Source organism: Nicotiana tabacum, chromosome 23 (assembly GCF_000715075.1).
Source record: "Nicotiana tabacum cultivar K326 chromosome 23, ASM71507v2, whole genome shotgun sequence".
NCBI classification, from domain to species: domain Eukaryota; kingdom Viridiplantae; phylum Streptophyta; class Magnoliopsida; order Solanales; family Solanaceae; genus Nicotiana; species Nicotiana tabacum.
Window position 1 is genome coordinate 52,955,617 of NC_134102.1, and position 144,179 is coordinate 53,099,795.

Sequence of the window (144,179 nt, forward strand, 5' to 3'; positions counted from 1 at the left end):
AGCATGGATTCCTAAGGGGAAACAAGATATGTTCCCGAGTGAAAGATTACCTAGTAATTCACTGGTGGGACCTTCGAAGACATAAGACTTCCAGTGTTTCAATTCGCATTCTTCGCATTCAAACACTGGGGGGGATGATATGAGGATACGGCAATAATGAATGTCACATCAACCGAGAACGAACATCCGGGAACAAAATACATCATCGGGACCGGGGACTGCGCAGCCAGCCCCGTAGAAACAGGTTGTACAAGATAGCCACAAGTAATGGCAATTTCTTTTCTGCATAGCAAAATGCTTATGTAATTTATAAAAATAGAAGAAATAAAATGAAATCCTTTTGCTTTTATCTTGTTTCTTGTCTGAGCGATGAGCTGATATTGTCATTTGAAAGTTAATCAAGTACTTCAAATGTTAGTATCGTAATGAACAGGAGACGTCCTCTTCAAGAGCACCGTAAACATAAGAGGGCCCTCTCTTATAAAACCCTCACGTTAAAGGGTTGGTTACGGAAGAATCAATACCCGAAATCCAAAATTCCATCGGGGAAAAATACATCCGAAGTCGCATATGAAAAGGATGCAAAAAGCAAACTTGTGCAAATATTCATAGAAACCCTCACGTAAAAGGGAAACTTGCGCAGATATTCATAGGAACCCTCACGTAAAAGGGAAACTTGCGCAAAAATTCATAAAAACCCTCATGTAAAAGGGATAATACTCGGAACCAAAATGCTTCGAAGAAAAGGCATCCAAGACTACACATAGTAAAGCGTGAATTGAACAACATGCGCGGAATACTTGAGCAAATGCAAAAGTTAAAAGATTGCATGGATATTCAAACAAAAGTAAGACTCAAACGATATTTGAACAAAAAGTATGTATTTATTCCCAAGAACGGGCCAAAACGTTACAAGTACAAAATGAGAAAAGAAAGTAAAAGCTAAACTGCAACGCCTCAGGGACCAGGAGGAAGAGAAGTATCCGCATTGCCGGAAAGAGTAGTTGGTTCCGCCGATGGCTCAGCGCTTTCCCCAGTTTGGCCTTCGGCCTCATCGCCTTCCGATCCTTCTTCACTTTTCAAAAACTCTGAATCGGAATCGGAAGAATCTGGAGCATCAGACTGCGCCAGGAGTCCATTCTTTGCAGCCAATTCAAGCTCTTAGGCCTTAGCAATTTCGGTATCAACATCGATGATACGAGCTTTGGCCTCTTCCAAGGTTTTTCTCCTCATGCTATACATGGAATAAGTTTCTTCAACAATGAGGGAAGTCGCTCGGCGCTTAAGTTCTTCTTTGAGTTGAGTGACCTCGGCGAAAAGGTTTTTCCGGGCGGATCTAGCAGATTGGAGGCTGACGACGAGCTCGCGAAAAGAGCCTATTATGCTCAATAGTTTTCCTATACTTCTCTTCTAGCTGGGCATGTTTCACCTCCACATCAGCAAGCTCTTGACTCTTGGAGTTCAAGGCTGCCTCCAAGTTGATCACTCTTTCAGCAGGGGCAGCCTCACGGTCGGCTGCAGCAAGAATGATGTTCTGGACTTCTGCCCATTTGGCCTTGGCCTCATCAAATCTAACCCTCAGTGACCCAATTTCTTGGCTAAAGGTTACCACTTCTTTCTTGCTTTGCTGCAGATGAGCCTCCAAGACAGCGGCCTAAGCAGCTCTAGTTTCCAGTTCTGAGAAGCGGAGAGTTGTCTGGTCTCGTTTCGCTAAAAGCTTATCCCGTTTAGAAGTAAGTTCTTCCTTCTCATGAATCAACCTTTGAAGGCCCTCAGAAGCAAGAAAATTGGCCTACAAAACAAGAAGAAGTAAAACTTAGAATACATTCATATTAAAGTAGAAGAAGTGACGAAGGAAGAAAAGAACGTACCGCTGTGGAATTGTTCAACAAGCACTCTCCCGAGAGTGCCTGAATCTTTTCCCTGTCCTTTTCTGAAGGCAAAGGCTTCAGATAATTAGCAAGCTCCTTCAGCCGGGACAACAAGTTACACCCGGTAGAGACTGAAAGAGTGACGTTCCTCCTCCTTTGTGGATCTTCAGAAGGAGCGGCATAATTTTTCCCCAAATTCCCATAAACTGGGACTGTGGAAGAGGAACACCTTCTTCATGGTCAGGTGCGGCTGATGGAGATGGTGTAGCAACCGCTGGTGGAAGAATAGACGAAGATGGAAATGATGTAGCAGTTGCTGGTATTGGTGAAGATGGAGATAAAGCTGACGGAGTTGAAGAGTGAGAAGCAGCTGCATTAAATGCAGTGTTGGTTGTTTGATGCTCGCCAACCAAAGATGGCAGTGACCCGGTGCTAAGCCTCGCAGCACCGGTTATAGCAATTGGGGCCCGAAAGCAGGAGTTGGCATATTCTACTAAATCAGATTCTCCCCAAAGTGCTAAGACGTCGTCTTCAGTTGGTGCAACTATCTCAGCAGGTTGAGCATCCTGTTGAGATGATGAGGATCGTCACCTTCTATGTAAATAAGCTCCCTCATCAATAGCTTCTTCATCATCATCAATCATCACAGTGTCTATGACCGGCCCGGAAGGAGGACCAGTCATCATCGCCACTGGAGATGACTCGGGGGCAGCAATCTCTGCCCTTTTATTCTTTTCCGCGGCCGCGGAGGAACGTCTTCTCTTTATTTGTTTATCCTCCGGCCTGGGACTCCGTAAAGAAATATTTGCACCCGAAACAGGCCTAGAGATACCTGTTCGAGTAAGTGCTTCCTGAAGCACCCTCGCTGCATCAGCAGGATCAGCCAGAACATCCTCCTCGGGGACAGCAATAGAGCCCGCAGGTAGACCTAATTCCATGAACAAAGTTAGAAGGGTTCAACCAAGTTCTCCATATACAAAAATGGAAGCAAGGTAAATTAGAGTTACCATGATTTTTGGCCTTCCTCCCGTACTTAAGGTCCAGTTCTTTCCACGAACGCGTTTCGGCATTATGACATCCAAAATCTTTGAACCCACTAGTTAAAACCTTCCACCACTGGTGGGAGCCATCGAGTTGCTAAAACATGCGGAGGGTGAAGAGATGATACAGTCATAGAAGAATATCTAGTAAGAGGAATATCATACAAAGAACTTACGAGTGCGGTTCCAAGCAACCGAAAAGGATGAAGCCGTTGTCGGAATAATGTCGTTGGGGGCAACTGCAACGAACCATTCCATTTACCCACGATCGTTGTCATTATCCATGCTAGACAAGAAAGCACGGTGGCCACGCTTGCAAAGGTTTATCATTCCCCCGCGGGAGATTTTGGGGGAATAGAGATTCATCACATGAGCTAAGGTTAGCTCCTCTCCAGTTTCTTGGTACAAGCGTTGGAGGCAGGCACTCTTCCTCCACACTGAAGGACTTACCTGTGCCAAACTTACCTAGTAGCGAAGGCAAAACTCCGCAATCACGGAATCAAGCTCTCCGCTCAAAGAAAACGCACCCAAAGTAAAGGGATACGTTAAAAAGTATGTAAAACCTTCCTTGGGAAGGGTCACTCGCTCCGATAGATCAGGAGCAATGATTTCCAACTCATTGTAGCGGCAGTCCTCCTTCACAGCCGGAATACTGGAAGGACGAATGGAAGAAGGGTACCTACTAATAGCCCATGTACGAGGGTTAGCAGTAGGAAATTCCTCTTCAAAATTCTTCGAAGTACTAGGCCTCCTTGGGATGATGGAATCTACTGTTGGAAGAATGGAGTCCTCAGTTTTGTTCCTATTCTTTGAAGAACCACCACGTTTGGAAGAAGAAGCCATTGGAAAAGAAAAAGGTAAAGAGTTTGTGTTTGAAGAAAATCAAGAAAAGGATGGAAAACAAGGATACAAATCAGAAACTCAAGCAATTGTGAAGCGTAAAGGAAAAGAAAATTATGTATAAGTAAAATTCGGGCGTTTAAATTCATGGCCATGATTAGCTCGATAATCGGCAAAAGTTGTGCTGAATCATGGGATGACGCGTGTTCGGGGCATTGAATGCGGAGAGACGTGTGTCTAATCAACTGTAAGAGACCTTCAGAGGGAGTTATAGTTATTCCCGCCAAAAAGGTATTTCTACCAACTTTCCGGTAACACAAAGTTATGTCACCGGAAAGCAGGGGGACTATCTATATAGGGTAAAATATGATATGACACGTGGCAGACTAAAATGAGGACACGTGGAATTCGAGATGGGATGGTTGAGGACCGAACGCAGCCACTACGCTTGTCACCGGAACGGATAACGTTCATAAAAGTGTATTAAATGCTCTGCGCCCGGTAGAATTTACTAAGGAATATTCTACAACATTCAGAGCGACGGTCCGTTACAGAGAATTTGGTATTTATACTCAACGTTACATCTTCATCAATGACCCTCATAATTGCCATTAAAAGAGGGCATGACCCTAGGACCTCTTTCCCTAGGCATAGCTATAAATAGTGAGCTCAGTTACCATTGTAAAGGACACAAAATTTCTGGCAAGAACATATACTATATTCTATACAAAGCTTTATACAATTTCACTTTCGTTTGTTTTTTGATCTCATCATTGCTGTATTTGGAAACCGTGCTCACGGAATCACTATCTTTGCTATTTCACCTACATTCCAAGGCTAAGTAATATGTATTTCTCTGATTATTATATTATTTCAGGATCAAATTAATTCACTTGTCTAAAAATCATATATAAATTCAACTGTACCGTTTTACTAGTACACACTAACGAAGATATTCTTCATGTGTTCCCTCTGCTGGCCACCTGCCATCCATATATGGCACACTTATAACATCAATATCCCACCCAATGACCATCTCCACCATTTACAAAATCTTTCCACTTCTGATAATTTGATCTCTACTACACCCAACAACTTAATCCCACTATCTGTTTTAACCCCTCCCCCCACCCCCCACCCCCTCCCCCCACCCCGTGGCACCTCTGGCTTAATCGTAATCACAACCTCTTCAACCACTATAACCACCCGGTTCCTTCTAACCTTATTTCCCTTCAAGCCAGCTGAATTTGATTACATTGCCACTACTCCACCAAACTGCCGTCCCTACCAAACCATCCCAATATCTTGGCAGCCTCCTCCACCTGGATCCTACAAATTCTAAATTGATGGAGCGTTTGACCACACTACAGGAAATGGTGGCGCAGGAGGTGTTATTCGAGATTCTAATGGTCAACAGATTTCTGGCTACTCAAAACCACTCTACCTCACCAATGTCCTCCAAGCGGAATTACTTGCTATCCTTTATGGATTACAAATTGCTACTACTCGCCATTTGCTTCCTCTCACCATGGAAACCGACTCTCAGGTACTCCTCGCATTGCTACCCAATGGTAACCAAAAATACTCACACATATTTTCTGCATGCAGGTTGATGCTCCGTGAGCACGAATCGCCGACTGTCCAACACACATTTAGGGAGGGGGATGGAGTGGCGGACGCTCTGGCACGTTTTGGAAAAGAAATGGCAACCATACTAGACCACGATGTTATGAATTTTGATGCCCCCCCCCCCCCCAACCTTTATTTCCCAGCAGCTACTTTTAGACTCCAGGGGGACTGCAACTTTTCGTTCAGTTACCCTTATGTAGTTTATGTAACTTTATGTATCTTTACTTCTCTCTTTCTATTAATATAATGCATGTTCTTAGCCCAAAAAAATAGCATAGTTGATAGGCAATAATCAACAGCGTAATAAAAAGATGTGCATTTTCCTACAAGAACAACAAGCGGTATAATACGTGAATCACAATTCACACTAATCATTTTTCTACTTGATTAGTGTGTTCACATACAGAGATAAAGAAGGTTCTAACTTTTCTATAAGTAGTGTGTTAGTCATTGAACGAATAAAGAGAAACTTGAATTACTTATTTCGAGCCTATAAAATTCCTTAAAAATTTACTCTCTCAGAGTATCCGAAGTATAAGATTATTTTCTCTCATGATAGAATAAATTTGTCTTGTTGGAGTAGCGATACTTCAAACTCCAGCAAACTTCGAACTCAAAGACATGAATAAAATCGCACAATGCAAATCCTATTTAATTTTAGTAATAGGCAGAATAGCCTAGTAAATACTTGTACTTGTTCGCGTTTGTCATCCCGGTCCCTGTATTCAACTAAGTTTAATCGAGATACTTATAGTTGTTCAAAGTCAGTATTTTAAACCCTCTCTGACAATTGACCATGCATATGTGACAACTTAATACTGAGTTGTACAAAATGCGTATATATCACGCGTACAAGGAGCGTGATCATAAAAATTTAGAATAAAAATGATTAAAAGAAAAAGGAAAAATAAATAAAATTAAAAAAACATAAGTTTCTTTCTCTGTTTTATTAGGGGTGGGCGTTAGGGCAATTCAGGATTGAATATGAAAATTCTGTTTTGGATATTCGATTTTCAGATTAAATAAATGACAATCCAAATTCAATCCAAATAAGCCTGGATTTGATCGGATTTTTTAAGTTCGATTTTGGACTAATCGGTTTGGATATTTCAGATTTTCGGTTTTGAGCTTAGAAGTTTAAATGTTTCTTCTTCCTACAAAAATGAACATCCAAATAAAGTATTCATATTAAATTACCTTAAAAGTTCATCATTTTCACCGCAATCATCCAAATAAAGTATTCAAGTAATGAAATCATTATAAAAAAAAATACAACAAAGTTATTAATAAGTCCGATAGGAAGTAGCAATAGTAAAACTATATCCAAATAGAAAGTATTCTGAAAGTAACTTAATAATTAGTATTGAATATATAAGATAATGTCTAATATATAGGGTATTGAACTTATTACTATTGACATATGGATAATAGATTAAATACAGAGTACAAAAATTTTGAATTTTCGGATATCCATAAATTTGAAGTACTAAATCCAATATCCAATCCGAAATCCAAAAAATTTAAAAATTAAATCTGAAATCAAATCCATAATCCGAGAATACAAACCAAAAATTCAAAATATTTGGATTTCGGTTTGGAGTTCGGGTTTGCCCAAATTATGCCCACCCCTAGATTTTACCCCACTCCCTCCCATGTTTATTTTTTTCTTTATCCCCCTCCCCCTTTGTCACAACCCAAAAATTCACAAGTCGTGACGGTACTTAATCCAACCCGCTAGGTAAGCCGATAGTCACATGATTATCAATGAAAATGAAATAACATGATCGAATAACTCAACAACGAAAGAATACCATAAAATATCTGAGAATAAAGTCAGGATGTTACTACAACCAATCCCAAAATCTGGTATCAACAAGTACACGAGTACTACTGAATAACAAGGTACGAAATAAATCCTCTAATACAACTGTCTGAACATAAGAAACAATAAAGATAAAGATAATAGGAAGAGAACTTCAAGGACCATGGACGGTATGGCAGCTACCTCGTAGTCTTTCAAATAGCTGGCACAACTCAAGCCTGAAAATCACCCCGATCGGATGTACTTTGATCTGCACACGAAGTATAGAGTATAGTATGAGTACAACTGACTCAATGTACTCAAAAGTAACAACATTAACCTTAGGGTGAAAGCAGTGATGAGCTCAAAATAATAGTCAAATGCCTGTACCAATAACTGATAACAGTTCATAAAATAAAGGATAAACCATTGAAACAGTAGATCAATGATATCCAGTACAACTCGTTGAAATTTAGGCATGCTTTCAAGTATAACAATTTAAAACCCAACAAAGATAAAGCAGGTAAATTACCAGTTAGCATGAGAAAAGTACATCTTTCTGCCTACATGTCATGTATACACGTAAATTAACAGTATCACAGTGGATCTATCAATAGTATTTACACTTAGCACTGTACGGGTGCCTGGTATAACTGCCCATCATCAAGCACATATAAGAAACACTGTATCTGCGCTCACTGCTGGCATGTTAAACTCCGGAGGGTTGGATCCTGCCCAAGCGCTAATTATAATCACTTAGCCCAATAATGAAGCCTAGTGCACGCGTCGCCTCAAAACAATAACACTCAGCCTAATATAGGCCTGGCGTACGCGTCACCTCAAAATCAGTACGAAACTGTCTAAGGCCCAAACTCAGTCATTTACCGTTCAAGTCTCATATGAACACATCTCAAGTATTCAATTAAATAGTTTTACCCTTAAGCGATATTAACAACATGTGAGGAATCAAATAAGAAATACTAAGATGGAGATATCATATACGGATATAGCATCATTACTAAGAACATGTGTGCAAATAAGGTATATAACTCAGAAATAACAAGAATAGCCCTATCATGATATGATAGCAAAACAAGTCCGGTATTAGCCTAAAGGCCTCCCCAAACCATGAACAAACCAGTGCATGCGCACACGACCGTCACCAAGTGTGTACATCACCCTAATATCTTCCATATAACATAGTCCTTAGGGTTAAATACCATCAAATCAAAGTTTGGATGTGTTACTTACCTCAAAAGGCGCATATCACAACCCCAATAAGCCATTCCCACGCGTATCGGCTCCAAACGATGCGAATATAGTCACAAACAACTCAATATCAACAAATAATGCCGTAGGAAACAACTTTAAATAATAAAGTTTCAATCTTTATAAAAATCCAAAAGTCAACCCAAAAATGTCAACTCTGGGCCCGCACCTTAGAACCTGATAAAATTCACAAATTTCAGACACACATTCGATTATGAGTCCAACAATACAATAATCATCCAATTCCGACCTCAAATCGACCTTCAAACCTTCATTTTGCATTTTTGAAAAGTTTCCACCAAATCCCATATTTCTTCACTTTAATTTACTAATTAAATTCTAAAACAAAGATGAAATTATGATATAACAATAAATCCGAGTCAAAAATATTTATCCCGATCCAAGATGTGAAAATTCCCTCTAAAATCGCCCAAAACTGAGCTCTACAACTCAAAATATGAAAATAATACTCTAACCCTCGATTTGGGATTTTAATAACTGCTGCCCAGTTGTTCCTCTTCGCGATCACGGAAAATCCCTCTTGATCACGAAAAACAAAAGTTCACTGCCCTCTAAAATGATCTACGTGAACGCGGAAACACAGTCGCGAATGCGATGCTGAATCGACTTGACCCTTCGCGAACTCGTGGCAAACCTACATGATCGCATAGGCTTAAAGCCTAACTTTCCAATTGACCACTCCACTATGCGAACGCCTAAACCACTCCACGATCACGATGACCTGAGACCTCAAGGCTTCGCGAACGCATGCCTAATATCACGAATGCCATAAATAAATTCCACCAGCCACCAATCAACCTTTCGCGATAGTGATCCTCCCTTCACGTTCGCTTAAAAGAAAACCAGATGCACAATTTTCAGCTATCCACCAAAGTCCAAAATGAAGCCGAACTTGATCCGAATCACACCCGAGGTCCCCGACACCCCATCCAAACATACCAACAGGTCCTAAAACACGATACGAACGTAGTCAAAACCTCAAATCACATCAAACAACATAAAAATTATGAATTGCACCACAATCCAAGCCTAATGAACTATTGAACTTTCAAATTCTAAAACTAATGCCGAAACATACCAAACCAACTCTGATTTACCTCAAATATAGCACACAATTCATAAATGATAAAACAAGCCTATTCCAACTTCTAGAATTGAAATTCGAGCCCGGTATCAACAAAGTCAACTCTCGGTTAAACTTCTCAACCTTCCAAACCTTCAAATTTCCAACTTTTGCCAATTCAAGCCAAAATGACCTACGGACCTCCAAATCAACATCCGGACATAAGCCTAAGTCTAAAATCACCATACATAGCTATCAGAATCATCAAAACTTTATTCCGGAGTCATCTACATAAAAGTCAAACTCCGGTCAACTCTTTCAACTTAAGCCTTCAACCATGAGACTAAGTGTCCCAATTCACTCCGAAACCTTCCTGAAACCAATCCAACCACCCTGGTAAATCGCACAACTATAATTAAACATAGAATAAGTGATAAATTGGGGAACGGAGCTACGATATACAAAACGACCGGATGGGTCGTTACACCCTTCTCATCTTCCCTTCTTTTTCTTCCCCTAGCCCTTGCTCCATTTCTTTTTTTTCCCCTTCTCATTCCTTCCTCATCCTCTTCCCCTTTTTGTTTTCTTTTTCTTTTCAAAATACCTTTTGATGGATCTGATTTTCTTTTGCATGATCTAGTTAATTCTTTGTTTGCCATTGTTTCTTGCTTTGTGAATGTTTGTTGTCAGTAAAAATCGTGCAAATTATAGAAATCTTTATTTTTCAATATGCTTGTATGGTTGTTATTATGTATGGATGAAGTTAAATTCAACCAAATCTGATGGAGCGTAATATTAGGAACTCTTTTCTGGGAAATGAGATTTTAATGGAGGAGGGACGGGATTTGAAGCTAGTGAATTCGTGAAATTGGATGGGAAGTGATGAATGAAGGAATGGAGATTGTCGAAAATAGAGAAATGAGTAACGAAATTGGGTTGCTACTATGACTGGCCTGATGTATTTTGGAGAAGAAGAAAAATCGTGTAGATAAGATATTTGGGTAGATGTGGAAGGTCTCATATAGAGGAATTGGAAATGGGAGAGTGTTCGTGGTGTTCTTTGGTGGCCAAGATGACAGTGATGTAGAAGGTGATGGTGGAGAAGAAAGAAAAATAAAGATAAAGTTAGAAAAAAAAGATAGAAGTATTATTGCTTTTTTCATGTAGAATTAAAAAGAAAATATGATGTGGTATATTTTATATGATGTGGATTCTAGCATCATATGATTAAGAGACACGCGACGTCAAAGGGTTTTATAATACTGGCTTTGAATAATTATATGTGTCTAAATAAAATTTTGTTGAGTATAGGGACCGGAATGACAAACGCAAATAAGTAGAAATGTCTGTCAGGCTATTCTGACTTAGTAATATGAAAAAGTTCTCGAATTCGGTTTATGAAATTTGAGGCAAGACTTATGTATCTATAGGCAACCAGTGGGTGAGATGAATGGTGCAAAGCCTTTCAGGTGTCTGTTCGGGAATAACCATGTGCCTCTTACCAAAAAAGGCTGCAAATTTAATTTAAAATAGAATTTTGCGAAATAAAAAGAATTTATAGGTGCAAGGAATTATCAATCAATTAGATTATTTGACCAAATCTAAATGTGAATCTAAAGTCAAGGCCGAGGCAAGCTATGGCAACACGAGGGTTTGCTTCCTTTGCAAGTCTTTTTTTTTGTCAAGAGGATACTATATTATAATCTAAGTTATGATTGTTCTTACATTGGGTTGTTGAGAAGTTAAGCCCATCACACCAAACAGTGAGTAGTCCAATGCTACATTTACATTATTACAACTTTTCTTGTTTCTTTCAAAAATAGTTTCTAGGGTGTCTGCCCATAGTGCTTCATTGACAAACACTGGAGGAACAACCAAAAAGTTGATTCCTTCTCCCAACTGCTTCCTTGCTTCTGTTGCCAACTTGTCCGCCACTCTATTTGCCTCTCTGAATGTGTGATTTACTGGTGGATGGTCCAGTGCTGCTAGAAGAGACCTGCATTCACAAATCAGGGAATCATATATTAGATGACCTTTGTTTATGTATTACATTACCTCTGTCGAGTCAAAAGTGGCCTCCAAGAGCACTAGATTATTTGATATTGCCATTTTTTAGGCCCCGTAAGGAAGTTGTTATCTCATAATGAAGGGTATTTGTGCACTTGATTTCCCCATGTACCCTGTTACCCAGTCCCCATTGTTGTTTCTAATTACCCCTCCTATTCCCCCCGTTTTATCTTTTTGATTGTAAGCATCGTTAGTGTTTAGCTTGTAACAACCCCTACCTGGGGGCTGCCATTTAATAGAGATAATGGTACTGTGTCTAGGCTATTTTCCTCCTATTTCTATGTACAAGAATTCTGCAACCTTGTTAATGGCCACTCTAAAGGGGACAAGATCCTTCATATGGTTGAAGCTATTGATGTTCCTAGTTATCCAAATTTGCCAAAGGCAGAAAGAGATTAAGTAACCCCATTTAAAAAAGTCATTGAAGGGTTGATGCTTAACCTTGTTAAGAGCGTGCACCCAGTTTGCTTGGCTAATAACAAGGTTTGGGATAATAAGGTTGGAATGGCTTTGCTCAGGTAACTTCTGCCAGCATTGGTTAGCATTGTCATATTTGAAGAGCATGTATTCTATGGTTTATTCCTCCTTGTTACAGAAGAAGCACATATGGTTTAGGTTCATACCCCTTGAGTGGATGTATTGAGTTATAGGGAGCCTCGCATGGGTTACTAACCAAAGGAAATATTTTATCTTGCTGGGCAATTTTTGGCCCCATGCCCAGTTAAAGTCTTACCCAGAGTTGCGGACCTAATGGTTCAGACTTCCAATGAGGGTATAGGCAATTTTGGTTGAGAAGAGGCCACTATCAGTCTGGTTCCAAACCATCTTATCCAGATTACCAGAGTTAGGATTAATAAATATAGACTTGACAGTATACACTACCTCCTCAGGGAGGTCAAAAGAGATATTACTTATGTCCCAGTGACTCTCATTGTAGCATATGCCTACATTCAAACTCTCATCCCCCTTGTTGAGTGGGCCACTAATAATGCTCCTAATAGGCTCCATACTAGGGATCCATCTGTCACCATAAAATTTAATTCTATCCCCCTTATGTACTACCTACCTAGTAGCCTTACTACAGACCTGCCAACTATTTTTGACATTTTTCCAAGTCCTATCTACTAGTATAGTTCTTGTGGAATAGCACCCTGGCCCACATGGCATTTCTATTGTTGTACATCCTCCAAGCCAGGCCAGTATATGTGGAAATATTTTTGTTCTCAGCTCTCTCTTCCTTAGGCTTTCTCACAGTTTTTCACCCAACTAGGTGCATTTTTCTTTTAGCTGCAGTGGTACCCCAGATGAAATTTCTCTGAATTCTGTCAATTTGGTTGCACACTTGGGCTGGGAGCTTTATGTATTGCATGACATGGCCAGGGATGCACCCAAGATAGAATTAAGCTAGTATAGTTCTCCCAGCCATATTTAGGAAATGGTTTTTCCGTCTGCTAGCTTAGTCCGCATGCTATCAATTATACACTGGTAGTCTCTATTAGCGGGTCTTTTGTGGAATATGGGAAAATCCAGGTACTTACCAAAAGAGAGGTTGGGCTTAATTGTCAATATCCTGGCTAGTCTATCTACTTCCTCTTGGTGGCAGTTTGTGGAGAAGATAACCTTAGATTTGATGTTATTTACCTTTTGGACAGACATACAGCTAAACTCCTGAAGAGTTTCTATAATAGTATTACAGTTATTGGTGTTTTCTCTAGCAAATAGGTAAGGTCATCTGCAAAGAAGAGTTGGGAGATTTTTGGCCCTGTTTGACTGAGTTTTATAGGAAACCATTTCCCATTCTGCACTTTTGCATCAATGTTTCTGGAGATTCTCTCCATACACATTATGAAGATGTAGGGAGATATAGGACCTCCCTGTCTAATGCCCATACTAGGCTTAAAATACTCAGTCCTACTGCCATTGACAAGCACAAAGATAGAATTGGTGGAAATGCAGAACATAATCAACTTGGTGGTGCTGCTAGGGAAACAAAAGGAAAGCAATGTGTCTCTGATAAAGGACCATTCTAACCTATCAAAGGCCTTTTTCAGGTTAATTTTTAGGATCATGTTGACATTTCTGCCTTTTATTTTCTTAAAGTGACTAATATATTCTTGCATAATAATGGAATTATCACATGCCCTTTTATTAGACAGGAAGCTGGCTTGGCTAGGGCCTATGATGTAGGGCAACATAGGCTTAATTCTATTAATAATAATTTTAGTGATCAATTTGTACATAGTACTGCATAGGCCAATGGGCCTGAATTATTTCAGGACAGATGCATTAGCATATTTAGGTATTAGGCACAGATGGGTGGTGTTGACCACAAAGTTCATTTCTAAGGTGTGGAAAACCTGCTTACAAAAGCTGGTTACCTTACCCTCAAGAACATTCCAGTACTTTTGGTAAAATATGGGGTGTGGGCCATCTGGCCCAAGAGCTTTAAAAGGCTTGAAAGAAAACAAAGTATTCCTTATTTCACTAATTCTCAGGTGAGCTCTTAGAGTGTTATGTTCCCCAGGAGTGGTATCTCTACCTTTGGTGGAGGATTGGTGATAGATGTTCGGCCAAAATGTTATACTTTTAGTTCATTACTCGCCCTATATTTTGTTGGTTTAGTGATTAATTGTGCGACATTTAAGCTAAATGGTATTGTGTTATGTGTAGGAGCATCGAAAGATAAAGATGAGTGAAGGTTACACAAAAAGAGGACGAAAATACAAGAAAAAAGCACAAAAATGCCAAGTACGCAAACCGTGCTACAGACCAAGTAAAGCCAGCTCTATAGCCAACTTGACCCCGCTACAGACCAGGCTTCATGAGGTCAATAGCCAGCTTGACCGCGCTACAGACCAGGCTTCACGAGGTCTATAGCCAGCTTGACCGAGCTACAGACCAGGCTTCGTGAGGTCTATAGCCAGGTTGACCGTACTATAAGCCTCGCTTCGCGAGGTCTATAGCCCGATAATTAAAAGTCGCGGGTTAAAAGTCTCCAATCCGGATTTGGACTCAAGGACTTCAACCATAGCCTATAAATACTCCCTAAACTTGTATAAGCGGTATAGACGTTTATAGAGAAGATCCGACCAAAACGGAAGATGTTTTTGGAGAGGGGATTTGACCTAAGGAGGCAAGAACAAGCTAGGAGCAAGGCGGAGAATTCTTCGACTAGTTTTTCATTTCCTTTTTCCTATTTTGATTATTGGTTATGAATTCTAGTATTGTAATTTTGCATACTATTATGAATAGCTAATTTGTTATCTAGGGTTTTGATGAAACATTTTGTAGGATAAATTCTTGTGACATTTTTATATAATTGAGCCGTTGGATTTCTCTACTTGTTCAACTACGTGTTTATTGTTATTGATTGAATGGCCATCAATTGACTGTGCCTATTTAGTATGTATATTGCTCGAGAGAGAGTACGCATTTAGGTAGTTGTTGAACAATATCACTCCTAACGTATATGAGAGATCAATACAGAGGGTTTAAAGGCGGGATTATAGATAACGAAACATTGGTGCGATCGTAGTGAGCGGTGAATTAGTGTCAGCTAGCGTAGTTCAAGAGAATACGTCTAGTAAATTATGGTAGTTGCGAGAGAGAGAGCTACGATACCCAAAGTACTCACGATCGGTAGAGAATACTTAGGCAAAATTATAGATGAGGTAGCGGGAAGGATTCCAACAATTGAGAAAATCATAACTCTAGACCTGCTTAATATTTTCTCCAGCCCCTCATATCTTTAGTTGTTAATTTAATACTTTAATTTGTTAGTTAATTAGTTTAACATAAAAATCTTTATATTTATAACTTAGGAATTATTCGAACTTGTCTTCTTAGTGAAACTTAACAATTATAACGAATCCTTAGTTCTCTATGGGATTCGACTCCGGACTTTTAGACCGGATTATATTTGCAGCGACCGCTTATCATTTTTAGGACTAGAGTTGGGCGTGATCAAATTTTGACGTCGTTGACGGGGAACTAACAGTGTAGCTGTAGGTGTACATGTTGCTCGGTTGAAAGTTTGAACTTTTATTTTTGTTTTCTTGTATTTGATTTTTTTTATTTTTGTTTTACTTGTTGATTTTAAAAACATGGCATCTTGAAATTATGAGAGTTTTGCCATTGATAATTCTACTTTTAATCATCCTTATGCATATTGTGGAGGAAATCACCTATGGAAAAATTATCAAAATATTTTCGAGAGCGAGTTATGTGCACCAACTCAATCTTATGTGTGGAATGTGTGTGATATGTGTGGTGGTCAAGATGATCACTTTCATGGTTGTGCTTATATTTCTTATCTTCCCCCAACCCTTTACTTTGATGGTTCTTTTTTTTTCTTGTGAAGTTAATAGGAACAAAGAACCTAGGGAAGCTGACCTGAATGAGGTCAAAGATATGTTAAAGTGTTTCATGGAGCAAAGCAATGAGAAACAATTGCAAATACAAAGGTTATGGTATACTATCCAAAGTCAAGGGAAAAATATTCATAACCTGGTGGTACAAGTGAGTCAATTAGTTGAAGTAGTTAATGCTTAACAAGCTGATATTGTGGATAGTAGCCAAAAGGAGCATGCATTAGATACAGAAATTGAGGTGCTAATGGAGGAGGTCAGAGTAGAACACCAACAATCTATCAAACTAAAATTTGAGGATGCTGATGTTATAGAAGAGATACTAGAGTCAACCAAGGACATTGAGGATACATATTTGGTTGACTCTAGTGTCATTGGTGTTGAGGATGTTGACAATCCCAATGTTCATGTAGTTGAGCGCATTGGTCCACACTCCAAATATTTTTCCACATTTTGTTTGGATGATGATATAGAAATAGAGTTATCTGAGCCAATTGAGGAGTCAAGGAATGAGGAACAAGGTGCCTATATTCTGGAATTCTTCTTGCCAGAAAGTCGGGATGACACACCTCATCTAAAGGCCAAGAAGTGCAGAATACAATATTATTTTCTTGATCCAGTTAGATTCGTTCCACCACTCCAGGAGCATAATCATAAGCTTGAAGCAAAACTTGGGGCTCAATTCATAAGCTCGAGGTGGAGGCAAAAAGTTATTCGTGTCGTGTCGCGACGTTAAATCAAGCGCTTGTTGGGTGGCAACCCAACTTTACTTCTTTTTTTATTTTTATTTTTTATTCTTTATTTTTTATTATTGTATTATTCTTGTAGTTTTGTTTTTGATTTCTCTAGGAGCATGGGAAGCAAAGCTATTGGAAGGATGCAACAACAAGCCGGATGGTTAGAACTAAGTGTTGGGTGCCCACACAAAGAAACATATCCGGGAGAAGTCTGAGTACTGCATGAGCTACTAGTGCTTCAGTCTTTGGCCTACCAGGGAGTTTCTTTTACTCTCTTATTAGTATGGTGTGCATTGGGGACAATACATAATTTTAAGTGTGGGGTGAGGAGATTGTCTGGATGACTTCCTATGCTATTTTAGCTGTGTTAGTTTAATTGAATAATGCTTTTTTAGTAAAATAAAAAAAGATTGGACTTTTTCCGATGATGGATCTCCTAGACAGTTTTCTTGAGAGATTTAAAGTCTAACCAAAAATACAAATTTAAAAAATTGAAAAATTAAAAAATATTTCCTTTATTTTTATAGGTAGTAATAATCCCCCGTGGTTTTTCTTTGTGCCTCGGTTCTTTTCCATGGGATGTAGTTTGAACCGGGTCATAATCTTTTATTTTTAGAGTAGAATAGGATTTAGGGAATAAAAGAAGGGAGATGGAATTTCTAGGCGCCCTTTTGACTTATTTGATAGTAGCATATTTAGGCTCTAGCATGTGTAGTACCTTCCTTGTGGTTTGAAAATGCTTATGATGCCTTGTTGAGTAGATAACATGTTATTGATGCCTATATCTCATTTTCTTGGCTTGTGTCACTTTGTGCTTAATGCTTAATATTTTGTGGCTCCGTGAATACTTGTAATTGTTTGAGAATCGGAATGGAACCGTCCTTAGTGAATCATGTGCCATGTGGGGTGAGGAATTGTATAGTCCGTGTCATTGCATTAGAGTCTAGAACTTGCCCCGCATGTAAGTTAAAGAAAAATTTTAGGTTTTGCTCCGTTTGAAAAATGATTTTAGGCTTTCTTTGATTTGTTTGATCTTAATGCTTACCACAAATAAAAATTATCCCTAGTCAACCCTTTTGAGCCTATAAACTTTTACTTGGCAACCACATTACAAGCCTATATCCTTTTATTTTTTTTATTATTATTGTTTTGATCCTTTTACCTCTTAAAGTACTTTAATTGTAAAATGAGTGCTAAAAGAAGTAAGGAGGGAACTTGGGTGGCTTTTGAGTAGAATCAATGAAAAAAAGAAATGTGCACTTGTATTGTAAGGAATACACCACTAGCAGAAATGGTTGAAAAGAAAAAAAAGTATTGTTGAAAAGAAAAAAATATATAGCAAAAGAAAATAAGAATATCTTGTCCTTGCTAGTGGGTATGAATTAAAGTAGTGCTTAAAGAAAGAGAAAATATTTCTGGGGGTGATATTGTTTGTGAAAGAGAAGTTGTGTTGAAGAAAAATGCGCTTAAAGTTAAGTTTGTGATATGTTAAAGTGCTTAGGAGGGTTAGTCACTATTCCTAAATTTATCCTACCCGTCCCTTAGCCCACATTACAACCATGAAAAAGTCCTAATTTATTTTAGATTGAGCAAGCCTACATTAGTGGAGGTTTACATAATGGGAAAGCCTGTGGTACTTTGTTCATGCATGTGAGTTCTTTGTGAGAGTGAGAAATTTCTTTGATTTATCTGAGTCCTTAAAATATATTTGAGCATTTGATTCGAATGTGTTGATTCAACTTACTCTCTTGTTCTTTGTGAGGGCACATGATTTCACAAGGGATAGGTGACGTTATTAGATGTCTCTATAATGTTAAGTGTTCAAGCCATGAATGCATTGTGATACTGAGTCGGTTTATGAGGTTAGGATTGTTATAAGCATGTTGTCTTGTTGTTGAATAAATTTTTGAAGTATGGCATAAAGTAAAGGGAAGTGTGAGTTGAAGGTACATGCTAAAGTTTAATTGTTGCTATCAACCATAGTCATAGGTATGGTGTGCTTCAAATGTGTTAAAAAAAAATAAAGTGCTCTAGGTTAATATGAATTAGTGATTGGCTCAAGGACGAGCAACGTTTAAGTGTGGGGTGGTGATGTTCGGCCAAAATGTTATACTTTTACTACATTACTCGCCCTATATTTTGTTGGTTTAGTGATTAATTGTGCGACATTTGAGCTAAATGGTGTTGTGTTATGTGTAGGAGCATCGGAAGACAAAGAAAAGTGAAGGTTGCACAAAAAGAGGACGAAAATGCAAGAAAAAAGCACAAATATACCATGTACCCAAACCGTGATACAGACCAAGTAAAGCCAGCTTGACCACGCTACAGACTAGGCTTCGTAAGGTCTATAGCCAGCTTGACCGTGCTATAGACCAAGCTTCGCGAGGTCTATATCTAGCTTGACCGCACTACAGACCAGGCATCGCAAGGTCTATAGCCAGGTTGACCGCGGTATAAGCCTGTCTTCGCGAGGTCTATAGTCCGATAATTAAAAGTCGCGGGTTAAAGTCTCCAACCCGGATTTGGACTTAAGTACTTCAACCATAGCCTATAAATACTCCCTAAAGATGTCTAAGAGGCACAGACATTTTTAGAGTAGATCCGACCAAAAAGGAAGACGTTTTTAGAGAGGGGATTCGACCCAAGGAGGCAAGAACATGCTAGGAGCAAGGCGGAGAATTCTTCTACGAGTTTTTCACTTTCTTTTTTCCTATTTTGATTACTGGTTATGAATTCTAGTATTGTAGTTTTGTATACTATTATGAATAGCTAATTTGTTATCTAGGGTTTTGATGGAATGTTTTGTAGGATAAATTCTTGTGACGTTATTATATAATTGAGCCGTTGGATTTCTCTACTTGTTCAACTACGTATTTATTATTGTTCATTGAATGACCATCAATTGACTGTGCTTATTTAGTATGTGTATATTGCTCGAGAGAGAGTATGCATTTAGGTAGTTGTTGAACAACATCACTCCTAACGTATGTGAGAGATCAATACGGAGGGTTTAAAGGCGGGATTAGAGATAACGAAACCTTGGTGCGATCGTAGTGAGAGGTGAATTAGTGCCACCTAGCATGGTTCGAGAGAATTCATCTAGTAAATTATGGTAGTTGCTCAAGAGAGAGCTACGACACCCAAAGTACTCATGATCGGTAGAGAATACTTAGACAAATTATAGATTACGTAGCGGGAAGGATTCCGACAATTGGGAAAATCATAACTCTAGACCTCCTTAATATTTTTTCCAAACCCTCATATCTTTAGTTGTTAATTTAATACTTTAATTTGTTAGTTAATTAGTTTAACATAAGAATCTTTATATTTATAACTTAGGAATTATTTGAACTTGTCTTCTTAGTTATACTTAACAATTATAGCAAAGCCTTAGTTCTCTGTGGGATTTGACTCTGGACTTTTAGACCAGATTATATTTGCAGCGACCACTTATCCTTTTTAGGACTAGAGTTGGGTGTGATCAGTGATCAGTAGTGAATAGGGATGAGTAGAACTGAAAATGGTATCTTCAATTCCCTTATGGTCATCTACCCACTTCCCTGCCTCATTTTGGAGGGCCAGGATCCTATTCCTTCTTCTCCTGTTGAAGTGGAGGTGTGAAAGAATTTTGTGTTGGCATCCCCCTCCATAAGACAATTTATCCTAGATTTAATTTTCCAGAATTCCTCTTCACTTCTCAGGATGGCTGAATAGTCTTCTTAGAGTTGACCCTCTAGATGCTGGAGGTATGGGCTGAAAGGGTAGGCATTGGATTTTTGGATACCTTTTAGCCTAGCTAGTAAATGTTTCTTCTTATGGAAGATGTTACCAAAGACTGTCTTGTTCCAAGTAGTAAGTTGGCCTTAGAATTTGGTAGTTCCCTCAAGAAGGTTACAGTTACCCTCATAGGCCTGATGCACTACATTGGTGAGGGAGGGGTGGTTGCACCACATGGGCTCAAATCTAAAAGGTTTAGTGAGGTTTCTAGGCCTAAACCAAAGATTAATAAGTATAGCGCAGTGATCAAAGTGGGTTCTAGAAAGGTGGCTAATTGTAGTTGAAGGGAACTCTTGGATCCAATCCTCATTAGCAAAATACCTATCTAGTCTTTCCAAGATTAGCTAACTCCTATTCTTATATCTCATGTTAGTCCAGGTAAATTTGCTACCTTTGAAACCAAGGTAAATCAGCTTACACTGATTTATGCATTACTAGAAAAGATTAGCCCTAGGAGCAGAGATGCAATTCCCCCATACTTGTCTTTAGCTCTTAGGATTTCATTGAAGTCCCCCCTACTAGCCAACTTCCCTGATAGTTATCAGAGATAGTTCTAAGTTGCTGCCCGAGGTTCCTCCTAAGTGCATAATTATTACTAGCATAAACAATAGTGAAAAGCCAAGAATTGGAATAGGGGATTACCTTGACCATGACATTAATGCCCTAGGAAGTGGTGGTGACTTCATCAATTTTGAGTAGATCATCCTTCCACATGGCCAATAGTTGGGCTTTGGATTTGCCCAGAGAATCCCAGTTCCTAAATCAGGTGCCTATGCTCAGTCATCCTTGTTTATAGGAGGACTAGTATAACAAGCTTGTGCATTTTGACCATCTCAGCAAAATGCCTCCTAAACTCACTACTGTTGGCACCCCTAGCATTCCAGATGATGAAATTCATTAACAACTTGGGGTGTGGTGGGGACTTCCTTTACAGCTATTTGGCCTTCCTTTTCACAGGATTGGCTTTCCAGGTTCACTTGTACAGAGCTGGCATGTTTGTCTTCCTGAATCAGAACTAGGCTTAGCCTTACAGCTGAGTCTCCTGAGTTTTGATTTGAGTCTAACCTTAGGCTTACCCCGCATAGTTTCATGCTCCTTAGGCATAGTGCGATAAGCATTTCTCCCCCAGGCCCTCTGAACTCTATTAACTCCTCTTGTTGTAGGAGCATTGCCTTTATTTTTGGCCCTCTCAGCTTTGCAATCAGGGCCTCTAGCTCTGTGTTGGAGGCTTGCAGGTGCTCGTGGACCTTTTCTGATCCTGCCATCTGGGTTTCCATAGATGGTGGGGTCTTGGTCCATGCCGGTGTCCATTGGGTGAATGGGGGCTTGCAATCTCCTCCCCTGGTGTCACTAGGGGGAAGAAGGGTAGGGAAGGCTGATCTGGTCCACCAGTGCACTCAGTTGGTTTGGTGTCATTATTTGTTGGCTGAGTGCTACCTGTGCTTGTACCAAGGTTTTCAGCCATATTTGATTCCTATAGTTCAACATTGCATGGTTGAGGCATGCAATGGCTACCTTGGCTAAGTAATGAGGGTTCTGGATTACTATATTATTGGCAGAGACCCTATTGATAGGGTAAGTGGAAGGGCTGCTCCCTACAATGCCATTTCCATCCAAGAGGTGCAATGCCATTTTCATCCAAGAGGTAGGAAGGTGGTCTAGTGGCAGTGGTGTTGTTGTCACAATTAGAGGCACTGGTTCCTCCTCTAGATTCTGGGTCTGAGGGGGAGTTTGCATGTTGTTCTGATTCTGATTGTTTTTTTCCGTCAGAGTATAGGGGGTAGAAGAGTATTGGATCGTAGAAAGCATCCCTTTATTAGTTCTTAAGGCTTCATTTGCCTTAGTTGTGTTTTGTGTGCAAAATTTCCCCATCATTACAAATCTTTTGGAGGCACTGGGGACTGTCAAGTCAATAGGAGGGTCAATGTAGTGGGAGGGGAGAGGTGAATGAGAGCTCTGAGTGGGTAGCTCTCTCAGAGAGAGGAGCTCTCTTTTACCTTCATCAAATCTGAGGCTATCGCCTATGGATTTGACTCCAGCTATAGACCCCATGATATGACCCTTGGAAAAGCTAGTTGGTATCATTTTTGGGTTAGTGGTGGGTATATCAAACTTACCTCTATTAGTTGTTACCTCTTCCCCTTGGAACATGTGGTCTTTCAGAGAGGAGCGTGTTTGGTTTTGGCATGTGGGCTTTATGTGCCCACTCTAAGAGTTGATTGGATCTTGGACTTTTCCGAAACAAAATTGGGTTCCCAATTTTGGATTGAGAGAAAATGGCCTATAACGAACCATGGGCCTCCGTAAAGGGCCTTTTCCATATTGACTTTTTCTTGAAACTTCACAATAAAGAAGTCCCAGCGCAAGTCGATGATCGTTAGGTGCTCACTAGGGAACCATAGCTGTTGCAGCTTAGGTTTGAGTAGTTGATATGGAATCTTCTTCCCAAATACCTAGATGATCACTAAGAATCTCCACAGGTAGTAGATTCTCATTTTTTGGTCATGGGTTAGGAGGATTTCCTACGTATTTTTTTCTTCTAATGGATCTTTCAAAGCCGCCTCCACTTGGTGGAAACTTGTGAGTTAGACGCTTGACTTTGTCAAGTGATTGTCTTCAAGAATTTCTTTGAAGGAGTTCTTCATTGAAGAAGCTTCGATATCCATTGGTTCTACCGTAGGATCTGGTGGGTCGGGCAGTTTTCATAGAGGTGAGGGGAGTGGGTCCTGAATAGGGGGTGGGGTGGGGCCATGTTAGAGGGGTATAATAATTGAAGAAGAGGCCATAGTCTCTCTCTCTTGCTTTAGTAGTGTAGCAATGGGATTTTCTGAACTTACATCAAAGTCCTTTGAAACTCTTTAAGTTAGTGTAAAAGTGCTTTTCTATATAAACCAACTACATTCTCCTCTTCATTCCATATGAGACAATATTCTTTCATTTTTTATTCATACCTTAAATCAACAGTGTCGTAATATATTAAAGGGTCGTTTGGTTAGTAGGATTGGATAGACAAGGATATCTCATAGAATTAGCTATCTTGCCTTCTATATGGGGTAGCTAATCCCACCATTTTAGTACAGAATGGTTCTCAAGAATAATCAATACCTATAACCAAACGTGAGATACAATAATCTTGCATTTTATCCCGTGATTGTTATCCCTTATCCCACCAACCAAATGACCCCAAAGAGTAAAAATTGTTGAATGTCTCGTCGACATCACAGCCTCTATCAATCCATAGATAACCAAAAGATGATGATAACAAATGTCAAAAATTATGTTAAAAGCAATTTATTATTTGAGCTGATTTGGAGCCCAAAGAACTAATTCAGAAATATTTCTATAGAACAAGTGTTTGATATGGGGCATTAGTGGAGTTTTGGTACTTGGAGAGAACATATTAATGAGAAGTTAGATAGCCAGATTTGGAATAATAGTTCCCATTTTAGTTTTAAGGCCAGAAAAGGGATGTCATGCGTTAGATTAAGAACCATATATATGAGTCTTGGCCATTGCAATGAGATGGATAGGATAAAGAATGGGTTCCATGTGGGTTTGCTATATTTCTTAAAAGAGGTTTGAGCATTTATAGCTAGTATGCAAGTGAAAGAAAGTAGAGTAAAAAGGTTCAAAATTAAAAGAATATCTTATTATTATGTTCAGTTGAAAATAATGAAAAACCTAGGTAAGGAAAAACGGAATATACGTATAGAATAAATAAAAAAGACAACAAGAAACTTTGTCAACCAAAAGTCAACAACGCTTAACAATCGGATCAACCAATCACGAGCAACAATTATTTTATTTATTTACTAGACAGGACTTTGGAGTTGTACGTACTGTATTTACTGTTTAGTTGTCTGAGAATTAAGAATACGTAAATAGGATTAGAGACAGCAATGCAAGATCATGATTGTTGTCCAAATAATAAGGGCCTCTCTTCTCTGCTTGTAAGAAATAGTACTATTATTAAGAATCTTCATGCCTGCTTCTGTCTGCTTTGCCCATTGCCCCACACTTTTCTACCCCTAGTACATACAAGGGGCACTAACAACTATCCACGTGCCTAATATTTTTCATTCGATAAATGAAAGATATACACATTTATCATGCACTAAATGCGTTGCACGTGTAATGCGTCAACCAATAAAGATTATACAAAACAAATTAAATATTGAAAGATAGCAGTTGACATTAAAATAAATACAAATATTTGTATAAATGATAAATATAAATATTACGATATTGACACAATAACTAAATTCAATATATTTGAACATGATGATAAATTTAGCTAAATTAATTATATGGTAATAACTGACGGATAATTTTTCTTCTAATTATCTTGTAAAGAATTATTATATAAATTATTTTGTCTATGTTTTAAAATAAATATTTTTACGTAAAAAATGAAATTAAGCTACTTTCCCTAAATGACTTAAAATTTTCAAATATTAGAAAAGAGATTGGTAAAAAATAAAAATATGCCCTTATTTTATCATCAATTTCCTTCATTTCTTTATCTAAAGTAAAGGAAGGGCTCAGAAGAGCCAAGTGCAACAACCTGGCCGGTCGTTTTGAGTATTATAGCTTTGTTCTCTCATTTATTGTTGTGTTCATTTGTTGTTATGTGACTTGTCGAGGTGGTTAGTTTGGTTCCGGAGATGTTTCGCAATGAATTGGGACACTTAGTTTCAAGATTGGAAGCCTAAGTTGAAAGAGTTGACCGAATGTTGACTTATATGTAAATGACTCCGGAATTGAGTTTTGAAGGTTCTATAGCTCCGTATGCTGATTTTGGACTTAGGAGTGTCTCCAGATATTGATTTGAAGGTCCGTAGATGATCTAGGCTTGAATTGGCGAAAGTTGGAAGAGTTGAAGTTTGGAGAGTTGAGAAATTTGACCGAGGGATGACTTTATGATTACCGGACTCGAATTTTGGTTCCGGAAGTTGCAATAGGTCCGTTGTGTCATTTATGATTTGTGTGCAAAATTGAGGTCAATCAGAGCTGGTTTGATAGGTTTCGACATTGATTGTAGAAGTTGAAAATTCATTAGTCTCAATAGGCTTGAATTGGGGTGCAATTCGTGTTTTTGATGTTGTTTGATGTGATTTGAGGCCTCGACTAAGTTCGTATCGTGTTTTGGGATATGTTGGTATGTTTGGATGGGGTCCCAAGGGCCTCGGGGGTGATTTGGGTTGAAATCAGAATGAGTTTGGACTTGGGGAATTGCTGAAGTGCACCAGGTCTGGTGCGATCGCACCTGCGAAGGATTTGGTCGCTGGTGCGAGACCGCACAGGCGTGTTTGGCATCGCAGGTGCAGAATTTGCTGGGCAGAGGGGATTCGCAGGTGTGAGGTTTTGGCCGCTCCTGCGAAATCGCAGATGCGGGAAGTGATGCATAGGTGCGAAGTGGTGCGAGGCAGGCATTTCCGCAGAAGCGGAGCCTAGGTCACAAGTGCGACTCCGTAGAAGTGGAGTCTGGTCCGCAAAAGCGAAGGCAGGGGGCTTCAAGGGAAATCGCAGAAGTGGAGATTTGGCCGTACCTGCGGAGCTGCATAAGCGGTTAAGTGAACCGCAGGTGAGAAATGCCTGGGCAGTGTATTAATCCGAAGGGTTCCGAGATTTCTTTGTTTTTGGACTTTGCAAGCTCGGTTGGAGGCAATATTTGAGAGGGGTTTTGCTAGATTTCAAGAGGTAAGAAAATTTTGGTCATTTTTATCTGTTAATATTGAATATGCATTGAATTTCTCACCTAGGTTATGTGCTTTTAAGGTGGAATTTGGGGAATTTTGGACTAGGGATTGGAGAGTAAGATTTGGGGATTTGAGTGGCGATTTGATGTCGAAATTGGGTAATTTTGCTATGGTTGGACTCGTTATTGAATGGAGTTTTTAAATTTTGTTGGATTTCGAGATGTAGGCTGGGGGTTGACTTTTGGGTTGACTTTTTGACTTTTGTTAAAGAACCTAGTTTTATCATATGGAATTGATTCCTATAGCTTGTGTTTATTGTGTTAAGTTGTTTGTGGCTAGATTCGAGTCGCTCAGAGGCCGATTCGTGAGGCAAGGCTTTATTGGAGTATAGATTTGCACGGTTTGAGGCAAGTAACACTTTTAAACTTGGTTCTGAGGGTATGAAAACCCAAAATACATGCTATATGGTTGGTGTTGAGGTGACACACATGCTAGGTGATGGGCGTGTGGGCGTGCACCGTGGTAATTGTGACCCGGTCGATTTTGTAGTACTGTGTAGTCATCAAACCTTGTTGCTATTCATGTGATCCCTATGTGTTAGAGTAATTGAGCTGCAATCCATGTTAGAAATCATAATTAGACTATATGCTTATACTATTGAGGCGCACTGGGGTCATTTCTGATGTTGAATTATGTGCTTAAATGGAAATTTTGAACTCAATCACATCCATCATTTGCATATCATATCTCAGTCTCTATTACTATTTATTGGTGTATCATATATCACTATTTGGGATGTTTGGCATGAGATTTGTGAGCCCGATAGACTGGAGAGATTGATGACTGAGTTGGGGCCTATGAGCCGTGTTGTGAGAGAGGTCGTGGATCGGGCTGCACGCCGCAGTAGGTCTTCTTGGCTTTATATATATTATTATTATATGGATGGAGCTGCATGCCGCCGCAGACCTTATTGGCTTTATTATTAGGGTATCAGACTGCACACCGCAGCAGGCCAGATTGGCTTTATATTAGCGCTTGGGTAGGATCCGCCCCTCCGAAGTCTGACATACCAGCAGTGAGCGCAGGTACCATACAATGCTGAGTGACTAAGTGTGATGAGTGAGAACTAAGACAGTCAGATTGAGTACTCTAAGAGTAGGAGTACATGAGGTTATCATTGTGATGCATCACATGGGACATGCACATTGACATGTAGATATAGAGATGCAACATTCCTTATATCAGTCATACTTGGCATATTTTGTCTGTATTGAGCTTAAACTGTTAAACTTGAAAGCATGTCTACATTCTTGTACTGTATACCAACTGATTATGATTTCACTGAGATATTACTATCATATTTCCTGTCATACCTGTACTGTTATAATCTAGATTTGGACTGTACCTTTCTGAGCTCGTCACTGCTTTCAGCCCAAAGTTAACCCTATTACTTATTGAGTACATTGGGTCGGTTGTACTCATACTATACTATGCACTTTGTGTGCAGATCCAGGTACTTCTGGACACGGCGGGTGCTAGATTCGGGCATTAGTTGCTTGAAGACTATCGAGGTAGCTGCCTTGGCGTCTGCAGAACCTGACTCTCTTTCTTTTCAGTTTATTAGTACTATTCTATCTTTCTAGACAGTGTTTTAGCAGCCATGACTATGTTGTCATTTAGATACGCATGTACTCAGTGACACCCGGATGGCCTCAACTATGGACTGCACTTTGTTATGACTCGAGAGATTGCATCAGGTGCTAGGTTCGATGGGGTGGTTGATATTGCTCGGTGGCTAGTGTAGGTCCGTAGTCAGGAGAGTGTGGAGAGGGAGGCCAAGAGGCCTTGTGGTTCGGGGGGTTTTAGCGGTGTTTTCTCTGGAGTTCAGTCCCACCAAATTAGGGGTCGTCCTTATAGGCCCGCTCAGATGGCTCGTCCAGTTCATCGTGGTGCATCAACTAGCTATGGTTCATATAGTACTCGCCCGGGTCAGTCATCTCTCAGTGCCATCCCAGCTTAGAGCTCATCTCGTGCTCTATCAGTTCAGGGTTCATTTGTACCAGGCTCTTCTAGTAGCTATTCTGGTTCTCAGGGTCCTATTCATTAACGGATCGGAGTTGCTAGGGTCTGGGGAGTTCGAGCATATGAGGAGGTATTGTCCCCGTCTCTTGGAAGGTCTGGTTCAGCAGAGGGGTCAGGTTATGACTTCCGCACCAGTTACTTCACCACTTGCCCAGCCAGCTCGGGGTGGGGCTCAGGCAGCTAGTGGTCACCCTAGAGGGGGAGGCCGATTAGGTGGCAGTTAGGCTTGATACTATGCTTTCCCTTTTAGGCCAGAGGCCGTTACTTCAAACGCAGTGATCACATGTATTGTCTCAATATGCCACAGGGATGCTTCTATATTATTTGACCCTGGTTCCACTTATTCGTATGTATCATCATATTTTGCTCATTATTTGGATATGCCCCGTGAGTCCTTAGTTTCACATGTTCATGTATCTACGCCGGTGGGCGATTCTATTATTGTGGACCGTGTGTATCGGTCATGTGTGGTGACAATTGGGGGATTAGAGACTAGATTTGATCTCTTATTGCTTAGTATGGTTGATTTCGACGTGATTCTGGATATGGATTGGTTGTCCCCATGTCATGCAATTCTAGGTTATCACGCTAAGACCGTGACATTGGCGATGGCGGGATTACCTAGGATCGAGTGGAGAGATTCTCTGGACTATGTTTCCAGTAGGGTGATTTCATATCTTAAGGCCCAACGGATGGTTAGGAAGGGGTGTTTGTCTTATTTGGCTTTTATGAGGGATGTTGGTGCTGATACTCCTACTATTGATTCTGTTCCGGTAGTGCGGGACTTTCCAGGTGTGTTTCCTGCAGACCTACTGGGCATTCCACCTGACAGGGATATTGATTTTGGTATTGACTTGGTACCGGGCACTCAGCCCATTTATATTCCTCCATATCATATGGCACCAACAGAGTTGAAGGAATTGAAAGAGCAGTTTCAGGAGCTTCTTAATAAGGGGTTTATTTTGCCTAGTGTGTCGCCTTGGGGTGCACCGGTTTTGTTTGTGAGGAATAAGGATGGTAGTATGCGGATGTGCATCAACTATAGGCAGTTGAACAAAGTTATAATTAAGAACAAATATCCTTTGTCACGCATTGATGACTTATTTGACCAGCTTTAGGGAGCTAGAGTATTCTCTAAGATTGATTTGAGGTCTAGGTATCACTAGTTGAAGATACGGGACTCGGATATTCTGAAGACGGCATTCAGGACCCGCTATGGTCACTATGAGTTTCTTGTGATGTCTTTTGGGCTGACCAACGCCCCAGCAGCATTCATGCATATGATGAACATTGTATTCCAGTCATATCTTGATTTGTTTGTCATAGTATTTATTGATGATATCCTGGTGTATTCACGTAGCCAGGAAGAGCATGCACAACATTTGAGGATTGTACTATAGAGGTTGAAAAGCTTTATGCCAAGTTCTCCAAGTGTGAGTTTTGGCTCATTTAAGTGGCGTTCTTGGGGCACGTGGTGTCTAGTGAGGGGATCAAGGTGGATCTAAAGAAGATAGAGACGGTTCAGAGTTAGCGCAGACTGTCTTTAGCTACTGAGATTCGGAGTTTTCTCAGCTTGGTTGGATATTATCGTCGCTTCGTGGAGGATTTCTCGTCCATTGCAGCGCCTTTGACTAGTTTGACCCAGAAGGGTGCGCCATTCAGGTGGTCGGATGAGTGTGAGGAGAGCTTTCAAAAGCTCAAGATCGTATTGACCACAACTTCAGTTCTAGTTTTGCCTTCGGCATCGGGTTCTTATAAAGTGTATTATAATGCTTCTTAGATTGGTATTAGGTGTGTCTTGATGCAAGAGGGTAGAGTGATTGCTTATGCTTCACGGCAGTTGAAGCCTCATGAGAAGAACTACCCCTTTCATGATTTGGAGTTGGCAGCCATCTTCCATGCATTGAAGATTTGGAGGCATTATCTCTACGGCGTGTCTTGTGAGGTATTTATGGATCATTGGGACCTTCAACACTTGTTCAAGCAAAAAGGATCTAAATTTGAGGCATCGGAGATGGCTGGGGCTGCTAAAGGACTATGATATTACCATTTTGTATAATCCTGGAAAGGCCAATGTGGTGGCCGATGCCTTGAGTAGAAAGGCAGTGAGTATGGGTAGCCTTGAATTTATTCCTATTGGTGAGAGATCGCTTGCATCAGATGTTCAGGCCTTGGTCAATCAGTTCGTGAGGTTAGATATTTCGGAGCCTAGTCGGGTTCTAGCTTGTGTGGTTTCTCGGTCTTCCTTATATGATCACATCAGAGAGCGTAAGTATTATGACCCCTATTTGTTTATCCTTAAGGACACAGTTCAGCACGGTGATGGAAAGGAGGTTTCTATTGGGGATGATACTGTGTTGCGGATGCAGGGTTGGATTTGTGTGCCTAATGTAGATGGGTTACGTGAGTTGATTCTTGAGGAGGCACATAGTTTGTGGTATTCCATTCATCCGAGTGTCGTGAAGATGTATCAGGACTTGAGGCAGTACTAATAGTGGAAGAGGATGAAGAAAGATATAGTGAGGTTTGTAGCTCGGTACTTAAATTGTCAGCAAGTGAAATACGCGCATCAGAGGCAGGGCGGTTTGCTTCAGAGGCTTGAGATTCCGGAGTGGAAATGTGAGCGTATCACTATGGACTTCGTAGTTGGGCTCCCACGGACTTCGAGGAAGTTTGATTCTATTTGGGTGATTGTGGATCCGTTGACCAAGTCTATGCATTTCATTCCAGTTGGGACTACCTATTCTTCGGAGCGATTGGCTGAGATCTATATCTGCGAAAGTGTCCGCCTTCACGGTGTCAGTGTCCATTATTTCAGATCGGGGCACGCAGTTCACATTATAATTTTGGAGAGCAGTGTAGCTAGATTTAGGCACATGGGTTGAGTTGAGTATACCATTCCACCCTCAGAAAAACGGACAATCCGAGGGCACTATTTAGATATTTGAAGATATGCTACGCGCTTGTGTCATGGATTTCGAGGGTTCTTGGGATCAGTTTCTACCACTTGCAGAGTTTGCCTACAACAACAGCTACCAATTGAGTATTCAAATGGCTCTATATAAGGCCTTGTATGGCAGGCGGTGTCAGTCTCCGATTGAATGGTTTGAGCCAGGTGAGGCTAGGCTATTGGGTACTGACTTGGTTCAGGATGCTTTGGAAAAGGTTAAGTTGATTCAGGATCGGCTTCGCACGGTGCAGTCTAGATAGAAGAGTTACGCCAATCGGAAGGTTCGTGAGGTTGCTTACATGGTGGGAGAGAAGGTATTCCTCAGAGTTTCACCCATGAAGTGTGTTATGAGGTTCGGGAAGAAGGGCAAATTGATCCCTCGCTATATTGGACCGTTTGAGGTGCTGGAGAGGATTGGGGAGGTGGCTTACAAGCTTGCATTGCCGCCTAGTGTATCGAGTGTTCATCTAGTGTTTCATGTTTCCATGCTCCGGAAGTATTTCGGTGATCTGTCTTATTTTTTGGACTTCAGCACAGTTCAGTTAGATGGTAATTTGACTTATGATGTGGAGCCGGTGGCCATTTTGGATTGACAGGTTCAAAAATTAAGGTCAAAGAATATTGCTTCAGTGGAGAGGTCAGCTAGTCAAGGAGGCTACTTGGGAGACCGAGCGGGATATGCGGAGCAGATATCCACGCCTATTTGAGACTCTAGATATGATTCTAGACCCGTTCGAAGATGAATGTTTGTTTAAGTGGGGGAGAATGTAATGACCCGGCCGGTCCTTTTGCGTATTATAGCCCTGTTCCCCTATTTATTGCTTAATATGTGTTAATTTGTTGTTATGTAACTTGTCGGGGTGGTTTGTTTTGTTTCGGAGATGTTTTAGAATGAATTGGGACACTTAGTCCCAAGGTTGGAAGCCTAACTTGAAAGAGTTGATCGGATATTGACTTATGTGTAAATGAATCCGGAATGGAGTTTTGATGGTTCTGCTAGCTCCATATGGTAATTTTGGACTTAGAAGTGTGTCCGGATATTGATTTGGAGGTCCATAGATGATCTTGGCTTGAATTGGCGAAAGTTGGAAAGTTAAAGTTTGGAGAGTTGAGAAGTTTGACCGAGGGTTGACACTGTGGTTACCAGGATTGAATTTTGGTTTCGGAAGTTGGAATAGGTCATTTGTGTCATTTATGACTTGTGTGCAAAATTTGGGGTCAATCGGAGTTGGTTTGATTGGTTTCGGCATTGATTGTAGAAGTTGAAAATTCATTAGTTTCAATAGGCTTGAATTGGGGTGCGATTAGTGTGTTTGATGTTGTTTGATGTGATTTGACGCCTCGATTAAGTTTGTATCATGTTTTGGTATGTGTTGGTATGTTTGATGGGGTCCCGGGGGCCTCGGGGGTGATTCAGGTTGAAATCGGAATGAGTTTGGACTTGAGGAATTGCTTAAGTGCACCAGGTCTGGTGCGATAGCACTTGTGAAGGATTTGGTCGTAGGTGCGAGACCACAGAGGTATTTTTGGCATCGCAGGTGTGGAATTTTGCTGGGGAGAGGGGATGCGCAGGTGCGAGGTTTTGGCCGCACCTGCGAGATCGTAGATGCGGGAAGTGATGCATTGGTGCGAAGCAGCGTGATGCAGGCATTTCTGCAGAAGCGGCCCAGGTCGCAGGTGCGACTCTGCAGAAGCGGAGACCGGTCTGCAGAAGTGAAGGAAGGGGCCTTCAGGGAAAAGCACAGAAGTGGAGATTTGGCCGCACCTGCGGAGCCGCAAAAGCAGTTAAGTGAACCGCATGTGCGAAATGCCTGGGCAGTGTATTAATTCGAAAGGGTTCCAAGATTTCTTCATTTTTGGACTTTGCAATCGGTTTGAGGCTATTTTTGAGATGGGTTTTTGCTATATTTCAAGAGGTAAGCAACTTTTGGTCGTTTTAATCTATTAATATTGAATATCTATTGAATTTCCCACCTAGATTATGTGTTTTTAAGGTGGAATTTGGAAAATTTTGGGCTAGGGATTGGAGAGTAAGATTTGGGGATTTGAGTGGAGATTTGATATCGGAATTTGGTAATTTTTTTGATATCGGAATTTGGTAATTTTTGTATGGTTGGACTCGTTATTGAATGGGTGTTCGGATTTTGTTAATCTTGTTTGATTCTGAGATGTGGGCCTGGGGTTGACTTTTGTTAAAGAACCTAATTTTATCATATGGAATTGATTCCTATAACTTGTGTTGATGGTATCGAGTTGTTTGTGCGATGACCCAAAGGGTCATCTTTAAATTTAATAAATTATTTCTGTGTTCTGAGATCTCAAATAGCACTATTCATCATTCCACGACTTGCGTGCGCAGTCCGTAAATTGTTCCGGAAAGGTTTTATGTGAAAAATTGATAAAAATGTGAAATAGAGCTTTAAAACTCAATTGGGTTGACTTTGGTCAATATTTTGAGCAAACGGACCTGGATCAGTGTTTTGACAGTTCCGGTAGGTCCGTATCGTGATTTGGGATTTGGGTGTATACCCGGAATCAAATTCGGAGGTCCCTAGCTCGAGTTATCGCATGTTGTCGAAATTTTTAAGTTTAAAGGTTTAATGACATAAGAGATTTGACTAATGTTTGACATTGTTGATACCGGATCCATATTTTGGTTCCGGAACCCGATGTAGCTCCATTACTATATTTATGACTTGTCTACCAAATTTGGTGAGAAACGGAGCTGGTTTGACGTAATTCGGATGTCCGGTTGTTAAAATAGAAATTCTAAAGTTTTCTTAAAATTTTCATTTGATTTGATGTCCGATTCGTAGTTCTAGGCATTAGTTTGATGTTTTGATCGTGCGAGAAAGTCTGTATGATATTTTTGGACTTGTGTGCATGAACGGTTTAGAGCCCCGAGGGCTCGAGTGAGTTTCAGATGGCTTACGGATCTTTTGAACTTTGGAAAATCTGGTTTTTGAGCTTCAGCTGTCATCTGGTGCATGGTGCTTCGCGATCAAGAAGCCATTCCTGCGATCGCGAAGAGGAAATTGTGAGCCGTGATTTTGACCCTTTGCGTTCGCGAAGATAGGCACGCGATCACGGAAGGTTAGCTCCCAGTGCACCGCGAAAGTGTAGAGTTGATCGTGTCTGCGAAGAGGAAATGAGGCACAACCTGTGGCACTCAAATTTGTTCTTCGCGTTCGCATGAAGCGGTCCGCGATCGCGAACGTCTGCGGGATTATGCTTTGCGTTCACGTATGGGATGTCACGTTCGCGTAGTGCAAATTGGCAGCCTGTGAAAGTTGTGCTTCGCGATCGCGAAGCCTTTCCTGTGATCGCGAAGAGTAAAATGGACCTGGGCAAAAATTGTTCTACGCTATCGCGAACGGATTACTGTGATCGCGATGAGTTAAAACCTGCACAACAAAACTTAAGTTCTGAAAATGGGATTTCATCCCATTTTTCATTATTCACAATTTTTGAGCTCGGGTAAGGCCATTCTTGGGCGATTTTCACGGAAAATATCGGGGTAAGTATTCCTTATCCTATATTGATTATATTTCATGATTCAATACTCATTTACATCATGAATCCGTGAATTTATGGAAGAAAAATCAGATTTTTATAAAATCTTCCAAAAATGTAAAATGAAGATTTGAAATCCAATTCGATGTTGGAATTTGATAATTTTTATATGGTTGAACTCGTATCGGAACGGGTGTTTAGATTTCGTGAGTTCTTTTGGGATTCGGGACGTGGGTCCCACTATTGATTTTTGAAATAAATTTCGGATTTTAATCCGAAAAATTAGTAAATTCATATGAATCAATTTCTACGATTTGTATGGAGTATATTGAATTGTTTATGACTAGATTTGAGGATTTACGACACGAATACGCGAGGCAAAGTTTTATTGGAATCTTGAGTTGGTTGCAAACCGAGGTAAGTGTTGTGGTTAACCTTGACTTGAGGGAATAGAACCCTTGAATTATTTGCTACATGAATTTCATGTGTAACGATGTATAGGCAAGGTGAGGAGTGCCTATACTTTGTCAAATTAATTATTTGCTTAATTATTTAAACATCTTAAATTATTTTAAGACACGAATTAATTGTTATAATAATTTTTTCTCTCATATTCCTTGTCAAATATTAATTCTTGAATTCCTGCAATAATTGTTGCATGTTTATTTGATTTATGTGTCTTAATTGCTACTTGACATTTAGCATATTAAATATTAAACTGTCTATTTTCTCCCTGATTTCCACAATTAATTGCTACTTGTCATTATTTATTTCATAAATAAATTATAATTATTGTATGACTTGATGCTTAATAGTTTCTCATTGAACGTGGCATTTATTGAAGTATTTTTATTTTTATTTTTAAGAGTTGTTAAAATATATTGGGGGATCGGGTTGCACGCCGCAACGGAAATGAAGATGAATATATTGGGGGATCGGGTTGCACACCGCGACAGATTTATTTAAAGTTTATATTGTTGGAGCAGATTGCACGCCGCAACAGAATTCAATTGAAATGTTATATTGTTGGATCGGGTTGCACGCCGCAACGGATTTTATTCTAAGTTTATATTGTTGGAGCAGGTTGCACGCCGCAATGAAAATAAGTTGAGGGATTATGACTGCTCAATTGACTTCAATTTTTGATATTATTTACCGGTCTTACTACTATTCCTGTTATTATTATTATTATTATTATTATTATTATTATTATTATTATTATTATTATTATTATTATTATTATTATTATTATTATTATTATTATTATTATTATTATTATGTGGACAGGTTAATGTAAGCGACCTGCCTTAGCCTCGTCACTACTTCGTCGAGGTTAGGCTCGGCACTTACAGAGTACATGGGGTTGGTTGTACTCATACTACACTCTGCACTTCTTGTGCAGATTTTGGAGTTGGTCCTAGCGGCGTACTATAGACTTGCTCGGAATTCAGCTACCCAGAGGAGACTTGAGGTATAACTGCACAGCGTCCGCAGTTCTGAAGTACCCATCTACTTTATTTTAGCTGTGTGTTTTCTTTCAGACAGCTTTATTTTATTCAGACCCTTATTTGTATTATTCTAGAAGCTCATGCACATGTGACTCTAGTTCTGGGATGGTATTTAGACATCGCGATTATTATGGATTATTCACTTTATTTTAGATTTTATTTTCGCATTTGTTTCTTTGTTAATAATTAATTTAAAATTTTGTTAAAAAGGCAAATTATATTCTAAGGTTGGCTTGTCTACTAAGTGAAATGTTAGGCGTCATCACGGTCCCGAAGGTGGGAATTTCGGGTCGTGACAAGTTGGTATCAGAGCACTAGGTTACTTAGGTCTCACGAGTCACGAGCAAGCTTAGTAGAGTCTGAAGGATCGGTACGGAGACGTCTGTACTTATCTTTCAGAGGCTATGAAGTTTAGGAATAATTCCACTTCTTTCATTCCTTAACGTGTGACATTGATTTATCTTGAAACATATATCTCATATTCATTTGCATCCACTTGAGTATGACATTGCACACTCGGTATCAGTTGTGCGTCGACGGTACGTGATGCTGCAGATGGACTACGAGGAAGCCAGAGATGCTCAAACATTGCCTCAACGTGTGGTTCTAACTGAAGATGCGGACGTATTGAGAGACCACCCAATGAATCATGTGGGGGGTGCAACGGACCTTGGCATCTGGTTGATTTATACGAGCTGTGAAGGTTAATATTGTAGATCATCGGACGTTGTGACCTATAACTTCGCGCCGAGTGGGGGGAGTCCACTATCAATGGATGGATTGCGGGGTCAGGTTTTATATCAGTTTTGGCCTGAAATGTATATATGTGGTACTGAAAGGTTACCTCAAATTTACACATGTTTAAGGCCTGAGATTTTGTAGAAGATAAGGTTGGGACTTGTGGTATGTCCGCCTCCTTAATAATCCTATACTTCAGTACCAAAGGAGTTAGAGAAACAACTTTAAATTTACAGAAGGTCTACTCAGCGTGGACATCACGGTTGCGGATTTTGGGGTGCTTCGGAGTAAGTACAGTGGTTGATGAGATTCTGGACTATGTGGTTCGTGCCAAGATTTGTCTATATGGGGCTCTACTTTTGTGGTCGTTGTGTATAAATAGGGGTAAAGGTTACCCCAAAGAAGAATCAAAGAGTATGTTAAGAAATGGTCCAGCCCAGCAGTGTTGAGTCAGCATAACAAAAGAAGAAATTTGCCTTGGGAGAGATAATTCTCCACCAGTGTTCGTGGAAAGCATATGAAGAGGGCAGACCAGCCAATGCAACACCGTCCACTTGGCTCAGTTCTCAAAAACGCTTTTGAAAGAGTTTATTTCCTGAACTCTCTGTAATGCGTGGTGCATAGGGTTTGAACGGTTGCGTCAGGTCACCATGACGGTATCAGAATATGCCATCAGGTTCAATAAGTTAGCCCATCATACTCCTACTTTGGTTCTTACAGCCAGGGAGCGAGTCCATAGACTCATTAAAGGACTCAATTATGATCGTAAAATTTGTACGACTCGGTAACTACAGGCCGATACTTCATTTCCGCTAGTGGTAGAAATTTCCAAGATATTAGAACTTGTTCGGGGTGAGGAAAAAGGAAACTAAGGAGACCAAGAAGTCTCGAGGTTCTGGAGGATTCAGTGGATTCTACTCTGCAAGTATGAATCATTATGGTGGGGGCTCGGGCAGTCGGCCAGCCCAGTACACACATCGAATTACTCTTGGTGCTCCAGTAAGTTCTATTAATGCACCACCAACATGAGTTTCCTACAATAGTTATTCCAGTTATCTGGCACAGACTCAGTATGAGCCGCCAAACTCACAAAGGGGTTGTTATGAATGCGGTGATACTAGGCACATCATGAGAAAATTGTCCCAGACTTGGGAGAGACATATTTCATCAAAGAACTCAGGCTGCGTGCCCCATTGCAGTTACTACACCACCCACACAACCAGTTAGGGGTGGAGGACGGGCGGGTAGAGGGCATCCTAGAGGTGGAGGCCTAGCCATTGATATATTTATTTTTATGGTATGGCTGAGGTCGCTGCATCAGATGGTGTCGTTACAGGTACAACCTTGATTTAATATAAAGGAATAATTCCCTCAACTTGATTCAGTTCTGAGTATCGAGACGAGTCCTCCTATTGTGCTCCACTTATGAGTGAGCTTCGTAATTCTATAATCTACTTATGTGTTTACTCCTGTTGGGAGATTCTATGGAGATAACTATGCCTATCATTCCATGTTGGTCACTAATAAGAGCTGCGAGGCTAAAGGTGGCTTTCTGTTACTCATTTCGGTAAGTTTTGATGTAATTTCTGGATAATTAATTACAAATTGTGAATTATATGCCCTACTGGTGTGGGGTTCATTATGTGTTGTGATTTCATTTAAAAGAAATTATTTAAAAGGATAAAATGGAAATTTTTGATTGGCACGATGTGCATATTACTTGTGATTCAGAACTGAGGATGAGATCCTCGCATTTTAATATAAATTGATATGTTTAAACCGAGCAATGAGCTGCGGATGAAGTTATATAAGGATGAGATCCTTGTGATGAAAATTCGTGTGCTTAAGTTCTCCCTTGTGAAATTAAATTTGTACTATAGTACTAATAGGGAGTCATGCCTGTTCGCATTATTTGAAAATTCTTGTATAAAATTCTCTATGCATACTTGCCAAATTCGTGTTGTAATTATTGAGTTTTAACCTACGAGGTAGGTGCCCACCTAGGTGGCGTTAAATGTGACTCGTTAATTCGGGTAAATAATTATGAGGTCTTCATGCCTCGCATCTCGTTATCAGTATTGTGAAGGTTTGAAACGAGATTTTTGTTAACATGAAGTTAATTGACGATTCTGTAATTGATTATGAACAACTATTAAGACCAGATTGACCCAGAAGGGTGCTTAGTTCAGATGGACCGAAGAGTGTGAGGAGAGCTTTCAAAATCTCAAGACAGCTTTGACTACAGCCCCAGTATTGGTATTACTTATAGGTTCGGGGTCTTACATGGTGTATTGTGATGCATCTTGTATTGGACTTGGTGCAGTATTGATGCAAGATGGCAGGGTGATTGAATATGCGTCGCGGCAGTTGAAAGTTCACGAGAAGAATTATCCCGTTCATGACTTAGAATTGGCAGCAATTGTTCATGCGCTGAAGATTTGGAGGCATTACCTATACGGTGTCTCGTGTGAGGTATTTACTGATCATCGTAGCTTACAATATCTGTTCAAACAAAAGGATCTCAATTTGAGGCAGAGAAGATGGTTGGAGTTGTTGAAGGACTATGATATCACTATTTTGTATCACCCCGAAAAGGCCAATGTGGTGGCTGATGCTTTGAGTAGAAAGGCTGTGAGTATGGGCAGTCTTGCATATATTCCAGTGGGTGAGAGACCATTAGCAGCAGATGTTCAGACTTTGGCTAATCAGTTCATAAGGTTAGATGTTTCAGAACCCAGTCGGGTTCTAACTTGCACAGTTGCTCGGTCTTCTTTATATGAGCACATCAGAGGGCGGTAGTATGATGATCCTCATTTACTTGTCCTTAAGGACACGGTGCGGCATGGTGATGCCAAATAGGTTGTTGTGGGGGAAGATGGAGTTCCGTGAATGCAGGGTTGTGTTTGTGTGCCCAATGTGGATGGGCTTCGTGAATTAATTCTTCAAGAGGCACATAGTTCCTGGTATTCTATTCATCCAGGTGCAGCCAAAATTTATCAAGATTTACGGCAACATTATTGGTGGAGGAGAATGAAGAAGGATATAGTTGCATATTTAGCTCGGTGTATAAATAGTCAACAAGTCAAGTACGAGCATCAAAGACCTGGTGGTTTGCTTCAGAAGTTAGAAATTCCTGAGTGGAAGTAGGAGCGTATCACTATGGATTTTGTTGTTGGGCTCCCACGGACTCAGAGAAAATTCAACGCAGTATGGGTCATTGTGGATAGGTTGACCAAATCAGTACATTTCATTCTAGTAGCAGTTACCTATTCTTCAGAGCGGTTAGCTAAAATTTACATCCGCGAGATTGTCCGCCTTCACAGTGTGCCTGTGTCTATCATTTCTGATCGAGGTACGCAGTTCACCTCACAATTCTGGAGGGTTGTACAACATGAGTTAGGCACGCGGGTTGAGTTGAGTACCGCATTTTATCCACAGACAGACGGACAGTCAGAGCGCACTTCCACCTCGCATGGGATCAGTTCTTGCCACTTACGAAGTTTGGCTATAATAACAGCTATCAGTCGAACATTCAAATGGCTCCATATGAAGCATTATACGGGAGGCGGTGTCGTTCGTCCGTTGGTCGGTTTGAACCGGGAGAGGCTCGGTTGTTGGGTACCGATTTAGTACAAGATGCCTTGGATAAGGTCAAGATTATTCAGGATCGACTTCGCACAGGATAAGGTTCGTGATATTGCATTCATGGTTGGAGAAAGAGTATTGTTCCGGGTTTCACCTATGAAAGGTGTAATGAGGTTCAGAAAGAAGGGCAAGTTGAGCCCTAGGTATATAGGACCCTTCGAAATTCTTGAAAGGGTGGGTGAAGTAGCCTACATGATTGCATTACCACCTAGTTTATCATCAGTTTATCTGGTGTTCCATGTGTCTATGCTTCGAAAATATCATGGTGATCCATCCCATATGTTAGATTTCAACTCAGTCCACAGATTTCAGCTCAGTCCAATTGGACAAGGATTTGACTTACGAAGAGGAGCCAGTAGCTATTCTAGCCAGGCAGGTCCGACAGTTGAGGTCTAAGAGTTATCCTTCAGTTTGGGTGCAATGGAGAGGTCAATCAATTGAGACAGCTACTTGGGAGTCCGAGTCGGATATGCAGAGTAAATATCCACACCTTTTCACCAGCTCAGGTACTTTTCTAATTCCGTTCGAGGACGAACGTTTGTTTTAGAGGTGGAGAATGTGATGACCCAAAATGTTATCTTTAAATTTAATAAATTATTTTTGTGTTTTGAGACCTCAAATAGAACTATTCATCATTCCTCGACTTGCGCGCGCAGCCTATAAATTTTTCCGGAAAGGTTTTATGTGAAAAATTGATTAAAATGTGAAATAGAGCTTTAAAACTCAATTGGGTTGACTTTGGTCAACATTTTGAGCAAACGGACCAGGATCAGTGTTTTTACAGTTCCGCTAGGTCCGTATCGTGATTTGGGACTTAGGCGTATGCCCGGAATCGAATTCGGAGGTCCCTAGCTCGAGTTATCGCATGTTATCAAAATTTTTAAGTTTAAAGGTTTAATGACTTAAGAGATTTGACTAATGTTTGACTTTGTTGATACCAGGTCCGTATTTTGGTTCCGAAACCCGGTGTAGCTCCATTACTGTATTTATGACTTGTCTGCCAAATTTGGTGAGAAACAGAGCTAGTTTGACGTGATTCGGATGTCCGGTTGTTAAAATAGAAATTCTAAAGTTTTCTTAAAAGTTTTATTTGATTTGGTGTCTGATTCGTACTTCTAGGCATTATTTTGGTGTTTTGATCGTGCGAGCAAGTTCATATGATATTTTTGGACTTGTGTGCATGTACGGTTTAGAGCCCCGAGGGCTCGGGTGAGTTTTGGATAGCCTACAGACCTTTTGAACTTTGGAAAAATCTGGTTTTTGAGCTTCAGCTTTCATCTGGTTCATGGTGCTTCGCGATCGCGAAGTCATTCCCGCGATCGCGAAGAGGAAATTGTGAGTCATGATTTTGACCCTTCGCGTTCACGAAGATAGGCACACGATCGCGGAAGGTTAGCTCCCAGTGCACCGCGAATGCGTAGAGTTGATCGCGTCCGCAGAGGAAATGAGGCACAAGCTGGAGCACTCAAATTTGTTCTTAGTGCTCGCATGAAGAGGTCCACGATCGCGAACATTTGCGGGGTTATGCTTCGCGTTCGAGTATGGGATGTCGCGTTCGCGTAGTGCAAATTGGCAGCTTGTTCAAGTTGTACTTCACGATCATGAAGTCTTTCCCGCGATCGCGAAGAGTAAAATGGACCTGGGCATAAATTGTTCTACGCTATCGCGAACGGATTCTCGCGATCGCGATGAGTTAAAACCTGGACAACATAACTTAAGTTCTGAAAATGGGATTTCGTCCCATTTTTTATTATTCACGATTTTTCAGCTCGGGTAAGGCGATTCTTGGGAGATTTTCACGGGAAAACATCGGGGTAAGTATTCCTTATCCTATATTGATTATATTTCATGATTCCATACTCATTTACATCAAGAATCCGTGATTTTATGGAAGAAAAATAAGATTTTTATAAAATCTTCCAAAAATGTAAAATGAAGATTTGAAAGCCAATCCGATGTCGGAATTCGATAATTTTTGTATGGTTGAACTCATATCGGAACGGGTGTTCGGATTTCATGAGTTTTTTCGAGATTCGGAACGTGGGTACCACTATTGATTTTTGAAATAAATTTCGGATTTTAATCCGAAAAATTAGTAAATTCATATGGAATCAATTTCTACGATTTGTATTGAGTATATTGAATTGTTTATGAATAGATTTGAGGATTTCCGACACGAATTCGCGAGGCAAAGGTTTATTGGAATCTTGAGTTGGTTGCAAATTGAGGTAAGTGTCATGGTTAACCTTGACTCGACGGAATAGAACCCTTGAATTATTTGCTATGTGAATTTCATGTGTAACGATGTATAGGCAAGGTGACGAGTGCCTATACTTTGTCAAATTAATTGTTTGCTTAATTATTTAATGTGATGACCCAAAAGGTCATCTTATATTTTAGAACTCGAATCTGCGCTCTTAAGCATTAAAAATCTCATTTTACCCTCCTCGATTTGCGTGCCCAGTCCGGCCAGGTTTCCAGAAAGCTTTTATGTTGAAAACTAATGAAAATAAGAATTTTTGCCTTAAAAGTTGATTTTAGTTGACTTTGGTCAACATTTTTTGTAAACGGGCCTGGATTCATGCTTTGACGGTCCCGGTAGGTCCGTATCGAATTATGGGACCTGGGCGTATGCCCGGAATCGAATTTGGAGGTCCCTAGCTTGAGTTATGAGTTTTTGATGAAAATTAAAAGTTTGGAAATTATTTGTTTTTAAGAATTGATTGATATTTGGCATTGTTAGTATCTGGTCCGTATTTTGGTTCCGGAGCCTGGTACAGGTTCATTATGATATTTAAGACATATCTGTAAAATTTGGTGAGAAACGGAGTTGATTTGACGTGATTCAGACGTCCAGTTGAAAAAATAGAAATTTTAAAGTGTTTTTGAGAATTTCATTTGATTTGGTGCTAAATTCGGAGTTCTAGGTGTTATTTTGGCGATTGGATCTCGCGAGCAAGTTCGTGTGATATTTTTAGACTTGTGTGTATTTTTGGTTTGGAGCCCCGAGGGCTCTGGTGAGTTTCGGATAGGCCACGAGATGTTTTGGACTTGGGAAAAATCTAGTTTCTGCAGATTCTGGTGTCTGTCATATCCTTCTTCGCGTTCGCAAACGTCCTCTCGCGAACGTGAAGAGTAACCTGATGAGGCTGAGACTTCTTCTTCGCGAACGTGAAGAGTAACCTGATGAGGCTGAGACTTCTTCTTCGCAAACGCGAAGGCCTGGTCACGAATGCGAAGTGATGGGGGATTTACCCTTCGCGAACGCGACCGGCTCAACGCGAATGCGAAGCATGTGGGGACCTGGGGGGAGGGGGGTTTGGTTGTTCCTTCAGCACGAACACGAGCCATTCCTCGCGAACGCGAAGGCCGGAGGGGAGTGATCATCGCGAATGCGAGCTGGGTCTTGCGAACGCGAAGGCTTGGCAGCCAGTACCCTTCGCGAACGTGACAGTGCTCTCGCGAACGCGATGAACACTGTCGCCCAGCACTTAACAGAATCCAAAACGGGATTTTTGCCAAAAAAAATTATTTTTCTCAAAAACCAAACGGTGAGGGGCGATTTTTCAAGAGTCATTCCTTCCCCAAATTGTTGGTAAGTGATTCTAAACCATTTTCTTTCAATTACCCATTACATTTCTTGAATTTTCAACCTAAAATCTAGAGTTTTCATGGTAGAATTAGGGGTTAGGGTAGAAACTAGGGATTTCGGGAATTTGGGGATTTAGACCTCAATTTGAGGTCGGATTCCAAAACTAATTACATATTCAGGCTCGGGGGTGAATGGATAAAAAGAATTTAGTCTGAACCTCGGGTTTTGACCAAGCAGGCCCGGGGTCGATTTTTTAACTTTTTTGAGGAAAACAATGGGAAATTTAATTTATGCAATATAATTGATTCCTTTAGCAATATTTGATATTATTGAGTCATTTTTGAATAGATACGAGTGGTTTGGAGGTGAATTCCAAAGGAAAAGCTGTGATTGATAATTAAGTGGCCTTCGGAGCGACGTAAGTGTTGTGTCTAACCCTGACTTGAGGGAATTAGGAACATTAGATTATTTGCTAAGTGAAATTCATGTGAGCGGCGTATATGTGAGGTGACGAGTACCTATGCACCGCCGATTTACCTGTTTTTCCATGTTTCTCTATTTTTCTGATATTGTCTCATTCCTATGCCAAATTGCTACGTGTTATACTAGTGTTGTTCAAATTATCGTTCTTATCATGTTTACAGATTTTTCTGGTGATAATTGAGTTTTTATTTCAAAGTTGAGATTGATGTTATGGAACCAAATGTTAAAGTAAGGTTTGTACTTGTTATTCTATCTCCCTGTTGTTATTTATGCATTGCATTATGGTAAGGGAGAGTGTTAATGCACGAAGGGTGATGCCGTGCCATATTGTGAGTGTTAATGCACGAAGGGTGATGCCGTGCCATATTGTGAGTGTTAATGCACGAAGGGTGATGCCGTGCCATATTGTGAGTATTAATGCACGAAGGGTGATGCCGTGCCATATTGTGAGTGTTAATGCACGAAGGGTGATGCCGTGCCATATTATGAGTGTTAATGCACGAAGGGTGATGCCGTGCCATGATATGAGAGTAAAAGCATGAAGGGTGATTCCGTACCGTTTCTATTAATTTTATGGTGAGATTGAGAGTAAAAGCATGAAGGGTAATGTCGTGCATGTTTCCTTACTGTATTCACTATTCCTATTGATTCATTGTATATTGACTGCTCCGGTGATCGTTCTTTTGTAGTTCTTTATCTTGTATTCCCCTCAGTATGTTGCCCCTCCCGACTTTTCCTGTTTAGTTCTTCATTCCTGTTATTTGCGTATACACTGTTAAATTGTACAGGTTGATTTGTAGGTGCCTTGCCTTAGCCTCATCACTACTTCGTCAAGTTTAGGCTCGACACTTACCAGTACATGGGGTCAGTTGTACTGATGCTACACTCTGTACTTTCTGTGCAGATTTTGATACTGGCTCAGGTTGATCGAGATTTGCTACTGGTCAGCTGTCCGGAGACTCAAGGTAGATCCCTCGGCGTTCACAGACCTTGAAGTTCCCATCTATCTTTTATGTCATACTGTTTTCTTTCATTCAGACAATTGTATTTCTTCAGACTATTACTTGTAGTAAATTCTAGAATGCTCGTGAATTGTGACTCCAGATCCGGGTGGTAGTAATTAATACAGTTTTACGATATTCCACACTTATTATATTTCATCTTAGTTAGTTATTGTTGTTTACTGAATGGAAATAAGGAATTGGTTTAACGATTTTCTAATGTTAGCTTGCCTAGCAAGTGAAATGTTAGGCGCCATCACGGTCCTGTCGGTGGGAAATTTCGGGTCGTGACAGTTGGTATCAGAGCACTAGGTTGCCTAGGTCTCACGATTCACGAGCAAGCTTAGTAGAGTCTGGAGGATCGGTACGAAGACGTCTGTGCTTATCTTCCAGAGGCTATGAAGCTTAGGAACAAGTTTCACTTCTATTCTTCTTTGTCGTGCGATTTTTCTTTCTCATTACTGATTGAACTCTTCTACTCTTATTCTCTCGCAGATGGCGAGAACACGTACCGCTTCCTCAGCTGAACAGCAGCCAGAGCCTCCAGTGACAGCTCCTACGCGGGGCAAAGGTCGAGGCTGTGCCAGAGGCCGAGGCAAGGGTAGGGCTCAGCCTAGGGCCCGAGCAGCAGCCCCAATAGTGGAGCCTCATATAGAGATTGACGAGGAGGTTCCAGCCTAGATTGTTCCTGTCGGACCAGCTCAGGTTCCGGAGGGGTTCATTGCTACCCCAGTACTTCAGGACGCTTTGGTCTATTTGGTGGGCCTTATGGAGAGTGTGGCCCAGACTGGCGCATTTCCCATGGCACCAGCAGTCTCTCAGGCTGGAGGAGGAGCCCAAACTCCTACCACTCCCGCTCCGGAACAGATAGCTCCCCAGTATCAGGATCCAGCAGCTCAGCCAATCGGATTAGTTCAGCCGGTTATTGCGGCACAGGACGGAGATGGGCCAGCTATGTCTTCTAAGGCTTTGTGGAGATTGGACAGGTTTACCAAGATATTTCCTGTTCACTTCAGTGGTGCTCCTTCAGAGGACCCCCAGGAGTATCTTGACAGCTGTCACGAGGTTCTACGGAACATGGGTATAGTGGAGACCAATGGGGTCGATTTTGCTGCATTTCAGATGACTGGTTCCGCCAAGAAATTGTGGACAGATCACTTGTTGACCAGACCAGCTGGGTCACCTGCTCTTACTTAGGACCAATTCTCTCAGCTCTTCATAGAGAAGTTTCTGCCTATCATATTGAGAGAGGAGCGTCGCCGTCAGTTTGAGCATCTCCAGCAGGGCAGTATGGATGTTACTCAGTATGAGACCCATTTTGTGGATTTGGCCCGTCATGCCATTCTTCTGCTTCCCACCGAGAGAGAGAGGGTGAGGAGGTTTATTGATGGACTTGCTCAACCTATCAGATTGCAGATGGCTAAGGAGACATGGAGTGAGATTTCTTTTCAGGCGGCTGCTAATGTCGCCAGACGAGTCGAAATGGTTCTTACTCGGGGAGGTCAGGGGTCTGACAAGAGGCCTCGTCATTCTGATGAGTTCAGCGGTGCCTCATCTAGAGGCAGGAGTACTTTTGGTAGAGGCCATCCTCCCAGGTCGTTTCATTCAGCGCTCCAGGCATCCCACGGTGCCTCAGGTGGTCGTGGCGCTCAGATGCATTATTCCGACCAGCTAGCCTACAGTGCACCACCACCTCCTATTAGTGCACCTCCTCTCCAGAGTTATCAGGGTGGTTATTCAGGACGACATGGTCAGTTTCAGGGTCAGCAATCACAGCAGCCGAGGTTATGTTATACTTGTGGTGATCTGAGGCACATTGCTAGATTTTGCCCTCAGGCAATGTGCAGCTCACAGCATCAGAGTTCTCATGCCATGGTTCGGCACCAGTTGTTGCACCACCTACTCAGCCAGCCAGAGGCAGCGGTCAGGCAGCCAGAGGTAGGGGCTAGACAGTTAGAGGTGGAGGTCATGCCGTTAGAGGTGGAGACCAGCCAACTAGAGGCCGTCCCAGGGGTGTAGTTTAGGGTGGTGGGGCCCAACCCCGATGTTATGCCTTCCCAGCCAGGCCTGAGGCTGAGTCATCTGACGCTGTTATCACAGGTACTGTTTTAGTTTGTAGTAGAGATGCTTCAGTTCTATTTGATCCGGGATCCACTTACTCCTATGTGTCATCCTATTTTGCTTCCTATTTGGTTGTGCCCCGTGATTCTTTGAGTGCTCCTATGTATGTGTCCACACCAGTGGGAGATGCTATTGTTGTAGATTGTGTTTATCGTTCGTGTGTGGTCACCATTGGGAGTCTTGAGAAATCGTGTAGATCTTCTACTTCGCGACATGGTTGATTTTGATGTCATACTGGGTATGGATTGGCTTTCACCTTATCATGCTATATTAGATTGTCACGCCAAGATAGTGACCTTAGCCTTGCAGGGGTTGCCTCGAATAGAGTGGAGACGGAATCTTGGCCATTCTGCCAGCAAGGTTATCTCTTATGTGAAGGCTCGGCATATGGTCGAGAAGGGGTGTCTAGCTTATTTGGTTTATGCCCGCGATTCTAGTGCGGAGGTTCCTTCCATAGATTCGGTACCGGTTGTTCGTGAGTTTCCAGAGATGTTTCCTGCAGACTTGCCGGGGATGCCACCCGACAGGGATATTGATTTCTGCATTGATTTGGCTCCGGGCACTCAGCCTATTTCCATTCTGCCATATCGCATGGCCCCGCCAGAGTTGAAAGAATTAAAGAAGCAGTTGCAAGATTTTCTGGATAAGGGCTTCATTAGACCTAGTGTCTCGCCATGGGGTGTACTTGTGTTGTTTGTGAAGAAGAAAGATGGATCGATGAGGATGTGTATAGATTATCGGCAGTTAAACAAAGTCACTATCAAAAACAAGTATCCATTGCCGAGGATTGATGATTTATTTGATCAGCTTCAGGGTGCCCAGGTGTTTTCAAAGATTGATTTGAGATCTGGCTACCATCAGGTGAGGATTAGGGCATCTGATGTCCCTAAGACAACTTTTCGGACTCGGTACGGGCATTTCGAGTTTCTAGTGATGTCATTTGGGTTGACAAATGCCCCAGTAGCATTCATGGATTTGATGAACCGGGTGTTCAAACCCTACTTGGATTCCTTTGTGGTTGTGTTTATTGATGATATCTTGATCTAATCCCACAGTCGAGAGGAGCATGAGCATCACCTTCGGATCGTTCTTCAGACTCTGAAATACAGCCAGTTATATGCTAAGTTCTCAAAATGCGAGTTTTGGTTGAGTTCAGTTGCTTTCTTGGGTCACGTTGTATCAGCAAAGGGTATTCAGGTGGATCCTAAGAAGATTGAGGCAGTCCAGAATTGGCCTAGACCTATATCAGCTACAGAGATCCGTAGTTTCCTGGGTTTGGCGGGCTATTACCGTCGATTTGTGGAGGGATTTTCATCCATAGCAGCCCCATTGAACAGATTGACCCAGAAGGATGCCCCGTTCAGGTGGTCAGATGAGTGTGAAGCGAGCTTTCAGAAGCTCAAGACATCTTTGACTACGGCATCGGTATTGGTATTACCCACATGTTCAGGATCTTATACAGTATATTATGACGCATCTCGTATTGGTCTGGGTGCGGTATTGATGCAGGGTGGCAAGGTTATTGCATATGCTTTACGGCAGCTGAAGGTTCATGAGAAGAATTACCATGTTCATGATCTAGAGCTGGCAGCCATTGCTCACGCGCTGAAGATTTGGAGGCACTATCTTTACGGCGTGCCATGTGAGGTATTCACTGATCATCGGAGCTTGCAGTATTTGTTCAAGTAGAAGGAACTCAATTTGAGGCAGAGGTGGTGGCTGGAGCTATTGAAAGACTATGATATCACCATATTGTATCATCCCGAGAAGGCCAATGTGGTGGCCGATGCTTTGAATAGAAAGTCAGTCAGTATGGGTAGCCTTGCATATATTCCAGTTGGTGAGAGACCGCTTGCATTGGATGTTCAGGCCTTGGCCAACCAGTTCGTGAGGTTAGATGTTTCTTAGCCCAGCCGTGTTCTAGCTTGTACAGTTGCTTGGTCTTCTTTATTTGAGTGCATCAGAGATCGGCAGGATGACGATCCTCATTTACTTATCCTTAGAGAAACAGTGCGGCACGGTGGTGCCAAGTAAGTTACTGTTGGAGATGACGGCATTTTGAGGATGCATGGCCGTATTTGTGTGCCTAATGTGGATGGACTTCGTGAGTTGATCCTTGAGGAGTCCCACAGTTCCCGGTATTCTATTCATCCGGGCACCGCCAAGATGTATCAGGACTTGAGGCAGCATTATTGGTGGAGGCGAATGAAGAAAGACATAGTTGCCTATGTAGCTCGGTGCCTAAATTGCCAGCAAGTAAAGTGTGAGCATCAGAGACCTGGTGGTTTACTTCAGAGGTTAGATATTCCTGAGTGGAAATGGGAGCGTATCACTATGGACTTTATTGTTGGACTCCCACGGACTCAGAGGAAGTTCGATGCAGTTTGGGTCATTGTGGACAGGCTGACTAAGTCAGCACATTTCATTCCTATGGCAGTTACCTATTCCTCGGAGCGGTTGACAGAGATTTATATTCGTGAGATCGTCCCTCTTCACGGTTTGCCCGTGTCTATCATTTCTGATCGAGGTACGCAGTTTACCTCGCACTTTTGGAGGGCAGTTCAGCGTGATTTGGGTACGCGGGTCGAGTTGAGCACAACATTTCATCCTCAGACGGACGGGCAGTCCGAGCGTACTATTCAGATCCTAGAGGATATGCTCCGCGCCTGTGTTATTGACTTTGGAGATTCTTGGGATCAGTTTTTGCCGTTAGCGAAGTTTGCCTACAATAACAGCTACCAGTCGAGCATTCAGATGGCTCCCTATGAGGCATTATATGGTAGACAGTGTAGGTCGCTAGTTGGGTGGTTTGAACTGGGGGAGGCTCAGTTATTGGGTACAGATTTAGTTTAGGAGGCCTTGGACAAGGTCAACTTCGTACAGCTTAGTCCAGGAAAAAAAGTTATGCCGACCGTAAAGTTCGTGATATTGCTTTCGTAGTTGGAGAAAGAATATTGCTTCGGGTATCGCCCATGAAGGGTGTTATGAGATTTGGAAAGATGGGCAGGTTAAGCCCTAGGTATATCGGGCCATTTGAGATCCTCGAGGGAGTGGGGGAGGTAGATTATAGACTTGCATTGCCTCCAGGGTTATCCTCAGTTCATCCGGTATTCCATGTGTCTACGCTCCGGAAATATCATGGTGACCCGTCCCACGTGTTAGATTTCAGCTCTGTCAAGTTGGACAAGGATTTGACTTACGAGGAGGAGCCGGTGGCCATTCTAGACCGGCGGGTTCGTCAGTTGAGGTCAAAGAGTTACCCTTCAGTTCGAGTGCAGTGGAGAGGTCAGCCTATTGAGGCAGCTACTTGGGAGTCCGAGTCTGATATGCAGAGTAGATATCCCCACCTTTTCACTAGCCCAGGTATTTTTCTATGTCCGTTCGAGGACGAATGGTTATTTTAGAGGTGAAGAATGTGATGACCCAAAAGGTCATCTTATGTTTTAGAACTCGAATCTGCGCCCTTAAGCCTTAAAAATCTCATTTTTACCCTCCTCAATTTGCGTGCGCAGTCCGGGCAAATTTTCGGAAAGCTTTTATGTTGAAAACTAATGAAAATAAGAATTTTTGCCTTAAAAGTTGATTTTAGTTAACTTCGGTCAACATTTTTGGTATATGAGCCCGGATACATGCTTTGACGGTCCCGGTAGGTCCGTATCGAATTATGGGACCTGGGCGTATTCCCGGAATCGAATTTGGAGGTCCCTAGCTTGAGTTAGGAATTTTTGATGAAAATTAAAAGTTTGGAAATTATTTGTTTTTAAGAATTGATTGATATTTGGCATTGTTAGTATCTGGTCTGTATTTTGGTTCCGGAGCACGGTACATGTTCATTATGATATTTAAGACATGTCTGTGAAATTTGGTGAGAAACGGAGTTGATTTGACGTGTTTCAGACGTCTAGTTGAGAAAATAGAAATTTTAAAGTGTTCTTGAGAATTTGATTCGATTTGGTGCTAAATTCGAAGTTCTAGGTTTTATTTTGGCGATTTGATCACGCAATCAAGTTCGTATGATGTTTTTAGAGTTGTGTGCATGTTTGGTTTGGAGCCCCGAGGGCTCGGGTGAGTTTCGGATAGGCCACGGGATGTTTTGGACTTGGGAAAAATCTAGTTTCTGCAGATTCTGGTGTCTGTCATATCCTTCTTCGCGTTCGCGAAGGTCCTCTCGCGAACGCGAAGAGTAACCTAATGAGGCTGAGACTTCTTCTTCGCAAACGCGAAGGCCTGGTCGTGAACGCGAAGTGATGGGCGATTTACCCTTCGCGAACGCGCCTGGCTCAACGCGAACGCGAAGCATGTGGGGACCTGGGGGGGGGGGGGTCGTTTCTTCAACGTGAACACGAGCCATTCCTCGCGAACGCGAAGGCCGGAGGGGAGTGATCATCGCGAACACGAGCTGGGTCTCGCGAATGCGAAGGCTTGGCAGCCAGTACCCTTCGCGAACGCGACAGTGCTCTCGCGAACGCGATGAACACTGTCGCCCAGCACGTAACAGAATCCAAAACGGGATTTTTGCTAAAAAAAACTCATTTTTCTCAAACCCAAATGGTGAGGGGCAATTTTTGAAGAGTCATTCCTTCCCCAAATTGTTGGTAAGTGATTCTAAACCATTTTCTTTCAATTACCCATTACATTTCTTGAATTTTCAACCTAAAATCTAGAGCTTTCATGGTAGAATTATGGGTTATGGTAGAAACTAGGGATTTCAGGAATTTGGGGATTTAGACTTCAATTTGAGGTTGGATTCCAAAACTAATTACATATTCGGACTCGGGGGTGAATGGGTAAAAAAATTTTGGTCCGAACCTCGGGTTTTGACCAAGCGGGCCCGGGGTCGATATTTTGACTTTTTGGAGGAAAAAATTGGGAAATTTAATTTATGCAATATAATTGATTCCTTTAGCAATATTTGATATTATTGAGTCATTTTTTAATAAATACGAGTGGTTTGGAGGTGAATTCCAAAGGAAAAGCTGTGATTGAGAATTAAGTGGCCTTCGGAGCGAGGTAAGTGTTGTGTCTAACTCAGCCTTGAGAGAATTAGGAATCTTAGATTATTTGCTAAGTGAAATTCATGTAAGCGGCGTATATGTGAGGTGACGAGTACCTATGCACCGCCGATTTACCTGTTTTTCCATGTTTCTCTATTTTTCTGATATTGTCTCATTCCTATGCCAAATTGCTATGTGTTATACTAGTGTTGTTCAAATTATCGTTCTTATCATGTTTACGGATTTTTCTAGTGATAATTGAGTTTTTATTTCAAAGTTGAGATTGATGTTATGGAACCAAATGTTGAAGTAAGGTTTGTACTTGTTATTCTATCTCCCTGTTTTATTTATGCATTGCATTATGGTAAGGGAGAGTGTTAATGCACGAAGGGTAATGCCGTGCCATATTGTGAGTGTTAATGCACGAAGGGTGATGACGTGCCATATTGTGAGTGTTAATGCACGAAGGGTAATGTCGTGCCATGATATGAGAGTAAAAGCACGAAGGGTGATGACGTGCCATATTGTGAGTGTTAATGCACGAAGGGTGATGCCATGCCATGATATGAGAGTAAAAGCATGAAGGGTGATGCCGTACCATTTCGATTAATTTTATGGTGAGATTGAGAGTAAAAGCATGAAGGGTGATGTCGTGCATTTTTCCTTACTGTATTCACTATTCCTATTGATTCATTGTATATTGACTGCTCTGGTGATCGTTCTTTTGTAGTTCTTTATCTTGTATTCCCCTCAGTATGTTTCCCCTCCCGACTTTTCCTGTTTAGTTCTTCATTCCTGTTATTTGCGTATACACTGTTAAATTGTATAGGTTGATTTGTAGGTGCCTTGCGTTAGCCTCGTCACTACTTCGTCGAGATTAGGCTCGACACTTACCAGTACATGGGGTCGGTTGTACTGATGCTGCACTCTACACTTTCTGTGCAGATTTTGATACCGGCTCAAGTTGATCGAGATTTGCTACTGGTCCGCTGTCCGGAGACTCAAGGTAGATCTGTCGACGTTCACCGACCTTGAAGTCCCCGTCTATCTTTTATGTCCTACTATTTTCTTTCATTCAGACAGTTGTATTTCTTCAGACTATTACTTGTAGTAAATTCTATAATGCTCGTGAATTGTGACTCCAGATCCGGGTGGTAGTAATTAATACAATTTTACGATATTCCGCACTTATTATATTTCATCTTAGTTAGTTATTGTTGTTTACTGAATGGAAATAAGGAATTGGTTTAACGATTTTCTAGCATTGGCTTGCCTAGCAAGTGAAATGTTAGGCGCCATCATGGTCCCATCGGTGGAAAATTTCGGGTCGTGACATTTAAACATCTTAAATTATTTTAAGACACGAATTAATTGTTATAATAATTGTTTCTCTCATATTCCTTGTCAAATATTAATTCTTGAATTTCTGCAATAATTGTTGCATGTTTATTTGATTTATGTGGCTTAATTGCTATTTGACATTTAGCATATTAAATATTAAATTGTCTATTTTCTCCCTGATTTCCATAATTAATTACTACTTGTCATTATTTATTTCATAAATAAATTATAATTATTGTATGACTTGATGCTTAATAGTTTCTCATTGAACGTGGCATTATTGAAGTATTTTATTTTTATTTTTAAGAGTTGTTAAAATATATTGGGGGATCGGGTTGCACACCGCAACGGAAATAAAACTAAATATATTGGGGGATCGGGTTGCACGCCGCAACAGATTTATTTAAAGTTTATATTGTTGGAGCGGGTTGCACGCCGCAACGGAATTTAATTGAAAGATTATATTGTTAGATCGGGTTGCACGCCGCAACGAATTTTATTCTAAGTTTATATTGTTGGAGCGGGTTGCACGCCGCAATGGAAATAAATTGAGGGATTATGAATGCTAAATTGACTTCAATTTTTGATATTATTTAACGGTATTACTACTATTCTTGTTCTTCTTCTTATTATTATTATTATTATTGTGTACAGGTTAATGTAAGCGACCTGCCTTAGCCTCGTCACTACTTCTTCGAGGTTTGGCTCGGTACTTACAGAGTACATGGGTAGGTTGTACTCATACTACACTCTACACTTCTTGTGCAGATTTCGGAGTTGGTCCCAACGGCGTACTATAGACTTGCTCGGATTTCAGCTACCCAGAGGAGACTTGAGGTATAACTGCACATCGTAAGCATTCTGAAGTCCCAGTCTACTTTATTTTAGCTGTGTGTTTTCTTTCAGACAACTTTATTTTATTTAGACCCTTATTTGTATTATTCTAGAAGCTCGTGCACTTGTGACTCCAGTTCTGGAATGCTATTTAGACATCGCGATTATTATGGATTATTCACTTTATTTTAGATTTTATTTTCGCATTTGTTTCTTTGTTAATAATTAATTTAAAATTTTGTTAAAATGGCAAATTATATTCTGACATTGGCTTGCCTAGCAAGTGAAATGTTCGGGGCTATCACGGTCCCGAAGGTGGAAATTTTGGGTCGTGACAGTTTGTGGCTAGATTCGAGTTGCTCGGAGGCCGATTCGCGAGGCAAGGCCTTATTGGAGTAGAGATTTGCACGGTTTGAGGTAAGTAACACTTTTAAATTTTGTTCTAAGGGTATGAATCCCTGAAATACGTGTTATATGGTTTGTGTTGAGGTGACGCACATGCTAGGTGACGGACGTGTGGGCGTGCACCGTAGTAATTGTGACTCGGTCGATTCCGTGGTACTATGTAGTCATCAAACCTTGTTGCTATTCATGTGATCCCTATGTGTTAGAGTAATTGAGCTGCAATCCATGTTAGAAATCATGTTTAGGATATATGCTTATCTTGTTGAGGCCCACTGGGGTCATTTTTGTTGTTGAATTGTGTGCTTAAATGGAAATTGTGTACTCAGTCATATTCACATTTTCATATCATATCTCAGTCTCTGTTACTATTTATTGTTGTATCATATATCACTGCTTGGGCTGTTTGGCATGAGATTTGTGAGCCCGAGAGACTGGAGATATTGATGACTAAGTTGGAGCCTGAGAGCCGTATTGTTAGAGAGGTTGTGGATCAGGCTACACGCCGCAGCAGGCCTTCTTGGCTTTATATATATTATTATTATATGGATCGGGATGCACGTCGTAACAGGCCTTATAGGCTTTATTATTATGGGATTGGGCTGCATGCTCCAGCAATCCAGATTGGTTTATATTAGCGCTTAGGCAGGATCCGCTCCTCCGGAGTCTAACATACCAGCAGTGAGCGCATGTATCGTATAGTGCCGAGTGACTGAGTGTGATGAGTGAGAGCTGAGACAGTCAGATTGAGTACTCTGAGAGTGGGAGTACGTGAGGTTATCATTGTGATGCATTACATGTGACATGCACATTTGACAAGTAGACATAGAGATGTAACATTCCTGATATCAGTTATACTTGGCATATTTTATCAGTGTTGAGCTAAAACTATTAAACTTGAAAGCATGTCTATATTTTTGTACCGTGTACGAATTGATTATGGGATTTCATTGAGTTATTACTGCCATTTTTCCTGCCATACTTGTACTGTTATAATCTGGATTTGGACTGTACCTTTCTGAGCTCATCACTGCTTTCCGCCCAAGTTTAGCCCTGTTACTTATTGAGTACATTGGGTCGGTTGTACTCATGCTACACTCTGCACTTCGTGTGCAGATTCAGGTATTTATGGACATGACGGGTGCTAGATTGGGGCATCAGTTGCTTGGAGACTATAGAGGTAGGTGCCTTGGCATCCGCAGACCTTGACTCTCCTTCTTTTCAGTTTATTAGTATTGTTCTATCTTTCTTGACAGTGTTTTAGCAGTCAGACTATGTTGTTATTCAGATGCTCATGTACTCAGTGACACCCCGATTTTGGGGTATTTTGTATTGAGTTGCGGTATTTTCTTATCAGTTATTATGAGAGTTTCACTAATAAGCTTATTTTATTGTGTTTTAAATTTAAAGATGCTTGGTTATTTGTGGATGTCGGCTTGCTTAGTACTATGATAGGCGCCATCACGACATGTTGAGTTTTGGGTCATGACACCTAGAATATCAAGAAAAATAAAGAAGACCTCTTTTCTTTGTCTTGATTTTGTTCGAAAGGACCCTCTTATTCTCTTGGCCTGGTCTGGTCATTACCCAGCCGAGCCTGTTTTTTCCAACGAATTTGTAAACTAAAATGCCTATTATAGCTGTAATATTTCATTTTAATTGAATAGTTAATATTCAAGAAACAAGCACTACTAGAAATCCGGGAAAACCCGTCCACAAAAACCAAGCAAAATCGGTCTGTAATGGCCAATAACCGTCCAAAATATGACCATTTACGTGTGGTCGGTATTTTGAAGGTTGGAAGAGCATACCGATCAAAGCCGATCGAAAATTACCAACCAACATTGGTCGGTATGCGCTACATGACAATCTGACAATTTAATTGACTTACCGACCAATAATGGTCGGAATGTTATTTTAATAATTTAGTTTTACCGACCAACGTTGGTCGGTATTTTAAATTTATTAATTTTTCTTACCAGCCAATTTTGGTCGGTATTGGAATATATTTTTTTTATAAATAATTAAAATTTATAAATACCGACCAACGTTGGTCGGTAATCTGGATAGGGCTGCCAACTTACCGACCAAAGTTGGTCGGTAATGTTGAATTTTTGGGAATTCAATGTGCATTAACCGACCAATATTGGTCGGTATTTTGTAATTTAAGTTATTTTTTTATTAGTTACCGACCAAGGTTGGTCGGTTTTTTGGGATTAATTTTGGTAGAAAATGACAGTTTTGGTAGCTACACCACCTGCCAAATAAAAACAGCATATCAATACCCCAAATTCACATCAAATAACCACCAATTCACCATATACAACCCCTAATTCACCACAAATCTAACTAAATACCCAACTAATACTTTAAAACTAACAAATTAAAGTTCAAATAAACATTACAATCCAAAACCAAGCAAAAACTAAGTAATTACAACAAGTTCAAAATTGTTCAATCTAATTCAAAACTAGTTCTATTGGTCTAGTTCGATGTATATCAAAGTATTGGTTAAGGAGCGTTTTCTACAATATCTTCACCATCTGATGAACTTTCATCTACAAGACGATATAGAGAACGGTCTTGTGGAGGACGGGAGGAACAATCACGGGGAGGATGGGAGGAATGATCACATGGAGGTCGAGCCTCTGGCGATGACTCACGAGACCGGGAAAATGAAAAAGCTCCAATAGAAAGGACAGTTCTGATATGAGCTTGCATACCAAGGAATTTAGCATTTCTAAGCCTTTCTCTTTCCTTGGCCGCTTCTAGCTCGGATGTAAGCTTTGTCACTGTCTCCTGCATAGCCGAGAGGCTCTCCCTATTAAGTTCCTCGCCCTATGAGAAAGTCCCTATTCCTTTCATTCCACACCTATAGATATGAAATTTTTTCTCAAGAAGCCTGTATACCTTCCCCCCCCCTTTTTGGACCGCCAACAGCCTCCAACCATATTATTTCAGTATCCTCGTCCGAAGGTTGGGTTGGCTTGCTTGATGCACCAGCTGGCTGACTATGAATGATTCCTCCACGTTACTTTGGTAGTGACCCTATATTATTTTAAATTAAATTAGTATTAAAATCTTACATATGCAGTCTATGCCCGGTCCTCGACCCATCTATCTCCATCCCCCTCTTTCTTCTTCTTTAAAATATGCATCTCCTTGAATAGCTCATCATGGCTCATTGGACGCCCATACTTCTTTTCCTGAAAATAAATTAATTTAGTTAATAAATAGAATTGAAATACTTAGAAAAGTAAAATAATTTAAGCAATTACCAATCTTCTTCTTATAGCACCCCAATGTGCAAGGAGCCTCCCTTCTCGGATGAGCAAGTTTTCTTTCCCTGTTCGCTCCTCTATAAGAAATCCTCGGTCTGCCATTACTTTAACTAATCATCCCATAAAATGTTGCAGACACCAGTCATGTCTCCTGTTCTTCTTTCTACCATTCGAGAAATGATCCGCTAATCTCTTGCGGGCTTTATGATAAAAATTTGCAGCCACTTCCTCGCTATAGCGGTCTTCCCATACACACTTGCTCTTTATTTCAAAAGTTAAATATTAGATGAAAACATTATAAATATAAATTATTAAACTTCTTAAAAGAACATTTATACCTTAAACTGATTGAAACTTTGCTCATTCAGCGAGTATGGAAAATCAGTCCAAGTCGCATAAGGGCCATCATAAATGGTGATTATCTTCGTAGTCTACTTACCCGGCCTGAACCTGCAATTTAACAATAAAAATACATGAATATATTAGTAAAAATATTATAAAATAATAAACGCAAAAATAACAAATAACTCGTACCCGTTACCCTCAGGGACTATGATGATCCATGTGGCTGTGATACTGATGGCTATGACCCGAGTGGCTGTGATATGGATGGTTGCGATTCATGTGGCAGCAATATGTAGGGATGCGAGCCACGTGGTTGTGATGCAGATGGCTGCGATCCACGTGGCTGTGAGGCAGCTGGACTGTATGTCGGACGTATAGTTCTATGGCCCTGTGATGGAAGACCCGGTGTCTGGATGAAGGTGTAGGCCTCGTGATGCTGTGGCAGCTCAGTATAGCCATGTGGTGGAGGATAAGACATAGGCATCTCTGAAGAGGGTGAAAATGAGGGAGTAGTATTATCCCTAGATTCTAACCTCCTCTTTCCCTTCCTAGCCTTTTCTCGACCCCGAGAACTAGTAGGGTCATTGTTACCTTGACCCTTGCCTGCCATATGCATAATATAATACATATTTAGATTAAAACATATAAAAAACTAGTTATAACACGAGAGTGCTTTAAAAAACTAACTTTTTAATTCTCGTCGACGTATTGTTCCTCGTCCGAGAATTCCTCGTCCTCACTTGTTTGAATTTCATCAGTTGATTCTTCATCCTCATTTTCTATAATTGTTACTTCATTTATATCAACTTCTTCCTGTAAGGCCCCGTTAAAATTTTCTAATGATTTAATATTTTAAAGTGCGACAATGGTATTTGAGAATAACGTATTCGAGTATCAAAGGAGACCTATGGGGTGGGACCGCATTATTTTGACATCAAAAGTGTTTCAACGACGTCGTTTCTTCGAGTATAAGTGGTATCACATTAAGCAAATGAGTTCCAAATTCAGTTTTAATTGAAACATTAGATCCGTATTGAAATTACGGAGTCTTTGCAATCGAGTTTCAATGTGAATATATTTAGGCTGTAATAAATTGATATTTTGTGTTTGAGATATATATATTTCACAATCCTGAAATAAATGTCAAACAAGATATATATTTTTTTTCCGGAAAAGAAGTAATACAACACGCGCGCGCACAAATATCCTAGTGTTAGGACTTGTGAATATTACAAATTAGGACTAAACATATCTGGCATAAATTATGAAGTCTCAACTTAATTAACTCTCTTAATCTTCTATTGGACTTAACGAAACCATTCAATTTTCATTCATTGCATTGAGACCCTTGTCTTAATTACAGGTTACAAAATCTTTTTAAAAATAAGCCTTGAATTTCACTGGATTATGAGAGAGCTTAAAAGGGTCTATAAATTCCTTTTCCCGTACTGTGTAATATATGCCGTATATAGCTTCTAACTGTTAGTTTAATTGATCAACTGGTGATGCCGATGCGTCACCAAATGATAAAGAATTCTATCTCTAATATCCCAATAAAAAGTAGTAGTGTTCCTAATCCAACAGATATTTGTCGGCAACGCTTCACCTAACCAGTCCAAAAGTTTTGCCAACAACTCCTAACAAGAAAGTAGAAATGGCCGAACAAGTTTCATCTTTAACTTATCTTCTTGTTTCTTTCCCGCTCCCCGCGACCTCCTAACCCCCCAATTACTTTTTCTTAGCTTAATCATTTGGTATTCGTGACTTACTAGTCAGATCAATCCGAATTGATTTATTTAATGAGAAAGTATTCAGTCAAGAATTTCTCCATTTTAAGGACTCTAACCCAACACTTCTATTAAATGTTGAAGAATCTTATCCACCCACCACGTCCCTAGGTGGCAATTGCTTCTTGTTACGTGAACGGTACTCATAAAACGAAAATTGTCTATTTCTAGATTTAGCATTGACTAGCTTTATCTAAAACAATATTCTACGCATAGAATATTGGTTGATTTCCTCTATATGAACTAGTGCATTAGATCAATCAGATCATAACCTTAGTATATCTTCTATATATATCTGCATGATCATACATCCAATAGGTCCTGATATTATGGCAATCCATGCAGTTAACTGTTGTTATTCTTCGAAATCGAAAATGGTCATAGGTAATAATGAAATAATGTAACTTTATACGTGCACCTTTGTGAATAATTAGCCCTCCGGCGCGACTTTTTGTAATTTAGGAATATATTACATAATTCCATGTAATGCTATTAGACCACAAAGATAAATGACTTAAGTTCATGACTTGGGATTGGGTTGTTCGTATTTCAGAGAGGGTAAGTATTGTATAGAAGGTAGTAAATCAAGTAATTCCTGATAAATTCTTTGAGTGAAAATGGTAAGATTCAAAATTTTAATGTTTTCAGATTAAAATTTTACTGAATTCTTGTTTTAGCTAAATATTTTGGCTAGCACTTAAATCTTTACATTTTGAAAATTTGAAGTTTCTTGTTCAAAGTTGGTTCCGGAAGATAGAAAGGAAAATGGGAGGATAGGACAAAAATAAACTTTTCACCCCAATGAATAATACTCCATCAATCTGTTTCACTTTATGTGAATCTATTTTCTTTTTGGTCCGTTTAAAAAAGAATGACCTCTTTCTAAATTTAGTAACAATTTAGCTTAAACTTACAATTATACCTTTAATGAAAAGCTTTTATAACCACACAAATACGATAGACCCCTTTTTTGACTTGTTCAGGACCACAAATTCCAAAAGTCTTCATTTTTTCTTAAACTCCGTGCCCAGTCAAACAGGTTCACATAAATTGAAACGGAGGGAGTATGAAATTTGAGCTTCATGCAAAGTCATTAGTATGCTCAATATCTTGATCATTTAAAAAAAACGAGTATTTAAAGTTGAAGTTTGAAAAAAATAAAGTATTGATCTCTTTTTTTTTCTTATTGGTTAACAAGAGATTCTATTAAGAAATAATAACCCTCTTTGTTAGCTGGCACAACATTTCAACCAATTTGAGCCAATATTTTATCTTTTTACCCGGTTTGGTTCACTTTGTGTATAATTTGAAATTTCTTTTGTATCCATTAGCCCAACAGTAAAGACTCGCTTCTAAGGTTTTTTTTTTCGTTTGTTCTTTCTTCTCCTCCTTCATTGTCGATGATTTTGCACCCCAAATTCTTGTTCTATTATTGTTCGATTCACTATGTTGGTTTGTATTTCATTTAAGTATCGAATCTCAGCTTAAAAATTGAATCCCGCTTGATGGGTGTCAAACTATGAAGTTGAAGTTTTGCTTCAGCAAGACTTGGAACTTCATTGAAGGAGCTTCAGAGCTCTAAGTTCAACTCAAATATGAAAAATCTTATTCTAAAGTAACTAGGTAAAGTTAAAAATTATTGAAAAAGCATGTAGTACTTGTATGGGAAAAGGGCCAAATATACCCCCTCTACTTTCATATATTGTCTATATTTAATATCTGTTATACTATCTGGCCAAATTTACTTCTACCGTTATACTATCTGGCCAAATTTACCCCTACAATCAACAAACTTTTAAAAATACCCCTTGATCTGTTAAGTAATCTAAAATCTCTCAATTTTTTTTTATTTAAATCACTTGTTGTTCTTCTTGGTCCACTATTTTTTAAATAATTTGCATTTACATCCTTTATGAATTAAAGAAAAAAATATTAAATAATACAAACGAATAAACAAATTATAGTAAATTAAAAAATCTAAATAAGGTAGATTTTCTAAATTCTAAAAGTATTTACAACATCCCAATTTTAATGAATTCGTTGCACCAAATGTATGGAGACATTGCGAGTATTAGTGATTGAAGTTGAAGTTCCTCGGAGACTTTACATTGTCTAATTCACTTTGCTTTAATTAAATGCCTACACATTGTGCACTCTTAAGTTAGTCGATCGAATTCTATACTAACCACGCAATGACAAAATATATTTGAATATACATGTACATACATAATGATCAGCTCCATATAATACACAATAAATAGACCCACTAAGTTTTATGGTGTGTATATGATTGAAAAATAAATAAAATTTTAAACCAATTTTATTTATTACAAGAAGATAAATGGGTGCATTGGTAATTAAAAAAAATATGAATAATTTGTATAGTCTAGTAACTTTAACATTCACATCAATAGTAATTTTTGAAAATAATGGAGCAAGAAGAACAACAAGTGATTTAAATAAAAATAATTTGAGAGATTTTGGATAACTTAACAAATTAAGGGGTATTTTTAAAAATTTGCTGATTGTAGGGATAAATTTGGCCCGATAGTATAACGGTAGGGCTAAATTTGGCCCGATAATATAACGGAGGTTAAATGTAGACAATATATGAAAGTAGAGGGATATATTTGGCCCTTTCCCCTACTTGAATCTAGAATGTGGGGTTGATTGGATTTGATTAATGTTGGTTTTGGGAATTATACCAGTTAAAATAGAAAGTTGACAGTTAAACTCAATTTTCATACACATTCATTATACATTTGTCCCGACCCAAAATCTATGTAGTAGTTTTGATAGCTAACCCAACCCGCTATGTAAGCCAAATAACAGTCAACACAACTCAAATGAGAATGATAAGAGTCAACAAGTAAAACAAATGAACTTCTATACAAAATCCCAAGGATTGATAGTACAAGTCATGAGCTACTAAGACTTAGATTTACAAAGCTGTTATGAAAATAGATACAATATTTTTTTAGAATGTACATAAACAAAATTACAATCTAAACTACCAAGGACAAGTGGTAGCTATATCCGGATAATAGGTACGTCTTCAACATCAGCCCTCATCATCTACAATAGCATTAGCTTCAAGATCTGTACGCAAGGTACAAAAATATAGTATGACTGCATCCAACCCCATGTACTCAATAATTAACAAACCTAACCTCAGGTTGAAAGCAGTAACGATCTCGGAAGATGGTTAGAGTCCAACACCAATGGCCAATAACAACACGTAATAATATAATGAGGATAGTAAAGGTAAATAACTCAAGAGATATTATGCTTAGCCTATTCACAGTTACAGGAAAGTAGACATATTTTTCAAGTATATCAGCCAAGGTCCAAATCTTACCACTGAAAATCAACTAAACATGAGTTTATCAAAAGAACCATATTTTCTTTCCAATATCCCAACATCAAATAAGAATTTTTCGTTTACCAGTTAGCATGAGAAAAATACGTCTCTATGCCTACATGTCAATATACATGTCAAGTCATCAAATGTCATATTATCGTCTAGCATGAGGAACATACATCTCTATGCGTACATGTCAAATTTACATGTCAAATCATCAAATATCATACTACTGTCTAGCATTAGAAAGTTACATCTTTATGTCTACATGTCAAATATACATGTTAAGTTAATGAATGCACAGTGAGATCATCAAGTACACTCACTATCAGCACACTCAAGGTGCATGGCTTAAATGCCCAACTTCATCACACACACAATCACTCAACACTTTACGGGTGCCTGATATCAATTCCCCTCACCAAAGCACGCGTATATATCACTATGCATGTGCCCAGTGCTGGCATGTCAGACTCCGGAGGGGAGGATTCTGCCTAAGCGCTAATCAAAACCCAATGTGACCTGTTGCGGCGTGCAATCCGATCAAAATAACAATCTGTTGCGGCGTGCAACCCGATCCAACATAACTCATAACACAACTCTATGGCCCACAAAGGTCATCAATCCGCTCAAGTCTCAATGGCTCACATCTCACAGAAATATAATCCAACTATACAACACGGAGTATCATAATGCGCCACAAATATAACTCATACTCGTGTCACGTACAAGGACACCAATAACATGTGATATAGCATATCAAAAGTGTAAAGATCCAGATATATAACATACAGATATAACTATCATGAATGAACAGTATGACTACAGCGAATGCAAATAGCTCAACATGAAAAACATAGCCTTATCAAGTCTCAAACAATTAAGCAGATAGCCTAGACATGATTTCTATCATGAATAATAACTCACGTAATCATGCAAATGGAGAAAATATGATATCAAAGAAGCATGACAGCAAAACAAGGGACATAATAGCCTAAGAACTACCAGGATCATAAACAACTCGGTGCACGCACACGCGCCCGTCACCTAGCACATGCGTCATCCCCAACCCATCTCAAATATCATAGTTCTCAAGGATATTTACCCTAAAATTCAGGTTTAGATGTGTTATTTATCTCGAACAAGCCAAATCGAATACCGATCAAGCCAAACAATACTCTAGAAACGCCATTCCGCGTGAATCAACCTTTGAAGGGCTCAAAACTAGCCAAAAGCAACTCAAAATTATCAAATAATACCTTAGGAAACAAACCAAAATGATAAAGGTCAAATCTTTAATCAAAAACTCAAAGTCAACCCGGGCCCGCACCTTAGAACCCGACAAAACTCACAAATTATGACAACCTATTTGAATATGAGTCCAACTATACTAATTTCACTCAAATCCGACTCTGAATTGACGTTCAAAACTCAATTATTCACTTTAGAAAAGATTAGACAAACCCCCCCAATTTCTCTTTTAGAATCATCAATCAAATACCAAAATCAAAGATGGAATCATGGAATATAATAAAAATCGAGTAAAAAATACTTAACCCAATCCATGTTGTGAAAATCCCCTCCAAAATCGCCCAAATCGGAGCTCCCCAACTCGCAATGTGATAAAATGAGCTCAACGTCCAAAATATAGTACTTTAAATCACTGCTCCAGCAATACCCATCGCTATCGCGGGAATACCTTTGCGATCGTGAAGAACAAACGCCACTGCCACAAAAATACACTACGCGTTCGACACATCCCACGTGAACTCGATGCCCACAGACGCCAACACTACGTGAACACGACCCATGACACGCGAACATGATGAACGATTCTCCAGCTCCCAGCTTACTAGCACGAACGCGATCTCACAATGCGAACACGAAGTTCAAGTCCCACAGTCTTTGTGAATGCAAATCAACACACGCAAACGTGAAGAGATGAAACAGTCTAGCCCAAAATTCCTCTACGTGATCGCGAGCCTAGATCCACGATCGCGATGCTCTGAATAAACACCAGCAATCAACAACACAAAATCCATCCGAAATGATCTAAAACCATCCCGAAACTCACTCGAGCCCCCCGGGACCCTATCCAAACATACCAACAAGTCCCAAAACATATCACAGACCTAATCGAGACCTCAAATTACTCATAATAATATCAAAACCATGAATCATACCTCAAATCAAGGTTAATGAACTATTCCAAACTTCCAAATTCCAAACTTATGACAAACACATCTAAACAACTAAGAATAACCTCAAATTTTAAACACATGTTCCAAATGACATAACGAACCTACAATCCGAACTCGATAACATCGAAGTCAACTCTCGGTCAAAGCTATGAACTTTCCAAACCATCAAATTGCCAACTTTCGCCAAATAGTGCCAAAACCTCCAAGAAATATCCAAATGCAATTCCGGGCATACGCCCAAGTCCAAAATCACCATCCAGACCTAACAGAACCTTCAAATATCCGATCCGAGGTCAAATATACAAAAGTCAAACTTGGTCAACTCTTCCAACTTAAAGCTTCCTATTTAAGAATTATTCTTCCAAATCAATTTTAAACAACTCGAAGACCAAAACCGACCATACACGTAAGTCGTAATACACCATATGAAGCTACTCATGACCTCAAACTACCAAACTGAATACAAATGCTCAAAATGACCGGTCGGGTCGTTACATTCTCCCCCACATAAACATATGTTCGTCCTCGATTGTGCCAAGAGTCGTTCCAAAGCCATCAAATCACTTTATAAACTTACCATGCACATACCCATTGGTGATCCCACGTTACTACAATCCATATAAGTTCGACAACAAAACCTAACTGAAAATCCTCACTTCAACCTTAGTCCATAAACCTTAGAACCCAAATTCCCAACATCAGGAACTTATTATAAGACCTGATTCTCGCATCTATACACTGTATAAGTCTGAACAAGATGTATCAAGCCATCACCATAACCTATCATATAATCACATGATATACCACATAACTCGGATACTCATAGCAATAATTTCTGACCAGAATAGCTGCTCAATAACAAATCCGGCCTCGGTAACAACCTCATCTCAACTAAAACCTTATTTTGAACCTTCGTACACTGCCAATGATGAAAGAAACATGCAAATACTCATAACCACTCATCAAATCAACAAATCGTGGGGCTTCCTCGCCCGATAAGAACCATTGCCAGATTATAAGCTGACTTCTGATATTATTCTTCCAAACGTACCTTATCAAAATCCGATAATACTAATTTCACGTCCAAAACCTCATCGCATCCAGTACGATCTGCTCACTCGACATGCCATACTCATACTACCTAGAGCCACATACCATGCAATCCGTTCACAAAACAAGCAACAACTCGAATATTCCTAATAATGGAAAGAGAATCAAATGAGAGAACCGTTCTGCAATCTCAACTGATATCACCACAAAGCGCAATGCCACGAACCTATCTCACAAGGAGAACGAAACACACAAAATAAGCACAAAGGATCATATCCTAATATAACTCCGTCGCGATGTGTGACCCAATCCAAACATCGTCCCACATGGAATACCTTGAGCTATGATGCTCATAATTAACAACCATATATCAACAACAAATACGCAAAGTGCATGATCATAACCATTAAGGGACGGATGGCACAATATTCCACAAACAGGAAGACCATAAGCAAAGTGCAACCAACCATTCAACATCCCAAGAGCCATCTTGCTCGAATTATGCCACAAGGCCCAAACAGAACCGCATCATGTGTGTAAATAGTCAATAGTCTCACAACCCTTTGTAGCATAGAAAAGCAATACATGGAACATAACAGACACGAATAAGATAAACTCTAACCGATGACACATCCTTCAACAATAGTTATGCTGAATAAACAAATCCGACACGACGTAGAATACACCTTCTCGTTAGGCCTACCAGTGGCCTCCAAATCAATCTCGATCCTCCCGAAGTGAGTAGATAACCTTCCCAAAGATCCACTGAAACCTATCCATAGCACATACCATCAGCTCTCTAACTCTGGTCATATCTTCATAGTGCACATCCAAGGAAAAGTCCACCACTGAGAATCTCAGACTTCAAATCACAAGAATACAAAAATCTCCATATTTAATCCCGACTCGGCCACCCAAATAACTGACACATCTCTCATGCACAATCACCTCACAAGGAATACTTCCTTAATTCTTCCGTACCATATAGCAAAATTCGAATGTCAGCAGTCGACCAACCAGGCAATTACCGTAACACCAGTCAAGCATACGCAAGTCAAAGCTTAATGCGCACCCTTATCAGGTGATACCTGATAATGCCAACATTCTTCTAAACATCTGAAACTGTCCATATTGTCTAGAACTCATGACTTTTCCTTCGAAACTGAAACACAAACTTGTACATGCAAATCTCAATCCCACACGACGCACCGCGACTATCATGCCATCATATGAAAATAAGAGAACCCCATTATCAATTTTGATTCACAAGTAGGAGAGACACCCTATCAACCACAAACCTTCTACTTGACCCCCATCCGTGAGAAAATCACAACACACAACATACTCCTCTTACATGACAAAAACATACGTCCCAAGTCGTGGTAGAAATCATCGAGAACTCTTCGACACCCATTAGCACAAGACCAAGCCATCAGAACTTAATTTCTCTAACTCAATTAAGTCACGCAGGTCGCCAAACCCAATAGTATTGCCACTAAACACCGGTAAAGCCTCACCACATCAAAAGAACTAAAAGAACCTATCATATCCATTACCATGATGATTCGTCATACTACCAAGCTGTCCTATTTCTTTGAAGTTTCCTCCACTTGTCTTCAAATTTAACACTTCTTGTTTACTGGTACACTACGATCCTTAACCCAAAGCTCACCACAAGAGATCCTAGCATGAAACCACGTCGCGTTACAACCCATAAGCCGTAGTATTCCCTCTTAAGCACCCAAAGTACCGCATCCAAGATACTCACTCTGAAGAGGACTTATGTAAATTTAAAGCTGTATCCTTAACCTCTCTGATACTGAAATGCAAAATCCATAGTGATACAGAAATACCGCGAGTCCCGACACCATCCAATGCAAATCTCAAATCTTAGCCTTTTACAAATCAAGAAATCCCTCAAATGCCACATAAGAATCTTGAACCCATTAGAACCTTCTCAAAAGTCATCCACTCTGTTAATCTCAATTGTACCGCTCAACTGAACCGAACAACCTGTGCTCCATTAGCACACCAACACCCAAAGAAGTAACCCCACCTTAATGCAACTGAGTGACTTCCTTTTCTTAGCAAATTACATCCATCATGAATAACAAACCCAAATCACTCCCAAATTCCCATATATCCATAAAGTGTAATACATCATGCATCAAAAAATTTCCTTGCTCAAGTCATCCTCAAAACCAACCTCTTCAAGTCATAACTGATCCACAAACATGCCTCAGGTCGAAACTATTGTAGCACATAACCATGCAACCTGATTATCGATAGCAGACTCCCCCACTTGGTTCAAGCCATAGAACACAACATCCGATAACCCACAATACCCTTACTCCATAACTGCCATAACCCTGCACTGCAATTCAACTAAATCCTTCATACGCTCATGTAGCCCTATCCATAAAATACTTCAAATCTTCTGTTAACCACATATCCATCCTCTTGACAATCGTGCACACTTCTTCAAGTGATCTAAACTCAATTTGCAACACATGTAACCCACCGGTAGAAAGAAGCTCTCCACATAATCATCATAAGAATCACACATCCATAAACTAACCCACAGATGATAACCCACCTACCCAGCCTTAAACTGGCATCTCTCTACGCCCTATCATGGGCACATCCACTATGCAATCGCTAAACCTTCTCGAGTCTAAACTCGTCAACAAGACATAAGAGTATACGTCATTCCACAATCAACATGAAATATCCCTAACATACTTATAACTCAAGACCGTGCAACACATCAAAACAGAGATCGAGCATTCATAGTTGTTTCACATCCCAATCAAAATTCTTCTCATCACATCCAAACCATCTAAGCTCATCCCGCAGTCACAGAATATCCATCATATAGCTATCCAAACACACACTGAGCCATCAGTCCCACTCATAGGGACACTACCAGACATATAAGTCCAAATGCATATACTCATACAACTAAAACCACTAAGCCCAAGCTGCAGTCTAAACCTAGCCTCAAGGCCTCCAGGCTGGCCTAACACCACAACACAAAGACACATCTCGCACCTAATCCATGATATCACTGGCCATCACTGCACAATCGATACCGAGTGCTCAACATCACGTACGAGTGAGTGGGAGGAATTCAAACAGATACGCTTCAAGCTAAATCAATGACGCACGATAAGGAAAGAAAGATGAGAAGTTTTCCTACATGCCTTGTAGCCTCTCGAAGATAGTTATGGACGTCATCATACCTATCCGCAAGACTCTACTAGACACTTGCTCATGACTCGTAGAACTTATGAACCTAGAGCTCAGATACCAACTTGTCAAGACCCAAAATCTATTTAGTCGTGATGACACCTAACCCAACCCGCTAGGTGAACCAGATAATAGTTAACACAACTCAAATGAGAATGGTAAGAGTCAATGAGTAAAAAAACTCAACTTCTATACAAAATCCCAGGATTGGTAGTACAAGTCATGAGCCACTAAGACTTAGATTTACAAAGCTGGTATGAAAATAGATACAACATCTATTTGGAATGTACATAAACAAAATTACAATCTAAACTACCAAGGACGAGTGGTAGCTATATCCGGACAATAGGTACATCTTCAATGCCAGCTCCCATCCTCCACAACAGCATCAACTCCAAGATAAGCATGCAAGGTGCAGAAGATTAGTATGAGTACAACCGACCCTATGTACTCAGTAAGTAACAAACATAACCTTAGGTTGAAAGCAGTGATGATCTCGGAAGATGGTCAGAGTCCAACACCAATGGCCAATAACAACTCGTAATAAAATAATGCGGACAGTAGAGGTAAATAACTCAAGAGATATTATGCTCAAGTCATTCACAGTTAAAGGAAAGTAGACATGCTTTTCAAATATGTCAGTCAAGGTCCAAATCTTATCACTGAAAATCAACTAAACATGAGTTTATCAAAAGAACCGTATTTTTTTTTAATTTCCCAAAATCAAATAAGAATTTTTTGTTTACCAGTTAGCATGAGGAAAATACGTCGCTATGCCTACATGTCAATATACATGTCAAGTCATCAAATGTCATATTATCGTCTAGCATGAGGAACATACATCTCTATGCGTACATGTCAAATTTACATGTCAAATCATCAAATATCATACTACTGTCTAGCATTAGAAAGTTACATCTTTATGTCTACATGTCAAATATACATGTTAAGTTAATGAATGCACAGTGAGATCATCAAGTACACTCACTCTCAACACACTCAAGGTGCATGGCTTAAATGCCCAACTTCATCACACACACAATCACTCAACACTGTATGGGTGCTTGGCATCAATGCCTCTCATCAAAGCACGCGTATATATCATTATTCCTGTACCCACTACTGGCATGTCAGAATCTGGAGGGACGGATCGTGTCTAAGCGCTAATCAAAAGCCAATATGGCCTATTGCGGCGTGCAACCCGATCCAAATTATAATCTATTACGGCGTGCAACCCAATCCAAATAACAATCCATTACGGCATGCAATCCGATACAACATAATCACAACATGACTCTATGTCCCACATCAGTCATCAAGTCGCTCAAGTCTCAATGGCTCACATCTCACAAACATATAATCCAATTATACAACACAGATTATCACAATGTGACACAAATATACCTCAAACTCGTGTCACGTACAAGGACACCAATAGCACGTGAGACAACATATCAAAAGTGTAAAGAGAGAGAGATATAACCTGCGGATATAACTATCATGATTGAACAATATGACTATGGCTAAGGCAAATAGCTCAACCTGCAAAAATAACCTTATCAGGTCTCAAACAATTAAGCAGATAGCCTAGACATGATTTCTATCATGAATAATAACTCACGTAGTCATCCAAATGGAGAAAATACGATATCAAAGAAGCATGATAGAAAACAAGGCACATAATAGCCTAAGAACTACCCGGATCATAAACAACTCGGTTCATGCACACGCGCCCATCACCTAGCACGTGCGTCACCCCCAACCCATCTTAAATATCATAGTTCTCTAGGATATTTACCCTCAAATCCAAGTTTAGATGTGTTACTCACCTCAAAAAAGCCAAATCGAATACCGAGAAAGCCAAACAATACTTTAGAAATGCCATCCGGCGTGAATCAACCTCCAAACGTCTCAAAACTAGCAAAAAGCAACCCAGAAACATCAAATTATGCCTTAGGAAACAAACCCAAGCGATAAAGGTCGAATCTTTAATCAAAAACTCAAAGTAAACCAAAACGTCAACCAGGGACCGCACCTCAGAACCCAACAAAACTTACAAATTCCGACAATCCATTCGAATACGAGTCCAACCATACTAATTTCACTTAAATCCGAGTCCGAATCGATGTTTAAAACTAAATTATCCACTTTAGAAAACTTTAGACAAAACCCCCTTATTTCTCTTTTAGAATCATCAATCAAATGCCAAAATCGAAGACTGAATCATGAAATATAATAAAAAACGAGTAAAAAATACTTACCCAAATCCATGTGGTGAAAATCCCCTCCAAAATCGTCCAAATCAGAGCTCCCCAACTCACGATGTGATAAAATGAGCTTAAGGTCCGAAATAGAGTTCTTTATATCACTGCTCCAGTAATACCCATCACGATTGCGAGAATCCCTTCGTGATCGCGAAGATCAAACGTCACTGCCACAAACATGCCCTACGCGTTTATGACTCATCCTATGCGAACGCGGTGGCTACATGTGCCAACACTATGCGAACGCGACCCATGACACGCGAACGCGAAGAAGGGTTCTCCAGCTCCCAGCTTACCAGCGCATACGCGATATCACAATGCGAACGCGAAGCTCAAGTCCTAAAGTCTTCGCGAACGCGAATCAACTCACGCTAACGCAAAGAAATGAAACAGACCTGCCCGAAATTCCTTAACGCGATCGCGAGCCTAGCTTCGTGATCACGATGCTCTACGAAAACACCAGCAATCAACAACATAAAATCCATATGAAATGTACCGAAATCACCCTGAAACTCACCTGAGCCCCTCGGGACCCCGTCCGAACATACCAACAAGTCCCAAAATATAACACGAATCTATTAGAGGCCTCAGATTACACATAACAACATCAAAACCACGGATCGTACTTCAAATAAAGCTTAATAAACTATTTCAAACTTTCAAATTTCAAACTTACGCCGAACACGTCTAAACTACTCGGAATCACCTCAAATTTTGCACATAAGTTCCACATGACATAACGAACTTACTCCAACTCCCGGAACAACAATTCGACCTGATAACATTGAAGTCAACTCCTAGTCAAACCTATGAACTTTTCTAACCTTCAAATTGCCAACTTTTGCCAAATAGTGCCAAAACCTCCTACAAACATCCAAATAAAAATTCGGGCATACGCCCAAGTCCAAAATTGCCATCCGGACCTAAATAACTATCAAAACTCCGATCCGAGATTAAATACACTAAAGTCAAACTTGGTCAACTCTTCCAATTTAAAGCTTCTTGTTTAAGAATCATTCTTCCAAATCAATTTCGAACTACTAGAAGACCAAAACTAACCATACACGCAAGTTATAATACACCATATGAAGCTACTCATGACCTCAAACCACCAATCTGAATGCAAATGTTCAAAATGACCAGTTGGGTCGTTACAACATCATTACACGATATTAAACAATATTATACAAAATTATAATAAGTTTATAATATTGTACACTTGGTCTGTAAATAATGTTATACAACATTGCTCTTTCTGTTCACAATTTTTGTTTGACTTTGTCACGACCCAAAATCTCACCAAGTCCTGAGGGCACCTAACCTAACCCGTTAGGTAAGCCAAACAATATACATTACAACTATAATCAGAAATCATTGATGTTATAAGTAAAACTACAAAAGAACTCAATACAACTACCCCAAGGACTGGTGATATAAGTCATGAGCCACTAAGAATAGATTTACAAAGCAGTTATGAAGAATATTTACAACATCTGTTTGAAATTTACATAAATAGAAATGAAATCCTAAACTACCATGAATAAAAGGTAGCATGAATCAGGTACACTGGTACGTCTCCAATGAAAGGATTCGTCTTCCATAGCTACTCAGCTCCATAATCTGTATGCAAGGTGCATAAGTGTAGTATGAGTACAACCGACCCCATGTACTCAGTAAGTGTCTTGACTAACCTCAGAAAATTAGTGACGAGGTTTATACTTCAAAAGATACTCACATTGCATAACCTGTCCAGCTCAATAACATGTATAATACATAGAAAATATTCCAGAAAGACAATTACGCAATAAAGAATATCAACAGTAAGGGTGCACAACTGGGATAGGGTAATAAAAAACTCTGCCAATTAGACATGTTCAACAAATATAACTTGCACCAACCCCGCTCAAACGAGGTATCCACCATACAATATATGTGCTCAATATTCATACATGACTGTAAACTTGCGCCCAACATGATCCGATTCCATATCAATTTCCAAATAACACGTTCAAGGGGACCTTTCAAGAATAAAATATATCAATGCATGATGACAACTTCCTTATCACGTCAATCCTATACATTACCAACAACTCAACAAATACGAGAATATTAACTCCACATAAGTAATTCTATCTTGATAACCAAATCATCAAATAATAACAGAGGCATGAATTATCATGTTAGATGCACGCAAGTGTAAAAATGCAAGACAAACATAAAGAATTCACATACACATTCAATAATGTCACCCTCGTGCCACCACATAAATGTCACCAATAAAATCATCCCCAAACCATCACATATCACCATCAACAATACCACCCTTATTTTGCCGCATGCGCAATATCAATAAAAGCCACCCTTATTTCGTCACAACCGTATTTCACCACCCTTATTTCGCCACATGGGAAAGTCCGAAACACACCACCCTATCACACCCCAACCTTGGGAGGCGACCAACACATGATGCCTGAACGCCCGTATGAACCAACGTCTATACTTAGACCCTTTATCATGGAATCTGAGCTAGAAAGGCTTCCAAGTGTAGTACCAAAATTTAAAATGCACACGACTGACTATAAAAGGAGCATTAACATTTCATACAACTTTACAACTGCTGCTAACAAAGTTATAACCAACCCTTACATACATCCGAACACTGGTCTGCAAGCCTCTAAGAGTGCCGAGAAAATATACGTATATGTACAACTTGGTCGGAATAGGTCCCCACCATACCCAAATTAACTACAATATACACTTTAGCACCTATTGACTTCATAAAAACTACTCCGGAGAAGTGGAGTTTAACGACCAACAGTTGAAACGAACACCCTACTGGCGTAGGATGTCACCAAGTCTATTTGGACTTGCGGGCATGAACACACTGCCCAAAGAAAGAGGCGTCAGTACAAAAGATGTACTGAGTATGTAAGATGTATAATGTATGTAAACTAAAGGCATAACATAAGAGATAGAAATATACAGGTTTAACCGGAATACCGAAGACAAGCCACTAGGGGCGTGCACTGCTATAACCATGAATTATGAATGTATGCATGTTTTGTAAACAAAATCAAGCCACCCATTGGGGACATGCATTAATTATAATATAGTACCATTCATCCGCTCTTTGGCGCACATCATATTATATTGCATCATATCGTACCTGGCCTTAGGAGAACTCGGTTGTACCCGATCTCAACAGAACTAGGCGTACCCGGCCTCAAAAGGACTCGGTAATATTTCACATCACTCCATACCCGGCTTCGTAGAGGACTCGGTCATATTCGGCCCTGTCCGAACATACCAACAAGTCCCAAGACATAACATGGACCTACTCGAAGCCTCAAACCACACAAAATAACATCATAACCATAAATCGCATCTCAATTCAACCTTAATGAAATAATCAAACTTTCAACTTTCAAAACTCGTGTCGAACCATGCTAACCATCTCACAATAATCCCAAATTTTTTACACAAGTTCCAAATACATAAAATGCCTATTCCAACTTCCAAAATAATAGTCTGAACCCGGTAGGCGCAAAGTCAACTCATGGTAAAACTTATTAAATTTCTAAACCTTAAAATTGCCAACTTTCGACATAAATAGCTAAATCATCCTAGGAACCTCCAAACACGAATCCAGACATATGCCTAAGTTCAAAATCACTATACACCCCTATTAGAACCCTCAAACCACGAATCCAAGGTCGTTTACTCACAAGTCAAATCTTGATCAATTCTACCAGCTTAAAACTTCTAAATTGAGAGTTACTCTTCTGAATCTATCCCGAACTTCTTGAAAATTAAAACCAACCATGTATGCAAGTCATAATACATCATATGAAGCTATTCAAGACCTCAAGCCACTGAACAAAATGACAATGCTCAAAATGACCAGTCGGCTCGTTACATTCTCCCCCACTTAAACATACGTTCGTCCTCGAACGTGTCAATAGTCATTCCAAAGCCATCAAATCACTGTATAAACTCATCATACACATACCCACAAGTAATCCCACATCGCTTAAATCCATATATAAGCCCGTCAACACAACCTAACTGAGGATTCTTTCTTTAACCTTAGTCCATAAATCTTAGAACCCAATCTCCAACATCTGAAATTTCTTTTTAAGACCCGATTCTCAGATCTTTACGCTGTATAAGTCTAAACAAGCTGCATCAAGCCGTAACCATATTCCAGGATATAATCACATGATGTACCACATAACTCATGAACTCGTAGTAATATCTTCAGACTGTGATAGCTGCTCATTACCAAATCCGGTACCAACAACACACCCCATATCATTAAAAACCTTTTTCCAAACTTCGCAACATAGCTAATGATGAAAGAAACACATAGAAACTCATAACCACTTTCTAGGTCAACAAGTCGTGAAGCTCTCTCGACCAACAAGAACCACTGACAAATTTCGAGCTGATTGATGACATTTTTCTTCCAAACATACCTCATCCCAATCTGATTGCGTGATTTTCAGGTCCAATAACCTCATCTCACACAGTACAAGCTGCTCGACCGACCTACCACACTCAATGCCATCTAGAGCCACATATGATGCAATCCACACCCAACAACAACAACTTGAATATAGCTAATGATGGAAAGGAAACTAAATGAGAGAACTATCCTACAAGTTCAACAGGTACAACAGCAACTACACCATGCTACAAGTCCATTATACAAGGGAGAAGCAAAATACATGAAATAACCACGAAGAATCTCACCTTAATATAACCCTGCTGCAGCACGCCGCCCGATGCAAACTTGTCGGTCCACATAGAACACCCATCGAGCCATAATGCTCACAATCAACACCCACATGTGCATCAACAGCAAGCACGCAATGTGCATGACCATAACCATGAAGAAATGGATAACACCATATACCACATGTGAGAAAACCACAACCATGATGCAATAAACAATTCAACACCCCAAGAACTATATCGCTTGAATCTGGCCACAAGGCCCATACAGAACCAAATCATGCGTGTAAATAGTCACAGTCTCACAATCCATCATAGCATAAGAGAGTAACACGTGAGACATATCAGGAGATGAATAAGATCGACTCTAGCCAATGGCACATCCTAGCAATTGATGTGCTGAGTAAACAAACCTAATATGATATAGATTATGCATTCTCATTATGCCTACCAATAGGCCCCAAACAAAATTTCAAAAATCCCAAAATGGGTAAATAGCCTTCCAAAAGTCCACAGTAGCCCATTTGTAACACATACCATCAATTGTCTAACCCTTAACATATCTTTATAGTCTGCAACCAAGGAATATTCTACCTTTGAGAACATCTAGTATCTAAACCTCAAGAATACAGGAATCTACACATCTGATCTTTAACTCTCACCCTCAAATAACTGACACATCACTCATACACAAGCACCTCATAAGGAATACTCCCATAAATCTACCATGCCATGCAGCAAAACCTAAACAACAATAGTCAACAACCATGTGATTACCGTAATACTAGTCAAGCATTTTCAAATCAGTACACAATGCGCCTTTTACAACACACACTCTTCTCAGGCGACACGAAATAGAGCTAACATCCCTAAATATCTGAAATCTCACTCTCTGTCCACAATTCATGACCATTTTTTTGATACTGAACTACAACCTTGTCCATGCAAATCTCAATCCCACACGTCTCACCGCATCTATCATGCTAAATTGTGAAAATACAAAAATATAATAATTAACTATAGTTAACGCAATACAGGAGAACATCACAACATGCAACATACCTTCTATACTCGTAGAAGACATCAACCTCAAACCGTGGTCAAAGCCATTGCAAAGTCTTTGGAACCCATTTGCACATAATCCAATCATCAGAACTAATTTCCCTCTAATTCAATCAAGTAAAATAGACTACCAAACCCAAAAGTATTGCCGCAAAATATCAATAGAGCTCTATCATACAAAAAACACCGATCATTACTACTACTTTACTAATCCAAACTCCCGCTAAGCTGAACTAACTTCTTCAAATTCCTCTTGACTTTCTCTCATGGTAAAACTTCTCATTCCCAGTGTTCTATGGATCTTAATAAGAACTCACCCCAAGTGTTACACCCCATGTTTCGTACGTAAAAGTACGTTGTAAGTCAATTGATGTAAGTTTGGAAATGAGATCATCTTTGAAAGTACATAAAGTAAGTTAATCATGTTACCTTAGAGGTTAAAATATTTAAGATCATTAAATTCAAGTATCAATAGGGTTGGAAGGTTTAGAAGCAAAACAAATCAAAAAAAATAAGTTTCGTCGAAAGTCGGCAAGTTGGGAATGTTATAACCCGATCTTTGCGATGAGACTAGGGTGATTAACATGATAAGAAGGTGATTTTATGAGGTATTTTATTTTTATTATAGTCATATGTTAAGTTTTGAAGTCAAGCGAGTTGTGAAACAAAAGTCCATGAAAGTCGTCACAAGTTACGTTCATAAATTGTACTGAACTTTGGGTCTAATGTGACTGAGCTTTTCTCTCAATGTACTTATAATTATGGGTTGTTCCACACACCAAATTAAATATATACGAGTCTAGTTTCCAACTCATTAAACTGTTAATTGATAAGACATCGGAGTAGAGAGATATTTACGTTTTTGCGAGACTACAGAAGCAGCTCCCTTTGGGAACCACAAGGTCGGTTGAGAATAATCTTGCTATATAAAGTTGTGGCCTTCGTTTCCAAGCCTTATTTTGACCAACATCAGAACTAAAACTCTCTCTAGACCTCCTAAACATATCCTTAGGGTTTGGAAGCCAAATCAAAGGTGGGGAAGGTGCAACAAGTGGAGTCAAGCCTTAGGAACCAGAACTAGTCATTAGTTTGCCGCTATCTCTATTCGTGACTGATTGAGGAAGACATAGCAATGAATTAAGCTCTATAAATTAGGTATTTGTGTGCTATAAGGTGTTTTCTTCACCCCTCTACTTGCGTTGAGTTGTTTTTAGGCCATAGCAAGCCTAGATGTTGAAGGAAAACATGTTAAACATGAAGTTGGAAGTATATTTGAGGTGTTAAGCGTATGAGATTGTTTTGGAAGGTTTTGGGTAGTTACGGATTTACAATCGAGTTACGGCTAGTCGTCTAATCATACATTTACCATCGCGCTATGGTCGATCGGGCAGTTACCACTAATCAGTTGGGTAATCATGTTATGATATGGATAATAGTTCCAAAGAGAGGCATTAAATGTATAAGTATAATTAGTATGCATATCATGGCCCTCAGTGGCACTTCAAAGGTTCAGGTTGATTCTTATATCTCACTCATTGATGTTGACTTATTATTATGTTTCAATTCTGCTTTACATACTCGGTACATTATTTATACAGATGTCCTTTTTGTTGTGGACACTGCATTCATGCCTACATGTGTAGGTAATCAGTTTGACGAGCCCTCATAGTAGACGAGGTTAGCATTCAACGAAGGATCGGTAAGACTCCACTTCATTTGGAGTGCAGCCGAATCTATAAGTCATCATGTCAGAATTTTGCAATAGACTTATGGGTAGGGTGGGGCCCTGTCCCGACCATGCTTCAATGTCAAATACTCTTAGAGGTTTTGTAGACATAGGTTCATTATTTACAACATGTCAGAGGCCTTGACAGCCCGTGTGTATTCATTTTTTGAGTACGATGGCTCGTTGATACAACGTTTTCCCACTTACAGTTATACATTATGAGTTATGGTCATGTTGGCCCACGATAGTTACAGAAAGAATGAGTCCACCCAAGTAAGCCTATGTATGTTCTAGTTTTTATTGAACAATCATGAGTTACAGAGTGGTTCACCTGGGCCAGTACGACACCGGGTGCCAGCCACGCCTCACCTAGGTTGGGGTGTGACAAAGTGGTATCAGATCTAGAGCAGGTCGTGTACTAGGGAGTCTACAAAGTCATGTCTAGTAGAGTCTCACTTATGGGTGTGTTGCACGCCACACTTATAATTGAGAGGCTATAGGTCATTTAGGAAATGTTAACTTTTTTTCGTTTCCAGATTGTGCCATAGAGCTGATACATAAGAAGTCGGTATGAAGCTTCCGCCAAATTGTGCGTGCACCAAAGGTGTAAGTATTTTGTAGAGCTTTAAGGTGTGGATGTAAATTCCACCTATGTGGAAGGGAGGTTATGAAAGTGACAGAAGATACGATGCAGGATTTAAAGGTAAAGTAAAGGTGAAAAAGGTACGAGATAGTCAAGTGCAGATGGATGTGAATAGTATAGACTTCAGATAGAGGTCTAGAAGCGCCGTGAATCAGTATCCAGAAATGTTAGTGGTGTCGTCTGTAGCACATCTTCCAGCCTATGGTTACAGGTACCGAGAGGTCTAGTTACGAGAGCAAAGAAGAATTATAGGCAACGCGATGTCTTGCTTGAGGTTCCAGAATAGCATAAGGAAATCTATGGTGCTAGCAAGTTAACTGAAGGTTGCGAGTAGTATACATAGATATGTGTAGGTCGCAAGCTGAAGTATGGTAGAGTTTTAAGGTTTTAGGTAGACAGGTGTAAGGGCAAGAAAAGGTGAGTGAGAATGTGACGAGAATAGGTATGATCTCGGGATTAAGCCCATCAAAATGAGAGAGCTGATGGTTTTCGTAAGTTATAGAAAGCTCAGTATAGCTTGAATGAACTCGGAGGAGTTTAAGACTAGAAGCATTTAGAACATGAGTGTGAGTGTGATAAACGATAAGATGATGATGTTTAGGAATATAGCCTTCGATTGGAGTAATGATTCAATGAGAAGGGATTTTATGAATTGCACAGGATTAGAATACCCCCATAAGATGAATCATGTTGAGATGCTATGAAATACGGTTATTGAAGTATAGTATCGTCCCTAGGTGGATCAGGCAAATAACTTCAGATGTTCCCCGACGAGACGTGAGCCCTAGTGAAAATTTATTACGTAAGAAGTTCAAGTAATGACTAGTAGATTATAGATCAACATTAAGGTGAATCAATAATTGATGGATAAAAGTTTCGAGGCTATGAAATAGAATATAGCGATAGTCGTAAGTTCGACGAAGTACCAAGCAAAAAATTTCAGTACACCTACCGATGCCCAGAGGAACAACTTATCATAGTTCTATATATGTTCGCAAAGTGAGGCCTAAAGATTGGCTACAAGCTAGAGGAAAAGGGAGATAAGAGTCGCATAGGCATACATGCAAGGACAGAGTCGTACATGTTGCATGATAGAAGGTAAAAACAGTTACGAGATTGGAAGAATTATGACCACAGGTCATAGTGTGAGAAAGAGGCCTAACGGGGGAATGTCCTAGCCTTTGGATTAATTCACAGAACAATTGTGTAGATGCAAGGATAGTATTAAAATACTCATAAGAGCTATAGGTTATAGGACTAATCAGAGCATCAGCCAACATTCGAAGACGAATTTTCCACGGGGGGATGATGTTACACCCTATGTTTCGCATGTAAAAGTATGTCGTAAGTCAATTGTTGTAAGCTCGGAAATGAGATCATATTTGAAAGTATATAAAGTAAGTTTATCATATTACCATGGAGGTTACAAATATTTATGATCATGAACTTCAAGTATCAAGAGGGTTGGAAGGTTTAGAATCTAAATGAATCGAAGAAAATAAATTTTGTCGAATGTCGGTAAGTTTGGAATGTTATAACCCATACTTTGGGGTGAGACTAGGGTAAAGAAGGTGATTTTATGAGGTATTTTAGTCATATGATAGTCGTGTGTTAAGTTTGAAGTCAAGCGAGTTGTGAAACAAATGTCGACGAAAGTCATCACAAGTTACGTTCATAAATTGTACTGAAATTTCGGTCTAATGTCACTAAGCTTTTCTCTCAATGTACTTTGAATTATGGTGATTATAGACCCACCAAGTTGAAGATCTATGAGTCTAGTTTCCAACACATTAAATCGTTCATTAACACAATGTCAGAGTAGAGAGATATTCGCATTTTTGCGAGACTATTCAAGCAGCTCCCTTTGGAATACAAGTCCAACCATACTAATTTCATTCAATTCCGACTCCGAATCGATGTTCAAAACTCAAGTATTCACTTTAGGAAAGTTTAGACCAAAACCCCAATTTCTCTTTTAGATTCATAATCAAAATGCCAAAACCAAAGATGGAATCGTGTAAAATAATCAAAACCGAGTAAAACATACTTACCCCATTCCATGTGGTGAAAATCCTCTCCAAAATTGCCCAAATCCGAGCCCCCAAACACAAAATGTGATAAAATGAGCTCAAGGTCCGAAATAGAGTACTTATAAACACTGCCCAACTATACTCATCGCGATCGCGTAGAAGAAAAATAGCACTGCCCAAAATACACAACCCGTTTGCGACATAGCCCACGCGAATGTGATGACCATATGAATAAAACTACGTGAATGCACCGAACTCCACGCGAACGCGAAGGTAATTCGCCCAGCACCCACGCTACCTCGCGATCATGAATTCTCTTCTACGACCACGATGGTCAAACCACTAATGCTCCGTGAACGCAATCTTCCAGATGCGAACATATAGAGTAAAAGTACCCAGCTCCAACTCTACACTTCACGTTTATGGTCTCCCTCTCTCGATCGTGACGAAAGAAAAATATCACCAGTAATTCAGAGCAAACCTGCAATCAAACATGAAGGAAAAATGGCCCTCAAACATGCTTCTGCATTTAAACTTCCGCATCTTTGGACTCCTGCTCCTCTAACTAACTCCACTTCTACGACTTCCTATCCGCATCTGCGATAGTACTTCCGCAGATGCGATGATACCAGTGCTAGCACACTTCAGCAAATGCAACTGAAACCAAAGCAATCCAAAATAAATCCTAAACGCAGTCGAGGCCCCCGGGACCCCGTCCAAATATACCAACAACTCCTAAAACACAACACAAACCTACTCGAATCCGCAAATCACATAAAATAATACCAAAACCACGAATCACATTCCAATTCAAGCCTAATGAAACTAATGAACTTCAAACTTCTAAAACTCATGTTGAATCACATCAAACCAACAGTCCTATTCCTTCTCCCAGAACAAAAATCCGAACACGTTATCAACAAAGTCAACTCTCGACCAAACCTATCAACCTTCCAAACTTTCAACTTTCCAACTTTTGCCGAAAAGCTTCAAATCAACCAACGGACCTCCAAATCCAAATCCTGACATACACATAAGTTCAAAATCACCATACGAAGCTACTGGAATTATCAAAACACCATTTTGGAGTCATCTACACAAAAGTAAAACTCCGGTCAACTCCTACAAACTAGGCATCCAACCTTGGGACTAAGTGTCCGAATTCACTCCAAAACCTCCCCGAAACCAAACCAACCATCCCGGCAAGTCACATTACCCTAATTACACATAAGTAAAGCATTAAATAGGGGAAATATAGCTAAAGTACTCAAAACAACCGGCCGGGTCGCTACAGTATCTTGCCTAACCTTGTGTGGGGGAATTACTAATGAAAATGAAGAATCTATGTTCAATTTTATTAACTTTGGCTAAGATCATGTTTTAGAGCTCAAGTCCAAACATATGGACTTTATTTTCAAGAAGCACAAGAAGTCCAAGAAGCTCAAGATTTATTTCAAGAAGCCAAGATTCTTTCCTTCTTAAAATAGGATTTTACAAGAAAGGATTTCTTGTTTCCTTTTCTTGGTAGTTTTAGACTTTATTTATTGTCTTCCTTTTAGAATAAGGATTTTTCTTTTAGTAGGATTCTAGTTTCTTTTCCTTATACAATAAGGATTTTATTTTTTTGTCTTCAGCTGTCACGACCCAATTTCCCCTCCGTTTGGGTATCATGATGGTACCTAGTCTTAGGGACTAGGTAAGCCTAACATTTATTGAAACAACAACATTATTTAAAAAACATCTCACAATTTGAAATAGAAATCTATTAAAATTTACAATTCCCAAAACCGGTAGTACAAGTCATAATATCTACAGAGTGTTTGCTAGAAAACTTCTAAATACAACTGTCCAGAACTAAGAATAAACCGTGCAAACCGAAAACTTGAAGGAGACTCTGAAGCCTGCAAACACAGCAGCAAGTTTACCTTGAGTCTCCACAGCAACAACCCGCACAACTACTAACGAATAAATACCTGGATATGCACAAAAATGTGCAGAAGTGTATGAGCACACTACAGCGGTGCCCAGTAAGTATCAAGACTAACCTCGATGGAGTAGTGACGAGGAACAGTCAAGACACCCACTGGTATAATAAACTGAACAACTATAAGTATATGAACAACAGAAATATGATATCTACATAAAGACTATGCAATATGGCTCACAATACAGTAATGGCAATAAGAAAGTAAACAACAAGTATCAGCGGAATACCATAAAACAATGACACAGAAAAGTGAATGGAACACAACCTAAATCCAGAATCACAAATACAGCAAGGACAAGTAACAACTCAGCAACTACAACCGCTTTTACATAAGGTTTTAGTCATCAAACTCCATAAGGTACAGAACCTCGGACAAATCACAACTCACGGGTCTCAATACCTGAACCCTAACACTTGGCATCCTGTGCCCTCATTACACTTCATAACCGCACTGGCGACTCGCGTGCCAAATAGAGCCATTCTCACATAGAAGGCAAATAAACAAGGGTGAGCATCTATGCTCAACAATATCAAGCACACCTCTTATCCGATAAGAGTGCTTAACTACATGTATCTTGTGCAAGTGTCCTAACATAGTCCATACCAGCAAATAAGCATAAGGAAAAAGAATGGACAACACATAGAATAGTTTCTCACAACTTTCACAAGATAACGCTCACACTGGTAAGTGTACCACTACACAAATATCAACAACAAGAATGCCCCCAGGCCATCACAAATCATCACAAATCAATCCCTGACACATCCCACCTTGTCTCGCCATGTTTGCAATAATATAGTAAGTGCCCGCCTTGTCTCGCCACACGTGCATAACAATGTTCCCACCTTGTTTCGCCACATGCGCAACCCATATATATATATATATATATATATATATATATATATATATATATATATATATATATATATATATATATATATCCCGCCTTGTCACACCGTATGTGCAAATATCAATAGTAAAAAAGTACGATAGAAACTTCGTGCAACCCCATAACAACAACCGCACGACCGAAATCTCGTGCATCACAATAACAACAACCGCACGGCAGAAACCCCGTGCATCACCACAATAAGTACAACAACAACAATGATAATAATACAAGGATACGACAATTACGTCAACTCATAAATTCCAGAACTCAAGGAAACGGGGGAACTAATTCACAAGGAGTAGCCACAATAGAGAACGCTAGTCATAATTAGAACATCTCAACAAGAAAGGAAATATTACACACGACGAATAATTCCAAATAAGGACAAGTGAACTAAAATATAGGATATCTAACGTCCTTTAAGGTTGGGCAATTATGAGAGGGATACAACAACTTCAATTAAGGATAAGCAGTATAAGGATAATTATTTGCCTCAATTAAGGATGAACAATTACAGGATAGATAATTATAATTTTAGATAAAGATAAGCAGTTAGGGAAAAGACAACACGGCAATAGAAGAGATAACAATTTCAATTAAGGCACATATGAATCAAATGAACAACAAGAGTGGATCATGAAGCAATTACTTCCAATTAAAGCAGGTAGAAGTGAAACTGAAAATTAAGAAACGTAATCGTAACGAGAACAACTGATTTTCAAGGAATATAAGGACCTAAGAATCCCTAAAAGTCCAATTTTCCACAAGTAAGTCCGGGCACATACTCGTCACCTCGCGTACACGGACTACAATTAGCATAGAAGACTCAAATCCTAAGGGGTATTTCCCCCACACGAAGTTAGGCAAGATACTTATCTCAAAGAAGACAGAACGATACTCAAAAATAAACTTCTCGGGTGAAATGACCTCCGGACAGCTCAAATCTAATCAAAATAAATTCAAAGCACAAATAAAACTCATAAGAGATTATTTCGGATCATAAAGCCTCAATCTTTAACAAAGTCTAAAAATCGGTCCTAAAGTCGACCCCCGGATCCCGCACCTTGGAACCCCACAAATTTTACGAAACCCGAACACCCATTTTGATATGAGCTCAACCATACTAAAATTATCAAATTCCGATACCAATTCGTCCCTCAAATCATGATTTTTCATTTTGGAAATTTTTTTCAAAAACCTCCTTTCTCCCTAACTCAAAGCACAAATTAAATGATAAAAATAAAGATAAAATCATGGAATATAATAAATTCTAGGTGAAGAACACTTACCCAATCGATTTGCTTGAAAAATCAACAAGGAATCGCTCAAAACCGAGCTCTATAAGTCAAGATATGATAGAAATGGCCTAACCTTCGATTTGGAAAAACTTTTATTCTGCCCAATTACTTAAGCATCATGAACGCGGAAGAACAATTGTGTTCGCGAAGAAGAAAAACAAAAGCTACCCAGTTTTTCTTCGCGAACGCGACAACATGTTCGCGAACACGTAGAGGAAAATTCTGATGGCCCAACGACTGCTCTTCGTGAACGCGTAAAGTAGTACACGAACGCGAAGAGTGGAATGGCATAGCTACGCGAACGCGTGAGATGAACGCGAACGCGATGAAGGAAAAGGTTGGCTTTCGAGATCGCGGAATGAGGAATGCGAACATACATAACAAATATTCCCTCCTCCAAAATTACTCTTCGTGAACGCAGAGAGCAGATGCGAAGCGAAGGAGAACACCAGATGACAGATATCAGCAGTTGAAAAATAGAAGAAAATGGCTCGTAGCCCATCCAAAACACACCCGAGGCTCCCGGGACGCCGTCTAAACGTACCAAATAGTTCCATAACCTAACACGGACTCGCTCGGGGTCTCAAATCACATCAAACAATGACGAAACTACAAATCGAATCAAGAATCGAACTTATGAACTTTAAAAACTTCCAACTTCTAAAACCTTGTGCCGAAACCAATCAAACCAACCCGTAATGATGTCAAATTTTGCAGGCAAGTCCCAAATAACATAACGGAGCCTGTTCCAACTCTCGAAATCGCATTCCGACCCTGATATCAAAAAGTCCATTTTCGTTCCAAATCTCCAAAAATTTGACTTTTGCCATTTGAAGCCTAAATGAGCTACAGACCTCTGAAACATAATCCGGACACGCCCCTAAGTCCAAAATCACCCAACGGAGCTAACAAAACCGACGGAACTTCATTTCGAAGTTGTCTTCACATAGTTCCGACTACGGTCAAAATCCTAAGACTTAAGCTTCCGTTTTAGGGACTAAGTGTCCCTAATCACTTTGAATCATCCGGTAACTGAACTCGATCATGCATGCAAGTCAATACACATAATACGAAGTTGCTCAAGGCCTTATGCCGCCGATCGGGACTTAAATTCTCAAAATGACCCACCGGGTCGTTACATCCTTCCCCTTTTAAACAAATGTTCGTCCTCGAACGTGCCAAGAATTACCTCGATGTCTTCAAATTACTGAACGCATATATCCAACATACACCCGCGGATGACCCCACGTCACCCCAATCTACATAAGCCTAACGACACCATCTCAACTATAATTTATCCTTTCTACCAACACCGATAAGCCTTAGAGTCAAAATTCTCACCTTTCATTTATCTTCAAAAGACCCAATTCTAAATTCATAACCGGTATCAGTCTCAACCAGCTGTAACAACTCATGCCTACACCCACAAGGTATGACCACACAACAAGACATACCACACATAGGCTCATAATAACATTTCTAATCACAATAGCTGCTCGTAATCAAAACCAGCACCAACAATTAGCCTCGTTAGAACCCTGTTTCAAACCTCTACAACACTGACAACGATGCATGAAACATGAAGACCTATTAACTATACACCCGAATCAACAAGTCACAACTAACACCACCAGGCATACACCCCGCAAGCTAAAACTCAAGAACCACAGGAAAATGACTGAATATGTAAAGAGAAACACATAAGGGAAATATCAAACAAGCTCGACAGGCACAACTCTCTAACAGTGCCATACTACGAATCAATTCAAAAGGAAAAATCAAAGTATATGAACAAATCATAAGGATCTCATCCTAGTATAACCTTCCACCGCGGCACGCAGCTCGGCTCAAACATATCAACTCACATGGAATCGCGAGGGTCTCACCCTCAACTCTGAATCAGAAGTCGAATACACATCATACCAATGGAAATCTTCCACTAACTAAATTATGCCAATAAAATCACAACACTTACTAAACTCTCACCCCGGTAGAGTATCAAATCACAAATTGTAATGAAATTACTCAGGAATCACATTAAACCTATCATAATAGACAACATGAATTCACTTCTAGCCTCGAAACACTCAATAATGAATAGAAACAAATGATAGACACGGGCTACCACTCATAGAGTCTCCCAACAGGAGCAAACACATATACAGAATACTAAGTCATGAACTCACCCATAGGTGGGACAACAAATAGGGGAACTCGTCCCGATAAGAAGAACCGAATCAAAATATGAATGGTGCCCCTCTGTAACAAATAAAAAACATACTTGTATGACATCATCTGGCACAGCGGCCTCCAGCCTACTATATGAGACACATCAACGGGCCGGGCCTTCCCCTCTTAGGCACCATCTATCCGGCTGAATACCCCGTTATGACACATATGTTAGAGTTTAGGACAACCTCTTACCCTGTGGCTGGTATCTCCACACTCAAAGCAGCCTCTCTACTGACGTAGCTGTGGAAACTGTGTCGTACGAGTACTCTGAGACCCATGAACACCTGAAACACTATGCGAAGCCTGAAGTGCAAACTGAACTGGCTGACCCATAAAACCCCTACCATGTCATACTCTGCCTCCAAAATAAGGACCATTAGATCTCTCCGGCCTACAAGGCCTCTTCGCCTCCCTATCCTTTCTCTCTTAATCTCGCATGTACAATCTCTCTGGCCCCGCATGTACTCTCTCTCCTGGTCCCACATGCCCTCTACACGGCGAGCGATCCCTACCACCCGCAGAAATGAAACATCTGACTCTAACTCCCGAGCCATGCTGAACTGAATATCATGCCTGAGTCCCTTAATGAATCTACAGACACGCTCTCTAACTGTGGCGACCAAAACAGGTGCATGCCTGGCCAAATCACTGAATCTCATGGCATACTCTGATACTGACATAGTGCCCTGGCGCAGCTGCTCAAACTCCGCGCGCCATGTATCTCGAAGGGACTGAGGTACAAACTCTCTCAAGAACAACTCTGAAAACTGAACCCACATAAGTGGAACTGCATCGGCCGGGCTGCCCAACTCATATGCCCGCCACCACTGATAAGGTGCTCCCTTAAGCTGGAATGTAGTAAAAGCATCCCCACTCATCTCAACAATACCCATAGTGCGGAGAGTGCGATGGCACTCCTCCAAAAAACCCTGTGCACTCTCTGAAGCCAAACCACTAAATGTAGGAGGGTCATATTTCTTGAACCTTGCAAGTCTAAGCTGCTCTTCCTCAGATACTGCTGCCCTGACCACAGGCTAAACTAGAACCACAAGTTGTGTCGCCATGACACCTGGAACCTGACCAACATCAACTCGCTCCTCTGGGGTGTGGACGGCGAGAGTCTGGGTTCCTCCCCCGATCTGTGAAGTAGTTGGTGCAACCGAAATCAACCCGGCCTGAGCCAATATACCAAACATGCTCAGGAACTGTGCTAAGGTCTCTTGAAGTCCGGGGGTAACAGCAGGTGCCTCCGGTACCTACCCCCCAACTGGAACTACTAGCGGCTCCTCAACTGCTGCTCTGGTAGGTGCCCTAGCTGCGGCACGTGTTCTCATCGGCCTCTGCCTCTGCCCCTAGCGACATCTTCTCCGGGGGTAACGTCATCAGCAACTGCAGCTCGTGTCCTCACCATATGTGAGAGAATGGAATGATAAAAGTTCAACTTCAAGATCAATGAACTCGCACAATAGGAATAAAGGAAGTGAAACTGTCCTAATAGTTCCGTAGCCTCTCGAAGATAAGTACAGACGTCTCCGTACCGATCCGCAAGACTCTACTAAACTCGCTTATGACTCGTAGCACCCATGAACCTAGAGCTCTGATACCAACTTGTCATGACCCAATTTCCCTTCCGTTTGGGTATCGTGATAGCACCTAGTCTTAGGGACTAAGTAAGCCCAACATTTATTGAAACAACAACATTATTTAAATAACATCTAACAATTTGAAATAGAAATCTCTTAAAATTTACAATTCCCAAAACCAGTAGTACAAGTCATAAGCTCTACAAGGTGTTTGCTAGAAAACTTCTAAATACAACTGTCCTGAACTAAGAATAAACAGTGCAAAATGAAAACTTGAAGGTGACTCCGAAGCTTGCAAACGCAGCAGCAGGTTAACCTTGAGTCTTTACAGCAACGACCCGCACAACTACTAATGAACAAATACCTGGATCTGCACAAAAATGTGCAGAAGTATAGAATGAGCACACCACAGCGGTGCCCAGTAAGTATCAAGACTAACCTCGGTGGAGTAGTGACGAGGAACAGTCAAGACACCCACTGGTCTAATAAACTGAACAGGTATAAGTATATGAACAACAGAAGTATGATGTCTATATAAAGACTATGCAATATAGCTCACAATACAGTAATGGCAATAAGAAAGTAAACAACAAGTATCAGCAGAATACCATAAAAAAATGACACAAAAAAGTGAATGGAACACAACCTAAATCCGGAATCACAAATACAACAAGGACAAGTAATAACTCAGCAACTACAACCGCTTTTACATCAGGTTTTAGTCATCAAACTTCACGAGGTACGGAACCTCGGACAAATCACATCTCACGGGTCTCAATACCTGAACCCTAACACTTGGCATCATGTGCCCTCATTTATACTTCATAACCGCACTGACGACTCGCGTGCCAAATAGAGCCATTCTCACATAGAAGGTAAATAAACAAGGGCGAGCATCTATGCTCAACAATATCAAGAATACCTCTTATCCGATAAGAGTGCTTAACTATGTGTATGCTTGTGCAAGTGTCCTAACATAGTCCATACCAGCAAATAAGCATAAGAAAAAAGAACGGACAACACGTAGAATATTTTCTCACAACTTTCACAAGATAAAGCTCACACAGGTAAGTGTACCACTACACAAATATCAACAACAAGAATGCCCCCAGGCCATCACAAATCAATCCCTGACACAACGCACCTTATCTTGCCACATGTTTAATAATAGAGTACGTGCCCGCCTTGTCTCGCCACACATGCATAACAATGTTCCCACCTTGTCTCGCCGCATGCGCAACCCATATATATATATATATATATATATCCTGCCTTTTTATGCCGTAAGTGCAAATATCAATAGTAATAATAGCACGGCAGAAACCTCGTGCAACCCCATAACAACAACCGCACGGCAGAAACCTCGTGCATCACAGCGCAGAAACCTCGCGCATTACCACAATAAGTACAACAACAACAATGATAATAATACAAGGATACGGCAATTATGTCAACTCAGAAATTCCAGAACTCAAGGAAACGGGGGAACAAATTCACAAGGAGTAGCCACAATAGAGAACGCTGGTCATAATAAGAACATCTCAACAAGAAAGGAAATATTATGTAACAGCGGTAATGTACAGTTTGACAACGAGGGAGCTAACACAAGACGAATAATTTCAAATAAGGACAAGTCAACTAAAATATAGGATATCTAACTTCTTTTAAGGTTGGGCAATTAAGAGAGAGATACAACAACTTCAATTAAGGATAAGCAGTATAAGGATAATCATTTGCCTTAATTAAGGATAAACAATTACAGGAGAGATAATTATAATTTCAGATAAAGATAAGCAGTTAGGGAAAAGACAACACGACATGACAATAGAAGAGACAACAATTTCAGTTAAGGCAAATATGAATCAAATGAACAACAAGAGTGGATCATGAAATAATTAATTCTAATTAAAGCAGGTAGAAGTGAAACTGGAAATTAAGAAACATAATCGTAACGAGAACAACTGCATATTCAAGGAATATAAGGACCTAAGAATCCCTAAAAGGCCAATTTTCCACAAATAAGTCCGGGCACATACTCGTCACCTTGCGTACACGGACTACAATTAGCATAGAAGACTCAAATCCTAAGGGGTAGTTCCCCCACACGAAGTTAGGCAAGATACTTACCTCAAAGAAGATAGACTGATACTAAAAAATGAACTTCTCGGGTGAAATTACCTCCAGACGGCACAAATCTAATCAAAATAACTTCAAAGCACAAATAAAACTCATAAGAGATTATTCCGGATCATAAAGCCTCAATCTTTAACAAAGTCTAAAAATCGGTCCAAAAGTCGACCCCCGAGCCCGTACCTCGGAACCTGACAAATTTCACAAAATCCGAACACTCATTCCGAGTTCAACCATACTAAAATTATCAAATTCCGATACCAATTCGTCCCTCAAATCATGATTTTTCATTTTGGAAATTTTCTTCAAAAACCTCCTTTCTCCCCAACTCAAAGCACAAATTAAATGATAAAAATAAAGATAAAATCATGGAATATAATAAATTCTAGGTGAAGAACACTTACCCAATAGATTTTCTTGAAAAATCCACAAGGAATCGCTCAAAACCGAGCTCTATAAGTCAAGATATGATAGAAATGGCCTAACCCTCGATTTGGAAAAACTTATATTCTACCCAGGCCTTTAAGCATCGCGAACGCGGAAGAACAATCGCGTTCGCGAAGAAGAAAAACAAAAGCTACCCAGTTGTGCTTTGCGAATGCGACAACACGTTCGCGAACACATAGAGGAAAAGTCTGATGGCCCAACGACTGTTCTTCATGAACGCGTGAAGTAGTACGCGAACGCGAAGAGTGGAAGGGCATAGCTACGCGAACGTGTGAGATGAACGCGAACGCGATGAAGGAAAAGATTGGCTTCCCCGATCGCGGAATGAGGAATGCGAACGTGAAAAACAAATATTCCCTCCTCCAAAATTACTCTTCACGAACGCGGAGGAGCAGACGCGAACGCGAAGGAGAAACCAGATGACAGATATCAGCAATTCAAAAGTAGAAGAAAATGGCCCGTAGCCCATCCGAAACACACCCGAGGCCCCCGGGACCCCGTCTAAACATACCAACAAGTTTCATAACCTAACACAGACTCGATCGGGGTCTCAAATCACATCAAACAACGACAAAACTACGAATCGAACTTATGAACTTTCAAAACTTCCAACTTCGAAAACCCGTGCCGAAACCAATCAAACCAATCCGGAATGACGCAAAATTTTACAGGCAAGTCCCAAATAACAAAATAGAATTGTTCCAACTCTCAGAATCACATTCCGACCCCGATATCAAAAATTCCACTTCCTGTCCAAATCTCCAAAAATTTGACGTTTGCCATTTCAAGCCTAAATGAGCTACAGACCTCTGAAACACAATCCGGACACGCCCCTAAGTCCAAAATCACCCAACGGAGCTAACAGAACCAACAGAACTCCATTCTGGAGTTGTCTTTACACAATTTTGACTATGGTCAAAATCCTAAGACTTAAGCTTCCATTTTAGGGACTAAGTGTCCCAAATCACTCCAAATCATCCGGTAACTAAACTCGACCATGCACGCAAGTCAATACACATAATACGAAGCTGCTCAAGGCCTTATGTCGCTGATCAGGACTTAAATTCTCAAAATGACTGGCCGGGTCATTACATCAACTATTTTATTTCCTTATTAGAATAGGAATTGTAGTCATCAAAGAAGAGTCCCCAGGCCTATATAAAGGGTTCTCATGCCTTGTAGAAGAGATTCACGTTTTTGAGCTTTTCCCTAATTTGCAATAGAGTGGTTCTTTGTTGATTCTATCCTTCTAAACGCGAAAACATATTGCATTAATCTAGAAGTCCATGAAATTTTGCAAACACAAGAGGAAGTGTTGCGTAAAAAGGAATCCACAATGGAGGGTTTGAGTTCATATTTTGTTCCAGCTTATTTCTTGTCCCCAAAGCATGAATAGTTTCAAGAATATGTTGGAACATGATATCTCAACGCAAATTCCATCAATGGTTATGATCTAGTTAAATATAAGAGCGTTATTGCTGATGAATTATCAAAAAAATATACCCTGATCTCCAAGCTTGATCCAAAGGTATTTGAATTTAATTCTTTTAAAGGTTTTTATGGTACTAAATTGACTTTTTTTGGGAATATACCATAAGAACCACATTGCCATGGAAAAGTTCAAGATTCCTAAAAATCAAAAGAAAGTAACTTATGACTATGGATTAATATTTGAAAGCTAACTTAAAAGGATTCATTGCAGAAATATTGGTACAAAGTTACGATTGAGAAAGTGGGATTTAGTCCGGCCGCATGCTAAGATTTGTTTCAATACGATGAAGCTCTTTCACAAGTTAAACAAATGCAACTTAGAGCCCGGTGTATATGAATTCAACCAAATCATGGAAGTTGCCAATCTTGTGCCATTTGTGGAGCCTTTAGATTCGTGGACGAGTCTTTCTCAACCAAAGGAGAATGATGAAAATTAAGAATCTATGTTAAATTTTATTTATTTTGGACAAGATCATGTTTTAAGGCTCAAGTCCAAACATGGACTTATTTTCAAAAAGTGCAAGAAGTCCAAAAAGCTCAAGATTGATTTCAAGAAGCCTATATTCTTTCCTTCTTAAAATAAGATTTATTATTTCTTTACAAGAAAAGAATTCTTGTTTCCTTTTCTTGGTAGGTTAAGACTTTTTTTGTTGTCTTCCTTTTAGAATAAGGAATTATCATTAAGTAGGATTCTAGTTTCTTTTCCTTGTAGAATAGGGATTTGACTTTCATTTTCTTTAGTTATTTTATTCCCTTATTAGAATAGGAATTGTAGTCATCGAAGAAGAGACTATAGGCCTATATAAAGGGTTCTCTTTCCTTGTCGAATTTAATTCACGTTTTTGAGCTTTGCCCTAATTTGCAATGGAGTATTTTCTCTATTTTGTCTTCTTTATCCTTATTTTTGGTTCCAAGCAAGGTGGTGATAGTCTTTATCTTGTTTTCAGTTATGTGCGGTGTTTCTTTATCACGTTAATTGATTCCAAGTGGTGTCTTTTGAAACTTTTTAGTTCTTGATCATTCAAGAACATGTTTCTTGATCTAAATTCGTTCTTTGATATCATAGAGACATAACTTTTATTGAACGAGTGCATCATTGATATTTACTTATTTTGAATAAGTAAATAAACTTTCTTATAGTTCAGATTATCATCTTTTACCTCATTTTTGAATTATCAGATTCCGAGTCCTAGAACTTCATATACGTTGTTTCTTGAAATCAGCCCATAAACCACATTTTCGTTTCAATATCTTGATCCTGGTTGGTTGGTTCTTTGTTAACTCAAAGAATCATATAAATTACCCCTTAGTATTTGGCGAAATTCCATATTTGTGATATGTGTGAACGACGTGTACACGAGGTGATGAGTGGGTACACGACTGTATGTGTAATTTATGATCGGATTTGACTCGAGATTGCTATTATTGCATTATTTTGATTGAGAGATCTCTGCACAACGTGTTTTCACTTTGGTTGCTTACTTGAGTCTATGTTCCATGCTAGAGATCATGTTTTAGGATCATAATAACTTAATTGGCCAAGTTTGGCGTTTGTGAGATTGTTGATAATTTGAGTTAGCTTTCATGCTTATATGTTGAACATCCATATGCATTTCCTTATTGAATTGTCCTTGTGCACTGCGCTAGCAGATTGAAATTTATGTCTTGGTGACAATTGTTGGCATGTTATGTTGTTATGATTATGACACATGTGGACTTGTTGGGCGGATTGTTAGGGTTCTACTGTGCTATTGTTATTATTGATATGGCGAGACAAGGAGGATATATATATATATATATCGGGCTTACGCATGTGGCGAGAGAAAGAGGGATATTGTTAATACGTTTGTGGAGAGATAAGGCGGGTAAATACTTTACTGTTGCGCACACATCGAGATAAGGGGGAATGTGGGGAAGTTATGTGATGTCATGGGGGCGTTTTATTGATGATGTTTGTGTGGTGGTAAAAAGGGGTATTCTTGTTTGTGCTTATGACTTTATTATATGTGTCATGAATTTTTACATGATTTGTTGTGTTGTTTCAAACACGTTAATCTATGCCTCTGTTATAACTTGACGATTTGGTTGCCAAGATAGATTTACCTATGTGGAGTTGTTATCTAATATTCGGTTGAGTTGTTGGAAGCATAATAGATTAAAGTAAAAATAAAGTTGTTAGCATGCATTATTATATTGATTCTTGAAAAGTTCTCTTGAATGTTTTATTTGGCAATTGATACGAAATCAGATTATTATGTGGCATGAGGTCTTTGTCGTGCAAGTGTGACTTATATTGTGGCACGAGGTCTTTGCCATACAAGGTTTGACTTATGTTGTGGGCACGAGGTGCCATATGTATATATGATTCTATTTGATGGCTCGTTGTTGAAGCTGAGCCTTTACTTGCGTTAAATTATTTTCACTTTTTCTGATGGGGTTATAATTATTGCCTTTTGGTATTCTTTCCTGTTGTTAATGTTTGATATTTTGCACAGGTTAGTTGACTAGTGATTTTCTTGACTTGAACCACGTCACTTCTCCACTAATGGTAGTCTTGATACTTACTAGGTACCGACTGTGGTATACTCATACTACGCTTCTGCATATTCTTTGTGTAGATCTAGGTACCTCAGATCGTGCGGGTCGTTAGAGAATAGTGCCAAGTTGTTGGAGACTTCAAGGTATATCTGTTGCTCCGTTCGCAGGCCTCGGAGACCCATTCTATTTCCTTTTCTACTATTTATGCCTTCCAAACAGTGATGTATTTTAGCAACTTCATGTACATGACATGTAGAGCTTATGACTCAGTATTACCAGATTTTGGGAAGTTGCTAATTGTATTCATGTTTGGCAATTTTATTATATTTCATTGCTTTTATTAAATTCTAAAGTTGTTATATTCTAATTGGTACCGTGATGTGATAGGCTTAGCTAGTCTTATGAATTAGGTGCCATCACGACCCCTATGGTGGGTGTTTGGGTCGTGATAAGTTTGTATTGGAGCTCTAGGTGCATAGATTCTGCGTGTCATAAGCAAGTTTAGTAGAGTCTTGCGGATCAATACAGAGACGTCTGTACTTATCTTCGAGAAGTTACAAAACTATTAGGAAACTTCACTTCTTTCATTCCTTATCATGCGGACTTATTGATTTCGAGTTTGAGCCTTTGTCTTTCTATTCCCTCACAGATGGTGAGGACACGAGATGAAGTTACTGATAATGCTGCCCCCAGGGCTGGTGTTTCTAGGAGCCGGGGCATAGGTAGAGGCCGAGGAGGGGCACGTGCTACAACTAGAGCACCTGCCAGAGCAGCAGCCGAGGAGCCACCAGTAGCTCTAGTTAGGGAGCAGGCACACAAGGCGCCTGTTGCTACCCCTGGACTTCAGGAGACTTTAGTGCACATCCTAAGCATGTTTGGTACCTTGGCTCAGGCGAGATTGATCCCACTTGCACCAACTACTTCTCTGGCTGGGGGAGGAGCTCAGACTCCCTCCGCTTGTGCTCTAGAGAAGCGGGCTAATGTTGATCAGGCTCCCGGTGTTATACCGGTGCAACCCATGATTGCAGTTCGTCCCGAGGTCAGGCCAATGGTGTCTGAGGAGGAGCAGAAGAGGTTAGAGAGGTTCAAGAATTATTTTCCTCCTACTTTTAGTGTCGCAGGTTCTAAGGATGCACAAGGTTTCCTAGACCAGTGTCTCCATATTTTGTGCTTTAGGCATAGTGGAGTTGAACAAGGTCGAGCTTATTACTTTCCAACTGACGGGGCCGATGTATAGATGGTGGCACACTTACGAGGAGACTAGGTCAGCTGGCACAACGCCACTTACTTGGGCTCAGTTCACTAATCTTTTCTTGAGGGAGTTCATTCCAAAGACCCTCAGGGATGCGTTGCGCATCGAGTTCGAGCAATTGTGCCAGGGGACTGTGACTGTGTCCATGTATGCTATGAATTTTGCTGAGTTATCTCGTCATCACCTGCTTTGGTTTCCACTATTAGAGAGACAGTCCGCATATTTATTAAGGGACTCAGTTATGGTCTCAAGTTTGGGATGGCATGAGAGTTGGAGACTGATACACTATTTCATCAGGTTGTGGAGATCTCTAGGAGGTTGGAGTGTATCCACAATCTAGAGAGGGAGGATAGGGAGGCTAAGAAGGCCCGTGTACCTAGAGGATCTACTAGTCCTTATTTTGGGGGCATGGTGCATCATGGTAGAGGTTTTGTTGGTCGGCCAGTTCAGTCTGCACTTCAAGTTTCACGTGGTGCTAAATTTATCCATGCATGAGTCCCAGAGGACTCGTTCCGGACAGTTCCCATAACCACGTCAGCAGAGAGGTTTCTTTAAGTGTGGGGATATTAGCCACATGGTAAGATATTATCCTAGACTTCGGCCAGGTGTACCTCAGTAGAGTACTCAGGCTATTGTTTCCGCTCCAGTTGCTACTACACCTGCACAACTAGCTAGAGATGGGGGACAAGCAGGTAGAGGGCATCCTAGAGGGGGAGGCCAGACCTGTTGTCATACTTTCCCTAGTAAGACTGAGGCTACTGCACCAGATGCGGTCATTACATGTATTGTTCTTGTCTGTCCATAGAGATGAACCGGTTTAATTTAATATGGGTTCTACTTAATTGTTTGTGTCATCTTATTTTGCTTCATATTTGGATTTTTCTCGTGATTCTTTGGATATTCATGTTTATGTGTTTACACCCGTTGGGGGTTCTATTGTGGTGGACCGTGTCTAATGTTCTTGTTTGGTTACCATTAAGAGTCACGAGACTAGGGTTGACCTTCTATTACTTAATATGGTGGATTGTGATGTGATGTTGGGTATGGATTTGCTATCTCTGTATCATGCTATTATTGATTGTCAAGTTAAGACTGTGACGTTGGCTATATTGGAGTTGTTGAGGTTTGAGTGGATGACTATCGAGAAAGTCTTAAAAGGTTCTGAAGACTTTGGGATGGGATGGCCATGACTTGCGGTTGTGGTGCTTTGCATGCATGTGGAGTTTGTTGTGTGTTGTGATTTTGTTCTACATGATTGAGTTAGTGGAAGGTTTTTGGTTAATGGGATGTCTATCTTACTTGTGATTCAGAGTTGAGGATAAGATCCTCATGTTTCTATGTGGATCAGTATGTTTGGTTCCGGCTACGTGCTGCGGTGGGGTTATGTTAGGATGAAATCCTTTGTGGTTATTTTGTGTGTTTTGCTTTTTCCTTGTGGGATGGATTCCTAGTATGGTGCCGATGGGAAGTTGTACCTGCTAGACTTGTCGGTTAGTTTTCTCATGTGTCTCTCTTTTAATCTTCAGTCGCATTCGAGTGTTGCTTGTTGGGTACGGATGCGATATTTGTGACTAGGTGGTGTTTGGTGTGGCTTGTTGGCCAAAAGCCTTTATTGGATGAGATGAGATCATTGGACCTAGAATTTGTGCGATCAAACTCGGATAAGGTATGTCTGGATTAGAATATTATTAATCAGTTTAGAGTTTGGCGTTGGCTCTTATCGGGCGAGGGAACTCCATGACTTGTTGATTGGGTGAGTAGTTATGAGTTCTACATGTTTCTTACATATGAGATCATTGGAACAAGGTTTATTTTATATGAGATTATTTACCAGTACCGGGTTTGGTAATGGGCAGCTATTGTGGTCGGAGATGTTGCTATGGGCATGTGAGCGATGGGCTATATCGTGTGGTAACACCTTGTGAATGTATTTAGGATCTATTGCAGCTGGTTGGGGTCGATACAGTGTGTATATGTGAGAATCGGGTCTTAGGAGGAGGCACAAATGTTGAAATTTTGTCCTAAGGCTTAGCGGTTAAGGTTGAAAGGAATAAACTTCAGTTGAGATTGTGTTGATGGGCTTATATGGATTGAGGTGACATGGGACCACCCGTTGGTATTTTTATGGTGAGTGTATACAGTGACTTGATCGCTCTAGGGCGACTTTTGGCACATTTGAGGACGAATATTTGTTTAAGAAGGGGAGAATATAATGATCCGACCGGTCATTTTGTGTATTTGAGCCCCGTTTCCTTTTTGGAAGCTTTCCATGTGTTTATTTGTGGTTATGTGACTTGTGGGGATGGTTTGTTTGGTCCCGGAGAGGTTTTGGATTGATTTGGAATGCTTGATTCTTAGTTTGGAAGTGTTGACCGAGATTTGAATTTTGTGAAAACGACCCCGGAACAGTGTATTAATGGTTCTAATAGGTTTGTATGGTGAGTTTTGGACTTAGACATTGTCACACCCCAACCTCGGGGAGCGCGACCGATGCTCAACCGAGTGAACCCGGTCGAGCAAGCCTATTAAACCTTTCCTACCAGGCTCACTCATAATCCAAAAAGGGAACGCATCACCATTTGTAAAACAGGGGAGAGATCAGTTATATAAAATTATAAACGTTGCTAGTTCATTTTTCATTATATACATTATATCATAGTTAAGTTTCCAAAATACAACTCGATCCAACGACCACCCCAACATACATACATGACCCACATAAACATCTACAGAGCCTCTAAGGGTACAAAAGAACAACATGACAATGCTGACAACAAGGCCCCGGCTATACCTCAAAATATGAAAACTTATGCAAAAGAAGGACTACATGACCCCAGGAAGAAATGGGGCTCACCAAGACTGCTGTGATGAGTGTGAGGGAGAGCACCACTATCTGCGATCGGCACTGTCTGCGATGGAACCACCTACATCCATTCAAAGATGTAGAGCCCCCGACAAAAGGGACGTTAGTACTATCGAATAGTACTAGTATGTAAGGCAAACACCAATCTTAGTAGAATGAACAGTGAAACAAAGAGAAGGCAATAATAATAATCAATAAGTATTTCATAGAAATACAAAGAAACACCAAGTAAGGATCATGTAGTTTCCAGTTCAATTCTTCCATCTTTTTAGGTTAATAATCTTTAGTGCCAAAGCCACAACTCATAATGCCACAGTGTTTTTACATGGAGTCCGGTCTCGGCCCGACCGGCTAAGCCATCTCAAGTGAGACATATCCATATCCACAATGTAAATCAATAATTCCAATACAAATGCCACCATGTGTACGGCATGGCGTCCGATCTCGGCCCGATCGGCTAAGCCGTCTCACTTGAGACATAACCTCTTTCAATTGTTCACTCAATTCACAACTCTTTCCCATCTTTCGTTACATGGCACAAACATCCTCATTTATTAAGTAATTCCTGGCACTTGGGAACATTTTACAATTCAAGTCTTTCCCTTTGTATTCGTTCAAATAACGTCATCATTCATGTTGATAAGTACCATCACATAAGGCATTTCACACATAAAGGAGGAAGCTTGGAAAATCATGATTTTGTTCTCAAATAGCATGATGACATGGTAACCATCTAAAACAATTAGGGAACATGAATCATTCAATCCAACACACTAAGGCAAAAAATTCTAGTATTATCAAGTTGGAACTTACACCAATTATTCGGACCCCAGGAGTTCGATTCTAAGAAGAAAAGAGTTAGCCATACATACCTCAATCGTGCTTCTTAGACTCTACAATTATCCAGAACCCTTAGAAACCTCAATCTATTTTTGAAATATACAAATTGAACCCAAAATTAGGAAAATGTTCATAGTTCTAGTTCACTTTTTATTTTTCCCTCACACTCTTTATCACATGCATGCAAGATGAACTACTCTCATACCCATGAAGTATTACCCTAGTACCCCATTATAGCTATGTTTGAAATTAAGAGCTGGGGTGATGAAATCCTTACCTTTTAGGATAAAGAATTTGGTGCTCTACTTGAATATTTCCAAAGCCTTGGGTGATGGTTGAAGATTAATTGATGAAAATTAGGCCCTCCCTCTAGAACCCTCTCTCTCTCACACTAGAAATATGATAAATGAGCTTTAAAATAGGCTAAAGGGGTGTTTTAACGGAATGGGGGTCGGGTTTTAAATTATGAAAATGGGTGCCCCGACACAGGTCTGCGGTCGAATATGCGACCGCATAATGGTTATGTGGTCCGCAAAGTGACCGCAGAAATGGCCCTCAAGGGCCTGAACTTATGGCCCAGATATGCGACCAGTATGCGGTCCGCATACTCGTTCTACGGTCGCATAATGCACCGCAGAACTCCCTCCGCAAAAACCCAAGAGGGATTATGCGATCAACATGCGGTCCGCATAGTGGTTATGCGGTCGCATAATCGACCGCAAAGCTGACCTCAAATTGGCCAACATACTGCTTCACTCTGCGGCCATTATGCGGTCCGCAGAGTGATTATGCGGCCGCATAATGGGCCGCAGAAATGCTTCCTTCTGCGAAACATTTTCCTCTATGTCCGTGGCGTACTGTTCAATCCAAAAAATCTGAACGCAGGAATCTATCTTGGCACCATGAAACCCCGAGTTTTTGGTTTAAATTTTTTACGGGTCCTTACAGACATATGCCCACTTAAGATCATTCGTCCTCGAATGAGGATCAAGGTTTGCTTAACACAGTTTCAGTTGTACCACATAACATCGGCCCCAGATTTTCCTAAATTCCTGGCTTTCTGAAAATTTCGCCAGAGTTTCCTTTGTATTTAGGCCTATCCACCTATCAGAGAGCCCCCGAAACAAACCTTAGCAACATATATAGAATTAAATGACACAACAGAATGCAAAATAACACCAACCGAAGCCTCATGGGGGGACATATAACTAGAAAGTAGTGTCTTTATACAAATTTTGGGGGGGGGGGGACAGCTTTATAGAGCTATTACATAGCTATTCAAATAAATGAGGGTACTTCTTTTTCATTTCATTCTCGGCTTCCCAAGTAGCTTCTTCGACTTGCTGGTTTTTCCATAATAACTTTACGGATGCAATTTCTTTGTTCCTCAACTTTCGGACCTGTATATCAAAAATAGCAACCGGAATCTCTTCGTATGACAGTTTTCACTAATCTCGATGGTCTCAACCGGCACGATAGCGGACGGATCGCCAACTACATTCTTCAACATGGACACATGAAATACCGGGTGTACTAATGACATCTCAGGTGGTAGATCAAGCTTGTACGCCACCTGACCTATCCTTTGAGTAATTTTATACGGCTCGACATACATCAGACTTAATTTTCTTTTCTTTCCGAACCGCATGATCCCCTTCATGGGAGATACCTTCAACCGCTCTTTTATGATCTTAACCTTTTCCATAGCCTGATGCACAAGGTCTGGTCCTATTAGTTCAGTTCTCCAACCTCGAACCACCCAATCGGCGATCTATATCTTCTACCATACAAGGCCTCAAACGGCGCCATCTGAATACTGGCATGGAAGTTGTTGTTATAACCAAATTCTATGAGCGGCAAATGATCATCGCATCTACCCTTCAAGTCAAGCACACACGCACGCAACATGTCCTCAAGCATCTGAATAGTCCGCTCTGCTTGCCCGTCAGTCTGATGATGAAAAGCCGTGCTAAGATTTACCTGCGTACCCAAACCTTGCTGAAATGTCTTCCAAAAATTAGCTATGAACTGGGCCCCTCGATCGAAAATGATGGAAACTGGAGTGCTGTGAAGCCTGACTATCTCCTTGATATACAATTGAGCATACTACTCCGCAGTGTCGGTGGATTTAACCGGCAAGAAGTGAGCTGATTTCGTGAGTCGATCCACGATCACCCAAATTGAGTCGAACTTAAGTGGAGTGCGCGGTAACCCTACCACAAAATCCATATTAATCATTTCCCATTTCCATATTGGAATTTCTATACTCCGTGCTAACCCATTGGGCCTTTGATGCTCGGCCTTTACTTGTTGACAGTTTGAAAATTTTTCCACAAAGTCCGCCACACCCCTCTTCATGTTATTCCACCAGTAAACTTCCTTGAGGTCATGATACATTTTTGTAGAGCCTGGGTGCACGAAATATCTAGAAGTATGAGCTTCTGCCATGATTCTTTCCCGAAGACCATCTACGTTTGGAACACATAGTCGTCCTTGGTACCGTAATGTACCGTCATTCATGCCAAGAGAAAATGCCGAAGTCTTATGTTTATGAATCCCTTCATTCAATTGCACCAACACTGGATCATTGTATTGCTTCTCCTTGACCTCCGTCACAAGCGATTCTGCCCTATTTCGCACAATCACTCCCTCTTCATTAGAGTCCGCAAGGCGAACTCCCAAGCTGGCCAACTGGTGAACCTCCCGGGCCAAGGGCCTTTGACATGCCTCCAAGTGAGCCAAACTACCCATAGATTTCTGACTAAGAGCATCCGCTACCACATTAGCTTTCCCCAGATGATACAAAATGTCGATGTCATAATGTTTGAGCAACTCAAGCCACCTTCTCTGCCTTAAGTTCAATTCCTTCTGTTTAAAAATGTATTAAAGACTCTTGTGGTCCGTGAATACATCTACATGAACTCCATACAAATAATGACGCTAGAGTTTTAATGCAAAGACCACCGCCGCAAGCTCTAAGTCATGAGTTGGATAGTTCTTTTCGTGATTCTTAAGTTGCCTTGAAGCATATGCTATTACCTTACCATGTTGCATTAATACACACCCAAGACCGATCCTTGAAGCATCGCAATACACCACAAACCCTTCGGTACCCTCTGGCAGGGTCAATACCGGCGCCAAAGTCAATCTTGATTTTAATTCCTGGAAGCTCCTTTCACAAGTATCGGACCACAGAAACTTAACCGCCTTCAGCGTCAATTTAGTCAATGGAGAGGCAAGAGTGGAGAACCCCTCCACGAACCTCCTATAATACTCGGCCAAACCCAAGAAACTGCGAATCTCTGCGAATCTCTGTTGGAGTAATAGGTCTAGGCCAATCCTTCACCGCTGCAATCTTTTGAGGATCAACCTTAATTCCTTTTCTGGAGACGACAACCCCAGGAATGTAACAGATTCAAGCCAAAATTCACATTTCGAGAACTTTGCATACAATTGGTGTTGATGAAGAGTTTGCAGAACTGTCGTGAGGTGGTCGACGTGATCCTCTCGACTTCGTGAATACACAAGGATGTCGTTAATGAATACTATCACAAAGGAGTCGAGGAACGGCTTGAAGACTCGATTCATAAGATCCATGAAAGCTGCCGGGGCATTTGTTAGCTTGAAAGACATTACCAAAAATTCAAAGTGCCCATACCGGGTTGTAAAAGCTATTTTTGGAATATCCTGCTCCCTTACCTTCAATTGATGGTACCCGGACCGCAAATCAATTTTGGAGAAGAACTTAGCACCTTGTAATTGATCAAACAAATCATCTATCCTAGGCAATGAGTATTTGTTTTTTATTGTGACTCTGTTGAGTTGCCGGTATTCAATACACATCCGCAGCGATCCATCTTTCTTTCTAACAAAGAGAACCAACGCGCCCCAAGGTGACACACTCGGTCGGATGAAACCTTTCTCTAGCAAATCCCCTAGTTGCTCCTTTAGCTTTTTTAATTCTGCCGGCGCCATTATATAAGGTGGAATGGATATAGGCTGCGTCCCCGGCATAACATCAATCCCAAAATCAATCTCCCTGTCTGGAGGAATTCTAGGGACCTCATCCGAAAATACATCGGGGAATACATTCACAATTGGTACAGATTCAAGGGTAGGCACCTCAGCAGTGGTGTCCGTAACTCGGACCAAATGAGAAATACACCCCTTCCTGATCATCTTTGTGGCCTTAAGGTAAGAAATAAACCTACCTTTTGGCATAACATTATTCCCCTCCCACTCAACAGTTGGCTCGTTAGGAAACTCAAGCCTCATAATTCTGGCTCGGCAATCGAGTTTGGCAAAACATGAATAAAGCCAATCCATTCCCATTATTACATCAAAATCAATCATCCCTAGTTCAATAATATCGGCCATGGTATCTCAACCACGCACCATGACAACACAATCTCTATAAACACGCACGACCGTAATAGACTCACTTACCGGAGTAGATACAGAGAACGGCTCATGAAGCTATTCCGGTTCTATCCCGAAGCTCGTAGCAACATAAGGAGTAACATAGGACAAAGAAGATCCGGGATCAATAAGGACATACACATCATGAGATTGAACAGTGAATATAACTGTGACGACATCTAGGGAACCCTCTGCACTCTGTCCACCACTCATAGCATAGAATTGGCTGGGTCCTCCCGAACTCTATGCACCACCCCTAGCTACACCACGCCCTGTAGGTGCTGGAGAGCCTCTAGCTGGAGGGGGTGCTGAAGATAGCAGCTGTAGGACTGGATGACAGGTATATCGGCGAGAGGGATTGTGGCACCCTTTGTGGGTGTAGGAACTGGGGTAGTCTATTCTGGAATAGACGAATCGGGCAGTGTGATAGAAGGGGGATTATCCTCACCCACATTATCAAGTAAGGGATCAACAACCACTCCTGGGGTGGTATTGGCTTCTTGGCCAATTCTCGCTCTCTTCTTAGGTGCCATTTACTGAAATTTAGAACAATGCACGAGTTAGGGGAAAACAACCTCACATTCCGCTCTATCGCACGATATAGAACAACAATGAAGGGTATCATTCTTAAATGTCCAAGTAGCCCCCTAATTATAAATGTGGTCGACAACACACCGATAAGAAGGGCTCTACTAGACACGGCTCCGAGACATCCTAAGAAACTTTAAAACCTTAGGCTCTGATACCATGTTTGTCACGCCCCAATATTTTTCAAAATAAAGTCCAAAAATCCCCAAAATTCCTTTCAAATCCCATGAATTAATGATAAAATCTATAAGAAATCAAGTTAAATATTAAAATTAAGTCAGAATCACTTACCAAATATTTAGATGTGAAAATCCAATCCAAAAATGGCCTCCCACTAAGTCTAGGGTTCAACATGTGATAAAATGAGAGTAAGTCCCAAAATAACAAGCTATAAATGAGGTACAAATGTCGCATTTGCGAGCAGAGGTTAGCAAAAGCGACCTCAGGTCCACAAATGCAAAATATCACAAATGAGACTATGATATTCAAATGCAAAGATCTCCTAAGGACATGCCATCGCAAATGCGATTAAGGTTCCGCAAATGCGAGCCCAGAACCTGTCGCAAATGCATACCCAACTCCGCACCTGTCGCAAATGCATACCCAGCTCGGCAAATGCGAAACTGATCCGTTGGCCAAACATCGCAAATGCAATCTCATAGTTAGCAAAAAGGAATAACCCAACACCCAGCTTACTTCGCAAATGCGCTACCATCCGCGCAAATGTGAGGTCCACATATGTGAACAGAATCTCTCATTTGCGAGACCTGCAACATTAACCCAGCACCAACAAATATGAAACTCAAATCAAATGATCTGAAACACGTCTGAAACTAACCCGAGCCCTCGGGGCTCCATATAAAACTTCTACACAGGTCTAATAAAACATCATACGAACTTGCTATACCTCAAAATACAATGTACAAGGATTAAAGACACATGGCCCCGAGAGGAAGTGGGGCTCACCAAGTCAGCTGAGAAGAGGGTGTACTGCAAGCAATGATCGATACCGCCTGTTGTGGAACCACCTGCATCCATTAAAAATACAAAGTCTACCAGAAAAAGGGACATTAGTACATATGGAATAGTACTAGTATGTAAAGCTAAATACCCTCTCATGGAAATAGGATGCCAACATAAGAAGAGAAACATGGAAACAATGAGTATACTAATCATATTTAAATGTCATGTTAAAAAATAGTAAAATTTCAAGTAAACATTTTCATTTTTGGTTGGGAGATCTTTAGTATCGATACAACACCATGCCCATGGCATGAAGTCCGATCACTACCCGACCGGCTAAGACATCTCACCCCGAAGTATGAGGATCGACATAGAAACACAATACTACCATGTGCGCAACATGGAGTCCGATCTCCGCCCGATCGGCTAAGTCATCTTACCACAATTACGTGTGGGTCGACATTGACTTTCCTAGCCATCAACTCATCCTAATTAAGGGTAATAATCTCAATATAATATAACGGGAATTTATCCGTATATCAATCCTTACACCGGCACGTGTAGTTTTAGGCTTGTGCATTTATAACCTAGACCTCTTCGGTGACCTAACTATAATCCCAAAGACATTCATCATAAAAAGGATAATATACTTTTCATATGTAATTCATCATTCCTAAGAGGACCAAGACGGAATACTTGGAGTGTAAATTAAGTGGCGAGACTCAAGGGGGTAAGGGGAGGTGAGGCTGGACTCGCAGGTCATCCCTAGGAGAGGAAGTTTTAAGTACCTTGGGTCTATTATTCACGGGGATGGGGAGATTGATGAAGATATCACACATTGTATTGGGGCAGGATGGATGAAATGGAGACTCCCTTCATGTGTTTTATGTGACAAGAAGGTTTCATCAAAACTTAAGGGTAAGTTCTACAGAGTGGTGGTCAGACCGACGATGTTGTATGGGACTGAGCGTTAGCCAGTCAAGATCGCTCATGTATAGAAGATGAAGGTAGCAGAGATGAGGATGTTGAGAGAGATGTGCGGGCACACCAGGTTAGATAGGATCAGAAATAAGGTTATTCGCGACAAGGTGGGTGTGGCCCCTATTGAGGACAAGATGCAGGAAGCACGACTTAGGTGGTTTAGTCATGTGAGGAGAAGGAGCACAGATGCCCCGGTGAAGAGGTGTGAGAGGTTGACATTGGAGGGCCCACGAAGAGGTAGAGGTAGGCCAAAGAAGAGGTGGGGAGAGGTGACAAGGCAAAACATGGTGCAGCTTCAGCTGACCGAGGACATAACCCTTGATAGGAAGGTATGGAGGTCGAGGATTAGGGTAGTAGAGTAGGTAGTCTAGAGTGTTCATAACAGTAGTATTGGCACGCAGTCTCGCTTTCTGTGGGCAGTAGGTTTTTATGACTAACCGTTGTTTTCTTTCATTGTTGATTACCTTAATATCTTGTTGTTTTTATTCTGCTTTTATATGGCTTTTTGCTATTGTCCCTTCTTGTCTATATTTTCATTAATGTGGTGATTATGCTTTCTTGAGCCGAGGGTCTATTGGAAACAGCCTCTCTATTCTCACAAGGTAGGGGTAAGGTCTGCGTACACACTACCCTCTCCAGACCCCACGGTGTGGGATAAGACTGGGTATGTTGTTGTTGTTGTTGATGATGATGTAATTCATCATTCGTGGCATGATGGCTGCATTTCATATTTCATACTTTTATTTTTTCATTTGACATGGATTATGAAGCATGTAAAGACACTTATATGGCATCCAGAAAATCATAGCTTCAACTCAATGAATACATAAGGACTTAGAACACATTAGAGACATTTATAAAGAAGAACATAGAAATTTTGAAGGAGCCATGAATTGAATTCATACCCATTTGATAAATCGATCATATTTGGACTATTTCCCCAAGGGAGGGCATAACACATGTACAAGATAAATTGAGGCATGATTTGAGAAATTAAACATGTGATGTATCAAAACATTTGTGACTATTGAGCACAATAAGGGCGGAAGCTTGGTCAAACCGTACTTAGAATTCATAAGAACTCATGGAACTCAATTTTGTAAGAAGAGTTTAGCCTTCATACCTCAATGGAGCTTCCCTTAGAACTAATACAACGTTCCAAACTCCTAGCGGCTTCGATCTATAAAGATAATAAAATTGACCATAATTAGGAAGGGGCTCATAGGCATTTCATCAAATATTAGGTGTGCAAATTTGTCTATAAGGTCATATGGTGGTAATCCTTCACCCCCAAAACCAATCCCCACATCAATAGCTTACCAATGTTAGTTTAACAACCACCCCACCACCTTTATTGGTAAATGCATGCACAATTGACCAACTCCTTCTCTCAAGAACCATACTTCCCACTACATATATTCAGCCCAATTTCGAAATTGAGAGCTAGGGGTAGAACCTTACGTCTTAGAAGAAGACTTTGTGAGTTCTTCCCTTGAATTTCAAAAGCTTGATCAAAGAGTAGAATGTTGAAGTGATTGAGCTTAACCTTCTCTCTCTATCTAGCTCTCCCTTCTCTCTAAAATGCTAGATTTTTGCCTTCAAAAGAGCCCCAATGGCTTTTAATCAAAATAGGGTCAGGTTATAAAATACATAAAATGGACCCTCCGAACCCAATTTGCGCTAGCTGAATGCACCGTAGAATAGGTATGTGGTCCGTAAAAGGACCGCAAAATCGTCCTCCAAAACTGGGTTGGCCTGGCCTAGTCTGTGGCAGATCTACGGTCAGCAGATTACTTATGCGGCCGCAAAATGGACCGCCAAACCTCCCTTAAGAAAATCCTCATACTGGTTCTGTGACGGAAGTGCGGCTCGCGAAATGGATATGCGGCCGCATAATTGACCACAGAAAAGCCCTCAAAATTAAGCTCTACCTGGTCCACTATGCGGCTAGTCTGCAGCCAGCGGAGCAGTTCTGCGGTAGCATAATGGACATCAAAAATGCATGCTTCGCAAAATTATCCATCAATTGCACAACACATTGAACAACCCAACGCGAAAATCATCTATAACCTTCCATATACTGTATCCTACCTCGGCGCCATGAAACCTCACATTGTTTGCGAAATTTTACGGGGCCTTACAATAGCCACAAAGTCAACCTATGGTCAAATTTAGGAAATTTTTATACCTCCAAATTGTCAACTTTCGGCAAAAAGAGCCAATTCAACCTAGGAACCTTCGAATCCAATTCTGGGCATATGTCTGTAAGAACCCGTAAAAGATTTAAACTAAAAACTCAGGGTTTCGTAGTGTCAAGGTAGATTCTGAATTCGAACTTTTTGGATTGAACAGTACCCCACGGACTTAGAGGAAAATATTTCTCAAAAAGACGCATTTCTGCGGCCCATTATGCGGCCGTATAATCACTCTGCGGACCGCATAACAGCCGTAGAGTGAAGAAGTACGTTGGCCAATTTGAGGTCAGCTTTGCGGTCGATTATGCGACCGCATAACCACTATGCGGACCGAATATCGATCGCATAATCCCTCTTGGATTTTTGTGAAGGGAGTTCTGCGGTGCATTATGCGACCGCAGAATAAGTATGCGGACCGCATACTGGTCACTTACCTGGGGCGTAAGTTCAGGCACCTGAGCGCCATTTCTGCGATAACTTTGCGGACCGCATAACCATTATGCGGTCGCATATGCGACCATAGACCTGTGTCGGGGCACCCATTTTCATAATTTAAAACCCGACCCCCATTCCGTTAAAACACCCTTTTAGTCTATTTTGAAGCTCATTTCTCATATTTCTATTGTGAGAGAGAGAGGGTTCTAGAGGGAGGGCCTAATTTTCATCAATTAATCTTCAACCATCACTCAAGGCTTTGGAAATATTCAAGTAGAGCACCAAGTTCTCCATCCTAAAAGGTAAGACCTCATCACCCCAACTCTTAATTTCAAACATAGCTATAATGGGGTACTAGGGTAATACTTCATGGGTATGAGAGTGATTCATCTTGCATGCATGTGATAAAGAGTGTGGGAAAAATAAAAAGTGAACTAGAGCTATGAACATTTTCCTAATTTTGGGCTCAATTTGTATATTGCAAAAATAGATTGAGGTTGCTAAGGGTTCTGGATAATTGTAGAGTCTAAAGAAGCACGATTGAGGTATGTATGGCTAACTCTTTTCTTCTTAGAATCAAATTTCTAGTGTCCGAATAATTGGTGTAAGTTCCAACTTGATCATAATAGAATTGTTTGCCTTAGTGTGTTGGATTGAAAGATTCATGTTCCCTAATTGTTTTAGATGGTTACCATGTCATCATGCTATTTGAGAACGAAATTATGATTTTCCAAGCTCCTTCCCTTATGTGTGAAATGCCTTATGTGATGGTACTTATCAACATGATTGATGACGTTATTTGAACAAATACAAAGGGAAATACTTGAAATGTAAAATATTTCCAAGTACCAGGAATTACTTAATAAATGAGGCTGTTTGTTCCATGTAACGAAATATGAGAAAGAGTTGTGAATTAAGTGAACAATTGAAAGAGGTTATGTCTCAAGTGAGATGGCTTAGCCGATCGGGGCGAGATCAGACGTCATGCTGTACACATGGTGGCATTTGTGTTGGAATTATTGATTTACATTATGGATATGGATATGTCTCACTTGAGATGGCTTAGCCGGTCGGGCCGAGACCGGACTCCATGTAAACACACGGTGGCATTATGAGTTGTGTCTTTGGCACTAAAGATTATTAACCTAAAAAGATGAAAGAATTGAACTGGAAACTACATAGTCCTTAATTGATGTTTCTTTGTATTTCTATGAAGTAATTATTGATTATTATGATTGTCTTCTCTTTGTTTCACTGTTCATTGTACTAAGATTGGTGTTTGCCTTACATACTAGTACTATTCGACAGTACTAACGTCCCTTTTGCCGGGGGCGCTGCATCTTCGAATAGATGTAGGTGGTTCCATCGCACACAGTGCTGATCGCAGATAGTGGTGCTTTCCCTCACACTCATCACAGCAGTCTTGGTGAGCCCCATTTTTTTCTGGGGTCATGTAGTCCTTCTTTTGCATAAGATTTCATATTTTGAGGTATAGCCGGGGCCTTGTTGCCGGCATTGTCATGTTGCTCTTTTGTACCCTTAGAGGCTCCGTAGACGTTTATGTGGGTCATGTATATATGTTGGGGTGGTCGTTGGATCGAGTTGTATTTTGAAAACCTAACTATGACATAATGTATATAATGAAAAATGAACTAGCAACGTTTATAATTTTATATAACTGATCTCTCCCCTGTTTTACAAATATTGTGGCACGAGGTCTTTGCCATGCGAGGGTGACTGATAATGTGGGCACGAGGTGCCATATGTGTGTACGATTCTATTTGATGACTCATTGTTGAAACTGAGCCTTTACTTTTATTAAATTTTTATCCCTTGTTCTGATGAGATTACAGTTATTTCCTTCTGTTATTCTTCCTACTGTCAGTCTTTGATATTTTGTACAGGTTAGTTGACTAGTGAGTGTTTTGACTTGAATCTCGTCACTACTCTACATAGGTTAGTCTTAATACTTACTGGGTACCGACAATGGTGTACTCACACTACGCTTCTGCATATTCTTTGTGCAGATCCAGGTACCTCAGATCCTGCGGGTCGTTAGAGGGTGGTGTCGAGCTGTTGGAGATTTCAAGGTATACTTGCTGCTCCATTCACATGCCTCAAAGTCTCCATTCTATTTCTTTTTCTATTGTTTATGTCTTTCAAATAGTGATGTATTTTTGAGACTTCATGTACACTTTATGTAAAGCTTATGACTTAGTATTACCGAATTTTGGGAAGTTGCTTATTGTATTAATGTTTGGCAGTTTTAGTATATTTAGCAACTTTTATTAAATTCTAAAGTTGTTATATTCTGATTGGTAACGTGATGTAATAGGCTTACGTAGTCTTAAGAACTAGGTGCCATCACAACTCCTATGATAAAATTTTGGGTCGTGATAATGTTTCATTGGATTTCTGACGAGTCACATATATCCTAGTGTACATGCCATTTAGCAATGGAATAGGCACACTAACATAACTACACATAATTTTGCTTAGTGAATAGTCTCGATTCCTTATAGTTTTTTTGTTCTGTTTTTCATTTTTTTTGTTAGAGAATAGAAAATTAACGAAGAATACAATGTATTTTAGCTTGAAGCATTATTTAGATTTAAGCAGTACGTGAATGTTGCTTATAGCCTATTTGGATAAGTTTTTTTCGGCTAAAAGTATTTTTTTGCAAAAAGTGTTTTTCCCAATATTAAGGTGTTTGGCCAAACTTTAGAAAGAAAAAAAAAGTATTTTTGACTAGAAGCAGAAGCAACTATCGAGAAGCAGAAAAAGAATCTTCTCTCCAAAAATACTTTTTTGAAAAACACTTTTGAGAAACATATACCTAAAAATACTTTTTAATAACTTAGCCAAATACTAGTTGCTGCTCAAAAGCACTTTTCAAATTAATTATCAAAATACAAATTGTTTCTCATCAAAAGTACTTTTTTATAAAGCACTTTGAGAAAAATACTTTTTAAAATAAACTGATTTTAGAAGCTTACGGGCTAATAATCATGAAAAAGGAAGAACGATGCTTTAATAGCTTGTCATTTTAGATGTTCCGATTTTTATCCTAACGTGGTTGTTTCTCATAATTATATCAACATACGCTTCTTGAATTATTTTTAAATGTATTTTTTTTGCATATATAAACTAAATTAGGATGATATTTACCACATTTAGTTAGGTTTCTCTATTTACAAAAAATAACTAAATTTTATTACTAAATATATACATATGATATATATATTGTCACGACCCCAAATTCTCACCTTAGGATGCTGTGATGACACCTATTCTCTAAGACTAGGTAAGCCTAATATTTATTGATAGCTTAAAAGAAATAACAAATATAGATAATAGAATAAACCGATAATGCTCATAATAACTCCAAAACAGAACTTCAGTAACAAAATTCCCAAAACCGGTGGAACTGAGTCATAAGCTCTACATAAATGTACTAAAATATGTAATACAACACTATCTGATAATAGGATAAATAATAGTAAATGGAATAACAGAAGTTAACTCCGAGGCTTGCGAGCGTCGAGCAGGTATACCTTGAAGTCTCCGGAAACAACTGAAATCACTGACTTCCGGCACTAGCATGAGTACACCACAATGGTATCCAGTAAGTATCAAGCCTAACCTCAGTAGAATAGTAACGAGCCAGGTCTAGACACCTACTAGGATAAGAAAATTGAACATAGTATAGTATAGTCTAATGACGGAACGCGAGGAAATGATTGACAACAAAATAGTATAATAATGTAGTCTAACAACAGAATTTAAAGCAATAAAGGCAACAAGGGATGAACATATGATAAGAATAATAAAAAATCAAATACGGACAAATATAAGTAAAGCAAATGAAGAGATAATAAAACTGTTCAACCAACAAGCCTCTTTAACGTAGAATGTATAACAAGAATCACAACCGAGATACTACACCTTACAAACTCATTTCACAAGACACAATCGCAATCTTCCTTATATCACCGCGAGAGCCTTGCATTTATTTTGAAAACATTTTTTTCGAAATAGCTACATGTGTTTTAGCCCCCTTATCTCATCGCGTGGCTTCAAGTAGTTCCCTTACTAGAAACACGCGTATCAATCCCACCTTATCTCACCGTATGCATATCAACCCCTATCCTTATACCACCGCATGTGTATCAATATTATAACACAACAATCAACACGCACCACACATGTCCATATGCCACAACACTTTCAAAAAGTCAACAATACCAATGATACCACAACATAGAGCACATGGCTCAACCAACAATGTGAACAAGAATTTCAATAATAATAAAATAAATGAAGAATACTCAACGAGGAAAGACATCTTAATAATAAAAAATATCAAATAAGAATAATTCAACAATAAAAGAGGAACAAGATAATAAAAGAGGTAACAACTTCAACTAAAGCATATAAGAACAAACTTGACAGTAAAAGATAGAACTTATGCTAACAACGTCAAATAGAGCATGTGAGAGCCAATTCAACAATGGAATATATAACATTTTAAGACAATTTCGATTAAATGCATGGAAGAAGTCTAATAGTCTAAATCGGTCAAAATACCATATATAAATCCGTGTACACACTCGTCACCTCATGTACACGTCTTTCACATAATACAAATAAAACAATCAACCCAAATGCTAAGGTGTAGTTCTCCCACACAAAGTTAGGCAAGATACTTACCTCAACTAGGTCAAATCAACCCTCAAAAATAGTTTTTCCCCTATAATTCACCTCTGCTCGTCTCAAATCTAACAAAAAATGACTTAATAATATTAAACAATGCAAGAGAAACCAATTTTAATAGATAAAGCTATGATCTTTACACAATTTCCCAAAAGTCAACAAAATTTAACCTCGGGCTCGCTCGATCAAAACCCGAGTCCAAGAGTAGATTCCGACTACACATATCCCCACGAGTCTATATATGTGTTTTATTTTCAAATCCGAGTCTATTTCGACTCTCAAAACCTAAATTTTTATTTTTCAAAACTTAGACAAAAATTACAAAAAGTTCCTCTTTGATTCTCATAAGTTTGCTGTCAAATCTCATATATAATTATGAAATATAGTTGGAAATTAATTAAAACTACTTACCCAATGATTGTAGATGAAAACCCCCTCTCCATGTCGCCTCCTACCGAGTCTGGGGTTGTAAAATGAGAGAAGTGAGATGAAATTGGTTCGTAATTGCGAACCCTTGCAATTGTGTAAGGCCCCAAAAAATGTTACCTAAAACGGGGTTTCGTGGTGCTGAAGTAGACTTATGCATTGATGATCGTCGCGGTTCAGACTTTTTGGGTTGAGAAATACGTTGGGGAGTTGAAGAAAATATTTGGAAGTGCATGGCATTTCTGCGGTCCTCTCTGCAGTCGCAGAACTGATCTACGGACCGCAAATCTACCGCAGACTGAAGCAGAAATTTGGGCAAAAGTTTTGGACCATTATGCGGTCGCATAATCATTTCGTGTGCCACATAAGCCATCGCAGACCCAGCACAAAACAAATTTCTGGAGGAAAGTTCTACGGTGCATTATGCGACAGCAAAATAGGTCTACGGACTGCAGACCGGTCGCAAAGTGAGGCAAGAGTGCCCAGTTCCGGAGGGCCATTATGCAGTCCATTCCACAGACCATAGAAGCGTTATGCGGTCGCATATGCGACCCCAGATCTGCATCGAGGTTTCATTTTTTCTAATTTTTGAACCCGACCCCATTCTTATAAAACAGTCCTAGGGATTATTTTAGAAGGTTCAAACTTATATTTTAGAGATAGGAAGGTGGTCTAGAGTGAGAAAAGAAAATTCTAAGTCACCTGTTCATCAATCTTTGCTCAAGCCTTGAAGAATTCTCTAGGGTAACTCACAAGGTCTTCAACCAAAAGATAAGGTTCTAGCCCTAGCCTTCAATTTCAAGTTTTGACGTAAAATAGGTAATAAGACAAGCAATTCTTGGGAGTGGGAGTTGTTCATTATGCATGCATGTACTATCTAGGGTTGTGGGGAGATCGTTCAGCTCAATTGGGTAGATTTTGTGTAGTGAATTAGAGGAACCCACCACAGGAGGACCTTGAGATCATAATGGCCACCTAGTGTTTGATAAAATGCTCAAATGAGCTAGAATCATGAACTCCTTCCTAATTCGTATTCAATGTTGCTATGTCTCTAAGTAGATCAAAGTTTCTAGGATTCCGAAATTGTGTAGTGAATTAAGGAAAGCTCAAAGAGAGGTATATTGGCTAAACTCCTCTTTTAAAATTGAACCCCACAATAGCCTTGTAAGTCCCGTGATGCTCATTATCAATTGAATATTCCAAGTAAGCCTTGTGTCAAAATAAATATACGTTCAATATGTATTCCAAAGATTCTTGTTAGGTTGAATTACTGTTTGAGAATGTTGTTTAAGTATGGGCAGTGTGTTATTATGTTATGATTTAAAAACGTGATTCTAATGAAAGCTATCATGTCAAATTGTGTAAGAAATCACATATGCCTAAGACCCTAAATTGCTCAAATATGTGTTTAAAGTCTTAATTTGAAAGGCCTTATTGTTGATTATCCATGATGATATTTGAAAGTAAAAGAAGTGAACATGAAATATGATGTGCGGCCAACGTGCCAAGAACGATATTCGTCATGGCCATTGGTGCCAATGAAATGAATGATATGCAAAATATTACAAAATAAGTGGTAAATACTTTTAATAGTAAATGCTTTGGGAGTATCGATAAGCCACCGAGGAAGGGTAGGTCGAAATAGCATAACCCCGAAACTACACGTGCCGGTGTAGGAGTGATTGATGTGTGAAGGGTGGGCTGAGATTGATGTGTTGAGATGTTTCCCCTTATATGGGATGAGATTATTACTAGCGAGATATGATGTGATGTCGACCCACACGACATTGTGGCGAGACACCTTAGCCGATCGGGCTGAGATCGGATGCCATACCGCGCACATGGTAGTATTGTGAGTGGATATATCAGTGTGAGACGGCTTAGCCGGTCAGGTTGAGATCGGACTCCGTGCTAAAACACGGTAATGTATCGGTGTTAAATATCTCATAACTTAAAAAGATTGGAACTTACTTAAAATTTTCCTTTCCCATAACTTGACACCTTGATACTATTTGATTCTCTTATTAATTTCCTGTTTCCTTCTCCGTTTGCTGTTACTCGTTCTATTGAGAGGGTGTTTAGTTTTACATACTAGCACTATTCCATATGTACTAACGTCCCTTTTGTCAGGGGCGCTGCATCTTTAATGGATGCAGGTGGTTCCACAATGGAGGATACTGGCCAGTGACAACAACACCCCCTCTCCTCAGCTGACTTGGTGAGCCCCACTTCATTTCGGGGTCCTGTATCTCTTGTTCCATGTACATAGTGTTTTGAGGTATAGCCGGGGCCTTGTTTCCAGCACTGTCGTAGCACTCTTTTGTTTCTATTAGAGGCTTCGTAGACATAGTGTGGGTTGTATCTGTTTTTGGGAAGGTTAAACTAAAAATGTTGTAATCGTACCATCTATTCCACTTTAACTATGATTATGCAATGTACTATTTTGGAGACTTGTTAATGACGTCACCAATGGAAATGAACTGGTGTTATTCACATGGCCTCTTACTATCTAATTAATGAAATGTATTTATTCATGGGTGAGTTGGGTAGACGGCACTATGCAGGCTTGCTCGACCGGGTAGCTCTGTTGAGTTTCGGTCGTGCTCCCCGAGGTCTGGGCGTGACATTGCAAAGAAAGACTCGCAAATGCGACAACTGTCAAGCCCAGGAGATGTCGCAATTGTGATGCAGACCTCGCAAATTTGAAGTCTGCCCTCCTCGCCAATGCGACCTACCCAACTTAAGCCTAGCTTTCGCAAATGCGAACTAGGTATCACAAATCTCGATACCTGAGTCCCCCCTGTCTTGTTCGCAACTACGATGCTGGTGCTCACGTTTGCGACAATTGCCCTACCAGCGCACTAGCAACATGTATTTGAATCCAAACCTTTTTGAAAAATATCTGAAACTCAACCGAGCCCTTGCAGATCCAAACCAAACATCTATACAAGTCTAGAAACATCATACGAACTCGCTCACGCGATCAAAACTTAAAAATAACATCTAGAACTGCGAATCGGACATCAAAACGCATGAATTTCAAAAGAAAACTCAAAAACCTCTAGAATTGCAACTAAGCATCAGAATCCTATCAGACCAACTCCAAAGGATACCAAATTTTGCAGCCAAGTTTCAAATAGCAAAGCTGACCTATTCCAAGTCCCAAAACCAAATTCTAAACCCGTTAGCCAAAAAGTCAACCTACGGTCAAACTTGAAAAAACTTCTAAACCTCAAATTGCCAACATTCAGCAAAACAAGTCAGATCAACCTATGGACATCCGAATTCAATTCATAGTATACCCCTAAGTCCAGTATCATTATACGAACCTATGGAGCCATCAAAACACAGTTAAGGGGTCATTTTCACAAAAGTCAAACTTCTGTACACATTTCCAACTTAGGCTTCTAAACCAATAACTAAAGGGTCCAAATCATCCCAAAACCTTCCCGGAATGAAACTAACCAACTCCGCAAGTCATAAAATGACAAATACACATATGTGAAGCATCAAAAGAGAAAATGGGGCTCAAATACAGAAAACGACCGGATGACATCTCCATTGAACCTTCACTGAAGCAATGCTCTTTGACCTCAACTTTTGGACCTGTCTGTCCAAGATAGCCACCGGCTCCTTAACATAAGGCAAATCCTTGTCCAATTGGACTGATCTGAAATCTAATACATATGATGGATCACCATAATACTTCCAGAGAATGGAAACATGGAACACTGGGTGAACTGCCGATAAGTTGGGTGGCAATACAAGTCTCGAGGCCACCTCCCCAACTCTCTCAAGGATCTCAAAAGGACCAATATACCTAGGGCTCACCTTTCTCTTCTTCCCAAACCTCATCACACCCTACATGGGTGAAACCCAAAGCAAAACCCTCTCTCCCGCCATACATTCTCAATCACGAACATTCCGATCAACATAACTATTATGTCTATAATGTGCTGTACAAAGTTGATACTGAATCAACTTGACTTTCTCCAAGGCATCCCAACTAAATCAGTTCCCAACAACCTAGCCTCTCTCGGCTCAAACCAACCAACTGGAGAGCAACACCACCTCCCATATATGGCCTCATAAGGAGCCATCTCAATAATCGATTGGTAGCTGTTGTTGTAGGCGAACTCTATAAGCAATAGGAACTGATCCCATGAACCCACGAAATCCATAACACAGGCGCGTTGCATGTCCTCCAAGATCTTAATGGTGTGCTCGGACTGCCTGTCCATCTTGGGGGAAATGATGTACTCAGCTCAACTCGTGTGCCTAACTCACGCTGCACGGCTGTCAAGAATTACGATGTGAACCGCGTGCCTCGATTGGAGATAATGGATAATGGCACACCATGGAGATGAACTATCTCACGGATATATCTCTGGGATCTAAAGAATAGGTAGTCACCACCGAAATGAAATGTACAGACTTGGTAAGTCTATCTACAATAACCCACACTGCGTCAAATTTCATTAAAGTCTATGGGAGCCCAACAACGAAATCCATGGTAATACATTCCTACTTCCACACTAGGGAATCTCAAGTCTCTGAAGCAAACCGACTGGCCTCTGATGCTCGTACTTCACCTGCTGACAGTTCAGACATCGAGCCACATACTCTACTATGTCTTTCTTCATTCTTCTCCACTAATAGTATTGTTTCAAATCCCAATACATCTTGGCGGCACCCGGGTGTATGGAATACTGCAAACTGTGGGCCTACTCAAGGACCAACTCACGCAACCCATCCACATTGGGCACACATAACCGACCCTACATCTACAACACCCCATCATTACCAATAGAAACCTCGTTTGCATCGTCGTGTTGCACTATGTCCCTAAGGACAAGCAAATGGGGGTCGTCATACCGACGCGCTCTGATGCGCTAATACAAGGAAGATCGAGAAACCACACAAGTAGGAACCCGGTTGGGCTCAGAAACATCCTGTCTCACAAAATGATTAGCCAAAGCCTGAACATCCATGGCTAGTGGCCTCTCTGTTGGCCGTAAATATGCCAAACTACCCATGCACTCAGCCTTTATACTCAAGGCATCGGCCACCATGTTGGGCTTCCCAGGATTATATAAAATAGTGATATCATAGTCTTTCAGAAACTCTAACCATCTTGGCTGCCAAAAATTAAGGTCCTTCTACTTGAACAGATGTTGGAGACTCCGGTGGTCGATATAGACCTCACACGGAACATTGTACATATAGTACCTCCAAATTTTCAATGCATGGACAATAGCTACCAATTCTAAGTTGTGCACTGAGTAATTCTTATCATGAACCTTCAACTACCGAGAGGCATAGGAAATTACCCTACCATCTTGCATAAACACCCCGCCAAGCCCAATACGCCACACATCACAATACATAGTGTAAGACCCCAAACCTGTATGCAACACCAACATTGGGGCAGTGGTCAATGCAGTCTTTAGCTTCTGAAAGCTCGCCTCACACTCGTCGGACTTTCTGAAAGGAGTACCCTTCTGGGTAAATCTAGTCAAAGGTGCAACAATGGATGAGAAACCCTCTATGAAACGACGATAATATCGGGCCAAACCAAGGAAACTCCAAATCTCAGTAGCTGAAGATGGTCTAGGCCAACTCTGAGCTGCCTCAATCTTCTTGGGATCTAACTTGATCCCCTCACTAGACACCATATAACCCAAAAATGCCACCAAATCGAGCCAGAACTCACACTTGGAGAATTTTGCGTACAACTTCTTCTTCCTCAAGGTCTGGAGTACGATCCTCAAATATTGCACATGATCCTCCCGGCTGCGAGAATATACCAATATGTCATCAATAAAAATGATGAATGAATAAAGATATGGCTGGAATACATTATTCATCAAATGCATAAATGTTGTTGGGGCATTGGTCAGTCCAAATGATATCACTAGAAACCCGTAGTGACCATACCGAGTCCTGAAAGTAGTCTTTGGAATATCTAGATCCCTAATCTTCAGCTGATGATACCTTGACCTCAAATCAATCTTCGAGAACACTCTGGCAAACTGAAGCTGGTCAAACAAGTCATCAATGCATGGTAATGGGTACCAGTTCTTCACTGTAACCTTGTTCAACTTACCTAGAATCAATACACATCTACATAGTACCATCCTTTGTCTTCACAAATAGAACCGGATCACCCCAAGGCGAAACACTCGACCGAATAAAACCCTTATCGAGCAATTTCAGAAGTTGTTCCTTTAGCTCCTTCAACTCCACTGGTGCCATACGATATGGTGGAATAGAAATGGGCTGAGTGCCCGGCACCCGGTCAATAATAAAATCAATATCCCTATTGGGTTGCATGCCCTATAGGTCTGCTTTGAACATAACTGGGAAATCTCTCACTACCGGAACTAACTCAACGGTAGGAGTATCGGCACTGACATCCCTCAAAGGCTAGAAATGCTTCACACCCCTTTTAAACCATTCGTTGTGCCTTAAGAAAGGACACAACCCCATGAGGAATATAATCTAATGTACCCCTCCACTCCAACTGCAGCAAACCTGGCATAGCCAATGTCACAGTCATGATGTGACAATCATGAATAGCGTGATATGGAGACAACCAATCCATGCCCAAGATCACGTCAAAGTCCACCATACTGAGTAACAATAGATCGACTTTGGTCTCATAACCACTAATAACGACTATACATGACCGATAAACACAATCCACAACAATACAATGTCCCACAGGCGTTGACACATATACACGAACACTCAAAGAATCATGAGATATATCCAAATACGGAGAAAAGTGAGATGACACCTATGAATAAGTGGAACCCGGACCAAATAAGACTGATGCATCCCTATGATAGATCGGAACAATACTTGTAATAACAACGTGTGATGCAACCACCTCTGTCCTACTAGGAAAAGAATAGAAACGAGCCTGGCCTCCCCCTCTAGGGAGACCTCTACCCGCCTGACCTCTACCCCTAGCTGGTTGTGCAGGTGGAGCGGCAACTGGAGCAGCAACCATGGCTTATGGACCATGTGGAATCTGTGGAGCCTATGTAGTCTGTGGAGGTGCACCCCTCCTGAGTCTAGGGCAGTCCCTCACCATATGTTTGGTATCACAACACTTGAAACAAACTCTTAGTGGGCGTGACTGCTGAAACTGACCCTGACCTGGTCGGCTAGACTGTCAGATAGAGGCACCCAGTGCAAGAGGTGCACTGGAAAGTGGCTGAGCAAAATGGGCAACTTGAGACCTTGAAATAGCCAGAGCACTGCTAATAGTTGGGAGTGTTGAATGAACTGGGCAGTGTAGATAGCCTCTGCCATAACGAGCTGCAACCGGAGCATGGGCACTACTATATACTTCAGATTCTCTAGGCCTTTTGGCCTCCGTGTCCTCTCTCTCTCTCTCTCTCAGCCCCGCATACCCTCCAGCCTCCGAGCGATCTCAACCACCTGCTGAAATAAAGTGTCCATCTCCAACTCCCAAGCTATATTGAACCTAAGACCATACTTGAGCCCCTCGATGAACCTGTTAACTTGCTCTCTAATTGTAGAAACCAAGGCATGTGCATGTCGGGGTAACTCACTAAATCGGATAGCATACTCTGACATCGACATAGTCCCCTGCCACAACTGCTCAAACTCTGTGTGCCATGCATCTCGAAGGGTCTGGGAACAAACTCACTCAAGAACATCTCTCAAAATTGAGCCCAAGTGAGTGGGGTTGTATCAGGTGGTCGACCCAACTCGTAAGCTTAAGACCACCGACATGCTGCTCATAATAGATGAAATGTTGTAAAAGCAACTCTGCTCACCTCCACAATACCCATGGTGCGTAGAATACAATGTCACTTCTCTAGAAAACCCTGCGCATCCTCTATAGCTGCACCACTAAAAGTAGGAAGATCATACTTCTTGAACCTCTCAAGTCTCCTCTGCTCCTCCTCAGATGCCTCTGGCCTGACCTCAGGCTAAACCAAAATAACGGGCTGTGCTGTCATGACACCTGGGACCTAATAAATATGGAACCAATGCTCTGGGGTACAGACCTTGGGATTTTGAGCTCCTCCCCCACCTTGAGATGTAGCTGGTGCAAGGGGGATCAATCCTGCCTGAGCCAGAGTGCCGAATATGTGCAAAAACTGTGCTAGGGTCTCCTGAAGTCTAGGTTAATAACAGGCATCTCGGGTACCTGTCCCTCAATCGTAGCTACTGGTGGCTCCTAGTCACTGCTCATGCAGGTGCTCTGGCTGCAGCATGTGCCCCTCCTGAGCCTCTGCCCTGGCCTCGCATGGCCTCTAACAGGGGGCGCGAGTGTCTAATCATATGATCCAGCAGTGCGTGATCTGTGAGAGACTAGAAAGACAAAGACTTAAATTACGAAATCAACAAAATTGCACGATAAGAGATTAAAGAAGTGGATTTCCCTAACAGTTACGTAGCCTCTCGAAGATAAGTACAGACGTCTCTGTACTGATCCGCAAGACTCTACTAAACTTGTTTATGACTCGTAACACCTATGAACCTAGAGCTCTGATACCAACTTATCACGATCCCAAATACCCACCTTAGGATGCTGTGATGACACTTAGTCTCTAAGACTAGGTAAGCCTAAAATTCATTGATAGCTTAACAGAAATAACAAAATAAGATAATAGAATAAACCGATAAAGCTCATAATAACTCCAAAATGGAACATCAGTAACAAAATCCCCAAAACCGACAGAACTGAGTCATAAGCTCTAACGAAATGTACTAAAATCTCTAATACAACACTGTCCAATAATAGGATAAACAGTAGTAAAGGGAATAACATAAGGTAACTCCGTGGCCTGTGAGCATAGAACAGGTATACCTTGAAGTCTCCGGAAATAACTGAACAATCACTGGCGTCTGGGATGAGCAAATGTACCTGGATCTGCACAAAAAGGTGCAGAAGCATAGCATGACTACACCACAATGGTATCCAGTAAGTATCAAGCCTAACTTCGGTAGAGTAGTGACGAGGCTAGGTCAAGACACCTACTAGGACAAGAAAACTAAAAAAAATATAGTATAGTCTAATGACGGGAAGCGAGGAAATAAATAACAACAAAGCAGTATAAAAATTATAAGGCCCCGTGAAATGTTTCCTAAAAATCGGGGTTCTGTGATGCCATGGTAGGCGTAGACATAGGCATTTATGTAGCCCATTATGCAGTCGCATAATCACTCTGCGGGTCACAGAATGGCCGCAGAGTGAAGCAGCTACTTGGGCCATTTTTTATATCAATTTTGCGGCCATTGTGACTGCACAACAATTTCACGGGCCGCACTTTTGTCGCAAAATCAGCCTTAGGATTTTTGCGGAGGGAGGTTCTGCGGCACATTATGCGACCGCAGAACAGGTCTGCAGGCTGCATAACTACCGCAGAACCAGGCAGATTATTTCCAGTTTTTGGCACCAAATTATGCGGCCGATATTAGGACCGCATATCCATTCTGCGGTCGCATATGCGACCGCATACACTATTCCGGAGCTTCATTTTTGGGGTTTTTAAACCCAACCCTATTTCGTTAAAACATATGCCATAGTCCATTTTTGAGCATATTTCTGATATTATTAGAGTGAGAAAGAGTTCTTAGAGTGGGGAAGTAACCTTCAATATAATATCCAACAATCCTTGCTCAATCCTTGAAGATTATCAAGAAAGTCCTCATCTTAGAGGTAAGAATCTATGCCCTAGCTCTTAATTTCGAATATCTTCTAAAAATGGGATAATTAGAAAGACAATTATTGGGTGCGGGGGTTGTTCATCTTGCATGCATGTGTTATCAAAGAATGTGGGAAGGTTGTGAGCTAAAAATGGTAGAGAATGGGTTGGGGAATGATGGGATCTTTCACAAAAGGGCTTTAAAAACATTAATGCACACCTAGTGTTTGATAATGTGCTCAAATAAGCTAGAATCATGACCATCTTCCTAATTTTGGTCAAACTTGTTATATTTCTAAAATAGATTGAAGTGCTAAGAACTCCGAAACGTTTTAAAGTTTAAAGGAAGCTCAATTGAGGTATGTTGGCTAAACCCCATTCTTCTTAGAATCGAATCCCACAGTGTTCATATAATTGGTGTAAGTCCCAAATTGATCATAACAGAATTGGCTATTCCGAATATGCTTGTGTTGAAGGATATATGCTCAATATGTATTGTAAATGCTTCATCATATCACCTTGTCATTGAGGATGTGTTCAAAATATGGAATATATGTTGAAAATGTTAAGACTTCAAGTCAAGATCAAAATAAAGGTTGTTATGCCAAATTGTATGAAAAGCCTCTATGTGCCTAAGATTCCCAAATTGCTCATATGTGAATTTAATGTCTTGAATGGGAAGCCTTATTATTGTTGATAATGATAATGATGTTTGAATGTGAAAATGAAAAACTGGAATTATGAAATACGACCAAGTGCCAAGAATAACTTTATAATTGTGGCCACTAGTGCCAATGAATTGAAAGGATGTGAAATAAGTATGATGTGAGATGATTGACTGGAAAAGGTAATGTCTCGGGTGAGACAGCCTAGCCGATCGGGCCGTGATTCGATGCCATACCGCACACATGGTGGTGACTGTGCTGAAAATGATAATTTAAATTGTGGGTATGGTTGATGTCTCAAATGAGACAACCCAGCCGATCGGGTCATGATCGGACTCCGTGTAAGAATATGGTGGTATTGTGAATTATGGTATATCGGCTCTAAAAATCACCCAACCTAATAACATGGAAATTGGCTTGAGAACTTATGTGATCCTTACTTGATGTTTTAGTATTTTTTTGAAGCTCTTATTGAACTCATGACTGTTTCCCCCTTGTATTATTGTCACGCTCCGAACCTAGGGGCGAGACTAGCACTCGGTGCCTCACCTATCCTTGCGTACCAACTTGTGACTAAGGGACTCTGAACATATAATGTCATACCTTGGCCATGGGCCACATTGCAAGATAATTTGCGAATGCTGACTAAACATTAATATAAATCTGGGCCGATAAGGCCGTCATAATTACTACAGCTGATAAACCAACCAAATATACATACAAGGCCTACAAGCCCAACATACTGCACTAACTGACAGGATATGTCTACAAGCCTCTACTGATGGATGTACTGTGATCGGAACAGGGCCCCGACCTATCCATAACATATATATACATATATACACAAGATGTACGTAAAACTCCCCAACCTACCCATAACTTATATACATATATACATAAGATGTACACGAAACTCTAGACCCGGCAACTCCGAAGGACGTGGAGCTTATCGATCAAGCTGAACTCGGGCAACACCTACTGAGGAGGTCTACCCGTTTGTCTGTCTGAATCAGCATGCATGAAATGCAGCGTCCCCAAAAAAAGGAACATCAGTACAAAATGATGTACCGAGTATGTAAGGCAATAAAATAACTGAAAGTTGAAACTGAACTGATAATATAATATCTGAAAGTAACTAGGAGTCAAATATAATCTGAAGATATGCTTACCTGCTGATACTGACTCAACTCTCTCAATATAGTAAGTAAAATAGTTGTCCCGCCCTATAAGGCTCGGTATATATAAATGCTTTGTCATAGTAGGCTCATTCATAGGAGCTCGACCATACTAGGCTCTGTATCTCGGCCATGCTGGGCTTGCTCATAGGCACTCGGCCACAATAGGTTCGGTATATAACTTACCATCTGATCAGAGGTTGCCCAATAGGGGCCTGCCCATCGATTATAGCTCGATGGTGGTGAAAATACTATAATACTATATATATATATATCGACTCTCTGCTCTCTTGGCTGGAAGAAGACAATACTCAATTGAATATAAAGTCCCGATAAGGGAGAATACTATAACTTATGAGACTAGGATAATGTATATAAATTTGGGAGTATGAACTTCTCTTTATGCTTCGTTATCAAACACATGTAGTTACGAGATCATGCCAAAATGAAGGAAGGGCTTAGCCTTAACATACCTGAACCGATTATCTTGACAATCCCTCTAACACACATTAATTGCGGCAAAACATTTAATGGCAGATTGAAGTAGGGGAAAATCCATACGATATTCTTGAGAAAGATTGCACCGTACAACCTTAGAATCGCAAAATCCCGTTGCTTTTATCTTATGAAATCTCGTATGAATTTTTTTAGGAAATTCCGTATGATCACTTTGTGAATTTGATCACAACCTTGTAAGATACTTACTGAAGCATTCACGTTGAGAGTCTTTATGGCTTTTTGTGAATTCCATATCCTTGTGAATAATCCAAATCTTGAATTTTAGAAGTCATTCTTTAATCATTTCTTTAAAGGCTGACACCTTGCAAACTTATTCAAGAGTCACTTAATGGCTCATGTATGTTGGTGCCACGTTTTTGGCTTTAAGCTTATCCAATAACTTAATTAACTTGTTAATCTCCCACTAGCCAATAATTAATCAATTATCTAAATAATTAAGAATTATCTCAAATTACTTAAAATACTACTCACTTTTAACACACCTTATACACCTTATCATGTGGTACCTTGTATGGCACTAGTCCATAAATACCAGGTATTATAGCTCGGATCGTATTTTTTCTCAAAATGACAACTTTTGACGAAACTCATTTTCTTCTATTTGCTTACCCTCTCACCTTCACGAATTTACTTATGCCTTGTTTGAAATAGCATAATACTTATAATGCCAAAATAATCTTATTCCCGAGCTTACGTCGATTAACTTACAACGAAACTTTAACGTACAAAAATGCGGGATGTAACATCTCATTTCCGAGCTTTCATTAATTTATTTATGGGGTACTTTCACGTACGAAAACTATGGGGTGTAACATCATTCCCCCCCATTGGAACATTCGTCCTCGAGTGTTGACTGATGCACTTATCATTCTCATAACCCATAGCTCTTGCGAATAATTTAGTACTCCTCTTTCCATCTAGGCAACTGTTCTATGAATGAATCCCAAAGGCCAAGGCATTCCCCCCTTTAGGCCTCTTTCTCACACCGCGACTTGTGGTCGGAATCCTTCGAATCTTGTAATTGTTGCTGCCTTTTATCATGCAACATGTACGACTCTGACTTTGTAGGTGCGCCTATGCGACTCTTTTCTCCTTTTTCCTCCAGCTTTTAGCCAATCTCTAGGCCTCACTTTGTAAACATATACATAGTTTAATAAGATGTCCCTCTGGGCATCTATAGGTATAGTGAAGTTCTCCGCTCGGTACTTTGTTGAACTTACGAATATTTTTATACCTTATTTTATAGATCCGTTTATCCTTCCGTTTATAGTCTGCTACCAAACTCCAGGTTACTCTCGCTGCTTATCATGTATGTATAAACGTAAGTCTTTCAACACTACTTAATTACTGTTTATCTTAAGACTGATGGCCTAATCTCATCCACTTTGTAACTTTTATCTATCCATTTTTTATTCACCTCAATGCTCATCTACAATCTACCACTGATAACTTGAAACTTCTTACGTAACACTACCGCTAGGGCTCACGTTGCATCATGGAACATTTGAAGTGATTTTCCTGATCCACTTGGGGGTGATACAATATTATACTTCCATAACCGTTTTTCATAACATCCTAATGTGGTTCACCTTACATGGGTATTTTAATCCCGTATAATTCATGAAATCCTCTTTAAGTCATTACTCAATCGAAGACCCAAACGTCATCCTTTATCTATCATAATTACACCTTTATTATACTACTAGGGAAGCATTCCATTTCTTCTAAATGCTACTAGTCTTAGATTCCTTTGAGTTCATTCAGGCTATACTGAGCTTTCTATAACTTAGAGAAACCATCATCTCTTCTTGTTTTCACGAGCTTAATCCTGAGGGCTTATCCATTTTCGTCACCTTCTCACTTGCCTTTTACTTACCCTTACTCTTGTCTTTCTAAAATCTTGTCGCTCTACCATACTTTAGCTTGCGATTTACATATATCCATTTATACTACTCGCAACATTCCTTCAATTTGCTTGCACCATAGATTTCCTTATGTTATTCTGGAACATCAAGCGAGACATCACATCGTCTCAAACTCTTCTTTACTCTCTTAACTAGACCTCTCGATACCTAGAAACCATAGGCTGGAAGATATGCCACTGACGATGCTGCTATCATTCCCGGATATTGAATCCCTGTGCTTCTAGCCTTCTATCCAAAGTATGGACTATTCACAATCTTCTGCATTTGAGTATCTCGTACGTTGTTCACCTTCACCTTACTTACCTTAAAAGCTCTCGTAACATCTTCTATTTCTTTCATGACCTCCATTCCATATAGGTATAATTCACATCCACAACTTGAAGCTCTATTATAATACTTGCACCTCTGGTGCATACACAATCTGGTGGGAGCTTCATACTGACTTCTTATGAGGCTGACACTCTTCTAACTGGCTTTATCGTAGAGCCATTATAGAATATGGCTATTGTACTATCTCTCTTGTACCTCTGATATTAAGTGTGATTCTACAATGTTCTCAATCACGATGTCTATAATTTTCTAGGTCCAATAATCAGATTCCTGATTTATTTAGTTGGTGTAACTCTTTAGTTTCCTCTTCCCTCTGATCAGCCTTTATGTAGGCTTAAGCTATCTTCCAATCTGCGTCTCATGGTATTAGTTATTACTTTAGCCTTTCATGGACGCTATGGAATATCCGTGATACCATCATCTAACAATTCAATCATTTGTCTATAACCTGGACTCAATTCTTTCTTTTAACTTATACCGGAGTCTTCTACGGGTGTATGATTGTCAACATATATGTTGCATGGATAATACTCTGAAATATTAAGTGCGTTCATAACGTAACTAAATTTGGATCATTGATCGAATAATTCCTTTCATTCCATCTCAGCTTTCTTTAAACGTAGGCAATTACTTTTCCTGGTCTTTCTGCCCCCTTTTTGCGTACATACATAGCTTATCTTAGTTCCCACGCATGCCGGAATTTTTGTGCAACTCATATGGTCTCGAATATTACTTTCGATTTTTACTCCCCGTTCATTAGCCACGGTAGGTGCCACTTTCTTTTGGAATGCATATAATTTTGTAGTGAAACTGTCTTCACATGGCCATTTCTCCTTCAAGTCACCATGTTTAGATTGAAGCCTTCTTCCTTATTTCCTCCACTAGTCTTTCATTATAGTACTTAGGGAGGACCCTCTGACTCATATAAAGTTGCGAGCTTGTTACATCGTATACTCGACAGAATTTTTGATGTCCTTCCTCGCTTATAATTATCCGTAGTTGCTTATCTCAACTCCCTTGCGCTCGTAGGGTTGCTTCTGAACTTAAATTTTGACTGTTTCCCAGTGGCACTCTCTTTTATTTTCGTAACACTTATATGACACCTTTAACTACTCCCACTCCTATCTGAATATTTCTCAAGGATCACGATGTCACATCTGCGAGACTGAATTCCCCATGTTGGGGTTCACTATGTTTATCTTGAATGATCTGTTGATTTATCTATATCCTTTCACGCCCCGAACCTAGGAGCGAGACCAGCACCCGGTGCCTCACCTAACCTAGCGTACCTAATTGCGACTAAGGGACTCTGAACATATAATGTCATACTTTGGCCATGGGGCCACCTTGCAAGACAATTTGCAAAGCAAAATATAAAACTGAATGGAAACTAGCGCTAACTAAACATCAATATAAAGCTAGGTCGACAAGGCCGTCATAGCTACTACAGCTGACAAACCATCAAATATACATACCAGGCCTACAAACCCAACATACTGCACTAACCAACAAAATATGTCTACAAGCCTCTACTGATAGATGTACTATGATCGGAACAGGGCCCCGACCTACCCATAACATATATACAGATATACATAAGATGTACACAAAACTCTAGACCTGGCAACTCCGAAAGACGTGGAGCTTACCGATCAGGCTAAACTCGGGAAATACCTACTGAGGAGGTCTACCCGTCTGTCTGTCTGAACTTGCACGCATGAAATGCAGTGCCCCCAGAAAAGGGACGTCAGTACGAAATAATGTACCGAGTATGTAAGGCAATAAAATAACTGAAATCTAAAACTGAACTGATAATATGATAACTGAAATTAACTGGGAGTCAAAGATGATCTGGAGATATACTTACCTGCTGATAGTGACTAAACTCCTTCAATATAGTAAGTAAATTAAATGTCCGGCCCTATAAGGCTCGGTACGTGTAACTGCTCGGCCGTAGTAGGCTCGCTCATAGGCGCTCGGCCATACTAGGCTCTGTACCTCGGCCATCCTGGGCTCGCTCATAGGCGCTCGGCCACAGTAGGCTCGGTATATATAACTTACCGTCTGATCAGAGGTTGCCCAATAGGGGCTTGCCCATCGATTATAGCTCAATGGTAATGAAAATACTATAATACTGTATATATAGGCTTGCTTCTCTCTTGACTGGAAGAAGACAATACTAAAATTGAATATAGAGTCTCGATAAGGAATAATATTGTAACTTATGAGACTAGAATAGTGTGAATAAATTCATGAATATGAATTTTTTTTTTCTCATTACTAACACATGTAGCTACGAGATCATGCCAAAATGAAGGAAGGCTTAGCCTTAACATACCTTATCACAATCTTTCCAATCACCAAGTTGAACTCACCTCTTCGCACCTTAATCTACAAGAATGATAATAATACTATCGTTAAGTTACGAAAGGTACAACAATCGCACAACGAACGACAAACTTATTTTGTATTAAAACGGGCAGCATCTCCCCTATAATCCATACTTCCTCCAAATTCAAGATAACACCAAAAATACAAGAACAGAACAATAACAACATATATACATCATTTTCTAGCCCTATATACACCATCAAATACTACAAAACAGCCCAACACACCCCAATCTCTTCGTACACAAAACGACCACCGTAGTAGTGTCAAACGACCCGAAAATGTTATGAAGAACGACCAGCCAACCACCCTACATTTATATGGTGTTTATAAACCCCCTTCCTCCTCCAAAACTCCACAAAATATTAGTAAAACACGCAGCCCAACAGCAACACAAAACAGTTCACAAAACAGTCCGCTACAAGTGAATAACTCGAACTCACGGCTTCCGATCACCGTCCCGTGAGTTCTTACAAGTATAGAACGACTTACCATGAATTTACAGAAGAAAAATTGGATGAAAGAGAGCAGTAAACTCACCTTATTTGTTGGATAACTCAGCTCTTATCTTGGTTCTTCAAACTCTAGGTTTTACCTCCAATTGGAACTTGAAAGGGGAGAGAAAATCAATTAGGGTTTGTGGGAAATTTTTGGGAGGATTCTTTGCAGAGCTTATGTCTGGTTATTATGCTCTATTTTAAGTCTAATATATGAAGAAAATAGGCCCTTAAAAGGCCTCTTTGGACGACCCGAAATGGCCCATTTTTTGGGCTCTCATTTAAGCAAGTAGGTGACACACCTACTTGTCACCTAGCAGCTTGTGCAGTATCGCACAAATGCCCATATCTTTCTACTCCAATGTCGTATTGACAAATGGTTTAATGCGTTGGAAAATAGACTCATAGATCTTTAATTTGATGGGTGGAACACCCCATAACTCTAAGTATATTGGGAGAAAATCGCAGTTACATTTGACCCAAAGTTTCAGTAAAACTTATGAATGTAACTTGTGATGACTTTCATCGACTTTTGTTCCACAACTCGCTTGACTTCAAAACATAACACACGGATGTCATACGACTAATATAAATCATAACATAATCTCCTTATCATGTTAAGCACCCTAGTCTCACCCCAAAGGTATATGTTACAACATTCCCAACTTGTCGACTTTCGACGAAACATTATTTTCTTCAATTGCTTTAGCTTCTGAACCGTCCAACCCTCTTTGTACTTGTTGTTCATGATCTTCAATATTTGTAACCTCAAAGGTAACATGATTAAATTACTTTATATACTTTTAAATATTATCTCATTTTTGGTCCTACATTAGTTTGCTTACGATGCATTTTTACGTACGAAAATATAGGGTGTAACATCAGTCCCCCCTGGAAACATTCGTCCTCGAATGTTTACTCTTAGTGACTTTGGAAACTTTTGCCAGAGTATCCTTCGTACACTAGGTTAAAACCAACCTGTACGTAGCCAAAAAACATACTATGCATGCCACACATGGCCAATGTTTATAAATAGCAACACTTTGCCTCACCAACCGTAAATCATAAATACTAAAAGTGAAAAATAAAAGGTTACCTGATAACCTGCTAGCCTGAATAGAGCTGTGTTGTAGCATCCCATCTCGAGCCATATCTTTAGTTTGAAATAGGTGGGGGTATTTAGACTTCATTTCTTCCTCCGATTCCCACGTCATCTCTTCTACATTCTTGCTCCTCCATAAAACCTTTACGGAAGCTACCTCCTTATTTCGTAGATTGCGGATTTGTCGGTCTAGGATGGCAACTGGAATTTCCTCGTATGACAAGTCCTCTGTAATCTGTACATCATCTGTGGGCACCACTCGGGTAGGATCGCCAATGCACTTTCGTAGCATAGATACGTGAAAAACCGGATGGACAGACTCCAATTCTGAGGGCAACTCTAACTCATAAGCTACTTGGCCCACTCTCCGAATGATCCTATAAGGCCCAATATACAGTGGGCTAAGCTTGCCTTTCTTGCCAAACCTCATCACGCCCTTCATAGGTGATACCTTTAAGAATACCCAGTCATTAATCCTGAACTCTAAGTCTCGTCACCGCACGTCAGAATATGACTTCTGACGACTCTGAGCTGTCAACAGTCGCTCCCGGATAAGCTTTACTTTCTCTATGGCCTGTTGAACCAGGTCTGGCCCATATAACCTAGATTCCCCAACATCAAACCACCCTATAGGAGATCTGCACTTACGCCCATACAAAGCCTCATACGGAGCCATCTGAATACTGGAGTGGTAACTGTTATTATATGCAAACTCGACAAGAGGTAGATGTTCATCCCAACTTCTTTTAAAATCCAACACACATACTCGTAACATATCCTCGAGCGTTTGAATTGTGCGCTCGGCTTGTCCATCAGTCTGTGGATGAAAAGCTGTGCTGAGATTCACCTGAGTCCCTAAACCTCTCTGAAATGACCTCCAAAAATGTGCTGTAAACTGAGCCTCACGGTCAGATATAATAGAAACCGGTACTCCGTGTAGCCGCACTATCTCCTTAATATATAACTTTGCATAATCTTCTGCTGTATATGTAGATCTGACCGGTAGGAAGTGAGCCGATTAGGTGAGCCTATCGACTATCACCCATATGGAATCGAACTTACGATTAGAACGAGGTAAACCCGTGATAAAGTCCATGTTTATCGCCTCCCATTTCTATGTCGGGATCTCTATAGTCTGCATTAGCCCTCCGGGCTTCTGGTGCTCTACCTTCACTTGCTGGCAACTAGTACATTGGGCGACAAACTCAGCAATGTTCTTCTTCATATCATTCTACCAGTACATATCCTTAATGTCATGATACATCTTCGTCGATCCAAGATGGATGGAATACCATGAATAATGTGCCTCTGACATAATCCTGTCTCGTAGCCCTACTATATCTGGAACACACAAACGACCCCTGTATCTGAGAACCCCATCTCCCTTGAGCTCTAACAATGGCTTCTTCTGCTGCGGAACTCGCTCTCTCAACTCGACCAACTCTGGGTCCTCGTACTGCCTTTCCTTGACTTCAGCTATGAGGGATGATTTTGCAGTGTTTTGGAGTACAACTCCACCATCCTCAGAATCTACTAACCGAACCCCCAACGAAGCCAATTGATGAATCTCTCTAGCTAATTGTCTTTTCTCAAGCTCTACATGTGCTAAGCTACCCATAGATCGGCGACTTAAGGCATCTGCTACAACATTAGCTTTCCCTGGATGGTAGAGAATGTTAACATCGTAATCTTTGAATAACTCAAGCCATCGCCTCTGTCGCAAATTCAACTCTTTCTGCTTGAAAATATATTATAGGCTTTTATGATCAGTAAATATATCAACATGAACACCATATAAATAATGCCGCCATATCTTAAGTGCATGGACAACCGCAGCTAACTCGAGGTCGTGGGTCGGATAATTCCTCTCGTGCTTCCTCAACTGCCTTGAAGCATACGAATTACCTTCCCATGTTGCATCAGGACACATCCTAACCCGACACCTGATGCATCACAATACACGGCATAACCCTCTAGACCCTCTGGAAGTGTTAGAACTGGAGCTGAGGTCAACCTGTTCTTAAACTCTTGGAAACTCCGCTCACAAGCCTCTGTCCATTGAAACTTAGTTTCTTTCTGTGTCAACTTCGTCAATGGTGCCGAAAGGGAAGAAAAACCCTCTACGAACCTCCGATAGTATCCTGCTAAGCCTAGAAAGCTACGAACCTCTGTCGGAGTGGTAGGTCTAGGCCAAGATTTCACGGCCTCAATCTTCTGAGTGTCTACCTTTATCCCTTCATCTAATACAATATGCCCCAAGAATGCTACAGACTTCAACCAGAACTCACATTTAGAAAACTTAGCATACAACTTACGATCACGGAGGGTTTGGAGTACCGCTCGCAGGTGGTCCGCATGCTCATCCTCTGAATGAGAATAAACCAGAATATCATCAATAAATACTATCACAAACAGATCTAAAAGTGGCCGGAATAGGCTATTCATCAAGTCCATAAATACAGCGGGTGCATTAGTAAACCCGAAGGACATGACAAGGAACTCGAAGTAGCCATATCGGGTCCTGAAGGCTGTCTTCAGAATATCTTTTTCCCGAACTCTGACCTGGTGGTACCCCGACCTCAAATCTATCTTTAAAAAGCATCTAGCCCCCTGCAACTGATCAAACAAGTCATCGATCCTTGGAAGTGGATACTTATTCTTAATAGTTACCTTGTTCAGCTACCTATAATCGATACACATCCTCAGCGAGCCGTCTTTCTTCCGCACAAATAGTACTGGTGCACCCCAAGGTGAGGTACTGGGCCTGATGTAACCTTTCTCCAGCAAATCTTTTAACTGCTCCTTCAACTCCTTCAATTCGCCAGGTGCCATTCTATACGGAGGGACGGATATTGGTTGAGTTCCTGGAAGCAAATCGATGCTAAAATCAATCTCTCGCTCTGGAGGAATACCTGGAAGCTCATCTGGAAACACATCTGCATACTCTTTGACTACGGGAATAGACTGAAGTGTAGGTATCTCAGCATCTGCATCTCTAACTCGCACAATATGATAAATGCACCCTTTTGCATTCATTTTCCTTGCCTTTAGATAGGAAATAAACCTACCTCTGGGTGTTGCTGTATTACCTACCCATTCAAGGACTGGCTCACCCGAAAAATGAAATCTGACTGCCTTTGCTCGGCAATCAACTGTGGCATAGCAAGCTGCCAACTAGTCCATGCCCATGATAGCATCAAAATCCATCATCTCTAGCTCAACTAGGTTAGCTGAGGTCTGGCGACTACAAATTGTCACCGTACAACCTCGGTAAACCCGTCTAGCAATAATCGATTCTTCGATCGGTGTAGATACCGCAAAAGGATCACTTAGTATTTCAGGCACTATACCAAACTTCCTCGCGACAAATGGGGTAATGTACGATAAAGTAGATCCTGGGTCTATCAAAGCATAAGCATCGTGAGAGCAAATGGTTAATATACCTGTCACAACATCTGGTGAAGACTCCTGGTCCTGTCGACCCGCTAAAGCATAGATACGGTTCTGATTACCACTTGAACTGGAACCTCTACCTCTGCCCCGACCTCTACCAGCCGAAGACTGAGACTCTCGCCCTGAAGGATGCACGGACATAGATGATCCTATTGCTAAACTCGCTGGTTGTGCCATTCCCCCCGAATCTCTATTTGGGCAATCCCGCATCATATGCCCTGGACGCCTACATGTATAACAAGCATCAGAACCTGCTCGGCATTGGCCCAAGTGTCCCCTACCACAGATGTCACACCGTGGAGGAAATGACCATGTCTGCACAGATCCTCACTGTCGCTGCAAACCCGATGGCCGTGAGCTCTCACCTGGTCCTGACTGAGTATAGCGGTCATACCTGTAACCCTTTAACTAAGGTGGCGGAGGCCTAGGTGGCCGTCCGAAATACTGGGTCCTATAACTACCCTGATATTGCTCCTGAGACCTGGAAAATCTCATCCTCTTACATTGCCCTTGCTCAGCCCTCTCTGTACCCTGCTACCGACGCCTACCCCTTTCTATATTCTGGGCGAATGCCTGAATCCGGGAGATATCCATACTATCCTGCAATGCAGCGGTGGCACATGCCTCGGTTAACTCTGGGGCTAACCCTGCTATAAACCTGTGAATCCTGTCCCGCATAGTAGCAACTATGGATGGTGCATATCTGGCCAATGAGTCAAAATGGAGACTATACTCTCGAACACTCATATTACCCTGCTTGAGGGCTAGAAACTGATCGACTCGAGCCTGTCGGATCTCCCATGGTAAGTACTGGTCAAGGAAGGCATCTGAAAAATTCTCCCAAATAGCTGGAGGTGCATCACGTCCCCTGGACCTCTCCCATCCCTCGTACCAAAGGATGGCTATATCTCGGAGTCGAAAAGCTACTAGCTCAACTGCCTCTTTCTCCGTGGCATACATAACACGAAAGATCCTGTGAAGCTGATCTATGAAATCGTGTGGGTCCTCCCTCTGATCTGTCCCCGTGAACTCTGGGGGACTCTCGGACCCTTAAACTCCCAGACCCCTCAGAAGTTCCTGCACTAGCTGATGCCCTAGCCTGTTGCTGGGTAGCTACCAACTGTGTCAACAAATGCACCGCACTCCTCAAGTCCTGATCTGATGGAAGTGGAGGGGGAACTGGATGTGCGGTTTCCCTAGGAATCTCCGTAGTTGGTGGAGGAGCCGGTAATGGCTGAGTAGGGGTCTCGCCTTGAGCCTCAGACTGGGCCCCATCTACTAGGGGTACCCTGCTGGTCCCCTCACCTACTGCTGTATCTCTCCTCTGGCTAGCCGTAGTCTTCCTAGTCACCGTCATCTGTGCATGCAAACACCAACACATAAGTTTAATTCAAATTTCCTATAACTCAGTTCTATAGCATGATTTAGATTTCAAAGAAGGGTAACCAACTCCTAAATGCCCTGTAGTGCCCTGCTTATATAATGTGGTGCACAACACATCTATAAACAAGACTCTACTAGACACGGCTTGTAGACTCCCTAGGATAGAACTGCTCTGATACCAAGTTTGTCACGCCCCGAACCTAGGAGCGAGACAAGCACCCGGTGCCTCACCTAACCTAGCGTACCAAATTGCGACTAAGGGACTCTGAACATATAATGTCATACTTTGGCCATGGGGCCACCTTGCAAGACAATTTGCAAAGCAAAATATAAAACTGAATGGAAACTAGCGCTAACTAAACATCAATATAAAGCTAGGCCGACAAGGCCGTCATAGCTACTACAGCTGACAAACCATCAAATATACATACCAGGCCTACAAACCCAACATACTGCACGAACCAATAGGATATGTCTACAAGCCTCTACTGATAGATGTACTATGATCGGAACAGGGCCCCGACCTACCCATAACATATATACAGATATACATAAGATGTACACAAAACTCTAGACCTGGCAACTCCGAAAGACGTGGAGCTTACCGATCAGGCTGAACTCGGGAAACACCTACTGAGGAGGTCTACTCGTCTGTCTATCTGAACTTGCACGCATGAAATGCAATGCCCCCAGAAAAGGGACGTCAGTATGAAATAATGTACCGAGTATGTAAGGCAATAAAATAACTGAAATCTAAAACTGAACTGATAATATGATAACTGAAATTAACTGGGAGTCAAAGATGATCTGGAGATATACTTACCTGCTGATAGTGACTAAACTCCTTCAATATAGTAAGTAAAATAAATGTCCGGCCCTATAAGGCTCGGTATGTGTAACTGCTCGGCTGTAGTGGGCTCGCTCATAGGCGCTCGGCCATATTAGGCTCTGTACCTCGGCCATCCTGGGCTCGCTCATAGGCGCTCGGCCACAGTAGGCTCGGTATATATAACTTACCGTCTGATCAGAGGTTGCCCAATAGGGGCCTGCCCATCGATTATAGCTCGATGGTAATGAAAATACTGTAATACTGTATATATATAGGCTTGCTTCTCTCTTGACTGGAAGAAGACAATACTAAAATTGAATATAGAGTCTCGATAAGGAATAATATTGTAACTTATGAGACTAGAATAGCGTGAATAAATTCATGAATATGAACTTCTCTTTTTGTCTCGTTACTAACACATGTAGCTACGAGATCATGCCAAAATGAAGGAAGGCTTAGCCTTAACATACCTTATCACAATCTTTCCAATCACCAAGTTGAACTCACCTCTTCGCACCTTAATCTACAAGAATGATAATAATACTATCGTTAAGTTACGAAAGGTACAACTATCGCACAACGAACAACAAACTTATTTTGTATTAAAACGGGCAGCATCTCCCCTATAATCCTTACTTCCTCCAAATTCAAGATAACACAAACAATACAAGAACAGAACAATAACAACATATATACATCATTTTCCAGCCCTATATACACCATCAAATACTACAAAACAGCCCAACACACCCCAATCTCTTCGTACACAAAACGACCACCGTAGTAGTGTCAAACGACCCGAAAATGTTATGAAGAACGACCAGCCAACCACCCTACATTTATATGGTGTTTATAAACCCCCTTCCTCCTACAAAACTCCACAAAACAGTAGTAAAATACGCAGCCCAACAGCAACACAAAACAGTCCACAAAACAGTCCGCTACAAGTGAATAACTCGAACTCACGTCTTCCGATCACCGTCCCGTGAGTTCTTACGAGTATAGAACGACTTACCATGAATTTACAGAAGAAAAATTGGATGAAAGAGAGCAGTAAACTCACCTTATTTGTTGGATAACTCAGCTCTTATCTTGGTTCTTCAAACTCTAGGTTTTACCTCCAATTGGAACTTGAAAGGGAGAGAAAATCAATTAGGGTTTGTGGGAAATTTTTGGGAGGATTCTTTGCAGAGCTTATGTCTGGTTATTATGCTCTATTTTAAGTCTAATATATGAAGAAAATAGGCCCTTAAAATGCCTCTTTGGTCGACCCGAAATGGCCCATTTTTTTGGGCTCTCATTTAAGCAAGTAGGTGACACACCTACTTGTCACCTAGCAGCTTGCGCAGTATCGCACAAATGCCCATATCTTTCTACTCCAATGTTGTATTGACAAACGGTTTAATGCGTTGGAAAATAGACTCATAGATATTTAATTTGATGGGTGGAACACCCCATAACTCTAAGTATATTGGGAGAAAATCACAGTTACATTTGACCCAAAGTTTCAGTAAAACTTATGAATGTAACTTGTGATGACTTTCATCGACTTTTGTTCCACAACTCGCTTGACTTCAAAACATAACACACGGATTTCATACAACTAATATAAATCATAACATAATCTCCTTACCATGTTAAGCACCCTAGTCTCCAAAGGTATATGTTATAACATTCCCAACTTGTCGACTTTCGACGAAACGTTATTTTCTTCAATTGCTTTAGCTTCTGAACCGTCCAACCCTCTTTGTACTTGTTGTTAATGATCTTCAATATTTGTAACCTCAAAGGTAACATGATTAAATTACTTTATATACTTTTAAATATTATCTCATTTTTGGTCCTACATTAGTTTGCTTACGATGCATTTTTACGTACGAAAATATAGGGTGTAACATTTCCCCTTGTCTAGCCATAACTAGGCTCTTCCTGAATCAACTACTAACTACTCGTTGTCCCATTCTCATATCTATATTTCGCGTAATCTATCTTGGATAATTTCATTTGTCTTAACTTACGTCTCGCACTGGCTCCTTATTTATCAAAAACATCCCGGGCTGGAACCCTTACTTCCTCTCCTTGACATTATGCTTGCATAATATTCTGGAATCGTAGCATATCTGTAGGATTTGGATAAGTGCAATCCCATTCCTTTCTCATTTTTTTCGCATTCTTCCTTCACCATTCCATAGTTTCTAGAACCACTTAATTCTGACTTAATGCCACATCACTCCATATTCCCCCCTTTAGGGGAGTACTAAAATTTAGCGCTACGATGATCTACCTATATATGTTCTACCTTTTCATCTTTGGCGTATTTTCACATCTTCAATGACCCTTACTCGCCTTGCGGTAATCTTTATGTGCCAAGGATAACAAAATCCCTTATTCGCGAGGGTAACACCTAGTGTAACTGGAACATACAGTCCCTTAAGCTTAACTTTGCTCACATTGCTTGCTTTAGAGAAGCGTATTCCTGAATGACCATTCTCTGAATTTCTCATGAATCTTCTTTTGTTGTCCATTCTATTATCGCCAGAACGAAATCTAAAATTATCACAATACCGATATTATCAAATCACTCAGTCCCTAATTCATGTTTAGTTTATCTTGTTCACCAGCCCATACTGATTACTATTACTCTGCAGGTCTAGCTTTTCCTTCTCGTAATCACGTTAGAGTCACGAACTTATTTCTCAAAATGAGGATATGACTTTATGGCCTATATTCTTTTGTTGTCTCAAGGCTTGTCACCTCTTGTCTTTTCCTTCACTTGACTATAGACTCTGTAATACTGTCATCCTTTTGATCTACCGTTGTCATCCATGT

General features: G+C 40.4%; 1 protein-coding gene across 1 annotated transcript; it reads left to right on the top strand.

Annotated features, from left to right (window-relative positions):
• Positions 1-20,508: 20,508 nt before the first annotated feature.
• On the top strand, positions 20,509-98,954 carry LOC142177165 (uncharacterized). Its single transcript, XM_075245633.1, has 10 exons — positions 20,509-20,758; positions 20,861-20,886; positions 47,956-48,105; positions 48,175-48,493; positions 48,739-48,749; positions 49,003-49,227; positions 50,137-50,373; positions 50,814-51,177; positions 97,937-98,016; positions 98,367-98,954. The coding sequence occupies exons 1-10, from the start codon at positions 20,509-20,511 to the stop codon at positions 98,952-98,954; spliced, it is 2,250 nt and encodes a 749-aa protein (XP_075101734.1).
• The last annotated feature ends 45,225 nt before the right edge of the window (positions 98,955-144,179 follow it).

Coding starts and splice junctions, on each gene's coding strand:
- LOC142177165 (XM_075245633.1), top strand. CDS start 20,509: ATGTTTCTTCTTATGGAAGATGTTACCAAAGACTGTCTTGTTCCAAGT. Junction 20,887..47,955: donor TTGCTACCTTTGAAACCAAG/GTAAATCAGCTT, acceptor CTATTGTTGTAG/ATTGTGTTTATCGTTCGTGT. Junction 98,017..98,366: donor ATTTTGGGAAGTTGCTAATT/GTATTCATGTTT, acceptor ATTCCCTCACAG/ATGGTGAGGACACGAGATGA.